At 41.0% G+C, this 144,179-nt stretch overlaps 4 protein-coding genes across 10 annotated transcripts; 2 read left to right on the top strand and 2 right to left on the bottom strand.

Annotated features, from left to right (window-relative positions):
- The first annotated feature begins 36,628 nt into the window (after positions 1 to 36,628).
- On the top strand, positions 36,629 to 39,027 carry LOC140117892 (ubiquinol-cytochrome-c reductase complex assembly factor 3-like). Its single transcript, XM_072135089.1, has 2 exons — positions 36,629 to 36,834; positions 38,362 to 39,027. The coding sequence occupies exons 1-2, from the start codon at positions 36,715 to 36,717 to the stop codon at positions 38,509 to 38,511; spliced, it is 270 nt and encodes an 89-aa protein (XP_071991190.1). The 5' UTR covers positions 36,629 to 36,714; the 3' UTR covers positions 38,512 to 39,027.
- Positions 39,028 to 55,903: 16,876 nt separating this feature from the next.
- ANKRD52 (ankyrin repeat domain 52) lies at positions 55,904 to 87,781 on the top strand. 4 transcript variants are annotated; one of them, XM_072135088.1, is made up of 29 exons: positions 55,904 to 56,102; positions 59,927 to 60,010; positions 60,895 to 60,973; positions 61,414 to 61,484; positions 61,680 to 61,880; positions 62,007 to 62,094; positions 62,789 to 62,931; positions 63,055 to 63,267; positions 63,490 to 63,568; positions 63,651 to 63,765; positions 64,073 to 64,155; positions 64,250 to 64,367; positions 65,160 to 65,228; positions 65,381 to 65,521; positions 65,633 to 65,680; positions 65,811 to 65,888; positions 66,146 to 66,257; positions 66,590 to 66,661; positions 66,829 to 67,030; positions 67,224 to 67,311; positions 68,364 to 68,481; positions 68,568 to 68,787; positions 68,909 to 68,996; positions 69,077 to 69,160; positions 70,258 to 70,403; positions 70,492 to 70,574; positions 73,327 to 73,409; positions 73,629 to 73,720; positions 74,365 to 87,781. In XM_072135088.1, exons 1-29 carry the CDS (start codon positions 56,076 to 56,078, stop codon positions 74,595 to 74,597), a joined length of 3,258 nt encoding a protein of 1,085 aa, XP_071991189.1. In that variant the 5' UTR covers positions 55,904 to 56,075; the 3' UTR covers positions 74,598 to 87,781. The 4 variants fall into 4 exon arrangements, with proteins under 4 accessions (XP_071991189.1, XP_071991187.1, XP_071991188.1 ...); XM_072135086.1 differs by having other exon boundaries at positions 74,362 to 87,781; XM_072135087.1 differs by having other exon boundaries at positions 73,629 to 73,723.
- A 2,402-nt stretch (positions 87,782 to 90,183) lies between these two features.
- On the bottom strand, positions 90,184 to 113,574 carry SLC39A5 (solute carrier family 39 member 5). 2 transcript variants are annotated; one of them, XM_072135082.1, is made up of 12 exons: positions 113,370 to 113,574; positions 107,527 to 107,823; positions 104,985 to 105,136; positions 104,659 to 104,854; positions 100,625 to 100,805; positions 99,382 to 99,551; positions 96,772 to 96,924; positions 96,620 to 96,695; positions 95,043 to 95,243; positions 93,587 to 93,667; positions 92,342 to 92,532; positions 90,184 to 91,464 (listed from the first exon to the last, which is right to left on the bottom strand). In XM_072135082.1, exons 2-12 carry the CDS (start codon positions 107,821 to 107,823, stop codon positions 91,321 to 91,323), a joined length of 1,842 nt encoding a protein of 613 aa, XP_071991183.1. In that variant the 5' UTR covers positions 113,370 to 113,574; the 3' UTR covers positions 90,184 to 91,320. The 2 variants fall into 2 exon arrangements, with proteins under 2 accessions (XP_071991183.1, XP_071991184.1); XM_072135083.1 differs by lacking the exon at positions 113,370 to 113,574 and adding an exon at positions 110,434 to 110,539.
- A 6,722-nt stretch (positions 113,575 to 120,296) lies between these two features.
- NABP2 (nucleic acid binding protein 2) lies at positions 120,297 to 142,536 on the bottom strand. 3 transcript variants are annotated; one of them, XM_072135081.1, is made up of 8 exons: positions 142,365 to 142,536; positions 140,025 to 140,064; positions 138,365 to 138,479; positions 136,644 to 136,782; positions 132,130 to 132,201; positions 128,794 to 128,875; positions 128,645 to 128,708; positions 120,297 to 125,762 (listed from the first exon to the last, which is right to left on the bottom strand). In XM_072135081.1, the coding sequence occupies exons 3-8, from the start codon at positions 138,441 to 138,443 to the stop codon at positions 125,587 to 125,589; spliced, it is 612 nt and encodes a 203-aa protein (XP_071991182.1). In that variant the 5' UTR covers positions 138,444 to 138,479; positions 140,025 to 140,064; positions 142,365 to 142,536; the 3' UTR covers positions 120,297 to 125,586. The 3 variants fall into 3 exon arrangements, with proteins under 3 accessions (XP_071991182.1, XP_071991181.1, XP_071991180.1); XM_072135080.1 differs by lacking the exon at positions 140,025 to 140,064 and having other exon boundaries at positions 142,268 to 142,535; XM_072135079.1 differs by lacking the exon at positions 140,025 to 140,064 and having other exon boundaries at positions 142,365 to 142,534.
- Positions 142,537 to 144,179: the final 1,643 nt, after the last annotated feature.

The following is a 144,179-nucleotide window of genomic DNA, read 5'->3' as shown; positions in this document are numbered from 1 at the left end:
GCTCTAGAATAACACAGTCCCATCCACTGTGTAGTAACAATTGCTGGGTTACTGCGGTTTAGTGTAATATAAGCTTATATACTTTTTATCAGCTTATTGGTGAATGGGTCTGGTTTCAGAACCCCCACAGAGATAATATTGATGACCTAGGCCTAAGGTAATCTTATACCTCCTCAGATGTAATCTCTGATCCTCACAAGACTGCCATCCTGACACATAATCTCTGATCCTTACAAGACCTCCATCTTCACCCTCCTCTGCTGTTCCTTACACAACCATCTCCGAGATTTCTCTAAAACGCACTACCCCAACACATGAGAATGTGCCCCACACTCAAAACCCAGAAAAGATCCTCCACTTATCTACTGCTCCCTCCTCTGATAGATGGCAAGACTTTTTCGGTAAATTTCTCTCTCGCTCTGTGCTTTTTTAGTCATTTAGTTAGTTGATGTTTATTGTTTTAAGTTATATATTTTTCTTATGTACAACACCATGGAATGAAATAGTCTCTGATAGTAATTACTGCCCTTAAATATGACTGTGTGCATTATGCCTGTAGTGTGTCCATTATCCTGGTGTAACATTACAGGATTGACAAAGCCATTGTGGGGGAGCTTCAGGCAGAATGAGATTCTCTGAGGTTTTCCCTACCCCCTTCCTGTGTCCCTTTAGCATCACCATTGTTGTACCTTGTATCTGCTTTATTTAGACAGGAGGGGGAGGGGGTCATGGGAGAAGCTATCAATAAGCACAAATAGGTTTCTTCTGGTACATGATTCTTATACTGGAACAGCAGTGTATACGTTTTTTCCCTTTGTAATGACTTTACTGTGTGTATTTTGCCTGTGAGGTAACATCACTATGTACATTATTCCTGTACTGCTGTATCCAGTATGTATTATCACAATACTGTGTCATCACTGTGCTTATTCTTGTACCAGGTCATCAGTGTATTGTGACATCTTTCCGTGTGACACATTCAGTGTAGTATGACATCCCTTAATACATTCTGTAATCACTGATGTTATTATAATTCAATCTCCACCTTTATACTTATTACCACTATATTGTTTCATATTCATGTAAAGCTTCATGTGACATCATTAGATGTATTTTCTGTGTACAGTGTCACCACTAACTCCATTGATTTTAACTGGTTAAAGGAAACCTATTAAGGTAGATCCGGTGGTAGGTGCACCTTTTTAGGGCTAATCCTTTACTCCCCTCTATCTTTTATAATCTTTAATCAGGGTCATATGCAAATTTTCTAAAGAGGCTATTGGGGCTCCGCGCTGAAGATGTCTGGGAAGTGGGATAAAAGAGGCTACTGGGGCGTGGAGTAATCGCGCCGTGTAGCCTCAGCTCCAGCTACTTCACGCCCCAGTTGCCTCTTTGGAAAATTTGCATATTATCCTGATTAAAGATTAGAAAAGATAGAGGGGAGTAAAAGATTAGCCCTAAAAAGTAGGTCCTTACATTCGTTAGATGCACCTACCACTGGATCTAATAGGTAGATCCTTAGTGGTAGGTTTCACATCCGAGGTATTTATTGGCCTCATAAATATTAAGCTCTTGTGAGCATGGCCTTTATTCCTATTGTTTCATCTGATCATGTTATTTCTCTGTAATGTCTTATTCTATTTGTATATGTCCCCCATTAACTTTAAATCGCTGCAGAATATGATGGCACTATAGAAATAATAATGTTAATAGTTCCATGGTGTTATACATTTGAAAAGGGGTTCACATACATAGCATACAAAATGTACAAAAGACACAAAACTATGATTGTACTGGTACAAGGGGAATGGCTAAGACCCTGCCCGTGAGGGCTCACAATCTCTGATAAGCTATGTCTAAGATATTTCACAAATCTCAAGGGGACCCCCATTTTTAAGATGAGGTGTGGATCCCAGAGATGGGAAACTGCATCGATTAGTGATTGTTTCTCTGCTGTTTCTACCTTCATGTCTTTCTTCTTGAAACTTAACCTTTAATCTTAAGCCTGAATTTCTTGTCTATCCACCATCTGCTAACATACCTAACCCTGACTTCTCCATCTCTGTCTGTAGGGCTGCTGTCTTGGGGTTGTGCTGGACTCCGACCTTTCTTTTGCACCAAATATTCAATCCCTTGCTCCCTCTAGCCACATGCATATCAGAATCATCTCAAGAATCTGCCTATTTCTTACAATTGAAACTGCTAATTGTTGCTCTGATTCACTCTAGTCTAGACTACTGTAACTCTCTATTAACCGGTCTTCCACTAACTAATCTCTCTCCTCTACAATCTATTCTTAATGCAGCAGCCAGGCTCGTCTTTCAGACCAAACGCTACACGGATGCCTCCAGTTTGTGCCAGTCACTGCACTGGCTCACTCTCTCGTTTTGGATACAGTTTAAAATCATAACCCACATCCACAAAGCTCTGCTTGATGCTGCACCTCCCTTCCTCTCCTCTCTCATCTTCTCTCTATTGCCCAACCCGTGCTCTCCGATCCACCAGTGATCTTAGACTAATATCTACCTTGATTCAAACCTCCCACTCTCTAGAGCTGCACCAGTTCTATGGAATGCTCTGCCCGGACTATCGGACTATCACCCAACCTCCAAAGTTTCAAACGTGCTCTTACAACTCATCTCTTTAGGCAAGCCTATAACACTGCATGAAGTTTTAACTCTCTTTACTAACCCATCCTGTGTCCTCTTCCTATCTGTTATCCAGCAACCAACAGACACCAAGCTTCAGGCTTCTCTGGAGTCCCATTCACCCTGGACTTTGTATATAAGATTCCCTACCAATTATGTCTAACCCAACATGTCTTTGTTTTGACATATATTTGATGTCTTGTGTACCTTCGTGTATTACATCTAACCACTGATATATGTGTTTACTGCCATTATCTGACAAGTATCACCCTAGTGGATTTTACTGCTCTTATTTTCATCTATTACTACTGTTTTTAGTTATACTTAGCCTTTTATATATATTTTGTTTTAGTCTCTTATCACTTGAGAAAGGAGTTCCTAATACTCCGAAACGCGTTGTGTTCCGAGACAAGTAATAAACATTCTTCTTTATCCCATCCGATGAGTCATTCCAAATCATTGTGTGCGCCACATTTGACAGTACTCTACCAATCTCTTTGTATATAAGATGACGGCCGATGACTGGATCAAGCAACAGCACCTCTATTATATTATATTTAGTTCTATTCCCTTATGAAGAATGGCGGGACCATTATATAAGCTTTTTACCTCTTGTGTCACCCCACTCTTCCTCATAGACTGTAAGCTCTTGCGAGTAGGGAACTCGATCCTTCTGTTCCACGTGAATGTTTCTGCTCTGTTATGTTTTATTTTATTTGTAAATGTCCCCTATGATTTATATAGCGATGGCGCTATATAAATAAAGATTATTATTATCAGTTATTTATGACATGTCCTATGGGTTTGTCACAAATAACTGAAATGGGAATACCCCTTCGAGGAACATCAAATATGTATACAGGCGGTCCCCTACTTAAAAACACCAGACAACCCCTAGTTACAAACGGACCTCTGGATGTTGGTAATTTACTGTACTTTAGTCCTAGGCTACAATAATCAGCTATAACAGTTATCACTGGTGTCTGTAATGAAGATTTATTGTTAATCCTGGTTAACAATAAATAAATAAATTTGGCTGGGGTTACAATTATGAAATTTACAGTTCTGCCTTACATACAAATTCATCTTAAGAACAAACCTAAAGAACCGATCTTGTATGTAACTGCCTGTATAAAGTTGCTGGTTTCAATTTCTAAAGCTGGTTCTATTGCCTATAAAAACTGATCAAAAGAAAGATTTTCATTGTTTTAAATGGAAAATATGGCTATGAAATCATGTTGCCAATCCGTCAAAAAAATAAAAAATGCTAGTAAAAGGTTTTGAAAACCATGAACCCAAACTGGTTGCATTTATTGTGCAGTATTCAATAAGGTAACATTCAATAAGATAACGTAATACATAATATAACTCATTCTTATTTTTATTTCAAATGCAACACTGACAGCATCCACATAAATAAATCACATTTGTACAGATCTTTTTGAAAAATATTATTTACAATATTAGAATTGTTTCTTTACATAGTGTGTTAGCTATAGAAAGCTTCTATATCATTCATTATGTTTTAAAGGGAACCTGTCATCAGCAATTGGCCTAACAAACCACTACCAGTATGTTGTCAAGCAGTGTAACACCTTCTACTTATGGCTTCTTTCATGGCCCAGCTTGGTGATGTAAGTTGGATGTATAAAGACAGGGAGGTGGAGAGTTAAACACTAAAGTCAAGCTCTCCCTGCTCTAAGCACCTTCTCCCATGTGATTGACTTCAGGAGATCCAATTAATGATGTTCCTGGCCGCAGGACCATCAGTTACAGTGAAGGGGGTGTTCTAAGGCAGGGAAAGCTTGACTTCCGTGTTAAATTCTCCGCCCCCTTGACTTCATAAAATCAATTTACATCTCACTTCAAACTTGATTTCCTGGATAATGCCACCACACCAAGCCGTGAAAGAAACATGTTCTAGAAACTGTTTAGCTGTTGACAACATACTGGCAGTAGTTTAATAAGCCAATTTCACATGACAGATTCTCTTTAAGTGAAATACTACAGATTATCACCTGAGATCTCAACACAGTAATGTTCTAATAGTTTAAGGAGTTTCCCAAAGTATAATTTGACCCTCACATGGTGGAAAAACTGCAAACTTTCTCATATCTTTGTGAACCTAAACTAAATCTAGAGATATACATATATACTGTAACTGCATATACAGCAACTCCATTGTATAAGCTGGTTAAGCAAATATATTTTTATATTGTTTTGCTACAAATATATGTAATCTGTTTATTGAGGTTGTTGCATTCCTTTGCTATATGCTAAACCTACATTTAATATATCGTTTTACACTGGTAATTGGATGTCATCAATGTCGTTGTGACATATACTTATCAATGACAATGATGACATGCATTTCCTCCCTTACTGTCCTCATTGCTCACAGATATCAGATATCTGCTCACAGATATCAAGTTCTCAATTATTGACTGGTAACCTTCATAATTTACATTATAGTGTAAATAAGAAATCCGACCACCTCATGTATGCAGACTGAATACACGAATTTCAATGTTATTCTTTAGATTATATATTTTTTTCTTCATAAACTCCCCTAGCGCTAATAACTTTTTCATACTTCTCATTTTTTATGAGATGGGATGACGTTTTCAATGCTACCATTTGAAGGACTGCACAGGCTTTTGATCATTATTTATATAAAAATTGTATACTGCATAATTGTGAAAAGATGGCATTTTCGACTTTGAGCACTATTTTCCGTTAGGCGGTTACATTCCAGGAATAAACGTTATTATATTTTGATAGATTGGGCATTTTGGGACGTGGCGATACCTAACATGTTTATGAATTTCACTTTTTATTTATATCAGTTTTAGGGAAAGAGGGGTGATTTGAAATATTTAGTTTTTTCTTATTTATTTTTTTGACTTTTTTTTCAGTTTTTTAGGTGCCCTAGGGTACCTTAAGTCTAGGGTGTCTGATTGATCCTACCATATACTGCCATACAACAGTATGTCAGTATATCGTGATTTTACTGATCATGTATTACCTGATCACCTGATATATTACCTCGGGTCTTACAAAGAGCGACAGCCATTAAAGCGCTTTTACAGCGCAAAACAGATGTCGCTCGTCCCGGCTAGCCCCTGATACCACCCTGCATGCCTACCGATGTTGTAAACAAATGGAATAAAAGCTAATTAATATTTATTAGTGAGTGCAACATTCTCCCTTCTACAAATGGAGTTTGTAATAAAAAAGAATGCAAAGTGCCCCTTACAGTGAAACTTCTACATTGCTATGGCAAATCTGTGTACCAGATTGAAGATGGATCTCTCCTACATATCCTGTTTGTTACACAGCTGTGAGAGTTAACCCTTTCTCCTCTTTCCCTGGCAGCTGTATGCTATGAGCATTATTTTCAGAAATCAAGCTGAAAGTGAAGGGATTAGTCCTCCCTTCTCAGAGCTGTTTAACAAAACACAGGAATATTAGACGTGAGCTTATACAGCCTTCATAGACACAAGCTAAAACATAATCTAAAAAATTATCTTAAATAATGGTTTACATAACATAAGGATGTATAGAAATATTTTGTGTTTTACATACACTGTATATATTCTAAAATTAACATTTAGTAAATTACATTCAAAATATTTTCTTGGATCCCCAATCTGCTAAAAAGAGCGCCAGCGTAGTTTGGGAGTCTTAATTTTATAAATGTACATTTCACTATTTATAACATATAGAATACAATCGTATAATATAATGCAAATAGAATATACATTCACATACTATATTATTTACTATGTTCTTTATGGAATACATTATAAACAAGGGAACATGAAATCTAGCTTTTCTTGAATTCACAATTTGCAGGTAAATAGTTCCCTTGTGTGTAATGTAGAGTAAGCCTCAGCTCTACAGTCTCCAGAATGAATCAAGCCTTGTACAGTGTGGCAGATATTATTCCTGCTCAGGTTCTGGTTCTTCTGTTTCCTCCTTTGTTTCACCTGAAATAAATGTACAAACATCAGGCTGCAGAATTAATGTTTTAGTTGGTCATAAATTATTGCCATTCATCTGAAAACACACTGAGAAGCATTTATCATATGCCGGCATTAGGCTCTGGCCCTGCAAGGCAGAGAATAGTCCTATTACCAGCAACAATTAGACTTGAACCGTTGCCGGCTATAGAGAGTGGGAAGGCGCAGACAGGAACGCCCAGTATTGGCCCACTTCACCAATGGCGCAGCCCCTTCATACCCACTTTGCATGGCGTAAAAAGGAAAATAATCGCAATGCTTGGTGGTTTTCTAGGTATGGAGATTATTTCAGAGCTTGTGCACCAAGGATAAATGTTCCCAATTGGATTTAACCCAAACTCAGCTGTGACATCTACCTGAATGCCGCAGGACAACAATATTACAACCTGAAACTATCTGGTGCTACAGCTGAGCAGTGAGGTTTTGTTTTAATACACTGGTGCATTAAAGGGAATCTGTCACCTAATTTTCACTGAAGACAGGTTGCAAAAGCCCATTAAAGCTGCATTGAAAATCTGCCTTTCTGCTTTCTCTAAGCATTTGCATGACAATATAATTATGTGTTATAACTTACCTTGTACCCTGACAGAATCCTCTGTTTAGTCCCAGGGGTTGGGCTTTGGTTTGGACGCATTTCATTAAACAACATGTAACTTGTCTGTGCTGCAGACTGCTCAGCTTTCAGCCCCCACCTTTGTGCTTCTCTACAGCTCCTCCTCCCACTGATATCGGCTCACCAGTCTTTGACCTCTGTGAAGGAGCAGTGGGGAGGCGTTGCACGGGAGCACAAAGGTGGGGGCTGACAGCTGAGCAGTCTGCAGCACAGACAAGTAGAACAGTAGTGACCGCACACTTAGTAGAGGGGTGGTGCTCAATGTAGGATTCTCAATCCACGTTGAATTCATATAGAGAACATGGCACACACCAAAAAGGAATTTTTATATGATTTTTATTACAGTGAATATATTACATAGAAAACCTTTCACCGTGGTGTAAGAATACAAGAACTTTTTTTTCACAGATCATAAATATTTTATGTCTGTTTATCTGTCATCTCGACCTTTGTCAAATAGGATCTGGCTTAAGCAGTATGTCATATTCCATATGTCATATCCCATATTCCATGGTGAAGACTTTGCTATGTGATATATTCACTGGAATAAAAATCATATAAAAATTCCTTTTTGGTGTGTGCCATGTTCTCTATATGCAGCACAGACAAGTCACGTGTTGTTTAGTGAAATCCATCCAAACCAAAGCCCAACCCCTGGGACTACACAGATGATTCTGTCAGGGTGCAAGGTAAGTTATAACACATGCTTAGAGAAGGCAGAAAGGCAGATTTGCAATGCAGCTGTAATGGGCTTCTGTAACCTGTCTTTAGTGAAAATGAGGTCCCTGGTGACAGGTTCCCCTTAAGCAGAGTTTTATAACTATGAGAAGAGTTGCAAGCAGGCCAGTTGGATTGATCAAGTATTTATGGGATATTCAAAGGCATACCCTTTTTCGTTTTGCGTTTTCATTTTTCACTCCCCACCTTCAAAAATCTATAACTTTTTTATTTTTTCATGTACAGAGCTGTGTGATGGCTTGTTTTCTGCATAACAAATTACACAATGGTGATATTTAATATTCCATGCTGTGTACTGGGAAGCGGGAAAAAAATTCCAAATGCAGTGAAATTGGTAAAAAAAACGCATTTGTGCCGTATTCTTGTGGGCTTGGATTTTACGGATTTCACTGTATGCCCCAAATGACATGTCTACTTTATTCTTTGGGTCGGTATGATTACCGGGCAACCAAATTTATATAGGTTTTATAATGTTTTCATACATTTAAAAAAATTAAAACCTCCTGTACAAAATTTTTTTGGGGGATTTTGCCATCTTCTGGCGCTAATAACTTGTGGGTGGTTTAGTTTTTTGTGGATTTTGATGACGTTTACAATGTGATCATTTTTAGGACTGTACGACCTTTTGATCACTTTTTATAGATTTTTTTTTTTTAAATGGCAAAAAAGTGCAATTTTCGCCTTTGGGGCGCGATTTTCCGTTACGGGGCTAAACACAGTGAAAAACCGTTATCATATTTTGATAGATCGGGAATTTTCGGCGATACCTAATGTGTTTATGATTTTTACTGTTTATTTATATTTATATATATTTGTATATATTTATTTGTATATTTAAACTTTTTTTATTTCAATTTTTACTATTTTTCAGACTCCCTAGGGTACTTTAACCCTAGGTTGTCTGTACGATCCTATCATATACTGCCATACTACAGTATGGCAGTATATGGGGATTTTACTCCTCATACATTACAATGTGCTGATAGCACATTGTAATGCATGGGTTAAGCCGAAGTAGCCTTGGGTTTTCGGAAGACCCAAGGCTACCATGGCGACGGATCGGCGCTCCCCAATGACGTCACAGGGAGCGACGATCCTCGGAAAGATGGCGGCGCCATCTTCTTGAAGCCACTGGCAGCTTTGCCGGCAGCGATCAGCGGGAAAACACCCGCGATCGGTGCTGGGACCGATCGCGGGTGCTACCGGTTCACCTTTGCTGCAAAATGCAGCAAAGACTTACTGGCTATGGAGAGGGCTCAGCCCGTGAGCCCTCTCCATGCACCCGCACCCGGCATGTGACGTAATTCTACGTCACATGTCGGTAAGGGCTTAAATATTTGCTATTTGTGATTTGGCAACTAACTGACCAAAAAGAAAAAAAAAGTTACTTACTTGTCATTCTGTGAGCATTAGCCCACCATGGCGGTATCACTGGAGGTTGACTATTTGCCTCTGTAGCAACAAAAATCGAAATTTGTTAAAACACATTTACCAGCACCTTTTACCAGTGTATTCCAGATTTCTTCACTGGACAAATATTGGAGGAATTTATCATTGTAGTTTTCAGGGGCGTAACTGCAGCGGTTGGAGCCATAGCAGCTGCTATGAGGCCCACAGTGTCAGGGGGCCCTAGCATCTAAACACACTAAAGAATGGAGGATGTGCAACATTATAAACACTGTACAGCATAACATGTATGTAATAGCGCACATCTTCCACAATGCACAGCTGAGCTGGCAACTCAGATAAGAAATGTTGGAAAGGGGACAGCAAAATGACAGGACTAGGGATCATTCATCTCCTGCCGTCTACTTCCCTCATGTGGTCTGCTGCTAAGTATATAAATGTGTGAGTACATAAATATGTATAATTTTCTGAGGGGGTAGAGGGGCCCCATTCAGAAGTCTGCTATGGGACCCTGCTTCTCTTAGTTACACCCCTGGTAGTTATGTAAGGTTTCTGGCATACTAATGTCTGAAAGGTGACGTTTTTGCAACAATTGGCGACCGACTCCACTTTTGACTTTATCTTTCTTACGCCAGATTTACCAAGTGAAAACAAGAGTGGTTGATAGATTTCTGAATTACAACATTTTTTAAAAATTAGGTGCAAATTCACTTCATTCTCCTCGTAAGAAATATTTAGGAATTAGCTGGGCAAAAATTATCAACTTTATCAATTATCAAATTTTCTCTGATTTTTCACTTCAGTCATGGACACCTTATATGCCACATTTATCACGTTTTCTATGCCACTATGATAAATTTGACATCCAAAAAACCCCTAAGACAGTCTAAAAAAGTGGCACAAATAGCCTGCTTAAAAGAAATCTACCATTTAATTTCATGCATTATGAACACTCAACTCTAAATAAGATATGTTTCATCAGCGTAGCTGCAGCATTCTCAAGGTATGTTTGCTTCATTTATGCATAAAATCAAATGGTAGAATTTCTTTAATGATAATTCCCCCATTGTTGTTATTGCATAGAATATATGTTACCTTTTACAAAAGGTTAAGGGAGTGCATTATGGTATTCACAACCGGGGAATACAAAATAGTTAAAAATGTAGAGAGGTACAATAGGGAGGCCTATTGTACTAAAGCCACAGAAATAGAATGCAGACTGTATTATTGGCCTGTAGAAGGCTGTAGCAGACTGAGCCCCCATATACCATGATATCATCACTGAGCCCCCGTATACCATGATGGGTGGCACCACACTGCAAAAACCACTGGAGAGAGGGGCGTATACCTTGTCTGTTATTTTTATACCCCATTGGTCCTAAAGTAAAGGAAAACGTAATCATTGACAACCTTTTAACTCTAAATGTTAGGCCAGGTAGCAGTAACAGTATTTGTGTTTGCTCCTTTCTGTTCATTCTTTGTGTCACATGACCAGAAATTACACTCTCCCCCTAAAACTTGGTGGCTATGAGTGAACTGAATGTTACTTCCCCTTTAGTAGAGGAGACTAGCTTCATTTGGGTAAGTTCAAGACAAATGGGCTAGAAATGGGGCCGGATCATATTCCCACCACTCTGCCCTTAAAGGGGCCCCACCAAATGTGGGAGAATCATCCACAATGTGTTTGGGTTCGGGCTCCCCGGGCTGTACCCAGCACACACCTGTCATGTATAGTGATTGCTGGGGGCTGTATATAGTGAATACTGGGAGCTGTATATAGTTATTACGGGGGAGGCTGTATATTGTTATTGCTGAAGGGCAGTATATAGCAAATGTTAGTCCATGTCTGGACTACATTCAATGGGGGCCCCCACCAACCTTAATTCGGCCCTGGCTAGAAAGACAGTTGTTGCTTTCAGACTGCTTTTACAACAACCAAAGAGCATCAAGAATGAATGAAACAAAGTAATACCTCTTACCTAACTCTAATTTTTTTTTTCTTCAAAAATAGCAGAGACAAAATCACAAACTGGTCTATTGTTGGGGTCCAAAAGGATGGCGCACACAGAGGTGAGTATACTAAAAAATTTTATTCAAGGTCTTTAAAACACAACGCATTTCGGGGTGTTCTACCCCTTTCTCAAGTGAACAAAAGACAGATGCCGAGGAAAGTGTGGCTTCCTCCTTGAATGCCCAATAGACCACTTTCACCACATCCTATAGCAGTGATGGCGAACCTATGGCACGGGTGCCCGAGGTGGCACTCGGGGCCCTCTCTGTGGGCACCCAGACCACAACCCAGGTCACCATTTTGAACTCAATACCTTCTCCTGCAGTCACAGGCAGCCCAGTACATGCCTCATTCAGCGCTATTTTAAAGTGACTAGAAGTGCAGGAGGAGCAAGGAGGTGCTGACACAGCTGTGTTATCATTGTAGTCCCTTCTCCGGACCTGTGATTGATCCTGTTATGGACCTTACAATAAACTACAATAATAATCAGAATTTCCTCTTTACACTGTATTAATGTCCTCAGGACGCCAATACTTTTGAAACCTGTGAGTTACTTTAGTTACTTTAAATTGGCATTTGGCACTTTGCAAAAAATATGTGGCGTTTGCTTGCAGTTTCGGCACTCAGTCCCCAAAAGGTTCGCCATCACTGTCCTATAGAGTTTGGCAACTCCATCTAGGAGATTATCCTCTGGAGGCAGCACCAGACAAAAATTATCACCACAAAGCCTACAATAGTGTTGTGCCTATCTGCAGCACAACCTAAAACGGTGAGCACAATCTACAGCTTTATGTCCATTTATTACCCCCTAAGATGTCACACGATTAGCGCTTTCTCCCTGTCCTTTCTTGCCACTTTCTATACCCCAAAAATCACAAACTGTCACATCAAGTAACTCAAAGAAATCTCCTGTTTTAATGCTAAATTAATATAATAGTTCTTGTTCATGATTGCAACATTTAAAAAAAAAATAACATATTAAACTTGGCTATAGACATCTCTTGTCCAACCTATTCCTATGGCAAGAGGCAAACAAATAGTCCACAGAAGAGCACTTGCCAAGTACTATAGACATCACTGTCCAACTATAATTCCACCTGACTTCCCTTCCTACCTATGGTCATGTGTTTTTTTTATAGCAACATCCATAATTCATTACAATACAAGAATATATATATATATATATATATATATATATATATATATATATATACAGGCAGTCCCCTACTTAAGGACACCTGACTTACAGACAACCCATAGTTACAGACAGACCCCTCTGACCTCTGGTGAAGCTCTCTGAATGCTTTACTATAGTCCCAGATTGCAATGATCAGCTGTAAGGTGTCTGTAATGAAGCTTTATTGAGAATCCTTGGTCCCATTACAGCAAAAAATGTTAAAACACCAATTGTCACTGGGGCAAAATTTTTTTTGTCTGGATCTACAATTCTAAAATATACAGTTTCAGCTTACATACAAATTCAACTTAAGAACAAACCTCCGGACCCTATCTTGTACGTAACCCGGGGACTGCCTGTATATATATGATTTTTGTGTTGTATTTGTCAGGCTTAGAGGTTGTGGATCCTCTGAACCACTGCGGACGATGGCACAAGCCACTACCTGGGACCGGAGTCTAAGTGGCACCCGGTTTTCACCAGAGCCCGCCGCAAAGCGGGTTGGACTTGCTGCGGCGTGGTACCACCAGGTCGTTCCACAGGCGTGACTTGTCCGCAGTGGCAGCCAAGGTCGAGGTACAGAATCGGCAGGCAATCTCGTAGTCGGGGTCAGGCAGGAGGTCAGGACGGGCAGCACAGGTTCGTAGTCAGAGTCGTAGCAACAGGTCAGGACAGGCGGCAAAGGAGCGTAGTCAGAAACGGAACCGGGGTCACAACAGGAAATCTCAAGAACAGCACAAGGCATCAGAATACAGCTTTCTCTAGGGCGCAAGGCACAAAGATCCGGCAAGGGTAACAGGAAGAGGCAGGGTTAAATAATTAAAGGGAAAAGGCCAGCGCCAATTAGTGGTGCGCTGGCCCTTTAAATTTACAGAACTTGCCGCGCGCGCGCCCTAGCTGTCGGGGACGCGCGCGCACAGCCGAAGGGGACGAGGAAGCTGCGGACGGAGCCGACACCGGAGGGGCAGGAGCCGGGACCCGTGAGTAGCGCTTGCGGTGCGCTGGCGGGGAACCGACGGCACGGGTGAGCCCGCGATCCGTGACGGGGATCGCGGGACCACCCGTGACAGTACCCCCCCCCTTCGGCCTCCCCCTCTTTCTGGGCTGGAGGAATCTCTGCAGGAGATCCTGGTCCAGGATATTGTCCTCGGGCTCCCAAGATCTCTCCTCAGGCCCGAACCCCTTCCAGTCAACCAAGAAGAACCGCTTACCTCTTACAGTCTTAGCATCAAGGATCTCCTTTACCTCATAGATGTCAGAGGAGTCGGCCACAGGAGCAGGAGGAGACAGCTGTCGGGAGAAGCGGTTCAAGATGACAGGCTTGAGCAGGGATACATGGAAGGAGTTCGGGATGCGCATGGTAGGAGGAAGGCGCAGCTTATATGAGACTGGATTGATGCGATGCATCACCTCGAAGGGACCCAGGAAACGAGGACCGAGCTTGTAGCCAGGAATTTTAAGCCGGACGTATTTGGAGGACAGCCAAACCTTGTCACCAGGAGAGAAGACGGGGGAAGGTCTGCGTCTTTTATCGGCTTGAATCTTAGTTTGCGTTGAAGCCTGTAATAAGGAAAGGCGGGTCTGCTCCCAGATGGTTTTTAAGTCCTGTACCAACTCCTCAACTGCCGGAACATCAGAAGCCACGGGTAGAGGTAGAGGCGGGCGAGGATGGAGTCCATAGTTGACAAAAAATGGAGCAGAACCCGCTGATGCAGAGTCCAAGGAGTTATAGGAGAACTCCGCCCAAGGCAACAATTGGGACCAATCGTCCTGACGGGCAGAAACAAAGTGGCGTAGATAGCAGCCCAAAGTCTGGTTAACTCTCTCCACCTGCCCGTTCGACTGGGGATGATAGGCAGAAGAGAAGTCCAACTTCACCTGTAGTTGGTTACAGAGAGAACGCCAAAATTTCGAGACAAACTGTACTCCACGGTCAGAGACTATGTGTCGTGGAAGTCCATGGAGTCGGAAGATGTGGTGAAAGAACTGTTCGGCAAGACATGGAGCAGCTGGCAAACCTGGTAGAGGGATAAAATGGGCCATCTTAGAGAACCGGTCAGTCACCACCCAGATGACAGTATTGCCTGAAGAAGATGGTAGATCCGTGATGAAATCCATAGCAATATGAGTCCATGGACAGCTGGGTATTGGCAACGGCAGAAGAAGACCAGCAGGCTTAAGACGTGAAGGCTTATTCCGGGCACAGGAAGTACAGGCACCCACAAACTCCCGGACATCTCTGGCCAGGTCTGGCCACCAGTAGAATCGGGTAATGAGGGCGATAGAACGCTGCACCCCAGGATGCCCAGCCACACGGGAGCAATGACCCCAAGACAGAATTCTCCTCCGTAGCGCAGGTCGTACGTATGTCTTGCCAGGAGGTAATAGACGAAGATCCACTGGCGCGGCCAGTACAAGTCGGTCAGGAGAGATAACATGACGAGGAACCGGTTCTTCCCCAACGACATCCGAAGCACGAGAAAGGGCGTCTGCCTTGATGTTCTTCTCGGCCGGACGAAAATGAATGAGAAAATCGAACCGGGCGAAGAAGAGTGACCAACGAGCTTGGCGTGGGTTGAGTCGCTGAGCAGTCTGGAGATAGAGGAGGTTTTTGTGGTCTGTGTAGATGTTGACCGGAAACCGAGCTCCCTCCAGGAGATAACGCCACTCTTCTAGGGCAAGCTTGATCGCCAATAATTCTCGATCTCCTATCCCGTAATTCCTCTCCGCGGAGGAAAAAGACTTAGAGAAGAATCCACAGGTGACTGTGCGGCCTTTGGGACCCTTCTGCGTGAGCACTGCTCCGGCCCCTACAGAGGAGGCATCCACTTCCAGATGAAAAGGCTTTTCAACGTCGGGACGCACCAGGACTGGAGCCGAGGCAAACAAAGATTTTAAGTTCTTAAAGGCCTCCTCAGCTGCCGAAGGCCAGAGTCGGGGATTGGCACCCTTCTTGGTAAGTGCCACAATAGGAGACACCAGAGAGGAAAAACGTGGAATGAACTGGCGGTAATAATTCGCAAAGCCCAGAAATCGCTGTATAGCGCGCAGTCCCACTGGGCGAGGCCACTGAAGAACCGCCGACAGCTTGGCAGGATCCATACGAAGGCCTTTGTCCGAGATGACATAGCCGAGAAATGGAATACTCTGCTGATGGAACAGACACTTTTCCAGCTTGGCATAGAGACGATTGGTCCTTAATCGACTGAGTACTTGCCGTACTTGGACTTGGTGGGTCTCAAGGTCCGGAGAAAACACGAGGATATCGTCCAGATAGACCACCACACAGACATAAAGCAAGTCTCTAAAGATGTCATTCACGAACTCCTGAAAGACGGCTGGTGCATTACAGAGTCCGAACGGCATCACCAGATATTCGAAGTGTCCATCTCGGGTATTAAAAGCGGTCTTCCATTCATCCCCTTGGCGGATACGAATGAGGTTGTAAGCCCCACGAAGATCCAACTTGGAGAAGATCTTGGCTCCACGAAGGCGGTCAAACAACTCAGTGACCAATGGCAACGGATAACGGTTCTTAACCGTGATTTTGTTAAGACCGCGATAGTCTATGCATGGTCGGAGTGACCCGTCCTTTTTGGTCACAAAGAAAAAACCTGCACCAGCCGGGGAGGAAGACTTGCGTATAAATCCCCTCTGCAGATTTTCTCGGATATAATCCGACATGGCTGAGGTTTCTGGTACAGAAAGCGGATACACACGACCCCGTGGGGGAGAAGTGCCCGGCAAGAGATCCACAGGACAATCGTAGGGACGGTGAGGTGGCAACGTCTCAGCTTGCTTCTTTGAGAAGACATCACGAAAGTCCTTATAACATGCCGGAAGACCCTCCAGGGCCTTAAGGGACACAGAAGAGACCTGAACTGGCACTGGACGAGGCAAATCCACACAACGAGATTGGCAGTCGGATCCCCACCGAAGGATCTCCCCCGTCTTCCAGTCAAGAACGGGTGCGTGGAACTGCAACCATGGAAGACCCAAAAGGATGGAGGATGTGGAACGTGGAAGCACATAAAAGGACAAGTTCTCCTTGTGCAGCACACCGACTTGCATAGACAGTGGCTTGGTGCGGTAGTGGACCGGGTCAGAAAGGATTTGTCCACTGACGGAGGAGATGACCAACGGCCTTTCAAGACGGACCACAGGAAGGTGATGCCGGGAGACCAAGGCGGCATCCACGAAGTTCCCCGCGGAGCCTGAGTCCAAGAAGGCAGAGACCTGGATCTGGGTGCCGGTGCCCACGCTGAGAAGCACCGGTATCATCAAACGTGGAGAAGCTTTGCTCACACCTAGGGACGCTTCTCCCAAGAACCCTAGGTGCTGGCGTTTCCCGAAGGTTGGGGACGGATTGGGCAAGACCCCAGGAAGTGTCCAGGACTGGCACAGTAGAAGCAGAGGTTTCCCTGACGCCTTCTGATACGCTCCTGGGGAGAGAGTCTGAGCCTGTCCACCTCCATAGGCTCCTCCACGGGTGGTACATCAGGGGGCTGGAGCGGTCTTTGAAAAGCTGGAGCCAGGCGAGGAAATCGTCGTGGGCGAACTTGCGGTTGCTCTAGGCGTAATTCCTCAGCACGTTCTCTAAATCGCACATCAATCCGGGTGGCTAAGGTGATAAGACCACCCAGGGTAGACGGCAGATCCCGAGCGGCCAGAGCGTCTTTAATATGAGGGGCAAGTCCCTTCTTAAAGGTTGCGGACAGGGCCGCATCGTTCCAGGAAAGTTCCGTGGCCAAGGTACGGAACTGGACCGCATATTCTCCCACGGATGAGCCCCCCTGGCGGAGATTCAACAGCGCAGTCTCGGCAGAAGAGGCCCGTGCAGGTTCCTCAAAAACGGACCGGAACTCCGCCAGAAATGCAGTGAGATTGTCTGTGACCGGGTCGTCTCTGTCCCAGAGAGGAGTAGCCCAGGCCAGGGCCTTACCAGAGAGAAGGCTGACGATGAAGGCCACCTTGGATCGTTCCGTGGAGAATTGAGACGGCATCAATTCAAAATGCAGGGAGCACTGGGTTATGAAGCCCCTGCAAGACTTGGGATCACCATCATACTTCCCGGGCATAGACAGCCGTAGCCTCGGTTCAGCAGCGGGAAGAGAAGCCGGGATAGCGGGAGCCACTGGAGCGGCCTCAGGAACCTGTTGTTGCTGCTGGGTGGCCAGCAGCTGCTGCAGCATGGCGGTAACCTGTTCCAGCTGTTGGCGTTGAGCGACAATCTCTCGGGATTGTTGACCCACGATGGCAGCCAGAGTCGGCCGAGTAGGAAGCGGCACCTCAGCGGGATCCATGGCCGGATCTTACTGTCAGGCTTAGAGGTTGTGGATCCTCTGAACCACTGCGGACGATGGCACAAGCCACTACCTGGGACCGGAGTCTAAGTGGCACCCGGTTTTCACCAGAGCCCGCCGCAAAGCGGGTTGGACTTGCTGCGGCGTGGTACCACCAGGTCGTTCCACAGGCGTGACTTGTCCGCAGTGGCAGCCAAGGTCGAGGTACAGAATCGGCAGGCAATCTCGTAGTCGGGGTCAGGCAGGAGGTCAGGACGGGCAGCACAGGTTCGTAGTCAGAGTCGTAGCAACAGGTCAGGACAGGCGGCAAAGGAGCGTAGTCAGAAACGGAACCGGGGTCACAACAGGAAATCTCAAGAACAGCACAAGGCATCAGAATACAGCTTTCTCTAGGGCGCAAGGCACAAAGATCCGGCAAGGGTAACAGGAAGAGGCAGGGTTAAATAATTAAAGGGAAAAGGCCAGCGCCAATTAGTGGTGCGCTGGCCCTTTAAATTTACAGAACTTGCCGCGCGCGCGCCCTAGCTGTCGGGGACGCGCGCGCACAGCCGAAGGGGACGAGGAAGCTGCGGACGGAGCCGACACCGGAGGGGCAGGAGCCGGGACCCGTGAGTAGCGCTTGCGGTGCGCTGGCGGGGAACCGACGGCACGGGTGAGCCCGCGATCCGTGACGGGGATCGCGGGACCACCCGTGACAGTATTTAAGATATGTTATAGCAACTCATTGTCCAAATAATATATTTTATAATCTGTGCAAATTCTGCCATGCTCTAAATACACTAATCTTTACCTTGAAGGTCCAAACTGAAACTTGTTCTAATTCACTCACAAATACTTAAAGTTGATGAAAACTGTGGAATATTTGTACATTAAGATCAGTGAATTACAAACATTTGATGCAATGGAATGTTTGTAATACATTTTACTAGATTTCTTTTCTACTGAAACTTGATACAAACTTGTCAAAGAGCTAGTCAGGAGTCTGACAGATACCACATCCCTCTAAAGTTAAGCCAAATTCTCTTCATCTTGGTATTAGGTTTCCCTTAGTCTGCAGGAACATGGTTGACACAACACAGTAATCTGCAGAAGTATCTTAAGCAGTCATCTGCTCCTGGCCTGAAGTCAGAGTCATCTTAGCCATTTAAAATAGAGACAAGATTTTTCCAAAAAGTCAAACAACATAAAGTGCAATATTAATTTCCATCATATCTAGTTATCTTCTATATTATAGAATCTTTTTTTATTAAGAACAGTATCCACTTTTCTACTTTAAACTATTTGGAGAAAATTATATTTACCTGTTTTACATTATCTAAAAGTGACCAAGCAGATTATACTCGTGTCCAGCAAAAACGATGGATGACCATCTAATGTATATGAAATGCTAAGTAGAGGTTCATCTGGCATAAGTTGGGTTAAGAAAGGATCCTCTGTGCTAAATTTCAACAAGCCTAATCCTTTATGCTCAAGGAAGATAAGCTGCCACCAGAGGTGTCTAGCAGTGCCCTAATCTCCATCACCCAATGAAAACACGTGCTCACATGTCCAAACATAGTATGTATGTGAATGGAGAATCTGTCAACCAAAGAAGCATTCTTGCAACAGCTTATAAGGTATATGGCCAGCTAAGTCAATAAAGATACATTACTGCTATAGATAAATATGAATACAATTACTGTATTACTATGTTAAGCAATAGTTTGAAGTTTGTACATATAATATTTAATGGTGTGGTGCATTTATGAGCTCACTGTAAGAATGAGGTACATTATGGGACAATAAATATTTAATTACACATTTAATTTTATAAAATATATATTTCTATTTAACTTTCTTTATATATAATAGGATGTCAATAGTTTTAGTTTTCAAGGACTTCGACTTTGATAAACAATCCCTAGTATAAAAAATTATTATCATAGTGATGGGGGCTAGCACTGAGCAAAAGGGCCACCATCGGGGCAGAACAGGTGTTACATCTCCGGGACCTGTTCCCAAGGGGTGGTAATTATGCAGGCCCTCACCATCTACCTCTCATGCTGGGAGAGGAAGGTGACGTCACACCTCTCGCATGACGTCACCTCGTTCTCTAATGCTCCCAGCATGGGAGAGGGCGGTGGTGAGGACGTGCATAATTAGCACCGGACATCTTTTCCTCACGCTCCGGCCTGCTAATTATAAGTTTCCTTTTTTAGTGATCCCTGCGTGTCAAGACAAATAATAGTCTGTCTCTATCAGTCCTTTAGTTGCCCCTGGATATGACTGTAAATCCTCCGACTATTGTCGTATTCCTCTCATGAATAGCTTCTATTGTCTGCACACTGCAGTGCTCTCTGCCTCCTGCCTCACCCCTGCATTACAAGACCAGCTCAGACACAGGCACTTCCTGCTTCCAAGCAGTAGTGTGCAAAGACTTGCCCTACAAACTACAGATAAGAAAAGAAAGCTAACTGTGTGTTTTATTTATTAAGTGAGGGAGCAGAGCTCAGTGTGTCATTGTGTTTTATATCCATCTCATGGATCTCATCATTTATCATCTGTCTCATCTCTCTTTTTTATATGTCAGATACTTGTGGAATGTTCAGAATGTTCAGAAGCTAAATGAAGCTAAATATGTAAACCTCTACTTTGATAATCTAACCACATTGTTAGCTCACACAGCACTAGAGGGATCATGAAGTGACTGTTCAGAGAGTCCCTGCCCACCCTTTGGAATTTTATACTGACCATCACTGAGTCAGGGTCAATTGTATCATTAAAAGTGTGGGCAGGCGGTGCCAAGGTAAATGAAGTGTTTTTTATCAATAGGCATGATCCTTGCGACAGTTCTATTTCTGTTTTTGGAGGCCTGCAGCTCATGAAATTCATTAAAGGGAACCTGTCACCAGGGACCTCATTTTCACTAAAGACAGGTTACAGAAGCCCACTCCAGCAGCATTGGAAATATGCCTTTCAGCTTTCTCTAAGCATTTGCATTACAATATAATTGTGTGTTATAAGTTACCTTGCACTGTGACAGAATCCCCTGTGTAGACCCAGGGGTTGGGCTTTGGTTTGAATGCATTTCAAAAAACAACATGTGACTTATATGTGCTGCAGACTCAGCTCTCAGACCCCACCTTTGTGCTCCTGCAGCACAGACAAGTCACACGTTGTTTTTTGAAATGCATCCAAACCAAAGCCCAACCCCTGGGACTACACAGAGGATTCTGTCAGGGTGCAAGGTAAATTATAACACACACTTATATTGTAATGTAAATGCTTTGAAAAGGCAGAAAGACATATTTGCAATGCAGGTGTGATGGGCTTCTTTACCTGTCTTTAGTGAAAATGAAGTCCATGGTGACAGGTTCCCTTTAAAGTGGCTTTGGCCCTTTAATTAATGTTCTTTTGCTCTTATTTTCTTTTTTTCAAAAAGTCCCACAAAAGTCTCAAAATGTATACAAAAGTTCCAAGTCATGAATCTGGCGTTGCACTGTGTTGCACTAGAAGTAGTAGATTAATGAGATTGTAGAAATAGCTCTGTGAGACTTTTTAGCAGTAAAAAACCTCAATGAGACTTTTTTTACACCAAAAACGCCCAGCAAAACCAATTATAAATAACCCCCAATAGGTTTAAAGTTCATAGATTTAATCACCTTCTTCTGTTTTTTCTTCCTCTGCATCTTCTTCACCTTGCTCTTTCTCTTTTCTTACAGACTCGGGTGGCCATCGCAACTCACCACTTTCTACGTTAATTATATCTGTTGGCTCAACCACAATGGAGGGCAATCTTCCTCTCATTTTCACTGGGACTTCTTCTTCTTCACAAGGATCTGGGAAGATCTAACAAAAGTTCACAGAAGGCAAACCATTAGGAGCTATTAACAAATACAGGAACACCAGACGCCATAATCACAGTATATTCTGTGGGTTTTATCTGGTACTACATTGTTTAGAATTCCTGTCCACAAAATGGAATGAAACTAGAAACTAGAATTTCACTTCTGTAAGGATTTATTTTAAACTTTTGACTGGTATTTTATACAGGCATTTCCAAAACTTAGCTGGAGACAAAAAAGACATATAATACTAGTGCCTCATGGTTTATAATGGTGTCCTCATGACTTTCATTGGTACCTCACTTGTTTTACATTAAAGGGGTGTTCCCTTTAATTATTATAGTTAATTCAATCCCTAACCCCAAAAAATAAATTCAATTTGTTGTTTTTTTTTTTTTTAAACTACGTATATGGCCATATACTCTAAAGAAACGGCTGTGTGTTGACACTAATTATGGCCTCCACTGATGGTCAGCAGCACTGGCCGCACTGGCACAACGAGAGAGGTTTCCCGGCCACTGAACCTGCCAGGAATATGTATATGCATGCGCTCAGCTAGCGTATGCGCAGTTCACATATTCCCGGCCACCTCGCTCACTAGATCAGGACGGCTGCCAGGCATGCTCAGAAGCTTCACAGCTGTCCTGATCGTTTGAGCCTTACTGCAGTAAGTGATGTTAAAAAAAACTTCCACGACTGTGCATGCCAGGCAGCTGTCCTGATCTAGCAAGCAAGGTGGCTAAACAGCGCATCTGCAAACTATTCACAAAATATATGCAGGTTCAGAGGGCATGCTCCTGTGCGGCCACTGCTGCTGACGAGCGGCGGTGGCCGTATCTAGTATCAATACAGGCCATTGCTAAGAGGCAGATAAGCCTCATTAACAGTATATTATGAGCATATACTGTATATACTGGCGTATAAGACTACTTTTTAACCCCTTAAAATAATGGCTACAGTGGGGGGTCGTCTTATACGCCGGATATACGGGGGCCGCACTGCATGCGCGGCAGTCCGCCTCTCACAGTCATTAGAAGAGGCTTAGTACGCGCTGACGGGGCGGCGCGCTGTATGCTAATGCAGCCGCCCTGTCACAGCGGTCGGCGTCACAGAGCTGGGGGTCACAGGCGGCACTTACAGAAACATGTCGGATCTTCATTAATATCGCAGCTTACAGTTATGATCACCAGGCACTTGCTCTCTTGTTTGTTTTGCAAAGTTTTAAGCAGACTTTTTTTCATTTGGGAGAGGGGTAGTCTTATACAGTGAGTATATACCAAATTCTATATTTTTAGGGCAGAAGTTGGGGGTCGTCTTATACGCCCAGTCGTCTTATACGCCGGCATATACGGTAGGTACTTTTTTAAAAATAAAAAAATAGACACAGGTACTTAAAAAAAAAAATAATAACAATGAATTGAATAAATGTTTTATTTTGTGTTAGGTCTTGAATTAACTATAATAAGTGAGGTGGGAATACCCATATAATCTACCCCCATCATGTAGCTCACCATAAGTGCACCTGTTATGGTGCTAAAAATAGAAATAATAGGGCAGCAATCCACAACAGTTCCTCCTTGGGGTCGGTGCTTGCAGCTGAAAGTTCTGGCGTTCAAAACTTCAAATAAGGCATAGTGGAAGGAGAGAGCCATAGCACCAAAGAATAAAATTTGAAGAAGTCTTTATTGGTACATCATCCATGCATAAAAAAGCAACGTTTCGATTCCAATTTGAATCTTTCTCAAGCATTATGTTATGGTGCTGACATAAAAAGGACATCCAGGTCATAATAAGTAAAATGTCTAGAACTCGCCATTACTTAAAAGTCTAATCCACTGTAACTTTCACCATGAGAACAAAAATGCCAAATCGCTTTGGTAATTTCAAAGCACAGTGCCAGTCCTACCCAGCCACTGTTATATTAATAACAGGTCATCAGTCCAGTTTTCAGATTGTGAAGGTGAGTATCTGTCATGAAAACAAATCATCAGGGATTGCACCAAAATGTATGCGCTCGGCCAATATTCCACTAAATATTTTATTTTATGACCATGTTCGAAATACAGGGGCAGATTTATCATGCTGTCTGAAAGTCAGAATATTTCTAGTTGCCCATGGCAACCAATCACAGCTCAGTTTTCATTTTACCAGTGCTCATGAATATTTTAAAGGGGAGCTGTGATTGGTTGCCATGGGCAACTAGAAATATTCTGACTTTCAGACTGCTTGATAAATCTGCCCCACAATGTTGTACAAGATGACACAATTGAATGCGGTGACTTGATATAATAGCTAAAATAGATGACAGAGGGAAATTTTCACTACTGTGTGCATCTGCTGTAAGACTGTGATGTACACTACCCGGCCAATTTATTAGGCACACCTGTCCAACTGCTTGTTAACACTTAATTTCTAATCAGCCAATCACATGGCGGCAACTCAGTGCATTTAGGCATGTAGACATGGTCAAGACAATCTCCTGCAGTTCAAACCGAGCATCAGTATGGGGAAGAAAGGTGATTTGAGGCCTTTGAACGTGGCATGGTTGCTGGTGCCAGAAGGGCTGGTCTGAGTATTTCAGAAACTGCTGATCTACTGGGATTTTTCTCGCACAACCATCTCTAGGGTTTACAGAGAATGGTCCGAAAAAGAAAAAACATCCAGTGAGCGGCAGTTCTGTGGGCGGAAATGCCTTGTTGATGCCAGAGGTCAGAGGAGAATGGGCAGACTGGTTCGAGCTGATAGAAAGGCAACAGTGACTCAAATCGCCACCCGTTACAACCAAGGTAGACAGAAGAGCATCTCTGAACGCACAGTGCGTCGAACTTTGAGGCAGATGGGCTACAGCAGCAGAAGATCACACCGGGTGCCACTCCTTTCAGCTAACAACAGGAAACTGAGGCTACAATTTGCACAAGCTCATCGAAATTGGACAGTAGAAGATTGGAAAAACGTTGCCTGGTCTGAGTCTTGATTTCTGCTGCGACATTCGGATGGTAGGGTCAGAATTTGGCGTCAACAACATGAAAGCATGGATCCATCCTGCCTTGTATCAACGGTTCAGGCTGGTGGTGGTGGTGTCATGGTGTGGGGAATATTTTCTTGGCACTCTTTGGGCCCCTTGGTACCAATTGAGCATCGTTGTAACGCCACAGCCTACCTGAGTATTGTTGCTGACCATGTCCATCCCTTTATGACCACAATGTACCCAACATCTGATGGCTACTTTCAGCAGGATAATGCGCCATGTCATAAAGCTGGAATCATCTCAGACTGGTTTCTTGAACATGACAATGAGTTCACTGTACTCAAATGGCCTCCACAGTCACCAGATCTCAATCCAATAGAACATCTTTGGGATGTGGTGGAACAGGAGATTCGCATCATGGATGTGCAGCCGACAAATCTGCGGCAACTGTGTGATGCCATCATGTCAATATGAACCAAAATCTCTGAGGAATGCTTCCAGCACCTTGTTGAATCTATGCCACGAAGAATTGAGGCAGTTCTGAAGGCAAAAGGGGGTCCAACCCGTTACTAGCATGGTGTACCTAATAAAGTGGCCGGTGAGTGTATGTTTTGTCTGATCAATCACCCGCATAAACCTTGGATTACTATTGTAATCTATAGAATGTAGTGGTGTGTTAAATGCTGCTATGGTTATATTCTTTTTTATTCTGTTTTGTGATCTATTGGATATTTATTTTGCAATCACAAAAATCATGAAGCACATTCTCACATATGATTTGAAGTATCAAAACATTTCATTTCATGTACCTGAAAAGGCAGGCGGCTGTCACTGTGTTTAAGTGCTGTCCCATCTAATCCATGAATCACTTCATTTACATCCTCCTTCACCGGCAGACGGAGGACCGATACCTCATTCATGATGTCTCCTAGAAGTATTGAGAACACATTTTTATAAATGTTTTAAATGTGTCAGAGACAATATCCATTATTTCTTTCAACTAGAGATTAAAGAGGTATTCACATCACAGGATGTGTTATAAATACTGTACATATGCAGGATAAATTTGGGACCCGCTTACCCTTTTTCCACAGCCAGGAGGAACATAAAGTTTGTGGTGCAAGCACACCCAATCTCCATTCAGGTCTAGCACAGTGTCACAGTTCTGCTGTGCCGTGCGGCTCACCTGGCCCGGACCTATGTCACGGGTGCCCCTGCAATCCATGTTGTAGATCCCGGGTACACCCGTGCTCTGCTATGTGGCGTGTCTACCCCGTCCACGGACGCAGACCGGGGACACGTGCGCTGTCTCTTCTGGACTTAAAGGGCCAGCCTCCTAATTGGTGTTGGCAATTCCGGCTCTGCTATATAATCCGGCAGCTCCCAGCATCCCCTGCCGGATCTTCAAGCCATTATCCCTGAAGTGAAAGCCCTCCTGAGTTTCCTAGTGTTCCTCCGTGTTCCAGCGTTTCCAGGATTCCTCTGTGTGTCTGTACTCCAGTGTTCCTTCATGTTCCTGAGTTTTCGGTATCCCTGTGGCGTTCCTGTGGGGGTCCTGTATCCCTGTGGCGTTCCTGTATCCCTGTGGCGTTCCTGTATCCCAGTGGTCATCCTGAGGTCTGTTTCTTTGTTCAGCTCCAGTGGTCCGTCCGTGTGGTTCCTACTCCGGTGATCTGTCCCTCTGGTTCCTGTGCCATCCTGTAATTCCTGTTTCCTGCTTCCCTAACTTGGCTGCCAACGCGGGCCTAGTCGCACCTGTGGAACGACCTGGTAGCACCCTGCCGCAGCAAGACCATCCCGCTTTGCGGCGGGTTATGGAGAAGACCAGGGGCCACTCAGACTTCGGTCCCGGGTTGCGGCTAGTACCATTATCCCCCGCGGTGGTCCAGAGGGTCCACAGACTCTTCCCATAGAGACTTTTCCCTGCACTTGTCCCCACAAGTGTGACACAAAGCACCATTTTCTTAGCTCCTACAGACCTGAATGGAGAGTGAATGTGCATGGAAACTCCCTGTTGTCTAGGGGTCAGTGCACCACCGGTTCTGAACATAGGTGCAAATCCAGAGATGGGACCTGCATCTATCATATATTTTTTTACATATCCTGTGGATATGTCATATTAAACATGAGGATAGCCATATAACAACCACTTAGGGTACATAAAAACTGACATTTTATTTTTGCTAATGTGAAAACTGGAAGTGCAGTCACATGATGTGAGCAGTACTAAAGATGCCCACAAATACAAAGGCACATAATAACTATTTTATAGTACTTCAATAATTATTTTAGAATAGAATGATGTAATTTGACAATGTTATTGCTCTGTTATGTCTCATTTTGTTGTATAACCCCACAATCTGTAAAGTGCTGCAAAATAATTTGATGCTATATAAACAATTTATTATTATTGACCAGAATATACTACACAGTCTTCACAGTCGTATTCTGCACCAGATAAATCATGCTGGACAATGAAGTCTACTATAGACCAGTTATTAGTTTGTCTAGTTTACGACTATGCAACCTTTAAACCATGTGAATTATAGGCCCTGAAACAGGTATACAAGGTATATACAGGAAAGTAGTGAAGGAGCAGCGGCGTAACTAGGGGACCCAGGGCCCCATACCATATATACCCATGCATTATATATGCACAAACACGAAGATCATTTACACATCACAAATACAAACATACAGCTAATACACACCAGACACGCACACATACAGCATATGCATGCAAAATACATTCCAAATACGCCTGATTCTGGGGCTCCCTGGCACTGTGAGCCCCATAGCAGCTGCTATGGCAGCTACCAATGTAGTTATGACCCTGTGAAGGAGATGTTTTATGGAAAGTACATAAACCATCAACTTGAAATCATCCTCATATGGTTCTTGCACAATGGTCCTCTGTTATTGGTATCTGTGTTGGATATTGTTATATCTTACCTATCCTACTGTCAGATGAGTTCTTGTGACATCACAAGTGTATCTGTTTTAGGTCATTTTCTCTGGCACTCCTAGTGGGTGTCTGTCAAGTTATCTAATGTGACATCACAGATGGGTTTTATTGTAAAACCACAACTGTATTTCTTTAGGTAAACTTATGGGATAAGATCTCATAAGAGAGCTTTAGGCAAGTAAATCTGTATGTAAAATGCATTTTTAATAGCGAGATGTGCAGTTGCCTAATGCAAAGTTGGTCCACTGCCAAGGTGCTTGTTTACGGTTTTCTTGTACGACTGCTGTCATAGTCTACATTGGGCATCACTAGGACAGAACTATGACTGATCGTCTATTATACAGTGCACAGGTCAGATGTTTCTCACAGTCTGCTGACCCGATCCAATCACAGCATGAACTACTCTCATCACATGTAAAACTCGCTCACTGAAGTCAATGGGTGAGTGAAAAGAAAATGGACGGCACTAGGATGAAACAAATGCAGATGGTTGGATAGCAACAAGACTGAAATGTAACCAAGCTCACATTAAATTACATTATATTCCTCTACTGCGCTTTCATTATTATAGTTGCAAACTGTAATATTCATATCCAGTCAGGCTGAATGCACCCAAAAAAGCAACCACCTTCTAGTTTTTGAAATAGCTTAAAATTACACTACAACAGTAAAGTCAGTAAATATAATGTGAAGCTTAAAATATGGAATTTTTCAATGCAATCACAACTGAGACTCTTACATATACAAACATCTTTAGGAAAATTTCCAAGCAAACTTGTTCTTACAATCTCACATTACAATGATCCTATGACCACTATCTGTACTAATACTATGCTATAAACACTTCTCAAATGCCTGGTGTCAATAAAATGTTACATAAATATAATTCATTTGGTGAATCGGGAGAGATTGTAAAATTAAAGGTTCTTAGAAGTGCACGGCTTGATGACATAGTTTGTACTGTCAAGGGACATGTGATGTACATTAAATTTTTTTTCAACACGATTAAAATATTTGTAAAATTTCCTACCTCTCAGCGGTTGTATAGTTTCATGCTGGAACGACGTAGATCTCTCCCCAGCTGCTCATAGTCTTAAGACGACTCTGTCCTTGGAGCTAGCTAATCCTTATTTCTCCATGATCCCTGCGACGTCGCATTCTGTGGTACCAACCAGGCGCTCACAGCAGCCATTATTAAGACTTTGAGATGAGATGTGATGGTTTTTAATTATCAACATAGACACAAGTATAGTAGTCATTTAGGACAATTATAGACACATCATATTGTTTCCAGTAGCTACAGTCTGAATGTCCCCAATAAATCTAGCCACATTTAGGTTATTCAGACATCTCAGTACTTTGCACGTTCTTTCATGTTCAAACTGTTTGCGCAGTTATTTTAAAAGTGTTTGCGCCACATTTGTGTTGTACGTGGACCTTTGTTTCGCAGCTGCACTATACCCGATACAACACAAATATCTGCACTAGAAGGGGCGGACCGTGTGACACATTTATCATGCAAAATCCAACAGAAATGTGTGTCGCATGGCCCATGTTAAAGGTGCCCCCCCAAAAAAGTGCTGCACTCTGTCGGAACAGTGCAGGGAGCGCCAGATTCATGAAGCACGTGCGCCACAAATCTAGAATCTGGAGCGCCCTGCACACTACACAGGTAAACTTGCACTGTTTTTTTACTAAATGTGCCCCATCATGTATAAATTCCCTTTCCTACTAAACTGCAGTAGTACATATCATATTTTCAAAAAGACTCCAAAAAGTACAGGCCAACTTTCTTCTCTTTTGATCCTGTAAAGTTTGTAAGTTTCTTAGTATATTTTGTGCATGCTGCTGCAGAATAAAATGAAAATGATCCAGTTGCCACATTGTTTTGCATATATGGATAACCAATGGGGAACAATTATTAATCTTCCACATAGGAACAATTCCAATAATATTTACAATGTGTTATATAAGGCTGTTTCACATTAGCCCTAATGAACCTGTGATCAGTGTACAGTCTGCCCACACTGCAGGGGACAGGATTCCTTGTATAATATTGATATTTGAAGCAAGGGGTCCCTCCTCTGCTAAACAGCAGCGTCAACATTGTAATTGATTACACTAATGCGATGCATTTTACTGGGAAAATGGGGAGCCTTATATTATATGTTGATACGATGCAAGGAATCCCATTCCTAGCTGTATTGTTGACCGTTTAAGCTCTGTGCAGCGCTGCAGAGTCTTCAGGGCTGAATTCAGGGAATATTGCCTAGGGACTCACATTCTATATGGAGAATAATAGCCCCTAAGACAAACTAAAATTGCATATGCAAGCTAATGTGGATTATGGCAGTATTATTTTGGAATTTAATTTAGTATCAGTGGTAGTTTGCTTGTATTATGTGAATGCTGCAGAAAAGTTGTTTTTTGGGGTTTTTTTTTGTTTAAAGTGAAATACATTTAGTTACCATGTTCCTGTTGTTATATAGAAAACCACATAAATATACAGGCAGATTGAGGCGCCCGGAAATAAATGCTTGGCCTGTATTTGATATGGAAATTGTATTGAAGGCTAATAATTGATACACCCAGCACTCTACCTATAGGTGCTACACTCTTGATCAGAATACACATCCAGTTGTTGCTGTGGAGCAGGGGGTTGGGAGACATTGAGATTTGCTGATTCTCAAAGAGCAGTAAAGCAGCTTGTGGCAGGATTATCCATTATCTTCTCAACCAAAGGCTCCAGAGAGGGGGAGGGTCAGTCTGGGACAGGCATCTGACATCTTTACACAACTGGAAAACAGTATTTTTTTTTACACTTCATTAGTTGGGGGAATGAGGTGACAAGTAAATCAGGCCGCATAATATATAATACTAATTAAATACATTATATTAACTTATTATGTCTTATTATATTACATGTCCAATCATATTAATCACCTACTTAAAGAGAACCCGTCATGCAAAATAACCCCCCTAAACTAAATATATTTTCATAAACTGCCATTAGAGAGCATTGCCTCTATCCCTTCATTGTCCCTCTACATGCCTGTAAACCTAAGCAATGTGGTCCTAAAGCTGTATGCAAATGACCTGTGAAATGTCCAATGAAGCATTAGCATATTCAAGCTGTCCACTCTATTCATGAGTGGGAGGCACAGCCACACCCCCAGTGCTTGACTGACAGCCTGTATAATGGTGTGAGGCTGTATAATGATGTGCTTGCTGGTGGCCACGCCCCCTGCAGCCTGTATGTGTGTGTGTACAGGAGAGATACAGCAGCTCCAGGCTGCAGTCATGTTACAGCAGAACATGTCAGATTCATGTGTAGCTGATGTCTGTGTCTCTCACCTGTATATTAGGAGGATGCAGCATGTCAGCAGATGCAGCACACACACTAGCCATGCTTTACTATACATTACACACAGACATGAGCAGGGGGAGGAGAGGGGAGGGGGAACAGGGGTGACATCACTGCCTCTGACCATGTGACCAGCCTCATTTACATGATAAAAAATATGTGATTTTACAATGAATAATGTATGAAATAACTAGATAAAGGCTGGGATGGATCCTTGTGAGCTGCTCCAACAGGTAGTAGTGACAGGACTAGTGACAAAGACCTGATGACAGGTGTCCTTTAAAACATGTGCAAGTGAGTCGTGTAATGTACTGGCGGAACTGTTTAATGGTAGTTTAAGATAAGAATTGGCACCAGTGGCCTGGAAAACCTTGTACATTAGACCACTGATTAAGACTGAAAAAAACAACTAGCCACAATGACTACAGACCTACTGCACTGCCCTAAGAGGGGCAATTAGGGGGCATCTGGACCCAATGCAGTCCACCTTCAACAAAAGAATGAGAATGGACGACGCAATGCTGTTCCTGCTGCATTAGTCTTATTCTCATCTGTAGCTCACGGGAACCTCAGTAACAATTACATAGTTTGATTTTTCTAGTAGAAATAACCTGTATGAGGCAAAAGGAGGGCTCTAAAAATGGATACCTCTCTAGTCAACTGGACCTTTGACTACTTAAGTCCTTAATGCTGTATGATGACAATGTGCTTGCCCCAATCATGGGTCTTACCCATCTACCCACTGCTGGCAGTGGCGCGTGAGAACCATCATCTTGGATCAGGTCGTCAATCCCCATTACCTCGTTGAAAAGCAATGATCCATTCCCATGACATTCTCATTTGGCAGGTTCAAAATATAAAAGCTACTTATAAAATATAATGCCACTTTATCACCATTTTGCAACACATAAAAAATCTAATAAAAAGTGACCAACGCGTCACACAGTCCCCAAAATAATAGCAATGAAAATATAATCATGTCCCTCAAAAAATTACACCTTACCCAGCTCTGTACGCCAAAGTGTGAAAAAGTTATTGCTGTCAGAATAGGGCAAAATTAAGAAATTTGTTCTTGTACAAAAGGTTTTCATTATTTGAAATGTATTAAAACATTGTGAAAGCTAAATAAATGTGGTATGCCCGTGATCATACTGGCCCAAGGAATAAAATAGAGGTGTCATTTGGAGCACACACTGTGTAAGTCGTAAACACTGTGTCCACAATATATTGCTGCAAATGCCGGTTTATGTAATATGCAGCAAATACTTACCAGCCCTTGGCGTATATTTTGTGTGTGCCGTTTGTCTAATGTGCCCTTAAGGCAATTAAATATAAAATTTAACCTGTGTTGCTCTTTTATCTCGATCCACGAGCCCCAACGTCCATGAATCGGTTATATACATGCTACCAGGTTGGTTCCTCAGCCTATATAATGCCATTATGGACCGGGCTTATATTAAAGGAAAGCATACCCCACCCCCTCGCTGATGCTGACACTGCTAACCTGGCTGCCTGATGAATGAGAGACATGTGACTCTCTGAAGACAATAGCAGAAAACAGCTTGAGATTGATCTTTCTTCACATAGACAGGTCGCTCTGCTCCCCACATTTCTGAGGGATTGGTTAATAATGTAGCAGTGCCCAGTGACAGCCACTGTCTGTCTGTCTCTCTCTCAACGTCCTACTGCCCCTGAAGGTGAAAGTAAAGAAAGCTGTATTTGTCTGTGGTTGAATACAGGCGATCCCCTACTTAAGGACACCCAACATACAAGCGACCCCTAGTTAAAGACAGACCCCTCTACCCACTGTGACCTCTGGTGAAGCTCTCTGAATGCTTTACTTTAGTCGCAGACTGCAATGATCAGTTGTAAGGTGTATGTTATGAAGCTTTATTGATAATCTGTGCTCCAATTACAGCTAAAAATTTTGAAACTCCAATTGTCACAGGGGAAAAAATTTTTTGTCTGGATCTACTATAATAAAATATACAGTTTCAACAGTTACATACAAATTCAACTTAACTACAAACCTATGGAACCTATCTTGTATGTGTTAGGCTTAGAGGTAGTTGATCCTCTGAACCACCACTGATGGTGACACAAGCCGACACCTGGAACCCGGTGGTACCCGGTTTTCACCAGAGCCTGCCGCAAAGCGGGTCGGACTTGCTGCAGCATGGTAACACCAGATCGTTGTCCGCGGTGGCAGCCAAAGTCGAAGTACAGGAACAGCAGGCAATCTCGTAGTTGGGGACAGGCAGGAGGTCAAGACGGGCAGCACAGAGTCGGGGACGTTGCAACAGGTTAGGTCCAGCGGCAGAGGAGCGTAGTTAGGAAGGGTACTGGGGTCACAACGTGAAATCTCAATAACAGCCCAAGGCATCAGACACCAGCTTTCTCTAAGGCAAGAGGCACGAAGATCCGGCAGGGTGTGCAGGAAGAGGCAGCTTACATGCATTTTCAGAAAATGGCCAATTAACGGCGTGCTGGCCCTTTGAATTTAGAGAAGCTAGTGTTCACGCGCCCTAGGAGTTAGGAATGCGCGCACACAGTGGAGGAAGAAGATACAGGAGCCGGGACTGGGAAGGTGCGGGGGAGGGGGGGTGTCACGCGCTAGCATGGGGAGAGAAGCAAGGGTGAGCCCGCGACCACCCGTGACAGTATGTAACCCGGGGACTGCCTGCATTGACCATATGTGTTCCAGACCTGCAGCATGTTTGTAGCAGTGAAACCTGTCAATGAGAAACAAAGAGCCAGGGTAGTGGAGTGATATATCTACATGTGCAGGAAAAGTTTGTAGATTTTTTTTTTTTACATAGCAGCCATGGAAAGGAATCGTTTGGGGCGGGGGGTTAATTTGCGTAGCAGATTCTCTAAGTTTTGAGGCCATACAATGCTGCTTTCCTGGAAATGTAAAATGATAAAGTAACCCCTTTGATTTAATTGTTCCCTCAATGATTGTCAGTTCCCATACCATGTTGCCCACTACCCTGTTCTCTAAAGTAGTAATGTGGTAACTTTTAACCTGTTTACGACCGCCCGCTGTGTATTCACGGAGGTTGTCGGGTCCCGGTGCATGGAGAGGGCTCACGGGCTGGGCCCTCTCCATAGCCAGTAAGTCTTTGCTGCATATTGTAGCAAAGACTTACTGGTAACATCAGCGATCGCCGCCGCTTCAAAAACATGGCGGGGCATGGGCGGAACCATCTTGCCGAGGAATGTCGCTTCCCGTGACATCATCAGGGAGCGGCGATCCGACGCCATGACAGCCTCGGGTCTTCCAAAAATGCCCGATCTATCAAAATATAATAACGGTCTTTCACTGCATTTAACCCTGTAACAGAAAATAGTGCCCAAAGTCGAAAATGGCACTTTTTTGCTATTTTAAAAAATATTTTAAAAATGTATGAAAGCATTATAGAGCCTATACAAATTTGGTATCCGCGTAATCGTATCGACCCAAAGAATAAAGTAGACATGTCATTTGAGGCACACAGTGAAAGCTGTAAAATTCAAGCCCACATGAAAACGGTGCAAATGCATTTTTTCACCATTTTCACTGCATTTGGAATTTTTTTCCCACTTCCCAGTACATGGCATGGAATATTCAATACCATCACTATGAAAACAAGCCATCACACAGCTCTTTACGTGTACAAATAAAAAAGTTATAGATTTTTGAAGGTGGGGAGTGAAAAATGGAAATGAAAAAACAAGAAAGGGCCAGGTCCTTGACTGGTTAAAGCCACAGTCACACGTGATGTTGTAATTGAGTTTGAAATGCAATGCAAAGGCTCCGTACACTATCAGACATTCAGTTCTAACATTCACAACATTCACATACCAAGACGTACTATTACATCCTTGTGGGGGGGGGGGGGGTTTGGAAAGGGCGCACAAGCTAAGCTCTCTCCATACACAGCGGGTGTCTGCTGTACAACACAGCGGTCACCCGTCTGTTACTGTCGCTGCAGTTTTTTTAAAACGCATCCGTTTTTGACAGGTTTTACCAATTGTCTTAATTAAAACTGGTCAAAAATGGATGTGTTTTTGGATGAACTGCTTTAAAACGGACCAAAAACGGGTTCAAAACGGCATGTGTGGCATCACCCTTACAGGGGCACGCAAGCTGTGCTGTGGTCAGCTTCTGGGTGGCCAAGGTGGTCGGCTATGCCCACCTGTCCCTATTCCCAGCGCTGTATCAGGCGCTCAGATAAACCATTGGACATCCCCTTTAGGCCGGTGACACACTTAGCGTTTTTGTTGCATTTTTTTTCATTGCGTTTTTGCATCCTTGAAAAAAGCATCATATTTGCATATTGTCTTTTTCAGTGGGTTTTAGATTAATGTGTCTTAACTTGGCGTTTTCTCCTTTGCGTGTTTTGTGTCTGCGTTTTTGAGGTGCGTTTTTGAAAACGCATACGTTTGTGGTCTGGGTTTTGAAATGCCTGTGATTACATGCACAAGCAGCAGGGAGAAGATTACTGCCTTTTTACAAATTTCAAGAGACACAGCTGCCTCCAATTTTAAAAATGTAAACGCAAGCAAATCGCAGCAGAAACGCAACAAAAATGCCACGTTAGGCCGCAGTAATCGATCACATGCGTTTCACGGGAAACGCATATGCAATTGGGCCGAGGCCCGCCCCCTATGCGCTAGCGTTGCGTTATGAACACGAGGCTAGCAGAACGTGTAACCGCAGCCTCAAATTCCTAGAGACACAGCTGCACACAATTACTGAACTTCAAGCATTGCGTTTTAAAAACACAAATATTTGAAAAACGCATGTGCAAAAAAGCTACCGTTTTCAAGGCATTTGAAATCGCAACAAAAATGCAGCGTGTCACCGACCTTAACTGAAAGTCTGGTCAGGGCTGGAGCCTTTGCGTTGCATTCGAACACAATGATAATGCGATAATTATCATCGTGGCCTGAAGCAATGCGCTTTTTCATTATAACTTACATGTTTTGCAAATAATTCTTGAGGTGACTGGGTAATTGTTACCTGCAGTCACCCTCCTCTTTAATTTTAGGATTATCAAATTTGCATCTGCTATACATATAAAAGGCTCTTATCTGCAAACAAAACCTGTTATTCTACAGCAGCACAAATCTACCAAAACCTAACAACCCCCAACTTACCCCAAGAACAATAGAGAAATAGCCCAAATCTAATGCATGGAAGAGTTAATTGCACAAGCCCTGGGGGGTAAACGAGCTGCTTTCTTGTATGTAGCCCCTAATAAAAAGGGAAGAGTCATTACAAGGTAAGATTTCTAGTCCCCGCATTTTAAGTCCACTCTTCAAAGAAATAAATTATCTGCAATAAAACGAGTTTTGGTTTCCTTATGTTTTTTTTAATTATTATTCCTGCAAGATGACTAGGATGCTGATGCAAAACGCAACACTAACGCAGCGAGTACGTGCGGTTCTACGGGAATTCTGGACGACATAAATATACTATCCTTTAGCTTGTAAAACCTCCATCATTATAAGTCGTCATTATTGTAGTCATAACACATTAGGTAAGTGACGAGTTGGGCTGAGGTTCCGCTGCCGCCCCGTCCGGTCAGGTGACCCGTGTCTGACTCCTCCCCTCCGCTGTCAGTCCCGGTCACATGGTGCTCGGGCCTGGTTACATAACAATCGTTCTGTAGGTTGTGTCCTGCCGGTCATGTCGGCCGCGTACCGGATAGCGATAGGCTCCCTGGCCATTGCGGGCTGGACGGGGCTCGGCTGCTTGTTGTGGGCGTTCATGGCACCGACGCAGGACCGATTATTAGAGATGCGGGCGGTAAGGACATCACATTGTCACAAGAAGTCTGAGATTATGTGGTAACCAGCGGGGAGTGTGCCCGAGCTGTGCCCCTGAGGACTGCCCTGTACACTCCAGCACAGCTACAACTAGGTGCCCTGTAGAGGTGCCCTGCTAATACAGTGACCTATGCCCTTCACCAGGGGTCAGTGCGCCACATTCAATAAATCTTCAGTAATTCCCCCCCTCCCCAAGGCTGGATTCAGACGGCCGTTGCCCACAGTACCGTAGCGCGGCGAGAGGAGGTGAGCTCACCCCCGCCTCTCTCCATACGGATATATGGCGCATGGCGGCATATGCTGTGATATGCTGTAGGGAGCCGTGTGCCTGTTGCCCTCTATGGGGGACGTATATACGTTCCCCATACGGCGGTCTGAATGTAGTCTAAGGCTGGATTCATACACCTGTTTCCCGCTGTACCGTGGCACGGCGGGGAGAGGAGGAGGTGGAGAGCGCTGCTCACCCCGCCCCTCTCCATAGGGATATTTGGCTCACGGCACCTTATGCCATGAAAAGATAGGACATGTCCTATCTTTTCACGGGGAATGGAGCGGTACAGTGCCGTACCGCGCCTGTAGGGCGCCGTGCGCCCATTGCCATCTATGGGGGACATATATAGGCTGTATATACGGCCATCTGAATGTAGCCTAAATGTGTAAATACCCTGTTTCTTACAGACCTCCCTATCACCCATCATCCTCAGGGGTCCCCCAGGTTTTCACACTGCCTGATAATCCAATCCTTATCCAGGAAAACCAACAGAACAAGGGGCACACACCCTAGCGGCCAAAGTTGAAAATGGCACTTTTTTGCCATTTTGAAAAATATACAAAAATCAATAAACAGTGATCAAAAGGTCGAACAGTCCTAAATATGGTAGCATTGAAAACTTCATCAGAAGTTGCAAAAAAAATTACACCACTTACAGCTCTGTTCACTGAAGTGAAAAAGTTATTAGCGCCAGAAGATGGCAAAATAAAAAAAAAAAAAGTTTTCTACATGAGTTTTAAATTTTAGTAAATGTATGAAAACATTATAAAACCTATACAAATTTGTCATCCCCCGTGATCGCACCGACCCAAAGAATAAAGTAGACGTGTCATTTGGGGAGCACAGTGAAAGCCGTAAAATCCAAGCCCACAAGAATACGGCACAAATGCGTTTTTTCAGCATTTTCACTGCATTTTTAATTTTTTCCTTCTTCCCAGTACACGGCATGGAATAATAAATACCATCTCTATGAAGCGCAATTTGTTACGCAGAAAACAAGCAATCACACAGCCCTGTACGTGTAAAAATACAAAAAGTTGTACATTTTGGATTGTGGGGGGTGGCTGTGCTGTTGATGTAGGGTCACCACTGACAGGAGGAGAAAATTTTTTTCCTCTCCACCTGAGGCAAAAAAATAAAATTCCTGATGCTAGGCAACCCCTCCAAGCTATTGCACTATAGCAAGTAAATCTTTGACTGTGAGTTGTTTTCACTTTCCTGGTCTCCATGTTACAGAAGGAGTTGAAGGAGAACCCAGCTAGGATGGCGGAACTGCGCAGTCAAAACGAGAGGGTTCTTAAAGTCCTTAAAGATGCTGCCCAGACCAAAGTTAACATCACCCACAATCCTCAGTGGAATTCAAGAACATCGTCCTCCAGCAGTTAAATCCAAAAAGCTATCAGTACGGAAGTGGAGCATGGAGACCATCTTAGCCACTTGAAATATCTACATGAGTATGAACTCTTTCAGCAACTATTGGAGACATGTCCTTTATTACTTCTAAAACGTGAACCAGTATATTCTTTTCCGATTACTGTACAGCTGGGACACTAAAAATGCTAAACTTAGTATACAAAATTCTCCCACCAGAACACAACGGTATACAATTCCTTTAAATCTGGTTTAGAAGTTGTATAGTGTGAATCTTTAACACGTTATGAAATCTGATCAGGAATAAGCTTTCTACCTCTTCGGTATGTGTTGTACTGGCTTTGTGTTTTCGGATAATACCTGATTGGTGGCACCTGCTATGTTCTGATATTGAACTATAAGGACAGATCCCCAATATTTTACTGATCAGAAATGATTGGTGCCTTTCATTCACAATAGAGGCACCTTAGTGTACTGGTGATATGTGTACTATAGTCTAACGTATTCCATTAAAAGAAAATGTATGTATTATTGGCAGCTTGTCTTCACTTTGTCATAATCTTTACCATACAGATTACCGTTTCGATAGTAGGAACACTTTTCACAAGCTTTGTCATACCCTTCTTATGAATAACTTTCTGGGCCCTCCGCTGTGTCCTTCACTTCTGCTGTACTTGTTGGACCAAACCAGAAACTCTGTTGGGTATATTTACCTATTTTCCTATTATATGCATTTTCATTATTATGAAGGCTTTGGATAAATTGGTAAAAAGGTAAGCTGGTAACCCATACAGTACATTGTAAGTATTTTCTTGGTTTATTGAGTGGTCACAATTCTCGTTAAGCAATAGTAACCAAAATATGTTATATGGATGCCCCCTTTGAAGAATATTCAAACATGGAGATTCCCACCGTCTCTATATCCAATCTACTGGAAAAATAGATGCAAAAAACGCTTTTCCCGCCCCGTGCGGATGTGCAGTAATCTTCTTTTAGTATGTATAAGTGGTGCAGAGTTTCCAAGAACTAAGGGCTTTAAAAATATGTCGAGCACCTCTTGGCTCCTCCGAATAGTAATCATGCATAGCTCCCAACCCAGCTGGCTCCACCTACATAGCAGTCGGGGAGCAGGTGTGACATCATCTGCAGTTCTCGTGCTGTGCGCGATCATATCGTTACATCTATATAAACCTGAAGTGGCTGAACGATTGGGTAAGATATTCCAGGTTCAAAATGGAGTCTGTAAAAACAACTACTCCTTTGATTCAACAATGCTGTAATGTGTACCATCGATTTAAATATGCTTATTATCATATTCCTATTCATCATGATTCACAGCCTATTCTTCGGTTCGCGGTGATCTCTACGGATGGTGAGGAAGTTCACCTCCAATTCAGGTGCCTCCCCTTTTGGATATCATCAGCACCCAGAATTTCTTAGAAGGTTGTGTTGGAAGTGTTGAAATCGCTCAGGAAGAGGGGCATCCTCATCTTACTTGTAAAACAGGAAATGAATCCAGCGCTTGACCCAGGTAAGTAGTAAAACTTCTTCTTTTATTGAAATAATGCTTGTGGCAATACAGCTTAAAATGCAAGAGCCATGAATAAGAGTGTCTGCGGACACTAGAAACGCGTAGGCGAAGCCAGGTTACCACCATCTGTCATAGCTCGCTGATGACTCAAGATACAGGCGGTTTGTGCATTTTAAGCTGTATTGCCACAAGCATTTTTTCAATAAAAGAAGAAGTTTTACTACTTACCTGGGTCAAGCGCTGGATTCATTTCCTGTTTTACAAGTGAGATTACCCAAGCACCTGGTCCGTGCGGAATCCGAGGACGCCGAGACTTCCAGGACAACGTGGGGTGAGCTACAACTAAGAAACTTGATGTTTTTGTTTGATTCATCCTCATCTTTCCTTATCTGGATGACTTTCTGATAGTTGCAAACTCAGTAAGCAAAGTATATTCCCACAAATGGCAAGTGATAGAACTCTTATTAGACCTGTAATGGATAGTGAATACCCAGAAGTCAGACTTATCCACCTCAAATTCAAAAGTATTTTCAGGGGAACTGTTAGATTCAGTGACTCAAACCTCTTCTCCTCCACAGAAGAAAATACTGAAATTGCTGAACTCGATCGGGACATTCATAAGAAAGATCCTGCTCCATAGGAGAAGCCATAAGCATGCTGGGACAATTGACAGCCTGCATAAAGAGCATTGCCTGGAGTCAATACCACTTGAGAACATTACAGTCCTGGATCCCAAGAACATGGAACAGGACGGCTATATCTCTGGATAAAAAGGTGAAGATTCCAACAAAGGTGAAAACTTCCCTAATTTTGTGGTTTAAAAAAAAAAAAAATTCCCTGGCCTATACACACCATCCAAACAGATGCCAACCAAACTGGATGGGTGGCCATGCTGTAGGGCAGATACATTCTAGGATCTTGGTCGACAAAAGATTCATCTCTTCCTTCAAACACAAGGGAACCGTAAGCGGTCTGTGAGACATTGACCTACAGTTTCAATCAATAGGTGGCCCCCTACTTAAGGACACCCGACTTACAGACAACTAAGTTACAAATGGACCTCTGCCCCCTGTGACCTCTGAAGCGCTCTGGATGCTATTACTTTAGTCCCAGGTTGCAATGATCAGCTGTAAGGTGTCTATAATGAAGTTTTATTGATAATCCTTGGTCCAATTACAGCTAAAAATCAAATTGTCACTGGGACAAAAAAAAATTTTTGTCTGGAGCTACAAGTTGCGGCTGACATACAAATTCAACTTAAGTACGAACCCACGGAACCTATCTTGTACGTAATTCGGGGACTGCCTGTACTTCAGGATTTCCATGTAATAATCCTATTGGCGAATGTGGCGATGGTAGCATACATCTGAAGACTCAGGGGTACCAGATCTAAAATACTACAAAGTTTTTCTCCAAAAATATTATTGTGGGCAGAAGGAAATGTAAGATCTCTGACTGTTACACATCTAAGGCACGAAGACAATACATTGGCAGTGTCAGGCACCAGGGCTGGTGGACCCACTGGACCTCCGCGGACGATGACCTAAGCCAACACCTGGGAGCAGAGTCTAAGTGGTACCCAGTTTTTACCAGAGACCGCGGCAAAGCGGGTTGGACTTGCGGGTTGGTGCCACCAGGTCGCTCCACTGGTGGCCAAGGCGAAGTACAAAGGCAGCACAGGATCTAAGTCAATAACAGACTGTGGTCACAACGGGAATTCACAACATTAGCATGAGGCATCGGGAACAAGCTTTCTCTAAGGCTATGTGGCACAAAGATCCGGTGGGGCATAAGAGCCCTTTAAATTTCAGTGGGAGACGCCGCTGGAACACTGAGAGGTAAATGAGACTGCAGGCTGCACTGAGGGGCACACGAGTGCGCCAGCGACCCGAGACATGGGTTGCAGGTGCACCCGTGACATTACCCCACACACACACACACACCCTACCTTCGGCCTCATCCTCTTCTTGGCCTGAAGGAAACCTGTGAAGAACACCACGGTCCAAGATGTTGTCGTCTGGCTCCCAAGACCTGGCCCAAACCCCTTCCAGTTGAAAGAACCGCTTCCCTCTGACCGACTTCATCCCCGGGACCTCCTTTATCTCATAGACATCATTGGAATCCTCCTCAGGAGAAGGAGGTCATACTTGCCAGGAGAAGTGGTTCAGGATGACAGGCTTCAGAAGAGAGATATGGAAGGAGTTCGGGATGTGCATACTGAGAGGAAGACGAAACTTATAGGCCATGGGGTTGATGGGCTTCAGCACCGCAAATGGACCCAGATAGTGAGAACCAAGCTTGTAGCTAGGAATCTTCAGCCGCACGTATCTAGAAGACAGCCTCACTTTATCACCAGAAGAGAAGACTGGAGGAGACCTGCGTCTCTTGTTGGCCTGGGTTTTGGTGTGGACGGACACCTGAAGTAGAGACTGCCGTGTTTGCTCCCAGATGGACTTGAGGTCTTAAACCAATTCTTCCACGGCAGGAACATCAGAAGGCACTGACAGAGGATGAGTTGGGCGTGGATGTCATCCATAAACAAAAAAGGGAGCGGCATATGCAGATTCTGAATCCAGAAAATTATATGAGAATTCTGCCCAAGGTAAGAGGGAAAGCCAACTGCAAGTCCAGCTTAACTTGCAGTTGGCTGTACAAGGAACGCGAGAACCTGGAAACAAACTGGACCCCTCGGTCCGAGACAATGTGTTGAGGAAGCCCATGCAACCGAAAGATGTGAAGGAAGAACAAGCTAGCAAGACGTGGAGCCGACGGCAGACCTGGCAGAGGCACAAAGTGGGACATCTTGGAGAATTGGTGTGTTATCACCCAGATGACAGCATTCCCAGAGGAAGGTGGAAGATCCGTGATAAGTCCATGGCCACATGAGTCCACGGGCAGCTGGGTATCTGCACGGCAGAAGAAAACCAGCAGACTTGAGATGAGATGGCTTGTTTCGGGCACAAGAAGTGCAGGACCCCACAAAATCCTGTACATCCCTAAAAGGGAGGATCGAAAGAGGCTACTTGGGCTTGGAGTAGCAGCCCCGTGTAGCTTCAGCTCCGACTATTCCTCACCCCAGTAGCCTCTTTCACTAATTTTGCATATTAGGGCAATAAAAGATTTCAAAACTTATCGGCCAGTAAAAGATGGCTCAAATGGCATTTATTAGAGAAACCTGCCTTCGGGTGTACCTTAATAGGTAGATCCACGATGGTAGGTTTCCTTTAAAGGCTACTTGAAAATGAACATGCTAAATCTTGTCGTCTTCCGTTTTTCATCAGTCTGCCATCCTCATAAACTATAGTTTCTGAGTGATATGTGAAAAGCAGTTCTGTCTAAAACATACTCTACTTGTTAACAAATTGTTCACATGGTCTGATAAAATGACAGCCGTGGGCAATGATCCATCATAAAGTACTGCACTGGCACGTGGCTCATTTTCACTGTTGTATGTATCGGCCCTATGTCCTTGTTGTTTTTGCAAGAAATAAAACGTCCAGAAAACAATTTTAAGACCTTTATTTCAATTGAATAATTGAATTGATCCGAGTCAGCAAAATTTACTTGCATGCCTTATTAAAAATAGCAGGAGCTCTCATGGAAAGATTTCCTACAATTAGCTTCGCCAGAACAGTCGTCGTGTAATTCTCCTTCAGCAAATGTCAGGATGAGTATCGCAAGGAACTGGAACCAGCAAACTCATTTCCCGTTATAAACAGCATACAGTGAAGAGACAACCTCTGTCAAGGGCATTGGAAATAATAGTCTTGGCAAGCTTTGTAGGATAATGGTCCTACAGAAATTTCACTCCTAATTTAAGTTAAATATGAAATATAATGCCTTTATGTAACCTCAATTTATTACCACCCCATTAAATATCCAGCACCCCCAGGTAGGGTATAAAACATATTCTCTAGCATTGCCTCTTTTATGTGAAATCTCATTTGAATACCTACATAAAAAACTACAGGAATATCCCTTGAAGGCCAGTCTGTGCCAGTTGCTTGAAAACATTTTTTAACTAATGTGTTTCAAAACACAATGAAACAGCTGAAGATAGATTTGCCTAATTAAATTGTTTACATTTGTATTTATAAAACACAATTGTTAACTAGATGTTAACACATGCATTTATTAACCTCTTGGCGCTCAGCGTCCGATATATCTTCTTAAAGGCACAGTCATCTTAAGTCATCTTAAAGGCACAGTGTCAGCCTAAGCATGTGCATAGGCTGACACTGCTAATACCCTGCAATACATCAGTATTGCAGAGTATTATCATGAACAAGCAATCAGATGATTCAAAAATAAATGAGCTTGGTCACTAAGGGTTTAATGCATGCATTTAAAAACAGCTGAAGAAGAGATTTGCCTAATTACACTCATGCCAACATTGCGTTTACATAATGTTTTCAAAACCAGCAAGTGTTATTTTATTCGGTTAAAACTTTAGAAGGCTTTAACTTTGTTTTTGTGTGACATTTTGTACTTCAAGTTAAACATTTTGAAAAAATTAGCTATTTTCAAATTTCAAAATGTTTTGGTTTTCAAACTGATGGTAACTAATTTGGGTAGAAATACTAACTAACATTTACCATATCTCAGCTTTGTGTTAGCGTCATTTTAGAAGTGTCCTTTTGTGTTATTACGACGCTAGAAAAATCACAAATCGAACAGCATTCTCTCAAATTTTAAAGAAACTTTTAGGCCGCGGTCACACATACCGCTAGACGTCCGTTCATAACGCAACGCTAGCACACAGGGGGCTGTCCTCGGCCTGAACCCACATGCGTTTTCATGCTTCGGGTCGATGACCGCCCCCCTGTGCGCTAGCGTCACGTTATGAATGGACGCCTAGCGGTATGTGTGACCATGGCCTTAGGCCGGCGGCACACATGGCATTTTGAACCCGTTTTTGGGATGTTTTTAAGCAGTCTGTTTTTTAAAAAAAACGCAGGCATTTTTTGAAAACGCATCCGTTTTTGACCTGTTTTAATTAAGATAATTGGTGAAACAGGTCAAAAATGGATGCTTTTTCAATAAACGCATGCATTTTTCAAAAACCCATGCGTTTTTTAACAGACTGCTTAAAAACAGCCCAAAAATGTGTTCAAAACGTCACGTGTGCCGCTGGCCTAAGAATAAATTATTTTAGGGACCAATTCATTTCTATAGGGGTATTGGTACTGTTAATAGAAAGTCCCCACATATCACCCCGTTCTATTCACTTCACGCCTCAAACTATTCAAAACAGCAGGTAGGTAAACTAGGTAACGTAGGTTAACCCTTTAAGTATTTTACAGAAATTCAAACAAAATGAAGGTTCGATTTGTAATTCACTTATACTTATCATTAATACATTCATTTAGCTGCAAAATTTACCCGAATAAACGTAGAACATGTATCTAGGTATATATTGTCCGAGTAAGAGGACACCTCATATGTGGATGTAACCCGCTGTCAGGGCACATGGCAAAGTGCGGAAGGGAAGGAGCCATTGAGCTTTTGTAGGGCAGGATGGTTTTCAGTTGCCATGACATGTTTGTAGAGCCCCTGAGGCCACGTTCACATGTGGCATTTAGGTTGCATTTTGAAACACAATCCAAAGGCTCCACCTGCGATCGCACGTTGAGGTAAGATTGCTTAAAGTGTAGCCTTTGGCTTGCGTTTCCAAACATAGCCAAAATGCCACGTGTGAACGTTGCCTCAGGTACCACAAACCTTTACCACAGAGAATTTGAAAACTTTTTATCATGTGGTATAGGGGGCATATTAACCCCTTGCCACTGATGGGCTTTTTCCATTATACTTTGTTTATCAGGATCTGAGGTAGTGGATCCTCTTTACTACTGAGCGATGGCATAAGCGACACCTGGAAGTGGAATATAAGTGGCACCTGGTTTTCACCATAGCACGCAGCAAAGCGGGTGGACTTCCTGTGGCAGGGTACCACCAGGCCACTCCACAGACACAACCTTGCCCATGGTGGTGGCCAAGGCGTGGAACAGAATCGTGGTTGGGGACAGGCAGGAGGTCAAGACAGACAGCACAGGATCAACGACGGGGACAAAGCAGGAGGTCAGGACAGGCAGCACGGAGTCAAAGTCAGGAACGGAACTGGGGTTAATGGGAAATCAGCAGACACTAGGCAACGAAACAAGCTTTTTCTGAGGCATATAGCACAAAGATCCGGTGGGGAATTCTGGGAGAGGCCGGCTTTTACTCAGTACCTGGAAATGGGCTGCAAGAAGCAGAGCAGGAACGAGGAGAGGTAAGATAGCAGCGCGGGGAGCTAGGGGCCGAAGACAGCCACAGGTACGCCCAGGACATGGGTCGCAAGTGCACCCATGACAGTACCCACCAATTTTGGCCTCCCCCGATTCTTGGTTTGGAGGAACCTTTGCAGGAGGTCATGGTCCAAGATATTGTCCTTGGGCTCCCAAGAACTCTCTTCAGGCCCAAACCCCTTCCAGTCAATAAGGAAGAACCGCTTACCTCTCACTGTCTTCGTGTCCATAACCTCCTTTACCTCAAAGACATCAGTGGAGTCATCCTCAGGAGGAGGAGGTTGCTGAGAGAAGCGGCTCAAGATGACAGGCATCGGGAGAGCGACATGGGAGGAGTTTGAGATGCACATAATGGGAGGAAGGCGGAGTTTATAAGTCACAGGATTTAGTCACCTCAAATGGCCCCAGAAAACGTGGACCAAGCTTGTAGCTGGGAATCTTTAGCCGGACGTATCTGGATGATAACCACACCTTGACATCTGGAGGAGACATGGCCTTCTTATCAGCTTGGGTCTTGGTGTGGACAGACACCTAAAGCAGAGACTTTAACAGGACGGAGGGAGCAGACAGAGGAAGAGGTGGGCGTGGAACCTCAAAGACAATAAGGAAAGGGGCAGTGCCCACAGACTCAGAATCCAAGAAGTTGTACAAAATGACGAAGGTAACACCCCAGAGTTTGGTTGACTCTTTCCACTTGCCCGTTAGTCTGAGGATGGTATACAGAGGAGAAGTCCAGCTTGACCTGCAGTTGACTGCAGAGGGAACGGCAGAATCTGGAAACAAATTGGACCCCACGGTCCTTGACAATGTGCAGAGGGAGTGTTAAGGTAAACCTAGATGATAGATCAAATCCTGTCATTTCTACTTGTCCTATTTTCCTAAAATCATTGTAACAGAGACTTCATTATAAGATGGCGCCAACATCGTGATCATAATGAAAACAATTAAGGCTAAAGAATGTCAACAAGACTTCAATCCTGACGTCAATAAGCAACAGCAAGGAAGTTCTCCAATCAAGAGACTACACGAGCTGGGAATTCTTAGCCCCCTTCTGCTTCTTCCATAATTTCTATTTAGTTTTGTGAAACCTAATAAAGTTCTAGCAGTGCAGATTTGCCATGGCCATAATCGCATGAGTGAGATTTAAATCAGCAAATGTGTCTGAATTAATTTCTTATGATGTGCAAGCATGCTTATTGATTAGAAACATGCAGCCAACGCACACTAAAAGAGGATGTCTTGAATCCTACCTTAACAGGAGTCCATGTAGCCGGAAGATATGGAGGAGAACAGACTGGCAAGACGAGGAGCTGATGGCAGACCTGGCAGCGCAATCAAATAGGACATTTTGGAGAACTGGTGCAGGAGGTGCAGGAACCCACCAAATCCCTCACATTTTTGACCAGGTCCAGCCAACAATAGTAACGTATAGTAATCTTTTTCCGTAGAGCAGGTTGAACATAAGTCTTGCCAGGAGGGAGCTGTCGCAGATCCACTGGAGTAGCAAGAATCAGTCTTTCAGGAGGGATAACATACCGCATCAGCCTCAACATTCTTTTCAGCAGGGTGGAAGTGGATCAGGAAATTGAAGCGTGAAAAGAAAAAGGACCAGCCAGCTTGTCGTGGGTTGAGGCGCTGAGCAGTTTGGAGGTACAGGAGATTCTTGTGGTCCATATATACACAGACCGGATGAAGAGCTTCTCCAAAAGGTAGCGCCATTCTTCCAAGGCAAGTTGAATAGCCATAAGTTCACGGTCTCCAATGGAGTAATTCCTCTCGGCAGCTGAGAAGTTTTTAGAGAAAAACCCACAAGTAAGCATTTGCCCTTTGAGTCTCCTGGGTGAGAACACGTCCAGCACCTACAGAGGAAGCATCCACTTCAAGTTTGAATGGTGTCAGGTCGTGTAAGGATAGGGGTCGAAGCAAAGGCAAACTAAAGCTTGCAGAAAGCTTCTTCAGCCGCCGGAGGTCAGGGTTTAGGATCAGCATTCTTTTTTGTTAACCCCACAATTGGAGACACGAGAGAGGAAAAATGTGGTACAAACTGCCAGTAGTAATTGTGGAAACCCTGGAATCTCTGTATGGCACAAAGTCCAATGGGGCGAGGCCACTGAAGTACAGCAGATAACTTGTTTGGATCCATCTGTAGTACCTTATCGAAGATGATGTATCTGAGAAATGGAAGACTCTTCTGATGGAACTGGTACTTCTCCAGTTTGGCATAGAGACGATTGGCCCTTAGGCGCCTAAGAACTTGTCGTACGTGGACTTCATGAGACTCCAGGTCGAAAGAGAACACCAAGATATCATCCAGGTAGACTACGACACAGGTGTAGAGCAAGTATCTGAAGATGTCGTTGACAAATTCCTGAAACACTGCAGGTGCAATGCACAGTCCAAAGGGCATGACCAGGCATTTGATGTGTCGGTCAAGAGTATAGAAGGCGGTCTTCCACTAATCGCCTTCATGGATGCAGAGGAGATTATATGCCCCTCGCAGATCCAGGTTGGTAAAAACCTTGGCAGCACGTAAACTGTCAAAAAGTTCTGTGATCAGGGGTAGTGGGTAGTGGTTTTTCACTGTGTCTTTATTGAGGCCGTGGTAGTCGCAGTCTCCGGTACGGAGAGCAGGTATACCCGACCTTTTTGGAGGAGATGTTCAGCTCTATAGGACAGTCGTAGGGTCGGTGCGGAGGCAGAGTCTCTGCTTGTTTCTCTGAGAAGACGTCAGCAAGGTCCATATAAACAGCAGGAAGACCTACCAATGGCTTGGAAGATTCAGAAGAAGACCTCGCGGACACTGGTCAAAGAGCCACAAGGCAGCGAGACTGGCACTCAGGACCCCAGCGAAGAACCTCCCCAGTCTGCCAATTAAGGACAGGAGCCTGTAGCTGTAACCACGGAAGTCCCAATAGAACGGAGGATGTGGACATAGAAAGACAGTCTCTCTTTATGCAAGGCACCTACTTGCAAGGCACCAGTGCGATACTGGACTGGGTCACAGAGGATCTGCCCACTGACGGACAAAATGACCAGGGGCTTCTCTAGACGAACCACAGGAAAACGATGGCAGGAGACCAGAGCAGCATCCAGGAAATTCCATGCAGAACTGGAGTCCAGGAAGGCCAAGACTTGAACAGGATCACTGGTTCCAAAACTGAGCAGAGCTGGAAGATGCAGGCATGGAGAAGTTTTACTCTCACCTAGAGACGCTCCTTCTAGGAACCCTAGGTGTGAATGACTTCCTGAACACTGAGGACGCACTGAGCATGACTGGAGGAAGTGTTCCGGGCTGGCACAGTAGATGCATAGATTTCCCTGTCTACGTCTGGAGCGCTCTTGGAACGTTAGCTGGGTTTTACCCACCTGCATGGGCTTTTCGGTAGTAGATGTAGGAGATGGCAGAGGTGATCTTTGGAAAATTGGAGCCAGGCGGGGAAAAAAAAATCAGACTCTGGGTTGTGCTAGTTCAACCTGCCGCTTCTCCTTGCGTTCAGAGAAGTGGATGTCTGAGTGGCCAAGGAGATTAGACCACTCTGGGTAGACGGCAGGTCCCGTGCAGACAAGGGCGTCTATGATCTGACTTGAAAGTTCAGAAGTCAGCGCATGGAATTGCACTGCATAATCACCCACAGAGGAGTCCCCTTGGCACAAGTTCAGAAGTCCAGTGTCAGCAGAAGACACCCGGACTGGTTCCTCGAAGACCATCCGTAGTTCAGCGAGGAATGTGGTGATGTCAGCTGTAAATGGATCTCTTCTGTTCCAGAGAGGAGTGGCCCGGGCATTCCCGGAGAGAAGTATGATAACAAAAGCCACTCTTAACCATTCAATTACAAACTTTGTAGGCATCAGTTCAATATGCAAGGAGCACTGGGTAATAAAGCCTCTGAACAACTTCGCATCCCCATCATATTTGGAAGGCATAGACAGCCTCTACCTAGGTTCCGTGGAAGGTAGCAGGTGGAACCGCAGGAACTTGACGTGGCTGCTGGGAGGTCAATAGCTCTTATAGAATGGCGGTGGCTTGTCTCTGCTGCTGACCTTGTAAGGCCATCTGCTGTATATCCACACGGGCGCGCCCGCAACCCGGGACACTGTTTATTGCTCCCTACTTTTTTATTTTTCTGTGTACCGACCTGTGTGAGACCTTGTTTTCTGCGTAGCAAATAGTACTTCAAAATGCGGTAAAATTGACAAGAAACTCAATTTGCGCCATTTTCTTGTGGTCTTTCACTGTACACTTTAAATAGCATCTGTAATATATTCTTCAATCGATAGTACGATCACAGGGATACCAAATTTATGTAGGTTTTATTAGGTGTTGATAGTTTTTACCAAAAATTGTAACTTTTTGTACCCCAAAAAAATTATTACTTTTACCATATTCTGAATCGAATAACTTTTTCATACTTAGGAGTACGGAGTTGGCTAAGGGGTCATATTTTCCAGGATATACTGACATTTTTATTGCTACCATTTTGGGAACTGTGTGACCTTTAGATCACTTTTTATTATGTTTTTATGTGTCGCACAAAAGGGATCACCGCCGGGAATAACAGTTTCTACATTTTTATAGATTGGGAATTTTGGGACACGGTGACACCTATTATTGTTTTATGTGTTAGGGGATTTTGGGACATTTTAATGAATTTTATTTTTATGTTTTCATTTTTTTTTTTGTGTGTTTTTGTTGTACTTTTTTGTTTTTTCAATACTATCATATGAACTAGTGACCATCCGCTCACACCAAATTAAAGATTGCTCAAGACGCAAATACGGGCAGAAATAGGCATGCTGCTTGCACACAGGGTCATAGAAACCACGGTTGTGTGCATGAGGCCCTGAATTTGTCTGTGTGCTTTCTGATAAACATATAACTTACAGTAAAAGACAATGTCCATGTCAGGGGAGTAACTATAGTGGTAGCAGCCATAGCGGCTATGGTGCCCGCAGTGCCAGGTGACCAGGCCACCTGCCCTGAAACACTGAAGAATGGAGGACGTGCACCATTATATATACATTATGCTGCATTATGCACATCATGTATTACTGTACACATTCCACAACACAAAATTGAGCCGGCAGCTCACATAAGAAATGTTTGGAGAGGGGAGGGGACAGCAGAACTAGGAGTCTTTCATCTCTACTTCCTGTATTCTACTTCATGAGTAAGGGTGCTGTCACATGATTCGATCTTGGTCTGTTCTTAAACGGATGTTTGTATGTTTGTCATGCGTTTGGCTGGATTTAATCTGTTTCACAGCGGCTTACACTTCCATAAATGAAGACAAACCGGTTCAAACCAGCCAAACACATGGTAAACATACAAAAACACATGTGGTTTCAGTCAGTTTATCCCCTTAATGACGCGCGACTGCCAACCCCTTTAACTCCTTTCCGATTTGCAGCGTAATAGTACGACGCGTCAGCTGCAGGTGCATGGAGAGGGCTCACGGGCTGAGCCCTCTCCTTAGCCAGTAAGTCTATGCAGCAAAGACTTACCGGTAATGCCCGCGATTGGCAAAGCTGCTGGCGGTTTCAAAAAGATGACGGCAAATGGGCGTGATGTCATCGGGTGGTGGGGGAGTTAAATCGCCATGACAGCCTCAGGTTTTCCGAAGACCTGAGGCTGTCTCGTCTTAACCCATTCATTACAATGTATGATTTGCACATTGTAATAAATGAGGAAAATTCCCATATACTGCCATACTATAGTACAGTGATGGCTAACCTATGGCACTGGTGCCGGAGGTGGCACTCAAAGCCCTTTCTGTGGGCACTCAGGCCATCACGAGAGATGACTCCAGGCATCTTCCTGCAGTCCCAGACAGCCCAGGACTTGCTGTGCACAGAGCTATTTTAAAGTACAGCACTACCTGGGACTATTTTCTGCTTTATTGGTGTCTTCAGGGTGCTGGTATCAATGAAAACTGTGACAGAGAAGGGAGTATAAATCATAAATTAAATTTCTATGTTGGCACTTTGCGATAAATAAGCGGGCCATTGTTGTAGTTTGGGCACTCGGCCTCTAAAATGTTTGCCATCACTGCTATAGTATGTATAGTATAGGTAGGATCCATCAGACAACCTAGGGTTAAAGTACCCTAGGGGATCTGAAAAATAGTATAAGTAAAAATAAAAAAAATATATAATAAAAAAACCTAAATATTCAAATCACCCTTTCCCTAGAACTCATATAAATAAACAGTAAAAATCATAAACACATTAGGTATCGCCACATCTGAAAATGACCGATGTATCAAAATATAATAATGTTTTTTCCCTGCCTCAATAGCGCCCAAAGTTGAAAATGGCACTTTTTTGCCATTTTGAAAAATATTAAAAATTCTATAAAAAGTGATCAAAAGGTTGTACAGTCTGAAAAGTGGTAGCATTGAAAACGTCATCAAAGGTCGGAAAAAATGACACCACCGACAGCTCGTACACCAAAGTATAAAAAAAAGTTATTAGTGCCAGAAGATGGCAAAATCACCCCAATTTTTTTAAGTACAGGTTGATTACATTTTTGTAATTGTATTAAAACATTATAATCCCCGTGATCGCACCGACCCAAAGAATAAAGTAGACGTGTCATTTGGGGCACATAGTAAAAGCCGTAAAAATCCAAGCCCACAATAAAAGGGCGCAAATATGTTTTTTCACCATTTTTCACTGCATTTGAAATTTTTTTCCCGCTCCTTGTACACGGCATGGAATAAAAAATACCGTCACTATGAAGTGCAATTTGTTATGCAGAAAACAAGCCCTCACTGAGCTCTTTACATGGAAAAGTCTATAACCTTAAAATACATTTTTGAAGGTGGGGAGTGGAAATTGGAAAGGAAAAAAAAAACAAAAAAGGGCCAGGGGTTAAAAACGGTCCAAGAACACACTGTGTGACAGTGAGTATATACATATGTGAACCACTTATCGGTAATTAAAATTATACATTTTTTTCTTTGTATTCCAAATATTTAAAAAAATAAATAAATAAATAAAGCTACCTTTATTCATGACATTGAGGAATACCAAAGTGGAGGAATTTTGCCACTTCAGCCAAACACTGTCGGAAAAACGATGCACAAAATTTGAGCAGCCAGGAGATTTTGCATCAGGTCAACGAAATTGCACTTGCATTTGGGTGACCATTTGCTCTTTCCTGAAGTCAATGAGTTAGCTTCCTTTATCCATGATTACCTAATATCCTGTGAAATTGACGCTTCCTGTTGTATAGCACAGAAGGGAATACATCAAAAGGTAACCCTGCTATTATAACACTCAAGGCAAATAACACCAAACTTCCAAATGTTTAGGTGCAAATGAAGCTCTGACACCTGGCATCCACCAATACCCCACCCCCACCAGTCAGCTGTTTGCCGGAATTCTGTAGCCTCTTCCATCTTGACTCTTTGTATAGCATATTTGCTTGATATTGCAGCTTGATCCAATTCTGCCTGAGCTGCAAAATTTACATGTGACCAATGATTGTGATCAAATTTTTATGAGAAGAGGAAGAAAGCAACTTAACCCAATGGTGAAATTGAAAAAAGTTAACCAATAAATTGAATGTAAACTAAAATGGCAATAAACACTATAATTAATCTCACAGACCAGGTCACATCACAAGTGCAGCGGAGTCATCAGTTGACTTGAATGTGTCTAATTAGTTGTCCATGTCTTGAAGCAAAATTTGTAGGATCCTGCGTTGTCCATGGAAAATATGGGCAGCACACATCCGTAAAAAAAAAAAAAAAAAAAAGGCCTCACAGTAATTAGCAGCAGCAATGACGTGCTCCTGTATTGGAGCAGCAGGAAGTATGTAAGGAGAGTATGAGATATATATATATATAATTTTTTTTTTTTTTTACATTTTTACTGTAATTTAATTAAAAAACAAGTAGAAGAGGAATGCTCATGAATTAAAAAAGATTTAAAAGGTCCAGAATTTAATGGTGACTGCATAGCTCCTTGCCGCACATTTTTATACTATGCAGTAAAAAAAATACCATAGTACCATAGTATAGTAGTCATAGTAGTCTGGCCTTCTTAGGCCATGTTCACACATAGCATTTGGGTTATGTGTGAAACTCAATTTCCATTTTTAAGCAGTCCGTCAAAAAACGCATGCGTTTTTGAAAAACACTTTTTTGACCAGTTTTAATTAAGATAATTGGTCAAACCTGTCCAAAACGGATGTTTTCAAAAAACGCATGCCTTTTTCAATGGACTGCTTAAAAACGGGCCAAAAACGGGTTCAAAACACCTCGTGTGCCATAACCCTGCTGGGGTAAGGATAATTCTGAGGAACGTCAGGAGTCAGTCCAAAAGTACACAGAAGGACTTGGTCAATGAATTGGTAACACAATGTCAAAGATTACTGTTATACGCTGTCATGGATTCAAATCCTGCCGGGCATGGTTCTGTGCTCACACCAGTTTGTTCTCCAATGATCTGGATGATACAGAGGAGGTATTGGGGAAAGTCATGTGGTCAGATGAGAAGAAGAAGGATGTATACAACCTCAAGAACACTGTCCCAGCCGTGAAGCATGTTGTTGAAAACCTTTCACCCTTCACCACCTCACACATGGGAGATTAGCACACCATTCTGTAGGAGTGGTTACCCAGATTCAGGGACACTTTGAATTTTCTTTTTAACCCCCCATGATTGCGGAAATATCAGTTCCAATATCTGAACATTGTAATCTTTCTTCTGTCAGAGAGGAGGTGCTGGAGCAGAAGAAGGGGCGTGTGTTATGCTAATCTTCTCTCATACTGCCCAATGTCAGAGAAACTACTAAGAGCAGTAGTGAGCTGTGGCACGGCACTTGTGTAGCATTTCAGTGGTGCTCGTTTTTTGTGGAGTTTGCTTCACGTTTACGTTGACATGTTGTTTGCACCGCATGTATCTTTACGCGCTTCTTGTGTGGCTTATCATTTCATTTAACACACGTTGCATTTTGGTCACGTTTTCATTGCATTTGAAACGCATATACAACAGCTAATGAGAGGTGATTTGCCTAATTACATTACCGTTTACGTTTGTAAATGCAATGTTAACACATACGTTAACAAAATATATGCGCACGCACGTGCTAACATCGCGTTTATGATGCGTTTTGTAAACGGAAATGTTAACAGTTATGTAATTGGGCAAATCACCCCTCCTCAGCTGTTGTATATGCGTTTCAAACGCAATGAAAACGCAGGTCAAAACGCAACGTGTTAATGCACCCTTACACTTTTGTAGCATTTGCTTTTTGGGGAGTTTGCAGGGAATTTACGCTTTTGTGGTGTTTTTGTGGCATTTGCGCAACAATTGTTTTTTTTTAATGGCATTTGCGCAGCATCCACACTTTTGTGGCATTTACCTAATATACAACTGCACAAAATGAAATAGCTTTCCTACAAATATTTAGTGCTACGTCTATAGTTCTGCCATTGTTGGCCATTTGTTCTTCAGACACAAGGTGGCGCTATCCCGCCCTTGCTCTGCAGATGTTTATGCGTTTGCCGTGCATTTTCCTTAGGGCTCGCTAGGGGGCGCTATGTCTGAGCTGATATGTTTAGTATACGAGCAGTGTACTGCAGCGGTAGAGGGCGCAGTGAGTGCAGGCAGTAGGCGGGCCCTGGCTTCCTGCAGCAATAAGAAAAAGGACCGAGGAGAAGGCGCATATCGGGCGCCCGCTGCCGCTTTCTGTCGTCCGTCCTGCAGGAGACGCCGCCTCATGACGGGACCTCCATGCTGACTGAGCGCAGGACATGGGAGTCCTCGAAATCACTGACCAGGTGAGGCGCGCGCTGGCGGCCATTGTGCAGCGTCGTGTAGGCCTGGCTGTGGCTTGCGGCCTAGCTGCTCTGCAGGCCTCAGTGTGTGCGGTGAGGCCTACTCTACACAGCGCTGGGGAAAGGAGGCCGCCACGGCCTTGGAGCTTACAGCTCTGCCGCACAGCATCCATATGGCAGTGCGGTAACGGTGCGGATCCGCTCTAGTCGCCCAGTAGTAGGAGATGGCGGCACGGTAAACATCCCCGGCCGCGGGTTACATCATCCGGGGCATTAACCCCTGCCAGGCCGGGCTGGCCTGACTCATCAACCTCCACTACAGAAGCGCAAGTGTGTGTGAACAGGCGCTATGTGTTATCCCCGTATCTGCTGACCAATATCGCCCGACTCCGTCTGCGCACTGATCGGCTGCCAGCCAAATGGCTTTGATGACCGTGACTAGTCTGTATTGTTATTAGCCGGCCCTTCTTGTTAATCCGTGCCTAGAAGAAAAGCTGGGTGATCATCATCGGCCTTCATACTGTAATGTTCCTCCATAGCAGGAAAAGCTGGGTGATGATTTTAGTGATAATGACAGTGTGGAATAATGATCCCCTGTATGTTTCAGGGGGTTCAGACACTCTTTCTTTGCTTCCACAATAGCAGAGCAGGAAGCACAGCGCCGATCTCTGTTTTGTGGTCATTAGTGGGAACTGCAGCTATCTTCTGTCCAATAATTATTATTCTTTGGGTAGCGCCATCAAATTCGGTAGCGATTTACATAATATTTACAAATAATATAAGACATTACAGAGTAATGAGTCATGTGAAACTATAGGAATGAGGTGTTTAAAGTGGTGACACTTCCCACTGATTTGATACTGTAGAGGTCACCAAAGCATTATCCCGGAGAATCCTTTTTTACATTATCTGCACTGCACCTTTATAAGTGACATAAGTCGACCCATCAAAATTTTCTATCCTCCTGAAAAAGAAATTGTAGTATACGTTACACTATAAAATCTGGTTCACAACCCCTGTGATGGTGTAAATACTAGTGATCACCCAGCTTTTCCAGGCGCAGATAAACAAGAAAGGCCAGATGATGACCTGTTGTGCGATATTCATCAGATGGTCGAGGAGAAAACCGCGTGACTGATGTGTCATGATGCCGTTGCACAGGTTGATATAATAAACACCTTGGCGATGCATTGAACATAATGTATTGTTATAGAAAAAAAAATAACTTTTCAGTCAATATAAGACCTTCATCAGACATGTTTTGCTCAGGTAGGGCAGGAGAAGAAAGTTGTGCTCTTCTCTGGTTGTGCACACATCCTTATCTTCTTACTAACTCCTAGGGTAGCAGTCCATGTCTGATGGAGGAGTTATATGGACTGAAACATTAAACGCTTTTGGATTGCCATATATTATATTCAGCAAAGAACTTTTATTCTGTATAACCATGGAGGGTCTATGATATTATATTGGTTTTGTATCCTACGTGGGAACCTAGAGAATTCTTAGTGGAGTCACGTGTGTCTCCCTTACTGTTGCACAGGTTATTGACTGGGTCCATCTGACCAAGAAAGAGTTAATACCCTGGGTGATGTGACCCCCCCCCCCCCCTTTCATTGGCAGGACCAGTATGGGGGATGTTTCACTCTGAGCACAATGTCCACATGACCTTTGTATTCACAGGTTATAAAGGGACTGTAATCTGCTAGTAATGCTCTATACACACAATACTGCGCAGAAAGTTGGCTGTAGTTGCCTGCTGTCAACAGGGGGAGCTAAAGGAGCGCCCACCGTGTATTGTACTATCAGAGAAATGCATCATATATATGTGTATTCTGTCAATACCTATTGGGCCTATAGATGCTAAAACACTTCCAGTATCTGTCTGCTATTACTTCTACATTACCCCATACACATGCATGTTTAGGGAGAGTCTGTATGTGACCTCAAGCCTACAATCTAAATAGAATTTTTTTTCCCCCAGCAACTGTATAGGAATTGTATAAATTCAATTTTCTAGCATTGTTAATCTTAGCCAGCAATTCTGTTCTAACCAAAGTGGTTCTGCATTGTGTGTGTCCCTGGCCTAAGGCGGCAAACATGAATGACAGAGCTATACTGCAGCTCTGTTATACCCGAGACACCTGTTCATTACATGATTTAGTGTAATGTAGTGTGAACTGAAAAAAATACTCGGTAGTAGATTGCAAGAGACACTGAGCAACAGCGCTTCAGTCTCTGAACCTGTAATGTCCTTTTAAAGAACATCTTCCATCCAACAACCATTGTGATAAACCATGTGACATTGTGACACTTACTCATAGACCCAGGTACAGTAACTGTGGTAATCTTCTATTTGTTATCCACAGCCTCCTTTCTTCTAAAAATCAACTTTTAATATGATGCTAATGAGCCAGAAGGGCTTTGGAGCGGAGTTACCAGAGTTCCTCCATGCTGCAGCTACAGCAGCCGCTGTTCTTCCCCCTCTCCCCTTCTTGCTTTGTGTTGTAAAGTATCTGTGTACCTTTCATATCAGAAATATAGCTGCACGCTCTCCCTGGATATTCCTCTGAATGGGCAAATTAACCAGGTTATTTGGTTCATTTTTTCCCATCTGGACGGATTGTCAAGTGTTATTGGAAGCAGGAATTTAGGCTGGAGTGAAATCACTGCTGAATGTTTAGACTGCAAAGGTTAAATTCCGCTCCCTGAATCCGCAGCAATAATAAACGTGATGTAAATGCGGAAACCCACAATGCAATCAAGTTTCTACTGCTAAATGGCATCTTGTTAGGGTGGACTCACATTGGTGCTTTTTTTTTTTTTTCACATTGGTGGTTTTTCACTGAACCCATTTTGGCTTAAGGACACATTGGTTTTCCCTTCCTGGCTTTTTCACTGATTCCTTACTGAACCATTCCTTTCAACTGGCCTTTTCACACTTTTTGTGTTCACTGACAACATTGGATCAATGGGAAAAAAACTGAACAGGTTCGAAGTGTGAAAAAGCCCAATAAAAGGAATCTGAGAAGAAAAATATAAAGGAATCTGTGAAAAATCACTGAAGCCAGGAAGGGGAAACCAATCGGACTATTCTCTTGTAAATATGTTTTTAGTTATAACTGTAGCACAAAAACAAAAACAATTTTTATGCTAAGTATTTAGGCAAAAGTGTGACTTTAACATAAACTACAGTCTTTCATATTTACCATTATGGTATTGCATCTTTGAGTCTCTCATTAGTTCTTTCCCTGGCGGTTTCCATCTGTGTAGATCACATTTGGATGGTTGCTTAGCAGTAGTGTGATTCTGCCTCTGGTGACATGTTTTATATAGTTTAATCTCTGGAGATTCATGTGTTGCCCATGAGAGAGGCCTCAAAGCTTCTCTGCCAGATGGGGAGAGAAACTCCCAGTGCAGTAGTCATGATCTAGTAATTGTCCCACAGTCTCCCTGACTGTATACTTATGATATAGATGGCTAGGATGGTTTCAGTATACTCCCAGCTAATGATGGCTCTTCCTGCAAATACTCAAGTGATGAGGTATAAAATGATTGATAACAAAGAGGAAGAGAAGGCAGACGGATAAATAAACATCAGAATGGATTCATTTAAGCAGTGGAGAAAATGCTCTAAATTAGGAAATGGGAAAAACAATAAACCTTCCACCTAAGATGATTCCTGGCATTAGGTGTGACTAGTCTGACTGGTATGAGATACTTGCATATATTCAGAGATGATCCAAGGAATACTGTCAATACTGGGGTAAAAGCGAGGCTTGGTTGTAGTGGTCTGATTTACTAAAATGTTTTCATTTTTTCAATTGAAGCATCCACTGGTCCAAGCAATATTCAATCGCAACCTAGAAGAAATCCAGTTACTGTTGAGCCAAAAGGAAAATGTCAACGCTTTGGTAAGTAGCAGAGCAGTTTTTTTTTGTTTTTTTTTTAGTTATCTAGAAGTTATAGTGGGGAATTGGAGGTCACATTAAAGCTTATACACACATGTATAGGCAGTTTTACTCATTGAAAAAAAACTCCCGGGCATATAAATCCTGATAGTTTTCTCCTCTCTCCTCTAATTCGGAATGCAGAGCTGCAGCAGCTTTCTGCAGCTTGTGACCTCCTCTAGAGGGTCATGTGACCAGAGCAGCGTCCTTCTCTATTGGCAGTCAATCAGGGAACTGCAGCAGTTTGACGGTGTCGGTGGCCACAGTCTGGGGGTGGGGGGACGTCCGTCCACAGCCTGGTCTGGGGGAAATGGTGCACTTATTTTTAGTACAAGATACCAAATCTCAAAAGGGCAACTATTATACTATATTATACTACTATTATAATTATCATTTATATTTTCTGATGAGACCTGTTGCAAATATGTTACACAACTTTCACACCTTCTTAACTTCATGAACACTTTGTCTAGGTGAAACTATAGGTTTTGAGTTTACTAAATCAGGAACATTTTCTACAGGGAAACAAACATCAGCAGTCCAGTCAAGGCACTATTAATATAGCGCTTCTGCTCATCTTGGGTTCCAGGTTCATGCTTACACGGTGGACACTATAAGTAGAGGGAAATGTTAGACTCCAATACAGTCTTGCTTATTTCTGTTTTGGGGTTGGGTTTTTTCTTGGACACAAAATGCATACATTTTTTTTTTTTTGTCTGGGATTTTTAAATAAATCTGTGCAAGAGGCTTTTGACGGAACCTCCAGCACAAATGAACTTAGCTTAAAGTTGTTTTCTTCTTGTTTTTGTTCTCTAGTATAATCAGAACTGTTGCTTTTATTTTTACAGGACCAAGAGAGACGTACTCCCCTTCATGCTGCTGCCTACTTAGGTGACATCCCTGTTCTGGAACTATTAATACAGTCAGGTAAGCCATGCATTCAAATATCTTTGATCATTTTTTTAGAGGTGCTGCAGTGGAGAGCAGAAACATTCAAAGAGCTGCATGGGGGAATAAGCAAGGGTCTGTAAAGTGAGATGGGAGCTGAGAGAGCAATAGGGGAATAGCGATACTGATGGTACAGAGAGATAAGCAGGTACAACATACAAAAATTGGGGTCATAAGAATATTTCTATTACGCCATCATATTCCACAGGGCTTTACAGATAATATGGTCAGTTGAAACAATAGCAATGAGGGCCCTGTTCACAGGAGCAATCTAGAGATTAGTGTTCTGTGGCAGAGGAAATAGATGGGGCCAAAGAACAATAAGCTACATGGAATCACGGGTTAAGCCGGCTCAAAAAAAATTTCAACACCTCTTATTGCCACCGAAATTTGCTCATTACTTTCTTCTCTCACTTTAGGTGCTAATGTTAATGCAAAAGATTCAATCTGGCTTACTCCCTTGCACCGAGCTGCAGCGGCACGAAATGAGGTATGTTCTCTTGTAATTCCAATTGGGTATATGGCAATTTTCAACCATACTTTTGTGTTTGGAAACCTTTTGTACACCGTAATAGATTTTCGTACACTTGGTTCAGTAGAATAATATTTGCATCTTTCCTCACCGTGTGTTTTGTGTGTGCCTCTTCCTCCTTAACTTGACATGCAATGATTTCATTTGTTACAGAGGGCAGTCTCTCTTCTTGTAAAGCACTCTGCTGATGTCAGCGCTCGGGACAAAAACTGGCAAACTCCACTACACGCTGCAGCTGCTAACAGAGCAACAAAATGTGCAGAAACCTTAATAAATGCGGTGAAAAATGTCAATATAGCAGATCGGTCAGGGCGTACTGTACTTCACCATGCTGTGCTCAGTGGAAGTGTAGAGGTAGGGAATTTACTATGCTTCTCTATGAAAATGGCACAATGCTGATGAGGGTCTTAGTGATTGTAATATTGTGGTATAACAATTGGAGTTCTGTAATATTTTAATTTTATTTTTATTACCCCACAGATTGTTGTCATGCTTTTAAACAGAAGGGCACACCACAGCATTTGTGATAAAAAGGAGCGGCACCCTATTATGTATTCTTCTTACCTTGGTAAGTATCCCTGGCTTTGGGTTATAAAGAACTTTACATTTTAGTTGTTTTTTTTTTTCCCAAAATAATGTGCATAGACTTTATGCAGAGCAGCTGTATATTTTATAAAAAAATATAGTTGCCATCATATTTTATACCTTATTTTGACTGATCTTGATGGATAATTCTGGCTTCCAGTTTTAAGTTTGTTCCTGTATTTCTAGTTGTACATGGAGATGAGCAGTGCAATGAATTTTAAGAAAAGATGCTCCACAATTGTTTAATGGAGATTACAAGCAATTACTGCCTTCACAAGTTGTTTATAGCATACATTAAGAGTATACTATGACAATGGTGAAAATAGAATGGATTTGTTTTTTAGCTTTAAGTCTGTTTTTGTGGCATATATATTTTTTTTTATAAATGTATATCAATTTTTGTGTCCTCTTGATAATGTAATTTTTTTTTTAATGGAAATTTTTACAAAAGAGTATAAGGTTACAGTCCATAGGCTGCCATGTTTAAACAAAAAGAAATGCCTTGTATATGCTCTGCATACCTTTTTACAAAGAACAAAAAGAGAAAAAGGGAGAAATGAGTTTATCATTAGGCAGGTGACCTGCAACAGTTTATAGACCATCAGATTAAAGTGTTTTAGTAATCTGTCTGCAGTGTTCTGCAAAACTTTATTTATTGAATTTATTATTTATTTTAGGACACCTGGAGATTACAAAGCTGCTTATATCTCGGGGTGCTGATGCAATGTCAAAAGATAAGAATGGTTATACGCCTCTTCACGCTGCTGCTTCTAGTGGGAGGATAGACATTGTGAAGTATTTGCTAAAACTTGGTGTTGAGGTAAGAAGAAATTGTTTTTTTCTTTGTTCTTCCATCACACTTTTTGTTTTTTTTTTTTGATACATTACCAGAAATGTGTACTTTGATATGAGTGTTTTTCTAAAATGCAATTATTTTTGTCAGATTGATGAACCCAACTGCTTTGGAAACACTGCCCTGCACATAGCTTGTTACATGGGTCAGGACGCTGTGGCTAATGAACTTGTCAACTATGGCTCCAATGTCAACCAGCCCAATGATAAGGGCTTCACTCCTCTGCACTTTGCTGCTGTTTCCACAAATGGGGCATTGTGTCTGGAGCTGCTAGTCAACAATGGAGCGGATGTCAATTACCAGGTATGTTTTTGTGCGTTGTGTTTACAGGGTGGTATAGAGGAATGGGGGTCTGCTGTGTGCACTAATTCTGTAACTCATATAAAATCCTATACAAAGTAATTACATTTTGATGTATGCCATCTGTTCAGCCAGTCACTAGCCAGTATTGTGTGTTGGATAACGAGATAATGTATTTGGTATTGGATATATGGATGATTTGTTTTTCCCTTCTCATTTGTGCAGAGCAAAGAAGGGAAGAGCCCCTTACACATGGCTGCCATACACGGAAGGTTTACTCGTTCCCAGATTTTAATTCAGAATGGTATGTTTCTCTTCATTTACATAACCATCTGTTTTTGTGAAATTAAATTTACTAACCATATTTTCTTCCATGTTCTCTGCAGGCGGTGAAATTGACTGTGCTGATAAATATGGCAATACTCCTCTGCATGTTGCTGCTAGATATGGGCATGAGCTGCTAATAAGTACATTAATGACAAATGGTGCTGACACTGCAAGGTGAGACATACAAGAAGTGCCTTATTTTTAAGAGCAGAAATTTTTAGCATCTACCTTACTCTATAGTAGTGTAGGTGGTTGATTTATGACCGGACTTCCCTTATGTACATGTGCTCCCCACAATTCTGGAGGAACTTGTCATGCAGTCTGTTCCTCCTTGATATTTCATCTTTTTTCTAGGGTGCAATTGGTTAAAGCTTGTGTCCTACAGAGTCTGCCGCTTTTGGCACCGCTTAATTTTTCTTTATTTACGAATCGATCCTGGCTGAATACTTATTGTCCTATCGCTAATCTCCTTTTGTTGCAGGCGTGGTGTCCACGGCATGTTTCCCCTGCACTTAGCGGTTTTGTTTGGGTTCTCAGACTGTTGCAGAAAGCTACTTTCCTCAGGTAAGTGACTCATCTATTTATCAAAGTAACACATGAATAATTTTAGAGCATGAAGTTGTGTAATCATTTAACCACGTAATGCATACATTTTCAGGTCAGTTGTACAGCATAGTGGCCTCATTGAGCAATGAACATGTGCTATCTGCCGGCTTTGATATCAACACACCTGACAACCTCGGGAGGACCTGTCTCCACGCTGCTGCTTCAGGAGGGTAAGTTATTTAAAAACTTTACCATGAAGTCATGTGTGTGACTAGAGCCTCAGTGTTACCCCTTCATGAGGGTCATTGGTGCCTGAATGTCCAGGTCAATTATTGTAGTTCTGCTTTGCTTTTCTTTTGACTTGACATGTAAAACTTTAAATTGATTGATTGAATTGGCAGACAAAAATCTAAAAATGAGAAAATGTATCCTATTTTAAGTCGTTTTTTTCTCTTAATTTTAATGAGCAGTAACCTTTTATAAACCCTTAACAAACATGTTATAAATATGCACGGTATTCATCAATATTTTCCAGATGCATAGGGTGCATGTACTTTTGCAAAGTGTCTTCTGTAGCTCCTTATGCTTTCTGCCTTCAGTTGACAGGCTGGAGGGAGGCTCATTTTAAGGAAATTTTCTAAGGAACTGTGGCAGCCTCCGGTTCTGTTTCACTTAGAAACCAATCCTGATATTATATAATATATGCCTGGTATCTGCAGGGGCAAATGCAGATAAGACTTGTATGGAAGTTGTGAAAGGGTTGAAGTAATGTCAACTTATCCTTATTCTGTTTTTAAGAATAATTACAAAAAGTAGCTGCAAATATAAGCGGTACTGACAATAGTTGTCTGGATCCAGCAACAAGATCCTATGCTGTCTCAGTAGATGTTTTCACTCTTTGCTGAATATTTAGTAGATTTAGGTTAGCTGGGACCATGTACATGTGCTGCTAAACTTGCATTTGATTATTATATTTGTAAGTGTGACTGTATCTTGACATGTTTTTCTCAACTGTTTTACAGAAACGTTGAATGTCTTAATTTGCTTACAAGCAGTGGCGCTGATCTGATGAGACAGGATAAATTTGGAAGGTAAGCTTTCCATTTAAAACCTATTTAATCAACAAGGCCCCGGTTGGTAACCATATCCAAAATTATAATTTTGTTTTCTGTATTTGAGTTTCATGAATTTGAACCAAACTTTCTGTAGCCCTTAAATTTATATTTTTTTTTTGTGTGTGTAGGACACCGCTGCATTATGCTGCTGCCAATGGCAGCTACCAGTGCACAGTGACTCTAGTCACCGCTGGGGCCAGTGTTAATGTGGCAGATTTCAAAGGCTGCACTCCCTTACACTATGCTGCTGCTTCAGATACTTACAGAAGGTGAGTACACTTGGAATATTTCACTGTATTGCTCGCATATTCATGGCTTCTGTACAGAAAAAATAAAGGCTCTTGCAGCTTTAAAGCATTTCATATTTCTATGCTTCACAGGGTTCCTCACACTGGCTCAAAGTCTTCAAACCAGACAGAGCAGTCCAGGTAATGCACAACACTTGTCCATTTTTCTGTCACATCCTATTAATTAAAGGCATGAGTAAAGAAGTGTATTAGGATGGTGTGGTTGTTACTGCATGTATCGATTTCACTTTAATATATTTTGACTTCTTAGAGCGATTGACTCTAGTCCTGGGAAAGGCCAAGAGTCTGAGGAAGAGGAGAAAGCGTCGCTAGAAAAAGAGGCTTTCTTGTAAGTGTGTTGGAGAAAAAAAATGTATGCAAATTTACACCTTTCTCTCCTTCTATAGTCTTATCTAGATTTACTTTGTGTAATCCCATGTACTTTTCCAATGTATGTGTTATCGAATAGAAAAACTTTTTGGGTGTGTGTGCGTGGGGGTCCAAAACAACGGTCATGAGATTTTTGTTGCGCTCTTTAAACCTGTGAAAAGTTACTTTGTTTTTACTGCACATTTCATGCACTCCTTTCCTTGTTTTGACTTTCAGTGCCTTAGAATTTCTGCTGGACAACAATGCCGACCCTTCACTTCGAGATAAACAGGGTTATGCTGCTGTTCACTATGCAGCTGCTTTTGGCAACAGACAGAACTTGGAACTAGTAAGTGGAATAAGAACCAGTTGAAATGCTTTTATCCTTTGAGTCCATTATTTGCAGCCCATGTGTCATAGCCAACTGCAGCCCCCTCATGTAAAAACAAAACAAAAAAAAAACTCCAGAGCAGTGTGTACAAGTTTATTGAAATACATGGCCAAAAACCATGTTTGTGTGCATGTTACTGTCATGACTGACGGCAGTTCTTGTGTGTTTTTTTTTTTTTTTTTTCTTCTTCTTTGCAGGGACCTGTATTTAGTGTCACAGTAACTGTATATTTCCTAAATAAGTTAATATTCTATCCTTTTCCAGTTAACATTGCCGTTTGTTATTTCCAGCTCCTAGAGATGTCGTTTAACTGCCTGGAGGATGTGGAAAGCACTGTACCGGTTAGCCCTTTGCACTTAGCAGTAAGTATTTTCTATCATGATTGTATACATAAGATATTCTTGCTACAAATATGCAGCCATGCTAATAACTTTGCTGTAGAAATGGCAATATTAGCAACGATAAATCTATAGCCTAACATCTTTTTTTTTGTAAGGAAGTTAATATTAACAATAATTGTTGTTCACAGGCCTACAACGGTCACTGCGATGCCCTCAAAACTCTAGCGGAAACGCTGGTAAATCTGGATGTTCGTGACCACAAAGGCCGCACAGCGCTTTACCTCGCCACAGAAAGGGGTTTTACAGAGTGTGTGGAGGTTCTGATGAGCCATGGGGCCTCCCCTCTCATAAAGGACCGAAAGAAGAAATGGACACCATTGCATGTAGCAGGTAAGTAATTGTGTGCACTAAGTGGAGTTTTGTTTTTGTAAAATAGGAGAAAGCCCTAAGCAGTAAATGCTAATTCAGTGCTCTAAGCCGAAAAGACTATTTGGCTGTAGTTGAAGCTGCCTTAGAACTATATGTACAGGCAGCCAAAGGTGGTGGTGTGTTTAATATTTATTAACTTTTGCTTTATACACAGCTGCCTCTGGAAACACTGATGTTCTTCACTTGCTGATTGATAGCAGTGAGAGACCAGACATTACTGATGTAACAGATGCACATGGACAGTGAGTTAATAATTTTTCTTTTGTATTTGAGTGACTTTTGTATTGTCCCTTTTGAAGTTCATCTATGAAAGGTAGATTCATGAGGTTGCGGACCTGGATTAACTTTGCCTTATTTCTTTAGAGGACAGAGCTTGAATGTGGCAGTCTCCTTTCTCTTGGTTTACTGTACTTTGTGATGCTTTTTTTTTATGTGTATATATATATATATTATATTACCAACAGTTTCCTCTCATTTCTGGTTTGCTGCAGTTTCACTTCATATATGGTATGCTCCTTGATTTGTGAGAGAAGTTATAGTGCTGTTATACAGTGCAAAATACAGTGTTAGGCTAAATTCACACTGCCGTGAGCCCACCACACCATAGCACGGCGGGCACACGGCAGCGCGGGGAGAGGAGGAGGAGGAGAGCACAGCTCACCCCCGCCCCTCTCCATAGCGATGTATGGCTGTGGCGCCGTAATACGGGGAAAAATAGGACCTGTCCTATCTTTTCCCGGGCTACGGAGCGGTACGGTGCCGCACGTGTGCTGCACCGTACCGCTCCCGTAGGGTGCCGTGAGCCCATAGAAGTGTATGGGGGACGTATTTCGGCCGTATATACGCTCCCCATACTGTAATGTGAATGTAGCCTTAATACTGCTTTTCCACATGAAATACAGAAAATAAAATGGTAAAAAAATACATATAAAATGACTTTATGGAGGTTTATATGTAACTAAATCTTTTTGCGTATACAGACGATGTTGGAGGAAAAAAATGGAATGCATAAGTAAATTTAATTAAACCCTTAAATCCATTATTTGACACACAGTGGAGCAGTGCCACATTTGAAGCTTAAAGTATTGCAACCTATTAATGTTATGTTAATGTTTATTGTATATGTACCCCAAGAAATGGTAATAATTGAACAATGCCGCTAGAAAAAAAAACTGCTAGCTCATAAAGCAATGTTAACAGAAAACAAAAAGGGTTGAGTGTGTGAATCTTAAGAAATGTAAAATATGCATAAACACTAATGTATTCATAATGTTGTCTTTGGTTTGATTTCAAGAACCCCCCTTATGCTTGCTGTGATGAATAGACATGTTGACTGTGTTCACCTGCTGCTGGAGAAAGGAGCCACTGTAGATGCTGGAGATAAAAGAGGAAGAACCACACTACACAGAGCGGTGAGCTTGGCTTATCTCTTTATAGCTACATTTATAGTGAAATAAATTATCTTGATGTCAATAATAATTTTATGTATATTCTGCAGTCAGTGACTGGTTGTGAAGACTGTGTGGGAGCTCTGCTGGACCATGATGCCTTTGTGCTGTGTCGGGATTACAAGGGACGCACACCTATACACTTTGCTTCAGCTCGCGGCCATGCAACACTTGTGCATGTGTACTTGCAGGCTGCACTCTCTACAGACCCACTGGATGCAGTGGTGGATTACAACGGACACACTCCCATGCACTGGGCTGCTTACAATGGTGAGTCTTCTCCCTGGAGTTTTAGAAAGTTAATTGCTGCTCTTATGGTATTCGTGTTTTCTTTCTTTTTGTATAAATAGCTGAAGTTACAAGCAGAATACAAATGTATTTTTTTTTTTAGGGCGCGAAGATTGTTTGGAATTGTTACTTGAACACAACCCATTTGCTTACCTCGAAGGAAACCCTTTCACCCCTTTGCACTGTGCAGTGTAAGTCCTATTTATGTTTTGCATGCTTAGTTTGAATGAACAGTAATTTCTCTCCAGTGCTAATAGTCTCAATTTTGTAGAATTAACCGCCAAAACGGTACGGCTGAGATGCTTATAACGGCATTGGGTGCCAAGATTGTGAATAGCAGAGATGCCAAAGGAAGGTTAGTACAAATACAGTTTTCAATGCTTGTATCAATGTGCATGGTTTTGTTTTGTTTTTTTGGCATAGCCAAACATGCTATTTTTTTTTTTTTTTTTTTATCGCTGCATGTGTTTACAAATCTTCCTAGTTTTTGCTGTGCTTCTTTGAAAATAAGCTCTAGCTTAATTTTTTTTTTTTTTTTTTGGAGTAGGGCTGAAATATAACTTTTCAATAGAGATCGCTGTTTAAAAGACTACTACCACCACATGAAAGACTGTATGCAAATGAGCCTGAGGGGCTCCACACTCCATTAATACCTTTGAATACCTATGGAGCCTGCAGCCCTCCGCTTCGTTTGCATAGAGTACTTCATTCTGTTGTAGATGCCCTTTAAATGTCCTTCAGTTCCTGACAGATGCAATGCAGTATAAGCAACTACATGGACAGGATGGGCTTGTTCAATGAAAGTGACATTGCTAGATTTGAGAACTTGGGTACAATGGCCCACATTTACTAAGGGCTCTGTGCCAGTTTTCTTTCAGACTTTGCAAGTTCTTTTCAGTGCAAACTGCTTGCACAGGTATTTAAGAAGTGTCTGAGACACATTTCTGGCGCACGCTACATATTTGTTTTGCATGCAACACTTTGTGGCGCGGCTGCACTCGTCATCATGCGACATAAATTTCTGCACTGAAGGGGGCTTTCCAGTGCTCGGTCGAACCTTGCACCACATTTTAACATGCAAAGTCAGACGGAATTGTTTTGCAAGTTTTTGTAGGACCTGCTGTCCAATAGAGCTGACCCAGCACATTCACCAGCTCACCATTCAGGTTCCGTCTTCCAGTGACTCCTAGTGATCAGACATTTCTCGGTCTTGTATATATTTATATATAATATATGCCACAGTAAATACTTCATTTGGGATAGGAGTTTAAAGTGGGATTTCCCCTTTAATCCTCTAACCCACATTGATGGGCAGAATTCTGTACCATTGTCCTGTACACTCATTGATTCATTGCCTGGCAAAGAGCTCCAGAAATAAAAACTTACTGGAAGATGAGATGAAAAGATGAGAGAAGTAGAATAAAATATATCACTTCTGCTTCGTCTGTTTAGGACTCCTCTTCATGCTGCAGCCTTTGCTGACAACGTGAATGGTTTACAACTACTGCTGCACCACCAAGCGGAGGTTGATGCTGCAGACCAGGCTGGTCGGACACCACTGATGATAGCAGCAGAAAATGGGAGGACTGCAGCAGTCGGTAAAGTGTTTTTTCTTTATATCATTATTTGTATATACATGAGACCTCAGATTTTGTTTAATTCTGACATCTTTTCTCCTTCTTTCAGAGTTCCTGCTGTTTCACATGAAAGCAGATTTAACTGTGATGGACACAAACAAGAACACTGCTCTTCACCTAGCCTGCAGCAAGGTGCCTGTAATTTCCTAATTTTTTATCTTGCTAGATGGTGACATATCTATGTAAATAGATCCACCTTGAATCTGAAACACTTGTTACTGTAATAGTTTTTTCTTAGCCTAGTTTTTTAATGTGTTAAAGGATATTTTTTTTTCTTTGTCTTTTGGATGAAACTTTTCTCCATTTTTTTTTTTTTTTTCATTTCAAGAGTCATGAATTTATTTCAACATAGTCATATACTTGATATGTTATATTATTTAATATTTTGCTCTGCTTTTAATGTTTTTGTGATAGGTAATTTTTGTGAAATTAAAAATATGCAATTCAATCATTTACTATGTTTTATCTTTTAAATTCACCCTGCAATAAAAATTACCGACGTGCCGTCTTTTTAATACCCAAGTGTTGTAGGTTTTATGTTTACAAATAAAACGGTTTTATTTGACCAGGGGAACAATTTTTGTTCAGATGGGGCAATTAAGAGAAAGAACTCATGACGTCCATGGGGAATCTGCAGGTCTTCAGATTCTAGTATGAGGTCTCTAGACTTGGAAACTTGAAGTGATAACCCTGTGGTGATCACCAAAAGGACACCTATTAAATTCCTAGTTAAATAAACAGCAGAACTATAAAGTCCAACCTATAATACTACAGTATTGATCCAGTGGAAGGAAAAAAAACTAATGACTTAAGGATATCAAAGTGGGTGGGTCTCTGGCAACTTTGATTGCTAATTTTAAAAAGTGCGGGAATAGGATTTTTTTAAGCAGGTGATCCACACAGAGCTGAAATACAGTAGTAACCTTTTTGGGTGTTCAAATTTTATTATTAGTTATTATTAGTGATCCAATTTATTTTACCTACTGCACCAGGAGCAAAGTGCAGTCACAGGTATTTGCCTGCAAGGTGGCCATCTGAACTAATCTTCACAAAGTTTTACATTTTCTGCATCCGCTGGTATTTTTTATTGGTCGCAGGCTGAAGTAGATTAAATGGTCCCCAACAGCTATCTTTTATTTTCATTATTTCTTTATCTGTAAGCTAGTTTTGGAAATCCTTGGGTGTCTGTTGACCTTGAGTTGGGGACACTTTTGGACTAGTTGGCCAAATTCGATTTATCGTTGAGTTTCATTAGCTAAAAGTTTTTATATTGTGTCATTGAGATGACACCAGTCAGCCGGATATTGCACTGTAGAGTTAAGGCAAGGTTCTAATGCTATTTTATCAAAATATCCTATGATGTAATTGAGGGTCAAAATTCGTTTGGACCCTCTTAGAAGCTCCTATGCCTGTTAACTGGCATTTCCCATTACAGCCCGCTGGGGTAGTGTATTCACAATGTACTACAATGCAGTAGCATTGCAGTATATTGCATGAGCAATCAGACCCCTCTAGTGTTAAACCCCTTTATCCCCTTTTATTTTATTTTCTGGTGGCACCATTTAATGTTCTCTGCCACGTGCTGGGAAGGATGACATCTCTCCATTATTCCTTGGATCTCTCTGATTGTAGTTAACCAAACTATATACATTTGTATCCCACTACTTTTTTAAAACTATCAATAAACCTTACATTAAATAAAAATAGCCTTGCATTGCCATGCTCTGACACTTGTAACTTTTTCATACTTCGGAGCTTTGTAAGGTGTTGATTTTGAATATATTATTTGTTAAAGCTTCTTTATTTTTTTTCCCTTGTATTTAAGCCAACCCCCCCCCCCCCTACAATAATGTATAAAATATACTGCTAAACCACTAAATTCTAGATATACTGTTTCTATATTAAAGTCTGTCTCAGACTGTAATATAGAAAATCAATTCCGATGACGGCTATGGGAGCCTTTTACTAGGCTCCCAGCTATCACTGTGACAGTCTGTGCCCCTCTCTCTACCTGATGTAATCTCACAACAGAAAAGGAAGTTTCAGCACAGTGTAACGTCTTGTGTGTCTGCAGCATGGAGGGCTCTGTTAATATGCCCAGAGCCCTTAAAGATCATTAGCATAATTGTAAAAGTTGACTTGAGAAGGAAGTAACCAATGGATAACAAATATAGGCAGATCTCTACAGACACGGTGATAACACATTCCTTTTATGTATGAAGTTATCTGGCCAGCACGGTGAAAGCCGTAAAGGGCCTCGTCCTAGAAGGGATACATTATTCAGATGGATCTAACTATATTGATCCATTTCTCTCAGTATCCTTGCTTGTGTGCATACATTCTTTTTCTTTGTTGCACACGTTTGTTGGTGGCTATAGCCTAAAAGGAGGACTTTTATTGTTTTGGTGTCCTCCTTAGTTTTTACTGAAGTTGACCACCTCGTTTATCCCAACAAGAGAAGGATTTTATTTGGACCATATAAAAGTCCTTTGTGTCAATGGGGAATGGGAGAAAAGGTAAATTCCAAGAGATGATCTCACAACTGTATGTAGAATATGACATGTTTATAGTGTCAGAAAACAAATTTTTACACGTGTGGTTTAATCCTGTAAGTGCATATGCAACACACTGATGTCCATATAAGTATAAATCTGGTACAGCGTTTCATACCAAATATGCACACAGATTTCTACACAATGTGTTTTGAGTTGGTTATTTTATAACCATTCTAATATGAGTACCGTTGTTTAGTATACAGAGGTAAATAACCACTGACACCACAGCATAGTAAGGAGGAAAGCTTCCTTCTTACTATTCTATATGGGAGAATAAAATCCTAATGCATTCTGCACACTAGTGAATCTCACCTGGTTGTTCCTTGCAGGGTCATGAGAAGTGTGCCTTGCTGCTTCTAGGGGAGACCCAGGACACTGGCCTTATCAATGCAACAAACAGCATGCTGCAAATGTAAGTGTTTGTATAATTGATGTTGTGGCAAGTCTTCCATTAAACTTCTGTCTATAATTTTGTGATCATTGGCAAGAATAAGTAATAAATGCATATGAAACAAGGTATCCGGTAATCGGGTCTAACCTGTGAAATCTGTGTTTAGTGAACATCTAGGCACATAGTCTGTTCTGTAAAGTAATGTGTACATGGTGGTCTTATGTGTTGTTTTTCTGTTAGGCCGCTCCACATTGCTGCCCGAAATGGGCTTGCATCTGTTGTCCAAGCTTTGCTTACAAGAGGAGCTACTGTTTTGGCTGTGGATGAGGAAGGTGGTGAGACTATTTCTTTATCCTGTATATTTCTCTTGTATTAAATGGTGTGCAGACAATATACAAAGGTTTACCTTTTTACCAGTATGTGTAATGGCACACAAGGTACAATGTTTATACTAATCCGGGGCTCTTGTAACTCTTACTTGTACATTCCATGTAAACTGGATAGCCATCTGATTTTTTGTTTTACATGTTTTAAAAGAAATCTACCATCAGAATCACGTATGCTAAACCAGGGATACTTACTAATAGATCCAGGCACTGATTGTGTTAGTGTTATATTTGTTATCCATGGCCGCCGCCTTCCTAAAATCATGTGGGGTGTTACCAGAGCCTGTGTGTGCTACAGCTTCATAGGCACTTAGCACCTCACCCTGCTCCCTCAGAACTTCCCTACCTCTTCCCGCTGTAATCCTACTGCAGCAGAGTAAATCTCAGCACACAGTGGGAGGGGCTAAAGTTCACCTTCACTGTGTAACGGACTGTGAATCTGCAGCACAAAGGGGCTCTGGTTTAAAAAGGAAGGAGGATGTGGATATAAGCAAGTTTATCATCCTTGATTTTTATGGTGGCTAACAGTTTCACCTAACTGGACATATGACAGTGTTTCCTTTTTTTTCTTTAATTTTTTTTGACAGCAGGTCACACCCCAGCCTTGGCCTGTGCTCCCAACAAAGACGTAGCAGACTGCTTGGCACTTATCCTATCCACCATGAAGCCTTTCCCACCAAAAGACGCCATCCTACCCTTCAGCTTCAACCTCCTGAACAACTGCGGTATTGCTGCCAAGACTGCCCTCCCTAACGGTGGTAGCTGTCCCTACACAAAGGATCGGCATGGTTCCATTGCCATGGATGGCTGCTACTCCGAGTAGCTCCACCCGCGTTGCGGGCTACCCAAAACCTTACTATAATTTATTTAGGCTAATATGTATAGGGCACTTTAAAGGAGAACAAGACACATCAGTTACATAGGTATCAACTGTGCCTGGGCTTTCGTCCTATGTTCACTTGCTCTCTTTGAGCTGTCCTGGCTTGCACTGAAGCTTATGTAGTATTGTACCTTCTTTGTATTTGGGACAGAGCCCAGGTCAGGCGGAATGGAGTTTGCTGATGGGGTATAGTTTTAATATGGGGTTCTTTTAATCGTCTACCATTGCTTCCACCATCTCTGGTATGAAGCTGAAAGGAAGCCCTCTGTATCTGTATTTTTTAAAGGTTCATCCTGTGCAATTCATGTCTTTGCTGCTGTAAGATCCTGGAAGCCATGATACAGTTGAAGGGTCACCAGGCCTTAATATGTGTTTCAAGGGCATCTTAAGATTTTTTTCTTTGGGGGGGTGGTTACAGGATATAAAGTGGCTAGTAGCACCTTACTTTTGAGTTTGTCACTAGGTCAGTAGCATTTGTCCTTCTATTACTATGTATAACACTTTTTTTTTTTAAAGCTGTTAGATGGTCCTTCCACCTAATGTATTGCAAAATTGCTTGCTTTTCTCTTTATGCAAATGAGGTGCTACAGTCAGCTGATCTACCCCCAAGTGACATTCCCACTATGCACTGCTGCAAAATCCCCCCTCCCCCAGCTAGGCACTTTAGTGATCCTCTGTTCTAGTGCTTTATTCCTTTTCTGGTCTTCCCATCATCAGACTTCACTAATGTTGTTTTATCTGCCGTGTCATCAGTATTTGACTTATTTATACTAATCTAATAGGGGACTGTATTATTTATCCGCAGTCTTCATACCGAACTGCTTGTTTTAGGCTGCAGGTCTTTTGTTCCATCTGTTGATTCTGGGATGCCTTTTCTTGCGGTTTGTTTTCAGATAATTTTGCACTTGAATTACTCTTAACCAGAAGTGATGTTCTCTTAGGTTTGTCAGTATATGTATGACGTTGTATAATGGTAGAGGTTTACTTGAGCTTTGCTAATGAGTTTTGCGTTTGTTTCATTATTGGAATGTAAGAACGGTGCTTTTTTTTTTTTTTATGTATTTTAATCATGCAGTTTACTTTAGTATATATCGATATAAAAAATAGACCTCATCCAATCCATTGTCCTGTTTAATGCAATAAGGCAAGGCAGATAAACAACTTATGTGTCTATATGTTTCCATGACTGTTACCAAGTTTTTTGGAAACCTGGCATTAGCTAAACATTTTGTGGGTTTCATTTTTATTTCGGATTGTCCCTTATTACAGATCATTTTTACCTATTTGGTACATCTTTTATCATTTTACCTTTTTGTATATTTTAACTACCAAAAATATCTGTCAACTAGTTGCTGAAAATGGCAAAAGGGATCAATTGTTGAGAAATATATAGGTGCTATTAATTTTAAGGGTGGGGGCTGTTTCTATTTTTTTCTTTTTTGAAGGCTTTTTTTTTTTTTCGCCATGTCCTACTGCATTTCACCAGCAAAAACAGTTCCTTGGAAAAATGTCAGGAAGAACTGTAATTGGTCAATTCACAGCCCAAGGGAAGGGAAGTGTGGGATAGATATCCCAGAATGGTATTGCGTATTCGGCCAATGAATCCCTAATACAAAGCCCCATTGCAAGATGTCTGTTACATTTCTACAGTGATCAATTTAAATAGTTTTACCAAAATTAGAGGTATACTTTGTTTTTGTTTTTTTTTTAAATACATTTTCCATTTTATAGTTTGTCATATAGTATGACAATCTACTTCACATATCATCTCATTGCCCCATTGTGTAATGTAAAGAACTTCTCGCTACACAAGTAGGCTAATTATTCATAATAGTTTGAGTTTTGACCGTTGAACTTTTTGGTGCATTTATAACGGTTTTAGACTTCAGGTTTCAGATTTCATGCTTGACTAGGTGCTACTGGATTGTACTTGGGGCTTATTGCATAATTTTATAGCTGTGTATAATACTGTCAAGTGTGTCCTATTATAAAGTTATAGTCCTTTTCATAGGAAGCTGCAGCCCATTGTGGCAGAAAATGTTTTTAAAAGGGCTGAGACTGCTACTGTCTTTCCATCCTGTCTTTTTCAAAGCATGTGTCATGTACTGCGTGGACAAAGGCAACAACTATGCCTTCATCTGCCAGTATATGTTAATGAGTATACTCAGCCTATACTTCATGAGCTTTCCCGACTTATTCACTGAGTGTATACTAAAAACAAAATGTGAAGCCAGCCGTGAAGGTCGTAGCCATTGAAGTAATTGAGTCTCGGCCACAGTGCTACACAATCTGTTCAATGGCTATTGTACATAATTTTTCAAAACTCAGACAAACTTTTTTAAATGTATAGACTGGCTAGAAAAATATGTAATACTGCAGCTAGACTTCAGGGTTACTTAATTAATCTTGGTAAACTAAGCCGTATTATAAATACATTAAAGGGTTGTCCACTTTTAGCAAATAATTCATATGCTATGTCTAATGAAAAGTTCTACAATTTACTACGTGTCAATTCCTGATGGTTATCTAGATCTCCTCCTATTGCTTTCCTTTTATAGAAAGCTTCTATGTTTACTTCCAGTGGATAGAAATCTGTGATGGACACAACTCTGATTAGTCCCAGTGATAACTGTTTGTGCATCTGCATGTCCATCACAGGACCATGGACACATGTCCATCCACTGGAAGTAAACCTAGAAGCTTCCTATAGAATGACCTCAAGCAGACATCTAGAAAACTGAGGGATTGATACAGAAAATATATTGGAAAGTTTTATATAACTTCTCCTTACACAAACCATATTAATTTCCTGAAAGTGGACAACACCTTTAAATCTGGAAGTATTACAGCTAGTTCACATCTGTAATTGGATGCCTATAACAGACTTCAGAGAGTATAATGGAAAGATGTGTTCCTGCTCTGTCTATTCAACCAATTTAGGTTTTCACTCACAATAACTGGTTATAGAAAAAACCTGATAAATAAAATTAGGCACTGTCCATACAGTTGTGTGAAACCAGATGAAAGCTGTCCTTGCATATACTCCACTTGATGTTTATAGTCCATCCTTTATCTTGCCAAACCAAAGAAAATAGTTTTTACATTCTACTTATCAATACTCTAATTTCATGTGATCATTTGGTAATAGTGTGTGTTCTTCCAGACTTTATGCCACAACAACAAATCTAACTATACTTCCCTTCACCTGTTCACCTTTTCCAACCCTCACTTTAAAAGGGTTGTCCCAAGTTTAGAAATTATCCTCTAGCCACAGAATAGAAGACAAGGTGAATAATCCTGCAATTTGGGGAATTAATTTGGGAAACTCGTTTAACTCCCTGCCATGATATTTTACATATGGTACAATTCACTGCTGAAGCTAATAGTTGCCCTTAATGGTCACATGCACAGTGATTTGTGTACCTGAATGTCTTCCCACATGTAAACCTATTCCAATGGGTAGGTCTATAGTGGTGGAGCTGGGAGCACCAGAAAGTTCATGAAGCTTGATTTTTCTTATTATAGGAGAAACCCTAATATGACTGCAGATGGAACAGAATCTTTGTAGAAATGTTTGCAAAACAAACTGGCCTTAAAGGGGTTTTTTTTATAGCCCATCTGCAGGAATCCAGGCTCTAACAGTAACCTTAAGGACCCTATTGTTTTAATTAAAATTAAAAACCACAGGAATTTGCAGAAAAGAATCTTAAAGATTTTAATCTTTTATATATGGACCATTCACAACATTCCTAAACTAAAACCTTTTAACAAGTGTACTGTGTGCCATCTTTATACATAGTTTGGCTTAGTTTTATTTTCAAAGATTTGTGGCTTTTTAACGGAACGCTGCACAGAATCTCCTGTAATAATCATGGTCATATTTTGCTGCACTGTTCTTCCACAAAGGTTACGATTGCCTCCATGAGAGAGCGCTAAAATCCCCTCAAGGCTTAAGTAGTATTACGGAGTTGATGTACTAATGAAAAATTAAAAACAAATTCTGTAATTTTAATACAGAACATCTGTGTTAAATTCTCGCACAGTGTAACATAAACTTCTCAAATAGTATCCCATTTTTATCATGGGAAATTGGAGTCCTTAATAGAAGTTTAAGGGGGACTCGTCTGTACCTAAATAGTGGAAATATTCTTCAATAGGAGCACTAAAGATGCACTCAATAGCTAGAAAGAGGTACTGTACTATGGTTTTGTACAACTCCTTACACCTGTAAGCATGAAATCTACATCTAAGTTGGGGGGGCGAACAATTTGTATTCAGTTGAGTTCACACTAGTCTGTGGCTTCTGTTACAATGGAAGCAAAAAATGGTCTATCATTTGTAACAATATCACTGTATTATATCAAATCTGTTTAAGGCACCAATGGTGGTGTGAACAGAGCCTTAGCTTAATAAAATTTAGGTTGTTCTCTAGGTCCCTATAAATTAATATGATTATTAAGCAAAAAAATTATGCTTTGCGGGTGGTGGGGGTAATATATAATTTTTGAATTTTTTTGATTGTGCAATTAACTTTTAGTAATGTTTCTTTAGAAAACAAATTTAGAGTAGATTTTTAATAGAGCATTGAAGCATGTCGCAGAATAATAGTTATGGGGTTGTCCTGTGATGTCATAATATATGGTCCACTCACGGAAACACTCTGCTGTTTCCTCTTTCCCTGGGTTTTGCTTTAACTTTTTTGGCAATAGGTTTTCATTCTGTCATATGAACAATTAACAGATTAATTGTAAGCCACGTACAATAGTGGCATTTCTACCCCTCCATAATGTGTTAGGAAGATATTTTGCACTAAATGTAACAAACTATTGTTGTGTAAACTTTTTTTTTTTTTTAACAAATACTTGTACGTGACTACAAGATTAAAAAATAAATAACTTAAAATTAATTAAAAAGCATATTATGTAATTTGTATTGTTGCGGACTTGAGGCTTGCAGGTGACCACATGTATCTTTTATTTCCTATAGGATGAGTTTACCATAAAGAAAGCACATACTGTAGTAAATCTCCTCTTTTTCATTTTCCTCTCTAATTTATTCATTGACAAAGTGTTACCTTCTTCAGTCAGCACATATTACCTCAGTGTACTGTTGGTGTTAAAACTTGAATGGCTTTCCCCCCTCGGTGTGTACTGAGTGGTACAGTCAAGCAGGCCAGTTTTCATTATACTTGCATTTAGTTTTCTGCACTTTTTTTTCTTTTCTTGCATATAATTTCTATTGTGTGCCTTCTTAAAATGTAGCATATTCTGTAGATTTCATTTTGAGCAGAAAGGACTAGAGGGGTACATGTGTGGAAGGGAGACAGTATTTTAGCGCTGACTATAGCAATATTGTGGGACACTCTACATTTTGAGGTTTTTTCTCTGTCACGTGGGTTCACAGATGTTGAGTGATGGTGTTAAGGGCTAAGATGTGTAGGTTTTCTCTTGAGTTTACTATATTTCTGGCTTCTCCTGTGTTTTAGGCATTATTTTATTGTGCGCCTGTTTTTGAGTTTTTATGTTTTTGGTTATGTGTATTCTGGTTTGCACAAGATGATGGGAGATGAATCCTCTATTACGTGGACTCTTGTCGCTTGCACTTGCACTCTTATTGCTGCCTTTGTAGGATCTCCTAATTCATTTCATGAGGGGAACACTCAATAGTAATGGATCATTTTGCTGTTATTGTTTTTTTGCTTTTCCTCGCTTTTTGCATTTCCATCTTGTATTGCAGTGTGTATGGAGAGAGCAAGTGTGTGTGTTGTTGTTTTTTTTTGTTTGTTTTTTTCTCACCATCTTGGACCCTATTTTCCGCATGAGAAATTTAGACAATCAAAGTTCTGTGAAAAGGGCTTTTAGTGGATTTTCTTCTTTTGGCCTGACTGTGCTTAACCCCCTTTCCGCTCCCTTCTCTCACTGCTGGGGGCATGTTTGCAGCAGTTTGGCCCCCTCCATTCTTCCTTAAACGTTCAGCAGTTCTACCTGGTCTTGTTCTCCTTTAATGATGATATAATGTGCGTTGGCAGCACAGCTTCACAATTCTTAGTAATAATTCTGAGTGTTTATTTTTTTGTGGGGGAGGGGTGGGGGCATGGGATAAGCAAAAGGAAGATGCATTATTTTGCTATCAAAGTTATTGTGTCTGGTTACCTGAGTGCGTTGTTTACAGGGCTGTCCTGAAACTTCCATTCCAGTCCTTCTCCACCCCCTTTCCCCCCAAATCCCACCCTACCTCCAGACTGTGCAGCCATTTTCCTTGGGTACTCTTGTCTTGTGGAATGGTTACCAAATTTCTCTAAACCCTTGGACTTTTGCTTTTCACACAGCAATGTATTATGCCAAAGTACCCCCTTTTTTATTTCTGCCCCAGTGTATTCGGATTTCTCACAATCTGTATGATGAACACTGGAGGCTGGTAAAATTTCTTCTGGACCTTGCATTGGGGTCTTCCCTTTTTGTGCCACTCTTGTAATGGAAGTTTCTTTCAGCTCCTAATGCAAAGCACTTGCTTCATTAATAAGCACTTTGTCATGACTCTGCCACTGTTGCTGGTACCTATAACTCATTGCTGTTGCGATGGAACGGGGGTCCGTAATACAGTGCAGGGTTAAGGTGTATAAGGGTTTGTTTTCCCTTAAGAACACAAGTGAAGGGAGGGAGTGAAGGAGTTGATCTGTCCTTCACTGCTGTACTCACTCTTGAGTGGGGGAAGAATATACATATGAGATGTTAATGTGTTAAAAATGAATGGGGAAAGAATGAGAAAAAAAGACAAAAAAAAAATCTAAACAGCACAAATGCATTTCACAAACAGGTTTACTTGCACTGCCACTGTATAAAAGAAGGAGCTTCATCCGTTTGGATAGCTGTTGTGAGCCATATTGCTGAATGTATCCTCTGACATTAATATACCAAGATATTAAAATGAAATTAAAATGCGATTGCCACTTCTTGGTTCAGTAATGGTTGGTTACCATTGGTTTCATACCAGCTGCAAGAAAATTGTTCATTTTTTATTTTTTTATGTTCCAAGTTTCTCTCTAACAATGTAGTTAAATATGCAGACACAATTGTATGGTACCTATAATTCTGGATAAATGCAGTGTTCTGCTGTGCTTGTCTTCTGTCTTAGAGGCATGTTGAGCTTTATAATGTACTGTACACCTCTTTGGAGAGCCAAAATGTGATGCTTCATTTTAGAAAGGCACTGAGGCAGACATGTTGATTCAAAATGAAATCTTGTTCCCAATCCGGACCAAAGCAGGAAAACGACTAAGGTTTTCGTACACAAATTTGAGGACTTGAAAATGATGAAAATTCTGATGGCATTTTTAATTTGGACAAGGTTCAGAAGCACACAAGGTGTTGAAGCTATTGTCATTGTATTCTGTTCTATATGCATATGAAGTGGGCGACCAGAAATGTTTGCATGGTTACTTATATAAGCCTACAAAGCCATTCATGTGACTTGTAGCCAAGTTTCTGGCATAAATCCAATATGTTCTAGCAATATATATATATTCATTTTTTTTTGTTTGCATCCAGTTGCAATACTATGTATCCGTATATGACTTTCTAGTTGAAAGAATCATGATGACTTCTTTCATTTTGTTTTCCTACAAAACTCAGCCTGGGAACCAAAAAATAGAGCCCATACTTTGGGACTGGCAGTCCCTATGAGCTATATCTTGGTGCTGAGAGCTCAATGATAGCTGGTGCGGGCTAGTCACTAGATTATTGCTGACAGAATGGTAGGGGTTTTATAGAGGTAAATCGGACAACTACCAAGTATGGAGAATGAATTGTTGGTTTGATGCTATAGAGGGACTGACGCAGTAGGTTTACCTTTATTACTCAAAGCACAAATGGACACTATATAAGTGTAAAGACTAAGGGCAAAGACTGGCGATACAGCTGGTATTATGCGCTAGGTGAGTTATATTGAGATGCTAATTAGAAGTTAAATTAATCCTATTGTAATTTGCTATGAATTTAGTCCAAGTAGAAGGCAGCAGGGTGCATTATAGCCATTTCCACCTCCTTGCACATTGTTTATCCTCAATACTATAAAAATATTTCACATTTTCTTGCATAGTCGTGTGTGGCCAACTATAAGATAAACAGGGATGCCTTCTCCTCAATACCAAAGTAAAACCACTTAGCTGTTCTAGCGTATAGACTGTCTCCTACGTATCCTCCTTGGTGACCTTTTTTAACTATTCATACAATACGTCTTGGATGTGGCGTTTTCTGCAGTGGTTTTATGGAGAAATTGGCAGAAATCCAGCTAGACGCCTCAAAAAATGGATTCTATTGGGTCATAGGAATGGAAGCACAAATAACTTTAGATTGTGTTTTATTTAGGAGTTGTCCAAATACCAGTCACCTTCAGTCTCCTGCAGTAAGAGGGTCTCTGCTCCTCACTACCTCCATCCCTTCCCCATTGCTAATTCTTATGTTTGCACATGCTCTCTGGGGGCGTGTCCAGAGTTTTGGACTTACATGTGGCAATAAAGTAATGATGAAGCTGTGTTGCACTCATGTAATCCTTTTTAATGGAGCTTCTCTAATGGGTGGGCCCATCCATCTTTTCTTTATACATGTAAATATCTCGTTTTCCCTGTTTGTAAATGCTGCACCCTTCCAAAAAGTTGTAACTCGGCCTCGAGCACCTTTAGCCTGAATCTCGGGTTATTAAAACTGACCTCGTTCTTTGATTTTGGGTGAATAACACTGAATTTCTGATACTGCTCCTGACCATACTTACACCTGGCAGCAGATGTGCACAATGAAAGCAACACTAACTGGAGTCAAGTGCTTCCAACCCTTCCATAGTGTGTAGTATTAGTGAGAACGGTGCCATTGTCCCACAGTTTAGCCTGGTGATATTTTTTTTTTTTTTTTTTTTTTTGCAAATGGCCTACTAGCTGAACTTGCTGCTTCTCTATTGTGAAAATTGTTATGCTTGCATTTTCTCATTAGCCTCTTCCAATACGCAAGGAATTAAAGCCTTATTTATACCAGTACTACTTCAGCTTGAGTGAACCAGCGCTAGACCGAAAAACAAAGGGCCACTTAATGCTGAGCTGCTGCTTTTGATATATATATATTTTTTTTCCTTCTGCGACCCTTTGCCTAGTCAAACCATATAATTTAATGTCCATGTAAGTTTGTATCCCACCTCTATTGAGAACTTCAAAGAGCAAGTCCAGACAGAAATATTGAGAATATGTGATGCTTACATGCTTGAGTGCTTCCACTTGGACAGGTTTTATGTTAACTGTGGGGAACAACCGATTCTACACTATTGTTTAGCATTGTGTGCTTTACCCCCCCCCCCTTCCCCACCACTATAAATTGTGCCATAGAAGAACAACTCAGGGATGTTTAATGGCAAATTATCTCTATAGAATCCTATGTGGCTTAAATTTATGAGGGGATTATCAGCTATTGCAAGGATGGAGAAGCCTCATGACGTGGGGACAACCCACTATTTTTATTTTTGGTTTGTTTTTGGGTTTTTTTTTTTAAATGCTGCTTGTGTTGACTTCATTATTATCCAGTCAAGTTATTTTTTTCCTTCCCACATTTATTAATAAACTACCAGGCACAGCAGAATTCCGATATGTATATGATGTTATGCCTGTTAGGTTAGTAAGCTTGTCTGATCTAGTATCGATGTATTGGCACTATAGTGGCCAATCTCTCATTATTAGCAATTTTTTATTTTTTTTTTCCCCTTTTTTTTTTTTTTTTTTTTTTTTTTAAATCTTATTTTGGTGTATAGAGACCAGCAGGATTATTCAGTTACATAGCTATACAAGCGGTCCCCTTCTTAAGAACACCTGACTTACAGACGACCTCTAGTTACAAACGGACCTCTGGATGTTGGTAATCTACTATACTTTAGCCCTAGGCTACAATAAAAAGCTGTAAGAGTTATCAAAGGTAACCCGGGACTGCCTGTATACAGTATTTTTTTTCTATATTTACCTTTGCTCATAAGTCTTCAGACCCTCCTTATGATGTAGGATGGTGCACTATATGAATATGTTTGTTACTTGACAAATGGAGACTTTCTGTTCTAACGCAATCATGTGCACTGCAAATAAACCTGTGCAAGAAATTACTTCCTAGATCCGATAAGTAGGACTATTGGGATTAGGCAAGGGACCTTCACTTTTTTTTAAATACTTTTCTTCAATGCAGCAGGTGTAAAACCTCTATGGTAATAGAAACATATCAATTATTAGATAACAATTCTAGAATTGGCTAAAGGATAAGGGGGCAGATCCGATGCTCATTTTATTTTGATGTTCTATCAAACACAAGATTGACAGATTTTTCATGTGTTGATGGATCTATTATTGTAGCTTGAACGTGATTTTTTTATTCTAAATATTAACACCAGGCTGTAGCTCTAGAATGTATTAAAATATAAAGTATAATTTGACTTTTTGATTTGTATGTAAAATTGACAGTATCTCTCCAAACTTTCTTAAACCAGCTGATGCGGGGCACCAAAAAAGTAAGAGGCGTGCTAAAGCAGACCAGCATGTATGTAGCAACTTCTTATTATATAGAGGTTTTACCCACCCTGTTATTTTAGTCATCTGGATACATGCAATCTCAGTCTGTGATGTGGCACAGCAATTTTGCATGTGACCATAGGTTTTGCTTATTGGATGGTTGAATAACGCACTACTTTATTGTATTTCCTATTGCATCTACCAAATTATATTTTTTACCGTTACTTGCAAGTCTCTGTTTGAGACAGTGATTTTCCAGAGTGATGGAGGATCTGCAGGCTTTTGTTTACACCCTATAATCGGTACATTTAGCTGTAGTTTTGATAAAGTGCTTAAACCGTACAAAGAATAAGGGTCCAGTTTATTGTATTGGCTGCCTTACCCAGGGCTTGTGGCAGTGCAGCATGACACTTATTCTTCATCTTTAGTTCATAATTGCTGCTGCGTTGGCCTTTCTATTAAGTATAATAACATGACATGTATGACCCGAGCCTTCTCCAATTTCCATATATGTGTTCTTAAATCTCACATCGGCATACAACTGACGGTAGAATAATTTGACTTCATTTTGCATACAACGTTGACATACAGGCAGCTATTAAACTGATCTTAACACCAAATATGACACGGCTTGGTGTGTATGTGAGCTCATAGAAAGGGGGAACCATAATGCAGACACATTCTTGAAATTGGTGGTCAATTTCGTTTTCTATGTGTTGAGTTTGAAGTTGGGAAAAACAGATTGTACTGGACCATGTAGATATAGTAGACTGATTTCTTTGCACAACACCTAGACCTCTTGAGACCTTTACATTTTATGTGCGTGTGTGAAAGTTTTAGGGGCATTAATGGCTGTAAGTACTCGGTATGTCCATGTTGTCTGAGTGGTGATGACTAGGTGTGTAGTTGTCACTGAAGTTGCAGGATGAATTTTTATTGCACTTTTATAGAAGAAACCACGATTCTGCTGGATGTTTTAAGCTTTTCTTTTTAATGTCTTTCTGTAAACAGGAGTCCAGTTAGGTCAGTAAGATTCTGTTCTACTTGTGTGAGTTATCGTGTTGTAGACTTTTGCTGTAGTGCTTGGCATCTTCTAGTAGTCTGGCATTTCCATCCAGCTTGCATGAGTCAAGATATTGTGATTTAGTCTTCTCCGTTATGTGGAAAGGCATATTTCAGTTGTGTAGAATCACTGTTCTCTGTAACAGAATGTTGTGTAAGTGCCTAGGAGAGGAGTCTGTCCTGCAGTTGTCACACATCAATTGAGCCAGGTTTTAGCAAGACAGTAACGCAACCTAAAATGCTAACTACCATGTAATCTCTAGGTGAATCTCGAAATGGGTTCTGACGTGTTTTCCTGTCTTTAAGGAACTGTTTTCAGGAATACATTTTTGTTCCCTTATCAAGCAATTTTAAATGCCTATTCCTTAAGATTTTCTTGTCTCTTTTACGGAGACTTTAAAATTTTAGATTCAGAGTGCACTAGTTTTTGAAGTGAATTTGAATTTCGCTTCATTAGTCAATCAAAGCAATTTGTTGTAAATATTCATTGCAAAAAAAATAGTTTTTTTTTTTTCTGGAGTTGAGGTAAATAAAAAAAAATAAATAAAAATTTACAGACCTCTAACATTTCTTATCCTTACTAGATGCATCGCTTGAGCCTTACATTGGGATTAAAGTTATGGCGACGCAATCCCACGTAAGGCTGCAGGTGGTAACATCTATATGTACCTACATGTATGCATAGATTACATTTTCGGGCTTAGAGAATGAAAATCTATTTTGCCTCAAGCAGAACATTTTAATGTATGTTGTCTTTTATTGTCTTAGTTATACTGTACAGTATTAGTAGTAGTGAACGTAGTATTGAAGCCTTTTCTGACTTCAGAATAACCTACCCCAAAACTCACATCACAAGATATTGCCAGACACCTTTTTGCCTTGACTCCTACAAACAGGTTAAACCTGGACATGGGGAAGCTAAATATAAGTTTTTGTTTTTCTTCTGTTCTTTGAGGTGTTTCTTATAAGATGTACCTCTGTATTACCTGTAACCCCTTTATTTCTGGATTTAAAAAAATTGTAAAAAAAAAAAAAATAATCATTTGAGTGGGGGATTTTGTAATCCTTATTTAACGTTTATCGCATCCCATATATAAATATATTACAAATGGTTAGATTCTTCTGTACTTGTATTTGTCACTTGTGTTTTTGTTACAGCTGGGTAATATTGCTGTGATGGCTGCTCACTGCCTCATAGTTAGGGTATGTCATAGTAATGCAACTACTGAGTGCTGGTGTGGCCTCCCTTGCTGTGGCTGTGCCTTTCTACCCCCACTTGCAAATGTTCAGTCTTCTAACAATATTACTCTTTAATGTTTGTTAGGACAGGGGTGGGTGGGACAAGGGAGAATGTGTTCGCAAAATACATTATTTTTTGTCATCTAACTTGTGGGAGTTATAAATTGGGGATCTCTAAATATAAGAGTGCATTCAGAACTTGATCTTTTTTCTATAAAATTCCCTGCAACCAAGTCCTGCTGCTCATATTGTGGCTTTGAATCAATTCTGTTTATTAAAGAGCTTTAGCTTCTAATGTGTTATGTGCTTTCTTTTCATTTGATCTACAGTTATTGGTTTTATGGCGATTTGGGCAACAAATCTGAAAGGTTGAGCAAAATATGGAACTTTTTATATATTCCTTTGGAGATGGATACAGGTTCCAGCACGATCACGGAGGACGCTTGCAGTAGTTCAACAGTTTTATTTCATAGGTAAAAAGTCACAAAACATGCAGCATATGGACATAAAAAATGACCTACGCGTTTCGTCTGGTTAAGACTTAATCATGGTACGAGTCGAGTTAGCGGTACGAAAACTATTAACATATTGAGTATCAAACCATATGTTTGTATTTCTTTGGCTCATGTAAATTTATTTGTGATAAATTCTGATTGAATAGGATGCGTTTTTCTTGTTTGTAGTGCCAAAGATGTAATAGTGCGGAATGCTTATATTGTGGAATGGTTTGATACTCAATATGTTAATAGTTTTCGTACCGCTAACTCGTGACTAAATGTTAACATCTTATTATTATATGCAATAATTGTTCCCAAACGAAGATATGTATATAACATTGTTTTTAATAATTGGACTAGGAATGGATCACTTCCCCTTTTATTTTAGGCCATGAACAGGCCCAAGCAAAAACTAGCTGTCTCGGATTAGGAGGTATCACGTGATCCATTCCCCGCCCAACAGGTGTGTTACACAGGGTTTAAATGTTTGGTCTATGTTCTTTGGTGGTGGACCATGATTAAGTCTTAACCAGACGAAACGCGTAGGTCATTTTTTATGTCCATATGCTGCATGTTTTGTGACTTTTTACCTATGAAATAAAACTGTTGAACTACTGCAAGCGTCCTCCGTGATCGTGCTGGAACCTGTATTCTTTTGAGCTTTCTATACTCGTGTGGGCTTACACGTCTATCCGTGCACCTTGGAGGCATGCAAGAGAGGAACTACTGGTGAGCTGGCGTTTTTCCTCCTTTTTTCTTTTGGAGATGGATACAGCCGAGTAATGACAGCGATTGATATACTTGAAGACTGGCATTCAGTGCGTTAGTCTTTAGGGGTTTGACATTCTACCTCATGTATTTTGTAATGTGTGGGGGCAGAATATAAATTTACCATTATACATCTAATAAAAGTTTTCTTGATATGTAAAGTGAAACCTCCAGTATCTTGATCTTAGATCCTGCCATGATGATTGGTCATGAGAAAGCGGTGCAGCACCATTAATAGATGTATATTGCTAAATTGCCCAATATTCTGCTCCCTACACTTGGAAACAATACAAAAAACATGAGGTAAAGTAGCCAACCCATAACAGGGGCCATTTATTACGCACTGGCATATGATAAAATCCCTGTGTCATTGGGTGGTTGCAATGGTTTGCAATTCTATATCGGGTCCTCATGAAAGCTCGCAGGCTGTAGTGAGCGCATGAGGCAAGAACGCCTCGCTCCGCTAACTGTTCCACATAATCGATATGAATAAAATTATTAGGACATTTTTCTTATTGACTTAACCCCTTACCGACATGTGACACATTAGTACATCACACATCAGGAGTAAGGGAGAGGGCTCACAGGCTTGACTTTTTAAAGTTCAATTTTCTACATTGCTTCTCAAAGGGCTTGTTATCCGTTTGTGGAGAAGATCACCAGGTGTATAAATATACATCATGCAGGTAGGAAATATAATCTCTTGTCCAACTGCATTGTTTTATGTTCCATCTTCGAAGGATTGTCCTCACCGTTCCTTAAGTTACAGGTTCACATGACTGACAAATAAACCAAAACCTAACATTTCAATGAAGTATAACAGCTGTTTAAAGTCCATAGCCTGGTATTTCTTTAGCTTGCTTTATCCATTGGATTAAAATAAAAGCAATGCATTTGGGGTTTTCACCCTGAAGCAGACCAGCCAGAATGAAATTAAAAGGACACTCTTGTTTGGCTATTGTAACCATGTGACATAGTGATGGCAAATTTTTTTAGAGAATGAGTGCCCGGAGTCCAGGCGTGAAGCCTTTATGGTATGTATTGCTTCTAAATGATATTTCAATCTATAACATAACTACCTACCCAAAAATGTCAATATTGAAACTGAGGCATGCACTGGTATCAGGGGTTATATTCAAGTTCTATACAACTTGCCTTCATTGTTATACTGTTCATTTACTTCCTGTACGCTAAATATCTTGTGCTTCCTACACCAGTCTTGATCTGCTTTATGAAAGAAGTGCTTGAAATGGGAACAGATCCTGTCCCTAAAACTCCCATCCACAGTAGCTAGTGTCCATTTGAGTAGCTATAACACCCACCCATTGTTTTGCACAGATTCCACAAAAGTTACAAATTAAGCTCAAAAACTACCTGAACATGAAATATTTTGTCAGAAATCAGCCTGGTTCATTGAAGTGTATAGCACAGGTAAAGAAATATAAAGGTTTTATTTTTACATAGTGTGAATTCTAGTGTTTGAGACTGTACAACAAACTTCAATATAAAAGCCGTGCATTGTATAGACTGCAGTTTAAGGATGTGTTCACACTATGAAATTAAAGGGAATGGCCAGGAGTTTGCTGAATAGCCATTTTTCATCCCGGAAACACAAGAACATGATTGGGGAGATTTATTAGAAGAGAGCAGACCTGTTCTAGTTGCCCATAGCAACCTATCAGATCTTAGCTTTTTTTTTGCAACAACTGTTAATAAAATGAGAGCTGAGCTCTGATTGGTTGCTATGGGCAGCTAGAACAGTTCTGCTCCGATTTCTGATAAATCTCTCCCACGAAGTTGGAAGAAGTTTCCTCTGTGTCCCTGTATTGGACAGTAGCTGCGGATTCCATTCGCTTTCAATGGGAGCCGTGATTGCAGTGCACTAAGGACAGAACATACTCTATTAAAGGACATCTACCACAAGGACAGAGTATTGTAAACCAGGCACAGATATACTGGTGTGTGTCCCCTCTGGCAGGATCTGCTCTTCTTAAAGTTCCCTATGCCCTTGTTTTTAAGGGAAAAAAGGCTTTAAAAATTAGGCAAATGAGCCTGTGGGGCTCCAAGCTCCATTAACAGCTAATGAGCCCGGAGCCCCTCAGGCCCATTGGCATAATTTTAAAAGATTTTTTTGTCAAATCCAGTGCATAATAATCTAAAAAAAAGAGCAGATCCTGCCAGAGGAGAGACACACCTGTATGTCAGTGTGCTTGGTTTACCATCCTTCATCCTGGTGGTAGATCTCCTGTAATCCATTCTCTAGTGCAGTTTCCCAATTTTACCAGTGAGATACAAAGCGCAGTTCTTTGTCATGTAGTTGTAATGCACTGTGATAACATACAGTAGGGTGGTATCCGGAGTGCAGATCACACGGTCTGGTCCTTGGATAATTGTTGGTGTCTTGTCGGATTTCCCAGCCTACACAGAAGTAAAAATACATAGATCTGGGATTTCCGGGTGTATTGTCCCCTTTAAGAGTCCGTTTCAGTCTTTAGAGTCTGCCCGAGGTTCCTACAGCTATTTGGTAGCTTATGTGGTGATGAATAATTCCAGGCTTTTTCTTCGATTTCTATAAGTTTAGAAACCCCATCTGATCCTGGAACAGGGCAATGCACAGCATTATACCACACCCAAGCAGGAAGCCAATGCTGTGCAGAACGCAGTCCTTTCCTTGGCCGAGGTCTGTGGGCTCACGATGCAGCATTTGGGGAAGCTAAAGTGATATAATACAGATACTTCACTTGTTAACTCAGGGTTATCAGAAAAATAACACAAGAATATCTATGATTCATTCCCACTACAATATCACACATGAAAAGAGCGCGGTTTTTGATACTGAACAGCTATGTTTGGTATTGTCATCTTTTACAGACTTTTCATTTATCATTAAAATGTAATATAAATACAAATATGGAATTATATGTTTGCATCTTTTCCCAATTCCTATCTGTGTGCATATCATGTAATTACTGTGCACACTGCATATACAATGCAATATATAAGTACGGTAAGCGTTTTATGATTTCATTCATAAAGGGAGAGAGGATTAATCATGAAGCTAAAGTTGTAAAGTCACCATATGTTAAGAAAATAACATTTCAACTACTTTGAGAGGATGAAAATACCATATCGGTTTATGTTCATATGTGACAAATAGAGAAATATGCTGCAACCCATTTCAGATGGCTGAAGTTTTCATGTACAGACATTTTTCAAACTATGTGCCATATGTGAACCTCTGTTGTGTTTTACACATTTTACAACTACCAAAGCAAAAAGAAGCTGCCTCTCATGACCCTGGCAAAGCTTACAGTGTACATGAGTCATTGCATCATAGAGAAATATGATGCAAGGAGTCCTTGTCTGCCAGCTGAACAGCAGCACTGGTACTGTAACAGCTATTATGGTGTTGGGGCTGCTCTTCGGGACTCCTTTCAGCATAAATCACTATGATGCAAGGACTCCTGTCCAATGCATTGTTCTCTGGGGTCAGTTTCCATGTTCGTTTGCAGGGGACCTTCGCTAGAAGAGAACCGGGGCATATGGAAACCACAAGTATTATCGTTATCAGAAATGTAATGTTGACGTACCATATCTACAAGTGCCACATACAGAAAGATTCCAGCGGTAGCTGCAAATATCCAGGGAGTGACTTGATTGGAACTTTGGCTGACAACTGATCCAACCACCATTCCCAGATAGGAAAGAATAGCTGAAATCAGGCTGAAAAATAAGACTCTCCTCATCTGGACACCAGTTTGTAGCAAAACGGCAAAATCACCTGTAACAGATATATTCTGTTGTATTAATAGGGAAGCAAATTCAACATACTGAAAAATAATAATAAACCTGTTTTTTTTTTTTTCTATTTTTATAATTCAGAATTTATATATTTCAGGATAAATATATGTGAGTTGATCGTCTATGTGTTATCAGGATACTACAGCTGTCGAACTGCCTTCACTTACGATATGTATGTTACACAATCATACTCCTACTATTTAAAGGGGTTGGCCACTTTACCTCATATGTTTTTAATGTCTGTGTAACTGTGGGGGCTGGATATTGGGAAATTTATCAATATAGATCTATTAAAAGTTCTACACCTCTTTCTTTATACGTAAAATGGAGCCTCATGTCTTTTACCTCATCACACAGACATTCCTGACCATAAAATTGCTGCAGATGGAGGGTCATCTGTGGCCATTTTATGGACAGGAATGTCGTTCTGATGAGGTAAAAGACAGGAGCCTTCACTTTAGATATCAAGAAAGCATAGAAGAACTTTTAATAGATATATATTGGTAAATTACCTAATATCCTGCCCCCCTTACATGTTTTGTGTAACTTGTGTGTGTAAGTGGCCAACCCCTTTTAAAACAGCATTTTTTTTTTCTTTTAAGTCTATTACTTATATTTGTTGAAAAGAGAAGATCCTTTATACAATATCCAACTAAAGAATGATAAAAAAAAAAATATATATATATATATATATATATATATATATATATATATATGAGTATTTGCCCTGGGTACGTGTCCTTTGTATGAAAATAAAAGGTTGTTGTCCCCTTGGCTAGTTTGAGAGGCACAGTGCCAATAAATGAGGTAAGTCATTCATCATTCTATATTTGGTGGTATTCCCAACTTACATCCATGTGCATCTAGTGATCATAATTATTTTATGTAAGTTCATACCATGCACTCTACTTATCTCCAATTCATAGATTGTTGTCATTCTATCCAACATCAAGAAAAACTTGATGTCAACTATCATGTCTCAATTTGTTTTTAAAGTAATAAGTTTCCCACTTAAATACAATCTTATCACTCACCAAGTTCATGAGGAAGTTCATGGCAGAATACAGCAACTGTGGTACTGAGGCCACCAGAAAAACTGGCAGAAAAGGCAGCACCTATGGGATGTAACAAACCGTGTCTGTTATCCGGATATCTGCTCATCTGCATAAAGTAAAGGTCCATTTATACTGGCAGATACATTAGTTGTAAGAAGTAGTGACTGACATTTATTAACCTCATATGTTTCAGATTGTTCATGTGATGGTTCCTAAAATGCTGTTGGCAGAACATACCTTTTTTTTTTTTTTATAGGAGGGGGTTTGCTACTGACAACTGATAATCTCCATAGATGACCTGTAATTCGGGCTCTTTACTGTCAAGTGGCCATTTCTGAGGGATCCAACCATCTCATGTGTTTGGACAGAGTTATATGACATTTAATCTACACCAGTATTCTCCTTTCCATATTTTTCATCCAAAAACAGTCACTGTTCTATCTAGATCGCCTATACGTGAGCTTATTTTTGTACCAGAATTTAGCTGATTTGGTACATATTGCCACATGCCATTTCTTGAGAAGACCACGCAGAAAAAGTTTCAAATACAAATATACCATTCTTGTTTAATCCCTGATCCGCATGGTTTTGCTCACAAAACAATTATAAAATTCAGGGCCTTGGGAAAGCTGGGTGCATACTGGCTACATGGAGCTTACTGAAGTGTCCAGACAGGACTAATCCATATCTAGGGAAGTGATCACTACAGGTCCTCCCACGTGGGTAAATGCATTACCTGATTTAGATGTAATACGGCCCATCCAACAACACTTATTCGTGCATTAAATGTGTCAAGAAGGGCTCTGATATATTTCACCATCAATGTAGTTCTAGTCATATACAGGAGGTTTAGAAAGCAGTAAATGCATCATGTACACAGTTCATATACAATAACCTTTTGCTTAGATCCAATAGATGCATTATTTAATATTTTACCTGCCTATGTGAATATTTCCCAATTTATGGGAACTTTGCCAATGGCTACAAGCAAAAGCATCCTACAACACTGGCTTCTGCATCAGTCTCTCTTATAACACTCCAAGGAGTTAAATTTGTGTTCAAAATGGCGTGGCTGCCAAAGGGTTTGGGCTCTATTTATAGGCAAATTACCTCCGGCTCATAGCTCAGTTCCAGTTTTCGAACCTGTATTTGAAAGGGATGTTATTGGGACAATATCCTGTGGGAGTTGGTGAGACTTTTTGATGGGGCATACTGCTTTGTTGTTTTATTTTGCCTTACTTTTTCTGTCCTGACTTTTTACCCCTAGATTGAGATGCAGTTGGAAAGGAGGAAGCAGGGTAAGGGGTAATATGTTCATTACTTGTCTACATCATTGTATAAGTGTTGCTATGTATCAAACATTGCAGTGCTGTGATTTAGCTTTGAGAAATTTGTTTTTATAAAATTAATGATAAAAAAAAAGATGGTGCCTTACCTATAGCCAAGCCATCTGTGAAGTTATGTATTCCATCTCCCAGAAGGACCATCCATACATACTCTGCAATGCTTCCACCACTGTGTGAATGTCCATGATGTGAATGTGCGGTCTGACCACTGCTCTCTGGTACTTCAGCCTGCGCCTCAGGGCTCTGCTCACAGATATCACCTGTTCTTGTTGCATCACAAAACTCAGGACCTGGGGAAAAGATTACTAATAATTAACCTAAGAAATAACATTTGGATAAATTAACCACCTAGGCCCAATATACATATTTTTTTCCATTCAATAATAAATGAAACCTCACACTTAGAGCATTATTGCATAGCAATGCAGAGTAAGTCCCATGACTCTTTCTTCTTTTTTCGGACTATAAAGTGCACCGAAGTATAAGGCGCACCATAAATAAATGCCTGCTAAAACATCTAGGTTCATATATAAGGCGCACCTGAGTACAAGGATGAATGACCAGCAGGTGGCAGACCTGTGCACAGTTCAAGACAGCTGTTGTCTGTAAGTACGGTTCTTATTTAAGGTGCATTGGACTATAAGGCGCACCTTTGATTTCTGAGAAAATCAAAGGATTTTTTGTGCGCCGTATAGTCCGAAAAATACGGTAGTCACTTTTTATTTATGAGACATGATGAGGGGTTAATAGAAAAAGAGGAATAAAAAGTTGCTATCCAAATATAATGCCAACTACAACTCAAAAATGGCTTTTAGTTTTACTTAAGCTTAATGGAAACCTGTCACCACATTTTCACATATGCAGCTAGTGACAGGTTTCTATAGAGCCCTATTAACTAACTGATATCCTTCTTTTAGATAAAAAATTAAATTTCTTCCTTATCAGTCCGCGATCACAAACGTGATGTGCCTTGCCACAGTCTGTTCACTATGGTGGGGATTAACCATTATATTGATCTATGATGCACGAAGATCTTGGAGCAGAGCGTCAGGTCTGGTGCTTATTGGGAAAATAAGAACTCATGGAGTAATGTGTAACAGCCCTTAGGCTGGCGGCACATGTGGCTTTTTGAACCTGTTTTGGGACCGTTTTTAAGCAGTCTGTTAAAAATGCATGCGTTTTCGACCGATTTTTATCAATTAAAACGGGTCAAAAACAGTTGCGTTTTCAAAAAACGCATGCGTTTTTTAACGGACTGCTTAAAAACAGCCCAAAAAAGGGTTAAAAACGAGCCGCCGGCCTTCATGTGGTGGACTCACATCAAGTAAGTTGCATATAAGTTTAAAAACTGATTTTTTGACATTGCAGCAATGGAAAGGAACCATTTACGGATATACACAATGCTTTTTGATCATTTGTTTTTCAGTATTTATTTTGGGCAAGTTAATTAGCATGGCAATTTCTCTTTAAGAAGTTTTAGAGAGCTGTTGGACTTGAGAATTCAACACAATTTTTTTTAGGGAAAAAAAAAATCCTTGTAACATGAATAATGATCACCAGTTTGAAGGGAGCAGCAGTGAAGCCCAGCTATTTACATGGAAATCTCCATTATTTTCAGCGCTAAAATTACAAACTTTTCTAGTCAAATACTATGTATAAAACTCACCAACAGGATGTCCTAGATCCCAGAGGACAGTGGTGCAGCCTTCATCCTGGGTTGTTTTTTTATTCTGAAGACGTTTCTACAGGTGAATATTTTGTTAATATGCAATGTAATCCAATGTGTTAATATAATGTTAATGATAGAAGACAAATCACCTTTTTACGTTTTCTTCTGTGTCTCAGTAAACCCATCAGATTTTCGATAAGGAAGAGAAAATAGATACCACCAAGTACACACAAGCCTTTCAAAACAGGATCCAATGAGTGGGATCCATTGTGATGTGTATCTTCTGAGGGATCTTCTTGTGCCTGCAAGAGAAATATCAATTATCAGTTTTCTGTGTTTTTGAATAGCTAGTAATTAGGTGCATGTACATTTTATAAAGAATTTAAAATTTTTTTTTTTAAATAATTTAGGAAAGACTATTTCTGTTATTGGTTACAAAGAACATTACTTCTGGTTATTATATACATTTTATCCTACATTTTTAGCACTTTTCCCCTCTGCAGACTCTAACCTCTTATTCTCAGTTGTTCAGAGCTGGTGGGTGGAGACTAGCTGCTATGATGTCTCCCATAACTGCCCAATAGCTTACAATCTCACTGAGAAGCTTCAGCAAGATCATACATTATAGAAAAAAACCTGCCCAGCTGTGATATGAATAAAGCATTTGGGGGAGATAGAAAACATATTATCTCCAGCAGCCTTTCTCTGTACCTGTCTCTTCTCGGTTACTCAGATCCTGCCCACTCCTCAAACCTTTCTTCCCCATAGGCGTCTATATAATCTGATATTTCTGTTATTCTACTCTATATGATAACCGTAAAAGGATTATCAAGTTTAAAAAAACATTTTCAAACAATAGTTTTAGTAGTTGGAATAGTTGGAGCATAACAGCAGGATCCAGTGATTATCTTATTGTCGGGGGCCTCTTTTAACTAAAAGGATTTGTTTACAGTAAGCAACCAACCTTCAGGTGTAGGGGTCCCTATCATTCTCTTAACTGCTCCAGATAAACATTGCTTAACCAGACATTAAAGTTTTCCAGTTATGCACAATTATGATGAAAATAGGTCTAGCAATGAACAAGTAAGTAACACAATAAAACTTTACTTTCTGCTACCAGTTTCTAACTGTTATGGTGGTTTCCTGACACCGCAGGAGACAATAGGAAGCTCAACCACTTAGTGACCGTGGTGGGTCATTACTACAATCACTGATTGGCGAAGCAGCCTCTCATACGACACCCCCTGGAGGAAGCGATGGCGAAACGTACGTCGGGTTGCTGTGGCGGTGGTCCTTATCCATTGGTTTGACAATTTTGGTATCATGCAACACCCGGGTGGGTAATATGATTGTTTACAGACGAAATTGGATACATTGTGATTTTTGATACTTGGATAATGCTTGCTATGTATTGTAATATTGTTGACCATCGCCACATCTTTGTTCTTGTGTGTTTTTAAAATATTCTTTTGATGGCCAGTTAATAAAGTTTGTATAATGATTTAATTGAATTGAGCAGTACTGAGTATGGTTTATTTTGGGCTCTCTATACTTCTATTGGTATTTGAAGCCTCTCATACTGTTTCTTGTGATGTCAGAGGAAGTGGTGTGCAGCGGTAATCGGGAAAGAGGTCAGTAACATGTAACTGACCTCCAGCAGACCCCTTACTCAGCTTGGTGTATGGTGTTTGCTGGATCACAGTTGGTAGGAGGACACAAGATCCGTTAGTAAAGAGTTGACATTTCATGCAGTTAGAGAGTGTAATAGAACTGTCTAGAGAGATGGGTTTTTAGAGCATGTTTGAAAGTGATTGAATATGTGGTGCAAAGGAGAGGTCGTCCAGCAGAACCCCAAGAGAGCGGACCTGCTGCCTCGATGCTATAGTGATCCTACAGACTGAGATGGAGAGGTCAGGGTTGGGTTGGTTAGTAGATGGTGGAAAGACAAGAAGTTCAGCCTTAGAAAGATTAAGTTTCAAGAAGAGAGAGGACATGATGTTAGAGACAGCAGAGAGACATTCACTAGTGTTCTGAAGTAAGACAAAGGAAATCTACCATCAAAATAAAGCATGATAAATCACATAGTCATAGATCCTGGCACTGTGACTGTGGTAATGTTCTTTTATCTGATTTGTTTTCCATGGTCTCCTTCCTTCTAAAATCAATGTTTAAAATTATGATAATGAGTCTGAAGTGCTATGGGAGTTTTACAGAAGCCCTTTGTGCTCTGGCTTCGCAAGCTGTTATTACACTAGAGTAGAAGGTCTCAGTTTCAACCTCACCCGACCCAACCAACCACCCACCCGCACTTTCTGCAATCTAGGCAGCAGTGAACCGTGGGCACACAGTGCAAGAGGCGAATTACTTTCGCAGAATATAACAGTCTGTGAATATGCTGCTAGCCTTTTTGGCTCATTAGCATAACTTTAAAAGTTGATTTTGAAAGAAAGAAGCCATGGATATCAAATATAAGAAGATTACCAGTCCCGATGCCTGGATCTATGAGTAAGTGCCCTGGTTTATCATGGTTGATTTTTATGGTAGATTTTCTTTGATTTTGATTCTATTGAAAATTACTTTTCCTGTTCTGAGAATCTATTTTATTACATAAAAATAGTCATACAAAATAGAATATAATGTATAAAAGTTACAAGTTCCTCTATTATGTCTTCATTCAGTACAATACAAAAATAGTTATTGCATAATATTTACATCTTGAAAACAAAATATTCTTGAATTTAAATAACTTTGTAACATACGTGTGGTAGCAGATGCAGTAAAGCATCTCCGCAGAGAGTCCCCACAGCTAAGGCCACCAAAAACCTGAGAAGGTAGCGGAAGACAGGACGTCTGAGGAGTGGAACGAATGCCACAGCCAGGAGTGAAGGGGCGCTAATCACTGTGACAGCAAGTGCCCCCCAGCCAAGCACTAAAAAGAAACAGAATATAACACAGTTATTTCATTGTCTCCAGATTTCATAAATAGGGATAGTGTCCCCCAGACCAATCACAGCCATGGCTAGTAGCTAGGGGTGCCAATTTGCTGGATTGGCTGCACAGCAATATGTACGTTTTGCGCGGGATGCATCCAAACCCCAAACCCAAGCTTATCGTCTGGGTCCACTTATCTCTAGTCATAAATAAAATAATAATAATTAAATAACAGATTATGATTGGTTATTTAAAAAGTATTTGGAGGAGAATATTAAAACTGCCTTTGTTGCCAATAGAAAACAATCATTGCATAGATTTATTTTCAAAGGAGACTTTGAAATGTGCACTGATTGGTGCAGTGAGAACATTTTTAAAAAAAATTTTCTCTTATGACTGTATCTAAAATCTCCTAAGTAGGTGTAGCTATTTATTGACTAATATGCAAACCCTAATCTTTCTACTATGTGATTCTAAGGTACCTGCCAGAAAAGAGGATCCAGTCTTAGGTGTGTCTGTGCTAGGCTGCCAGTCCCTGTGTTAGCTATGCTGTCCTAGCTCCCCCTCACTCCTCCCCTCTCCCTCATGCGGATGTGAGCTGACCCTGTGCTGCAAGCAAATCCTCGATGGCTCACATCTGCATGGGGGATATCTAGGATCACAGTAATGACACACGGACATGCTACCTTGCACAGACACCCCCATGCCTTTATCCTCTTTTCTGGCCAGGAGACAAAACTACTTCTATATACTTTTAAAACTGAATACAACTTAGAAGGTTTATTATGAAATAAAATTGGTAATAGTATTAAACAGACTATGGGAACCTGTCATTAGGTCAAAATATGAAATCCCAATGACAGGTTCCCTTTAAGAGTACCCAGGAGTGTACATCTGAATAGGAGCTGAGCTGTACTAGTACAGACTGCCTACTAGACTGTAAACATTATGAAAGAATAAGCCTACAGTGTAAATTTTCAGTTTAAACATGTATTAAGTTTCTTAAAAAGGACTAAATGTGGTACATGGCCAGCAGTCATACTGTAAACCTTGAGCTGAATGCGTACAAACCTTTTAGCAATGGCTGCTGGGAGTTTGTGGACTGAGGGGACAGCTGATCACTGTGATGAATGCATACACGACTGTCTATCTGGTAGAGCAATGCTGGGCACAGTAAGGTGAACTGCTGAGGTGTGATCTCTGAAACCCAGCTAAGACCAAAGTTCAGGAGCAACTGTGTAACATTGAGGCACTGCAACATAGAAGCAAGATAAAGGATTAACACAGTGAGAAAAATCACCTCTCTTCCTTTTCCTTCCACTTTGTAGTATATAAAGGTTGGACCTTGATTCCACGTGTATGAGTACATTACGACTATGAGTACAAGATTAATATAGATTGATTGTAAGAACTAGAAAGAGAACACAATTATATTTGTATGGAATATAATGATGTTATTGTAAGAGACTGCAGCACTAAAAGGGAGCCCTTAACATGCAAATGTAAGTAACATGTTATGGAGCAGCAGAAACTGAATTGATTATCCATAGTCTCCTGTTGGCAGGCATAGAACAGGAGGAGCTGAGGAAAGTGTACATGGTGTCCTATCTGCAGGGAGCATGTTTTAGATCAACTATTTCAACAGTTTGTACATGATATTATTGTGCAGGATGGTTGTTATAGAGCAGGAGGGGCTTGGCAGATTGTACATAGTCTCTTATCTGCAGGATGCATGCTATAGAGCAGTGGTCCCCAACCTTCTTGTATCAGCTGCACCCAAATTTTTTTCCAGGGACCGAGTCGGGTAACCCTCTTACCATGGTCCCAGGTAAAAAAAAATGGAGCCCTGCAAATACCCCATATCAAACCCAACCCATAATGTGCCATTTCCTGCAGCCCCCAGTCTAAAATGCCCCCTTTCTTGCAGCTGGTCCCCTTTACTGTAACTCCCTTCTGATAGTGTTCCTTCTTCTGTTGTCTGTATTTAAAGGAAAGGGGCTGCAGAAAAGGGTACACCATAATACCCCTTTTTCTATAGCATCACACACACACACCTATAATGTCCCTTTGTCTTGGGCCTTTTCACTATGAGGAAAAAATATATACATACCGTACATACTTGAGTATAAGCCAAGGTACCTAATTTTACCACAAAAAAAAACATTTATTGACCCAAGTATAAGCCTAGAAATGTACCCGCGACTCTTTAGAAAAAAAAATTCCAAAAGCAGTCTCCCTCACTGATAAAATCTCCATCATAAAATGTCCAGAAGCCTTCCTTCACTAATAAAATCACCAACAGCAGCCTCCCCTCACTAATAAAATGTCCAGCAGCAACCCCCCCTGACTAATAAAATGTCTAGCAGCAGCATCCCCTCAGTAATAAAATGTCTAGCAGCAGCCTCCCCTCACTATTAAAATGTCCAGCAGCAGCCCTCTCTCATTAATGAAATGTCCACAGCAGAGCCCCGCTTTAATGAAATGTCCACAGCAGAGCCCCACCCTTGCTAATAATTATTTTATCAGCAGATCGCCCTCACTCACTAATAAAATATTCACAGCAGAAAGGTAGCTCCCTGAGTGTGTGTGTGCGGGGGGGGGGGGGGGGCAAAATAAGAGAGGGAGGTAATGGGGGGTCACAATAAGAGGGGGAGATTTTAACAGCTCCTACTGTTATATAACATGCTGTCTAAAGGACACTATGTACAATTTACGGAGCTCCTCCTGCATTGTAACATATTGGTTACAGATTACATACATCTTTCTTAATAACTTTCTTGAGAAAGGCTTGTGTAGCTGAAAAGTTACACATGAGGTACAATAAAAACATCCACTATTCCTCATCATTGGATTGCTGCCTTTCTTTTAATTTCTACCTTAATAACTATATAGTGGTATCACTTGCAACACAATTTACATATCATCCATTGTGTTAAAGTAACAACATACATTTAAGCTGATCACATATTTAAGGCTACAGCTTTTGGTTTCCGGAGGTAACACGTACAACATACCCATACAAACTTTATAAGAAACATGGACAAAGAACTATGTCCTTTGTATTTCCCTCATTTATGATTCACTTTTTTTTGGCTTTGCAAACGGCATAAAAACTAATGTGCGCTCTTAGCCATAATAACACAACAATTAGGGCTATAAAGTTATAAAGTAATTTATTGAAACTCAAAGTTTAATACTCTAACCCTAGCCCATAGTTTAATAGCTGACCTGTAAAAAAAATCTTAAACTTTTACAGCATCAATAAAAGTTTACTAATTTGTTTTAGAAATATTGGTGAGTCCTTTCTATAATCTAGCATGTAAACATAAATATTGTATGATTATCTCTATCAACAATAATAACAAGCATTCTTTATCATATAGGGGGTTTTGCATTCATTTGTTAAAACATTGTGAAATTGCCATCCATTCTCTGGTGCTTTGGAAGTGAGAGTTTCACATATCTGTTGCATGTGACGGCTAGGCTGTGTATCAATGTGGAGAATGGACAGATGCCCTAGAGACTGGTTACTTTTTTCCCCTTTTTAAATATATGGGGGTTATTTATCTTTGGGGTTTCCTGGGCTTTTCTGGTGAAAAAAAGTTTTTGGGACTTTTCAACTGCTAAAAAGTCTCACAGGGCTATTTCTACCTCTTCATTAATCTGGTGTAAACATAGAACTGCGGATAGTGCAGCACCATGCAAAGCCAGATTCATGATTTAGGACTTTCACAAAAAAATCACATAAAAAAATCTCATAGTTACTCTAGTCCCTTGCTGGTTTGTGTGCTGTGACTTATTTTGGGGGAAAAAAAAATCCCAGACAGAAAGCAGACCATAAGAACATTTCTTGAAGGGAACCTGTCACCAGGGACCTAGTTTTCACTAAAGACAGGTTCTAGAATCCCATCACACCTGCAGTGCAAATATGTCTTTCTGCCTTTTCTAAGCATTTGCATTACAATACAATTGTGTGTTATAAGTTACCTTGCAAACTGACATAATACTCTGTGTAGTCCCTGGGGCTGGGCTTTGGTTTGGATGTATTTCAAAAAACAACATGTGACCTGTCTGTACTGCAGACTGCTCAGCTCTCAGCCCCCACCTTTGTGCTCCTGTACAGCTTGTCCTCCCCTACCGATGTCAAGGCAGTGAGCTCTGTAAAGGAGTGGGGGGGAGTGTAAAGGAGCTGTACAGGAGCACAAAGGTGGGGACCATGAGCTGAGGAGTGAAATAACACAGACAAGTCACATGTTGTTTTTTGAAATGCAGCCAAACCAAAGCCCAACCCCTGGGACTACAGAGGATTTTGTCAGGGTGCAAGGTAAGTTATAAAACACAATTATATTGTAATGTGAACTCTTAGAAAAAGTAGAAAGGCATATTTGCAATGCAGGTGTGATGGCCTTCTGGAACTTGCCTTAGTAAAAATAATGACAGGTACCCTTTAAAGGCCCCAAACCACTTTTTGGTAGCAGAGCTTCAAAGTCGGCATAGAACTGTCCCAAGGGGCCGCCTAATAATAAATAACTAATTGCATTCACTCTTTTCTCTATTTACAATGTGGATCTCTCCATTAAAACTTAAATTTGTTGTCCATTTTCAGCCAAAAAATGATATTCTTTGTGTAATCAAAAGTTATACTTTCTGTATCAATTCCTCACGGTTTTCTAGATCTCTGTTTGCCGTTTTTCATCAGGAATCTTTATTGTTTACTTCCTGTGGATAAACCCTGCCCCATGGTCATGTGATGTCACACAATTGCACTGCTCGTTATAACACAAAGATCTTACTCTCTGTGATATAAGGAGTGTGCACCTGTGTGACATCATATGACAAAGGATCGCCTTTTATTCACTGGAAGTAAATAATTAACCCCTTGCCACAAACCGACACAGTAGCATATGTGCGACAGAGAGTGTTTGGAGAATGCCGGCAAATTTAATTTAGGTGAACTGAAGGCTTCCAAATGGCCTTCCCATGGACTTCGCCAAACATAATTTGCTCTTGAAAATGCCCCTTTTATTTAGTACCTATAAACCCAATAAGAGAAGCTGCAGTAATTTATAACCCTGAAAGGATTGATGAAAACAGATGCGACTTACGTCTTCATGCAGATGAGTGTTCTCAGAATGATGAAGATGTAGCAAGCGTTGCAGAATGTCTCTGGGTGGCCACTCCTGCAGATGGTTCACAGTTACTCTTTTCCCATCATGCACTGTGCTTTTCCCCGGTCCTGGATCTTTTGTTATGTGATGTTCCCCATTGCTCTTTTGTGATATACCTGAACTGTCATTTTGACTATCCTCGCAGAGAAGAGATCAAGAAAAAATTATATAAAATACAAGTTTTAAAAAGCATACAAATGACTGCAAAGTTCACCTACACAGCCAGAGGTTGCTGTCGAATTTCGTTGTGCTGTAAAATGTACCTGTTGATATTCTTGCTTTCTTCTGGGCCTGAGGGCGCAGGTAGATGCTCACTGGTGGAGTGTACATGTCTGTGTTTGTTTTCTTGAACATCAAGGATATCCAGATGAGAGACGTGATCATGCCCCAGGTCTCTGTGCTGTATCTGTATAACCTAGAGGTAAGGAATGAAGGCAGAAATGATAACTGTTCTTCTTACGCAGAGCTTCAGAACTATTTAAATTCAGTCGCTAAAATATGAAAATACAATTTCTGAATATACTGTATTTAAAAATAGCCTGAAGGACCTGAGAAACAACATGGTTTTCCTGCAGATAACTCAAAGGGGAATATGTATCTTTATTTCTGCTACTTAAATTGTCTCATTTTTATGTCTTTTGTCGTTTTTGTGACTTTTCACTGCGACTTTTGCTGTTGTTTTTTAAGTACGCCTTGGTCTCCACCTTGTGCTGTGTGCCTTATGTATCTTTAGTTTCCAGATGTTCGGTGCGACTTTTCACTTATGCATTACTTTTTTTGCTTATTTTTGTGACTTTTTAGGTGCAAATATGCACCTGGTCCAGGGCAGGTATATACCATATACCAGGTGTCCAGGGCAGGTGCTAAGGAAGGATTTTTTTTCATGGACCCCGTTTTAACATGTAAATGCGATTTATTTCAGATGCTTTAAATGTTTAAAATTTTGCACATTGACCTGCTGGGCATTGAAAGTTGGGCTGTTTTTTTAATTAATTAATTTTTGCATTAACATTTTTATTTATTTATTGGTTACTTCTATGGGTGAGGTCACAGGTGGCGGTAAGGCATGCGTTTTCCAACTCATCACAACAGTTGAGAAGAGGAGATTTGCCTAATAACATTGCTCTTAATATGACGTTTACAAAACGCAAGCGTTAACACAATGTTAACCAAATTGTTAACACTGTTAACAAATACATTTGTTTAAACTATGTTAGCGTGTATGTTAACATCACGTTAACATAAGTATTTTGTAAACACAATGTTGTATATATAACCCCCTCACATGGCTTGTGTCAATGTTGATTTGAGACATTTGCAACAAAAAGTCTTAAAAAGACGCCAAAAGTTGCACCTGCCAGGACAAGAAAAACTGAACATGTATCACAAGAAAGAAAAAAAAACCCTAAGATATGTGTCCCCCAAAGAGTTTGTATGTTCTCTCCGTCTTTGGGAGGAAACCGGAGGAAAACCATGCACACTCCAAAAACATACTGGTAGGTTGATTAGATTGTGAGCCCCATGGGGACAGGGACTGATTTGGCAAGTTCTGTGCACCGCTGCTTAATCTGTATGCGCTGTATAAATAGCTGTAGGCCCGACAAGCGCATACATTGAGGTCAGTGGTCGCAGTAGTAGAACTTCATAAGTATGAGCTCTTCAACATACATCTCATTTCATGTAATGCAACATTAGGAGGTAGGTGTGCTAATACCAGGGAGTAACATATCTTAATGCTAATAATATAAATGTACATGCATAATATCCAAACAGGTTACAGGTCACTAGGATACACGTGTGTATGAGATTACTTACTCCTTGTCCCTTCATACTACCTGTCCCTTACAGATACTTTCTTCAGGTGACGTTTACTAAAGCATACTCACATATAAGCAATATACATGGTGGAGGGAGGACAACAACATCCCGGGAGAAGCGCAGAGCCGGGAAACGGACATCGCTCCTACACACGTGAGGTGTTGTTTTATGCTTTAATAAACGTCACCTGAAGGAAGAAAATACAAAGGGGCGAGTGCCATTGTCTTTTTCTACTACTGCACATTGGATTCTACTATAATGAATACAGCACAACTTGTGTACTGGCCACTGAAATCGATTCTTTAAGCAATGCCGTCTATGTTTTTCTCTTCTATAAATGAATGACAATCTATTGATGATTTTTTTTGACATGTTCATCTACTTATTTATCATGCATTGGTTGAATGGGGAGCCATTCAATGGGAGGTATGTTATGAATTGTTGAAACGTCAGGTTTCAGTAGATTGATTTACCTGCAGATCTCTCCCATCGCAATGAATAAAATGAATGATGATTTCATGCAACATTTCCCCAATAGATAGGGCCTGTAGTAGATCAAATCAAAACTGAGCAACCAATACATGAGGTGTGAACCTGACTCTAAAGTCGACTGTGCTGCAGAAATTCTTTTGCAACCTTGTCCAGATCTGCACCTTGCCACAATTCTGTATCTGAGCTCCTTGAGCAGTTCCTCAGACCTCATGATTCTCATATGCTCTGACAAGCACTGGGAGGTATGTGCCTTTCCTAATCAAGTCCAATCAGTTTAATTATTGTCGGAATCCTCCTGACTTGTCATTACAACGTATGGCAAAAAAAGGTGATGTGAACCCTGCCTAACATGAATTTCTAGGTTTTGTGTATCTTCAAAATATATCAGCAAGTAAATCCCATACCCTTTGTGACCTGTGCCTAATATTAATTTATGTTGTATCAAAAAATTAAACAAAATTCCTTTATTTTTCTTAGTAGAATCAAACCATTTACCTGCACTTTACCAAGTCCCAGGTTTTTCAGCAGTAAAGTGAGTCCTTCATAAGTTAAAGAATCATTCTCTCCATATAGATTAAACAATTGCTGCAGATAATATCCTTGTTCTTTCTCAGCTTCTTCCAGATGGGATCCATTCTGCGTAAACTCAGTTCTTTGGACCCAGAGATCCTTGTCTGTTGGTTGGTTTCCACTTGAAGTGACATTCTTAAAAGTTTCACCATCCAGGCATGCAAACAAGGAACAGGAAATAAACAGGCTGAGCAGCAGGAGCCCGATCTTATGGAGCTGCATCTATTAACAAGAATCAACACTTCAATGGAGTACACTGAATACATAGAACATGCAAATCTCTAATGGAATTCTCCATAACAAGCTGACCAAATGGATAGTCACCAAACTATAGTATCTAGCATCTAATCAAGATACATACCAGTGCTAAGGGTACATTGGGGCAGATGTTTCCTTCTCAACCTGTACAGGAATGTGCTCCTTTGCAATATTTGTTTATATTCCCAACCCCCCTCCACCCTACAAACATTTTGGAATGTCATTCAAGGGGCAGGGTGTTAGTGCAGGCTAAATAGAGCATCAAAATCACAAATACAAAAACCTTTGTTTTTCAGAAGAAATTAATATTCTTAAAATGTTGTATTACTGTTGTTGTATTAATTGCTTTACAATTAATAAAATGAATAAAATAGACATGGGGGTTAATTATCTCTAACTTGGTTAAACATAAGCCGAAAACAAAAACAAAAAAAGGGCAGACATAAATTTCCAAGTCCAAGCTATTTGTGTTTCCATTTTCTCCTGTCCTAGCGCCTAATACAGAGCTGGGACATGGGGACGGTAGGGGGTGCCGGGCCGCCGGAAGTTGCCATGAAGGTGCTGTGCCCCTGTAAACATACAGGGGAACATTCCAACGGACCACGGTACGGGAGGCTGGGAGCACCAGAGGAGCGGAGTATAGTTTTGTTTTTTTTGTTTTTTTTTTTTAAAGCCCTTACCAGCCCTCCTGCAAAGTTTTTCAAATAATTGGACAACATCACAGTTTTCATCTTTGTACCGAGAGATCTCTGTGTTTAATATCCCTGTACTGTCACATCCCTGTCTTTATTGTGTGTACTGTGATATTACTGTGTGCATTATTCCTATACGGTGACATTACTGCCTTTATTATCTGTGTCATGTGGCATCACAGCTATTCCTGTACCGTGACATAATTGTAACGGTGACATTACTGTCTTTATTATCCTTGTCCTGTGACTTCACTGCTTATTATCTTTGTACTGCTTGTTATTCCTGTAATGTGACATCACTTTCTTTATTATTTTGTACTGACATCACAGTGTGCATTATCTTAGCCTTTTAGCAGATGCTATTGTTATGTTATAGTTATTGCTCCATTCCAACCTTTGCTATTGGGGGTCATTGTTACTAGTTTCATCCCTGAGTGCAATAATTTTAGCATTTTACAAATTTACATCCAGCACTGTGCAAGTTAGCTGTTCGCTATGGTGGGTTTTCTAAAAAGGAGAGTTCAGACAAAACAGATATATGGAATATTTGGTATAGATTCTACATTGATTTGTAAAGCTCTTCGGAATTTGATTACAGCACATGTGGACTGAGTTAAAAAATACCATCCACATGTGTCAGAAATGTTCAGCTTTAGAAATTAACACCTGCTATCTGTGGCCTAACCCTAAGGACTTATTCACATGACTGACTTTTTTATTGGCAAATTCTTTTTGGCCTCCATTCAACTTAGTATTTGTTGGGATACAACAGGTAACCTTGCTGACTGCTGTAAGAAAAGGCATCTGTGCAAAATACAGGCAGTAATAGACTATATAAGACATCACCAGCCATCACCAGCCCCTATTAAAGGAAACCTTATGTTCCCCAGTGATATTACTGTTCTTTGATAGGTCCTGAAAGTAAGGACTCACCTTAAGGGGACTTTGCCATTTAACGCCACCTAAGCAGGCGCATGGAGACTTACAGACCTTAATACAACCAGTCCCCGGGTTACCTACTAGATAGGTTCTGGAGGTTTGTTCTTAAGTTGAATTTGTATGCAAGTCAAAACTGTATATTTTACATTTGTAACCCCAAATTTTGTTTGGTCTCTGTGACAATTGGATTTTAAAAATGTTGGATAGTTATAAGAACCAGGATTAACAATGCAGCTTAATAGCAGACACCTGTGATAACTCTTAAAGATGTTAATTGTAGCCTAGGGCTAAAGTACAGTAAATTACTAACATCCAGAGGTCCGTTCATAACTAGGTGTCGTCTTTAAGTCGGGTGTTCTTAAGTAGGGGACCGCCTGTACTCCACTGGAGGTTTCTGGGAAATATTCAAATACGTTTTCCAGGATGGCATAAGTGAAACATTGCCTCTTAGCTACCTTGTAAGGCATGACTTTTTCAGAAAGCCTAATGTTCTTTGACAGGAAGACATGCTGAACACTGACAAATCACTGCCTGCTTCCGATGTTCACTCCTTCTCCTGTCATAGGGAAAGGGGCTGCACATGGTAAAATATCCCACTATATGCTTAGGATACTGTGTAACCCCCCCCAAGTAGCCATCCATATCACCTCACAACCAGGAGTCTCTGGCAAAACAATGCAATATTAAATATATACACATATAAATATAAATATATATATATATATATATATATATATAATTATTTTTTTTTTTTCATTTACTTTTGGTATTATTAAAAAGTAGTCTTGGACACACAGCACATATTTAAGTCTGCATTTAGCGAGTCCATCCGATACACAGTGAATTAGCATTCTCTTACAGTGCAGTACAACATTCCCATTATGGATTGTATATAAGAAGCAATCCATGAATAAAGTGAACCAGAATGTACAGTGTCACTTACCAGCTGTAGCCCTGCACTTGGTGTTGATGCTCTTCTTAGTTCTGCACAAAGACCTTAACATATCCCAATTTAGCCGAAAGTAAAGCTGTGTAGGCCTGTGCTGTTTGTTTTTCCACTCCTACACTTGGTCACTGGAATACACATTTAGCCTTGGATGGGGGGGAAGGGGCAAATACTCTCACCCTAATTTACATAGTAAAGTTAATATTTAAGCTTTTCATCAAAAAGTTTTCCAGTTTTAGCCAATTCCAATACTTGAAAGACTCCGGAGTGTACACAGTGCAGTGTATGGCAAAAACAAGTCCAAAATTGTACATAATTTACACTTTGCTGTTTGGAAGGATGTATCTGTTCTCCCTCACATTTACAGATGAGTAGATAGTAAGGTAGGAAAGGGATATTGTAAATTATCGGCACAATACATATTATATGCTTCCTTTCTCCAGGAGCATAGATAAAGCCCCAGTGACCCGAATGCAAAAGACTAAATAAAATTTATATGTACATTAGATACAGCATAACATGGCAGATTAGAAACCATGTATTGTAGACACTTCTGTCTGCTATGTTGTAAGTATTCCAGCTGTAAACAGTGAGAAGTGTTGACACACTAGTTACATCCAATTACATCTCTAATAGTAGTGATAATGAAGTTAAAGAAGAATACCCTTACAGCTGAGAATTTCTCGACAACCTTCTAATGACTTACAACACCCAAACTGCAAGACATCAAAGGTGATAAAAGTGTTGTGAGAGGGGATTGTGGCCCACCCTGGCCTAGTAGTGTGGATGTAACTGCAATTATTGCGACCCCTATAGCTATACTATTTTGTACATGTACTTATAAAACCTAAATGTGTGTCAGGCTTGTAATAAACTAAAACTTATGGCTACCAAGCTCTCTGTTTGGGTTCTAGGCCCTCAGTCCTTTATTGGTAAATTGTGTCTTACTAATATAGACCATAGATATGACAGGTCAGGCCTGTCTGCTTTATAACACGAGTTCATAATTGTTATCAGATGTTCCAACCAAGATACATAACTTGTCACTTTGACCTTATTGATAAAGCCTAGTGTTACACATATAAGCCATATATCACTGTGTATTTATTTGGTGAATAGATTAGTATGCCCTGTAAGTAGGTTGATCTGCAAGGGCCCATATTTAAACCCTTTTCTATTATTTCCTAGTATTCACATATAACAAAAGTAATTTTTGTAGATATTTGCTCTACAATTCTCTACCTTATTCCCTCCCACAGGTAAAATAGTTGAACTCCTTCAAGTGACCTAAACAGTCCTAGATATAAATACATCCTGGGAGAGATCTGTGCATTGTCCTTTGATACATTTACACAGTTTATAGGAAGCCCCTCTCCTGTATTTTTCTACCTGAAAATATGACCAACTTGCAGTCCATAATAGTTGACTTGGCAGCAGCTGCCTGGCACTGATTATACAGTTAAGTTTACTGCCTACTGGAATTCTGAAGTTCTTCTTCATGTCAGTTTTACCCAGTGTTTTTACCTTGGACTGTGTATATAAGATAGCGGCTGATGACTGGTTTAAGCAACAACATCTTTAATTCTTAAATTATTTTTATTGTGTGAATGGCTGGACCATTCTACAATCTCTTGTACATCTTGTGTTATCCAATCTAGACTGTAAGTTTTTGTGAGTAGAGTCCTCACTCCTATTGACACATGACCATGTTTTCACTCTGTCCCCTATGATTTATAAAGCGCTATGAAATATAATGGCGCTATATAAACATTATTATTATTATTTCCAAACAGTAAGTAACAAGGCAAATATTTTCCAGTGTGCATAAGCTTACACAATGAAGCATGTAAATGAGTATAGTGTTTTCAGTACACAGCTAATCCATTGTTCCAATTAGCAGAATCCCTGTATAGTAAAATCTTACCTATTTTTATTACACATATTTTATGAAACATGCAATGGCTCTCTGCACTCCAATCTATAAATTTACCACCTCATAGAAGCTATACATTTATTTTCATTGCATTTACAGGTGACCAGACCAATAAGATCAATGTGGAAAAACTAAAGCTGTCTAAAAGTTAGTGCACAGTTAGATAAACTATGCAAGATTATTAAATTGTCTTCTGTAGGATAAAACATATGGCTAAGTATAAAACTGTCTAGCCTAATATTCGCAGTCCTATTAATTGGCTTAATTTACAGTTTTGGTCACATGACATTGTAGACCATCCAAAATGTCCCCCTATGTACAAATATCTAAAAACGATCTTAATGCAGTATAAAACATGTTAGGATTCGGATCTTCCCTACTATTGCTACCATCTTTCTGCAAGGGGCATCATGATGTAAAAAAAGAAAACTTACTGTTGAGGCTTGTACTTTGTACTTAGGAATATATCATTGGTAGGAAGATACACACTTAGTACAGCTTAGTTGGTGACAGTGATTATGAAAACAGGTAATGGCATAGCAGTTATGGGCACCCCTAACGTATTACAAATAAAACCCACAAATAAACTCCTGGCAAGGCACAGATCCATAGAAGCATAAGGGTTTAAGCTGTAAAACCATATTGGGGGCAACTGATTAGTTGGCTATATGCAATTATTGTAATGCTCTAGAGTATGAGAGTAACCACCAAGTTGTGTACCTCTTCCAAAAACTGTTCACAATACTGATCTGGTTCCTTCTGTGGGCCCAGGTTCTGAATTGTTGGCGTGATGGACTAGCCAGCAAAAAGCTAAATCGGTATTGAAAACCAATAAAGATGGGTTAAATTAGAACCATTTGGATCCTACTGATGTTCATGGTACAGTTAGAAATGTCAAGATAGAGGGTGGGCAATATGTCTCATTTCCTCTGGTGATCTCAGTTACTCTTTGCTCATTAAGATCAAAGTCTAGTTAGGAACAAACTTTTTTAGTATTTACCTTTTATTATTGCAAAAATCTGCAATGAAATCCTCTTCAAGTGGGCTGCATTGGCTTCCTATACAGGTACATCCAATAGTTATGGAGAGACGTCCATTTGTTGTTACCTGGAGTCTTCTCATGTGCAGGTGTGAAGAAACCTCCACATTTCAGAGGGTCAGACTCAGCCAGGAAGTGACAGACAGAGGAGTAGGGTTACCAGTGAGCTGCTGCTGCCACATGCTGGAGAACCTGTTTCCTTATAGTCTTATTAAATCTCATGGACTTTATAGTGTGCGGGGTACAAAGGTCTTCACAGCAATAACCATAACAACTCAACACAAATATGAAGGTATACACACGGCCTACTGTGAGAGAAAAAAGAAATTGTGATTAAAATAGTGGAAGATACTTGTATGTAAGAAACCTCTGTTCTTCTTCTTTGCAGGTTTATCACATTCCTGTAAGTTTAAAATATTGTAATTGTCTTTACAGTTTCTTACGTAAGAACGTTCCTTATGTACAGGCAGTCCCCGGGTTACGTACAATATAGGTTCCATAGGTTTGTTCTTAAGTTGAAATTGTATTTAAGCCAAAACTGTATATTTTATTTAATTGTAGCTCCAGACAAAATTAGTTTTTTTTTACCCCAATTGGTATGGATTATCAATAAAGCTTTATTACAGACACCTTAAGGCTTATCTTTGCAGCCTGGGACTATAGTAAAGCATCCAGAGACTTCACCAGAGGTCACAGTTAGCAGAGAGGTCCGTCTGTAACTATGGGTCGTCTGCAAGTTGGGTGTCCTTAAGTAGGGGACCGCCTCTATTGGGCATTTTTTGATCAATATTAATTATTCACTGGTAAAAACCTCAAATTAATGTTTATTTTTTAAAACTACCGTACATGATTTTTGATGTTTGTAAGCAAGCAAAAACATATATGTGTAATATCACCCTTAGGCCAGTGGTACACAAGCCAGTTAGGCCCAACAAACTGGCTCCGTGAGTCTACTGGATTTACCGGTCTGAATCTAGAATAACTAAACAGACATGCTGATTTCAGCCTGCAGTTCTAGGTTCGGACCAGTAAATCAAGCAGATTACATAACAAGATTATTGGACCAAACTCAGCCGCACATACATATCAGTACATGAATATTGGAAGTCAAAACCAAGTGTGGATACTGTACCAAGATAATGTATAATGGAAAGGCCTAAACCTGTTCTCTGTTTTCAACATGGTTCAGGTTTCAAGAGACAATCACTAATGAAAACCCATGACAAAAACCTTTATGCGTGAATAAATAATAATGGCAATGCTAATTACACAGTCAGGGCATGCATTCATTTGCTAAGGTGGAGTCTTATTATTTTCTTTATGACCCAAAAACAGTTTGACCAAACAACTTTCATAGTTCCTTTTTTATGTATCATTTGTTAGGAATAGATTGATTGTTTAGGAGTATGGAATGGCAGACCCTCAGGAGGAAGAACCATGAGATTACTGACATCATTTAGTTTCTGCCCTGAGGCAATTTTCTATCCGGACCCATTATAGACCAATGTTACCTGCAATAAAGGGGCACATTTTCCCAATATGTGATTGGTGGAGGTGGGGGGTGAACAGCTCCTTAAAAGTGGGCAAGTCTTTTTCAAACCTCCAGTGGTGTAAAGAAGAAGCCTCTCTGTCTTTTCTATTGTTCATATTTTTTAATATTATGATTTTCCTAGATTTATTCTCCGCCACCTTACAAGTAAAAGCCACACAGCACACTATCAAAGTGACAGAATAGTTTCTTGGGATGTAATATCGGGCAAACATGGAACATAAAGATACACATAGCAGAGAGGGAGCTGCTGCTAGGTCTTCAACTACATACTGTTCAGTGATGGCTATGAATGGATCCAAAGTTAGGGCCTCAAAGTCATATTATAAGTAACCAACGATTTTGGGGCACATTTACTAAGGGTCCGCGGACCGCATTTTCATCTGGTTTCCCGACTTTTGCAGTTTTGCACCACATTTAACTGGGGTTTTGGGCGCACACGATCAGATTTTGGCACAATCGCGCCGACTTTCATGCGACACAAATCGGGGGCGTGACCGTCGGACAACCCAACTGATTTGGACTAAGCACGGGATTTAACATTCAAAATTGTGTCCCAAGCACAGAAGCACCGGGAAGAAGAAAGTGAACTCCAGCGAACCTGAGCGGGGAAGCGAAACATGCAGGAAATTGATCTTGGTGAATCGCGGCAGCTCCGAATCCTTGTCGGACAATGCACCTCTGGGATTGCGACGGGATGGGTAAGTAAATGTGCCCCATTGTTTAAATTTAGTAATCACTTAAATTTTACAACAGGGACATGGACTGCAAAAAGTGAGGAATAATTGAGAAAGGAGAATTCAATGTTACTACCATTTTCTTCAATCATTTAAAGGAGATGACAGAACAAGTTCTGTTTAGAAATAGTCATTGAATATTACTATTTCTGCTCTTCCTGGGCCTAAAGCTGTTCTGATCCTGATAATGTATTGAACTGGGATTTGGTGGTGTGAACAATTACATTACAGGACACTAATATACGCACTGGGGTTTCCCAGGAGTTATGTTTGCCATCAAGTCCCAGGAAGAGCACTGTACCCGCACTGTACACCCCCTCGAAGAAACCTAAATACACAGGGGGACATTTATCAGAATTGTCTAAAAGCAGAACTGTTCTAGTTGCTCAAGGCAACCAATCAGAGCACTCTGTTAATTTTATAAACAGCTGTAGGAAAATGAAAGCTGAGCTCTGATTGGTTTCTATGGGCAACTAGAACAGTTCTGCTCTCAGACATCTCTGATAAATCTCCCCCTGTGACAGAATATAATGACATAAACATATTCTATAATTAGGGAACTTCCAGTGCCAAAAGGTGTAAACCAATAGTTAAGATGCTCAGAGGCAGAGTTAGGACTGTGTTATGGGGTAAAACCTGGGACTTTATTAAAATTACCAACACAGAGGCGAGGTCCTTCATTTTGGTAGTGTCCGGAGGGGAACAGTACTAAGGAGCTTCAATCATAGTAAATTGTTTAGATTGTGAGCCCCATGGGGACAGGGACCAATTTGATATGCTTGTGCAGCGCTGTGTAATCTGTGTGCGCTATATAAATAAAGAATTATTATTATTATTAATTCATAAAGAGAGCAATGTAGTATAAAATAGCAGCCAAGTGTTCACAGGTCACCGGAAGGATCTTCAAGGGAAGCTCTTGAGTAATCAGAACCAAGACCCAAGAAGGAACAATTAACTGTTACAATCAGAAACTAACAATTGAAAAGTCTGTCAGTAGGAACATCCACCTCTCTCAGCTTGACTGGAGAGACATATACAGCATATTTATATCACTATAGGGGCCTCCCGGAAACCCAGGTAGAACAAGGTCTTTCATTCATTATTCCAGGAACGCCTCCTTCAGACTTTTTAGGTAGGCCAATAATATGTATATTATTTAACCTATGTTTTTCAAAGTCATCTATTCATTCAGCAGAAGTAGCCAGTAGCCTTTGAAGATCACTAATTAGTGCAGGAATCTCCTCATCTAGCATTCTTTGTTCCATTTCAGTACTAAAATTTATGGAGGATCTTTTAGTCAGCAGAGTTTGCTCTCTCCGTGTTTGCGTGGGTTTCCTCCAGCTACTCTGGTTTCCCCCCACACTCCAAAACATACTTGTAGGTTGATTAAATGAGCCCCCATTGGGGACAGGGACCGATTTGGCAAGTTCTTTGCAGCGCTGCGTAATCTGTGTGCGCTATATAAATAAAGGAATTATTATTATTATTATTTAGTAGGTCATGTCAGAGTGCTACAATGTGCTACAATGCTACAATGTCCTTCCCCACCTAATCCAACTAACATGAAGCCAAAGAGCCATGAAGAGAGCATAAGTGTGCTAGGATTTAACATTGAGGGAGAGAACAACAGAAAGCCCTTAGTAGACAACAAATGCCACCTTAAATACTTCAACAAGTTTTTGGTCACCTTGGTCGATACTTGCAACAAGACAGAAAAACAGGAGAAATTGTTATAGGCAAAAGCCTTCAAAGACTGGAAGGGGTTTCTATGACAAGAGATTCATCATTAGAGGTTGTAGAAGATAGATCCCATATGGTTATAGGGCCTCAATGGGTGTCTCAAAGTGCCTCAACAAGTTCCCTGCTGCCTCCGCAGTGTTTGGCTAGCCAGCAGTAGCCCAACAAAGTAATTTTCACTGGATTGTGGTTCAGGGTAGAGGGTACTCATCTGTTCAAGCCAATAGCCTCCCCAACAATTGTTCTTGCTACAAATACAAAATACAAAAATTGTAATTTTTTCTGTTGTTTGATAGAAAATAGTTACTTATTTGAGATGCCATTTTTTGAGAAAGCCTTAGCTTCTGTCTGTGTACCAGAGAGACTGGCAGGTTCTGTGTATAAGATTATATGAGATGTTAGAAAAGAGTGAAATCATCCATCCATTGCCTTTCCACAACATCAGTTAGAGACAGCAGTTTCTGCATTACATGCATGGCATAATTGTAGGTCTTGGTAGAAGTGAGCATGAAAGAAGCTAAATTCTAACAGAAATTAATTAAATAGCTACAGCAGTAATTGAGTCACATGTCTAATCCCTTTATGTAGCCTTGTGTGTAATCCTTCATGCTTATTAAGTTCTATGATATTCAGGGAAGGTTCGCTAGGAGCAGTTAAATGAGTTTTGTGCTTTTGCAGAAACCCCCTGAAGGGGCATCGTTAATCGATAATGTGACACACTACAACTAAATACAATCTTCTTTCAATGCAGTTTATTGCTATGTCATAGCGCCCCAATAAAGAGATTGTCCCACAAATGCTAAATTCTCACCAAATGTAGTGATGGTGACAGGAAGTGTTAAAAAACCAGGGAAACTTACTCATAGGTCCAGTCACTGATATGTCCATGACTGTGGTTATCTTCTTAAACTTGTTATCATTGGCCTCCTTCCTTGGTACCCTCCATGTCAGAGTCTTATAAGATAAGAGGTTCTTATTGATTACCTGCAGACATCTTGATAACCATAAATGACAAATACCATATAGAAAATAACTACCTTTTTATCTACTTTTCAACTTTTTTTTATTGCCCATCTAAACTGTACAACTGGCAATTCCAAAATTATCGTTCAGTTCCATAATTAAAATGATATGAGAAAATCGTTGGTAAATAATTTACTGATACTGTAAAAAAAGTAAAGCTCGGCTTATAAGTGTTTACTTGGCAACATTACACTTATGAGACAAGACAGGTGCAGTTATGAGAACAGTGCACTAGTCAGCAGCTGACAGCAAGGCCACAGCTTTATTAAAGGGGTTTTCCAGTTTGGAAAACTAATTGCCATACTTTATTAATGTAATTCTGAGGCAATATATATCACTGTTCGGGATTTACATGTCTTGGCCATGGCAGATTATCTCAGCAGAGATCAGCGATATGTGTATCTTTGCTGTATGTTGTATGGATACATACTACAGGGGGGCTGGCTAGTTATATACTACAGTGGGGTAAGGCTGCCTATATACTAAGGGGGGGGGGCAGGCTGGTTATATACTCTCCTGAGAAGCTCAACTGGGTTTAGGTCAGGGCTCTGGCTAGGCCAGTCAATAATGGTCACAGAGTTGATCTGAAGTCACTGCTTTGTTATTTTAGCTGTGGGGAAGGTGAACCTTCGGCCCAGTCTGAGGTCCAGAGCAATCTGGAAGGGGGATATCTCTGTATATCTCCATAGCATGATGCTGCCACCACTGTGTTTCACTGTTGGGATTGTATTTGGCAGGTGATGAGCAGTTCCTGGTTTTCTCATTTTTTACTCTTTCATGGTAGACAATTGATAAGATAAAAAAAAGCTAAGGGGTCTGAATACTTTCTGTACCCACTGCAGAGGTCGCACTAACATTTTTCCCAAAGGGTAAAAATACTCCTCTTACTATTTTTGAGGAGTATTTTTAGTCGAGGAGGAGTATGAAAATTTCGGTAATACATATAACTAAATAATATATAATAGCCGTATATAGACGCTATTTATAAAAAAAAACATCTGTCTGCTCACGGCCCACTCACTCACTCCCTGCAGTGCACAGCACAGCACACACTCGCAGTGCACAGCACAGCACACACTCGCAGTGCACAGCACAGCACACACTCGCAGTGCACAGCACAGCACACACTCACAGGGCAAACACAGAGTGCAGTGTACTCCCGGCCGCGGCTCACACTCACCCGGCACTTCTCTCAGGTCCCGCCGGGATCACATAACCGCTGGCCGCTGCTGCGGGCATTGAGAGCTGGAGCAGCAGCATCGCGGCCCACATGTCTCCCGTCTCCCCCGGGGTCGGCGCCCACAAATCCCACACATCTCCGCATCCTGCTGAGCAGCCCGGCGCGCGCTGCTATCGCGCTACTGACATTCCCCTCCTTTGCAGAGTGCGCTGGGCCGCTCAGCCTGCGCGCTACACGGAATAATGGCCAAGCGTATCTTTACGCATGGCAATTATTTTGGGGGGTAATGGCCTCTGACTCACTGTATTTACAGTAGCATTTGGTGCTATAGAGCATATATAACAATTGGAGGTACAGTACATGAGAAATTATAGTTCTGTCCGGATTTATCACATTTATTTTAGAATGCATAAGGCAACTGTTGGTCTTCAGAGATTGATCTTTAACTCCTCTGACTAGAAGAAAACACTTTGCATTACAGTTTAGGTTTATGGCTTTACAGAAGAATACATTGTATAAAATAATCCAAAACATATATCTTGAACACTGTATTCAAGTGAGAAAATCAAATCTTTTTCTATTTTAGTTAAAAGGTTTAACATTTGAACTATCCCTATTCTGAGGAAAGGATAATTGTATAAAGAAATCACAGCATTATCAGATCAGACAGAGCCAATGGGCATCTTTATTAATAGTTTTGTAGGAAAGACATTTTTGCAGTAGATTTATCATACATATATAAGCATCTAGGCGGCATTTCTTTCCACCGGTCAATGCATGTCACATTTGGCACATGATTTGTTGCCAGGATATCTTTTATTTTTCACTTTCTCTAGCTTGATACAGCGTATCTTAATCTTAATAGCAAGTGTTCAAGGCAATGTGCACACAATTCAGATTCCCACACAAAGTAAAGGACATGGTTAAAAAGATATATTAAAAACAAATTTAGAAATATACCGTACTTTAAAAAAAAAAAAACAACCAAAAACCTAACATCAGGAATCTAGCCGAGGTTCCTCCTTACATCCTAAGCCCTAGACTATTTTTTCTCTAATAATTTAATAGTTCCCAACCTGATATAAACTTTAACTAATATGCAGATTTTCGGCAGTGGCTACTGGGACATGAAGTAGCCTCTGCGGGCAATGGGAGCAAAGGCTACTCTATACCCCCTTTAGTGTCCTCGTGTACCAGTTGTACTCACACCACCACGCACATTCGCAGTAGCCCCTGCAGTGCCGGCACGTCACTGGCTTCTTCAAGCTCTGCGCATGCTCAGTATGTCCTACTCAGTGCCAACGTCAGAGTGCATGCAGATATCATGGCAGACGCCAGCAGTAGCCTCTGCCGAAAATTTGTATAATAGTTAGATAAAGTTTAAATCAGTTAAGGGAGTGTTATAAGATTAGGCAAAGATAGTTTAGGGGTTAGCAGCCAGCCCATGTGACTTTGCCTCCTATGACAGCGTCAAACTTTCCCTTTTCTCACCATGCTGCATATATACACAATTTCCTGTTTCTCACTCCTTCAGTCAACCCTAATGGTGTCACCCACTGCGCCTCTTTCACTTACAGTCAGTCTCACTGACAGACACAGGAAGAAGGGAGGGGGGAGAGCAGGAGTCATAACTCTGCTGCTGCAGCCCCTCCTATTCAGTGCACAAACATGAAAACAAAGATCCACAAGAGTTTGCAGACAGCACAAATGTAAGTAGCAGGAATGCTGAATTACTTAATGAACATTCAGGGATTATTAAGGCAATGAAGGCACATGGGCAACTTATTAAGAGTGGCTATCCCCTTTTAAAGGGAACCTAATGCAAGCAACCCCTTGCCTCACAAACCCCACAATGTACCTTTTAGATGTCTTTATACATCTTTTACCGATTCCCAGATTCATGGAATTAGAGCCACCATTCTTCTAAAAAAAGACATTTATTGATGCCATCAGTTAGGGTCATGGAGGCAAGAGCTGCACTATACAGTCAAGCAACCGCCCTCCTCACTGATGCGAACACTGCTAAGTGGAGTGGCGAGGAGCAAGGTTAATTTTTTTTTCCTCATATAGCCACAATCTCTCTGAACCCCCACCATCCTGAGGGAGTGGTTAATAATGTAGCAGAGCTGAGTAACACAAAGCCACTGTCTCAATCTCACTTACTCCTCACTCCATCCTCAGGAATTCTTTTCAGCCTCACGTCAGTGAGCAGGGGAAAGTAAAGAAAGCTGTATATATATGTAGTTGAACATTGGCATACAGTCCCAAAATACTAGTTTCATACCGGTAGTATGTGGGCAACAATGAGACCTGCCAATCAGGGACGCAGGTCAGGGAATATGGAGAACTCACTGTTATTGAACTCACCTCAGAAAGCATACTTTCATTTATTAAATTATTTTATTCTGTTCCCTGGAATATTATGCACATGCTTAGATCTCTTGTGTCACCGCTTCATCCTCATGTACTGTAAGCTCTTGCAAGCAGGGCCCTCATTCCTATTATTCCATATAACTGTTTGTTTGTACTCTTTATGACTTAATTTGTATAAATCCCCACGAATTGTAAAACAATATGGAATATGATGGCTCTATATAAAGATTATTATTATTAATAAGAAACTGATTTTTTTTTTTTACATTGCAGCCATGGAGAGCAACCATTTAGGGATAAGGGCAATGCTTTTTAATCATAGTTTTTTAACTAAATAATTAATTTGGGTAGATTAATTTAAATGTCAGCAGAAACACTGCTCACTGCAGGAGAAGAAAAGAACAAAATAAATTGAAAGGAGAAGCAATGTTTAACATCACTATTGACTTCACAAAGGTTTAGCTTAACTGGTTCTATCCACAGGATAGAGTCTAACTTGCCGATCGGTGGGGGTCTCAGTGAGAGAAAAGGGGTCTATTGTACCCCGTCATAGCTCGCAATGAAGAGAGCAGACGGCTCCCGACTGGCTGCTCAGGTCATCTCGGGCGTAACAGGGGTGCAATGGACTCCCATTCTTGTTATCCGTGTGGGTCCCAATGCTGTCCACCGATCACTAAGTTAGGTCCTATCCACAGGATAGGGGCCAACTTGCTGTAACTCGAGAACCCCTTTAAGTTATAAGATTGTCTAATTTACCCCTATTTGCTGGTTTAGTATGCCAGAAAAATGTGCCAAAATGATAATTCCCCCCATATCAAAAAAGTCTCTAAAATGGTTCACATCCTTAATAAGGCATTTGATGTATTTTTGGATCCTTTAATCTATGCACTCAGGGACTACTAGAAAAGAAAAGGGGTTTTTAGAAGATCATACAAAAGATGTTTTTATGTGGCATTTCTCATGGTATTCTTTAAAGTTGATTGCTTTATATTTTTACATTTACAGTGGGTACGGAAAGTATTTAGGCCGCTTTACATTTGCACTTTTGTGATCTTGCCAATTGGCTGCAATGAAACAAAGTTTTTTTTGTTGCTCATTAATGTACAATCTTCATCTTTAACAGAAAAAAACCTCAGGAATGTAGATATTTTTTGCCAATTTATTAAACAAGAAAAACTGAAATATCACATGGTCATGAGTATTCAGGCCCTTTGTTGCGACGCTCATATATAACTCCATTTCATTCTGATCCTGCTTGAGATGGTTCTACTCCTTCATTGGAGTCCAGCTGTCGTTAATGAAACTGATGGGACTTGATTAGGAAAGGCACATTACTGTCTGTATAAGACCTCACACTTCCTGTGAGAGCAAATGAGAATTGTGAACTCTAAGGAACTGCCCAAGGAGCTCAGAGTCAGAATTATGGCAAAGCACAGCCAAGCTTACAAAAGAATTTCTTCAGCACTCAAGGTTCCTAAGAGCACAGTGGTCTCTATAATCTCTAAATGGAAGAAGTTTGGCACGACCACAACTCTTCCTCAACCTGGCTGTCCAGCCAAACTAATGAATCATGGGAGAAGAGCTTTGGTGAGAGAGGTAAAGAAAACCCCCAAAATCACTGTGGTTGAACTTCAGAGATGCAGTAGGGAAACAGGATAAAGTTCCATGAAGTCAAACTGCAGCCCTACACCAGTTGGGGCTCTGTGGCAGAGTGTACCAAAAGAAAGAGGGCAAGACATATGAAAGCCTGAATACCGCTTCCAAAAAATGAAGGGCTCCCAGACTATGAGTAATAAGATTCTCTGGTCTGATGAGATGAAGACTGAACTTTTTGGTGTTAATTCATAGCGGTATGTGTGGAGAAAACCAGGCACTGCTCATCACCTACCAAATACAATCCAACAGGGACACGGTAGCATCATGCTATGGAGGTGTTTTTTAGCTGCAGGGACAGGATGACTGGTTGCAATTGAAGGAAAGATGAATGCGACTGAGTACAGAGACATTCTGGATGAAATCCAGAGGTTCTAAAATAACTAAATAACAGCTAAAATAAAGCAGTGGCTTCAGAACAACTCTGTGACCATTCCTGACTGGCCCAGCCAGAGCCCTGACCTAAACCCAATTGAGCATCTCTGGAGAGACATGAAAATGGCTTCCACCAACGTTCTCCATCCAACCTGAGGGAACAGGAAAGGATCTGCAAGGAAAAATGGCAGAAGATCCCCAAATCCAGGTGTGAAAAACTTGTTACATCATTCACAAGAAGACTCATGCCTGTACTAGCTCAAAAGCTGCTTCTACTCAATACTGAGCAAAGGGCCTGAATACTTATGCAGCAAAATATCAGATTGAACCAGCACCAAAAAGCTCCACTTAATGTTACTTGTACCCTGTACCTGTGCTGCATTGCTTTCTGGAACAATTGATATTTCTCTATAAAGTCTGAAGACAAACAACTGGAGCGTTTTGGTGCTGGATCCATCTGATATTTTGCTGTACTGCTTACTCCGGTCCAAGGAGGGATCTACAGCGCATACTGCACCAGTAACTGTCCCCAAAATACTGGTGAGCCGGATCTTTACTAACACTTCAGTTTTTCTTGTTTAATAAATTAGAAAAAAAAAAAATTTAATGTAGATATTTTTTCTGTCAAGATGGGGGCAGAGTACATTAATGAGGAGAAAAAGGACTTTTTATCCTACAAATTGGCTGCAATTAAACAATTTAAAAGGGTCTGAATACTTCCCATACCCACTGTATATAAAACATACTACAAACAAGATATCATTTTGTCCGTGGTGATGGATTTGTTTTTCTTTTAACCAAAATGCATGTTGGCTTCTTTTCCATATACTTTTGTATAGGACATTAAGAACACAGACAGAAGATTGCACCGAGTTAAAAACAATATATAAAAATTGCCATATGAAATCACCATAAATGCTGCGTACACCAATACATAATGATAAAGAACACATTCTTAACGTGTATTTAAAAATATCACAAATTCAGACTGTGTCATATAGCCCTTAGGAAACACAGCCTGATAAAAATGGGCTAAAATAATAATAAATTAAAAAAAAAAAAATCTAATTGTCAGAATACAGAAGGTTAATAAATCCTTATTAAAAACTCCTGATAAATACATCCAGTCGTGTCACGTAAAAGAATATGATTTTACTCTTCCTAGATGAGTTACTAATAAAAATCAATGACTTTGATGCACATAGATCTCCTGCCATTAACACTGCTGTGTTATATATATAGCAAAAATACTCAGACCAAGGGTAGATCCAAGTCTCCAGCCTAGGACTTTCCTTCTTATGCCGCTTGCACGGGTTATAATACTACAAAATATACTAAAAGATTCTGTGATCTTTCATATTGTAAGAACATTTCCTCACATACATGTGTTTATAATGCACTAATAGATGTCACCCAAACCGTGACCGATCCTGGTGAGATGAGTAAAATACAAATCGGCTTCTCTCCAGATTTACACTAGGTCTATAGTGTAAGATTTAAGGGAGATCAAAAAAATAACAGTTTTTTGGTCACCAATCTTAAAGGAATCTGCTATCTTTTTCCGGTGCGCCGTGTTTCTTTGCCATTGCTGATTGAATTTGGTGCTGCGGGGAGAGAGTGGTTGGGTTGGCTGCGTGTTATCCGCCCACTTGACTGTTGAGGCGCTGTCGGGGTGGGGTGGACTGTATTCACCGGGTTGTTTCCATTACCGTTGGGAAGTTCTGAAACTGGAAAGAAGATTAAAATACAGAATTGGTCACATTCATATATTTTGGGATCCTGTCTGCAAACTGCCTAAATACCATTTGAAGCTAAACTGTAACTGATTGCTAAGGGAAAAAAGCACTATTTTTGATTAACCCCTTACCACGAAATTCCCATTTCAGTTTTATGTTCCTGTCCTTTCAAAATTAAATGTTTTTTTATTTTTCCACAGAGCTGCATGAAGGCTTGTTTTCTGTGTAACAAATTGTACTTTCTAATGTCAGTTTTTACCCTTAGTGACGCGTCCTGAAAAGGCTCTAGTGACCTGAGCATTTTAGCGAATTTTCGTACCCGGTGGTTTAAGGGCCATAACATTATTTTTAACGCGTGGTACCTTAAAACTAAAAATGAAGAAAAAAAAATAAAATAAATCTTTAAACTTTTATTATATTTTAACCCCATAGGGCAATAAGACGTACCCTTACGTCTTGCTGCGCATGGGGGAGTATGAAGAGGGCTCACGGGCTGTGCCGGCTCTTCCAAATGAAGCAAACGCCCGTCGCTAACACCCGCGATCGGTGCTTGCACCGATCACGGGTGTTAACCCTTTGATCGCTGCCGGCAAAGCTGCCGGCGGCATTAAAGAGCCGGCTGTGCGTGGGCGCCGCCATCTTGGCTCCGATCGTCACTCCCCGTGACGTCACAGGGGAGCAGCGATCCGTTGTCATGACAGCCTCGGATCACACAAAGATCCGAGGCTATCATGATCTCGGCTATCTATTATAATGTGCGATTTGCACATTATAATAGATGGTGAGCAAAATCCTCATATACTGCCATACTGTAGTATGGCAGTGTATGGTAGGATCAATCAGACAACCTAGGGTTAAAAGTACCCTAGGGAGTCTGAAAAAAAAAAAAAAATTATATTAAAAAAACATAAAAATTCAAATCACCCCCCTTTCCCTAGAACAGATATAAATAAACAGTAAAAATCATAAACATATTAGGTATCACCGCATCCGAAAATGCCCAATCAAAATATAATAACCGTTTTTTCACTGCGTTTAACCCCGTAACGGAAAATAGCACCTGAAGTCGCAAATGACATTTTTTTGCCATTATGAAAAATAGAAAAAAATTCTATAAAAAAGTGATCAAAAGGTCGTAAAGTCCTAAAAATAAAAGCATTGAAAACGTCATCAGAAGTCGCAAAAAATTACACCACCCACAGCTCTGTACACCGAAGTATGAAAAAGTTATTAGCGCAAGAAGATGGCAAAATGAAGAATTTATTTTCTGTACAGGAGGTTTTAATTTTTGTAAATGTATGAAAACATTTTAAAACCTATACAAATTTGGTATCCCCGTAATCGTATTGACCCAATGAATGAAAAAGACCTGTCATTTGGGGCGCACAGTGAAAGCTGTAAAAACCAAGCCCATAAGAAATGGCGTTAATATGTTTTTTCATCATTTTCACTGCATTTAGAATTTTTTTCCCGGATCCCAGTAAATAGCATGGAATATTGAATACTACCACTACGAAGTGCTATTTGTTATGCAGAAAATAAGCCATCACACAGCTCTTTACATGGAAAAATAAAAAAAAGTTATAGATTTTTGAAGGTGGGGAGTGAAAAAAAAGCAAAAATGAAAAAGGGCCTGGTCCTTAAGGGGTTAATTAGCTCTATGTTTCCCGGAAAAAAAACTGCAAAAAAAAAAAAAAAAAATTATTTGGGGATAAAATTGGAAAAATTTAGTAATTTATAGTACATATATAATTTTTTTTTTTTACATTTCCGGCAACTCAAAATGAACCTTATTAATAAATTGCCTATTTTGTTTCAGTCGTTTTGAGATATAATATGTATACTACAGACCTGTGTAAGGTGTCATTTCTTTTGTGGGACAAGCTGAAGTTTTCATTGCTACAATTAGGGGGAATGTACAATTTTTGATAATGTTTTAAATTACTTTTTTATGCGCCGGAAAATGGCGAAAAAAATAACGATTTGGACATTTGGGCACCATTTTACAGAGTTCTCTGAGGGGGAACAACCTTTTTTATATTTTGGCAAATTGGGACTATGGTATTGAGACGTGTCAAGGTATCTTTAGGATTCTGTTTGTTTATTTTAATTTCCAATATAGGAAAAGGGGGGCAATTTGAACCTTCATTTTTTTTACCATTTTTCAGGGCCCCTATGGTACTTTAATCCTAGGGAGTTTGATAGCTTCCGCCATTTATATGGCAGATATGCAAATGATCTGTATCAGTCTGCCATAGACAGACGTTACAAATGACAATACCAAGTACCACAAGCCTACTACTGTAGCGGTTTGCTGCAAGGGGTTAAAGAGTTTCTACTCCAAAATCCTCATCGGAAACTTTAACAAGAGTTTTTCTCCCATTGACTTCACTGGCAAACCACTCTGTATGACTACCAATGGGAAAATGGAAAAAAAAAAAAAACTCATTAAAACTTTTTGTAAAACTCATGGTTTTTACAGAAGATTTAAAAATGGGGGGGAGGGGGAGAAGGCTCTGAAAACCATGCATGAACATTAGGCTGTATTCACAAGAGTGATTAGGAATTTGTGAAAAATCTGTAATTTAGTGAGGAACTTTTCATATATTAATCAGCTTTCCATCACACTATTTTAGGATGTCAGTTTAATATCAGATTTAGATCCAATTTTCACACGTGGCAAGAAAACAGATCTGTGGTTTATGCTGCCAAATGCAACTGAACATAAACATCAATTCTGCCAATGCTTTTTCACAGACTTGAATAGGCTAGATACACGCAGCAGTGAAAACGTTTTTCGAACTGATGGTTAAGCCCTACTAAATGCAATACTTTTTTATGGATCACTGGATCCTCGTGCAGAAGCCATTTACCTGGAGGAGCGGTGCTGTTGGACGAGTTGTGGTTAGCGGACCCAGACCCGCTCTCAACCTGTGCCTGGAACCATAAAAATAAGATATATGTAACATTGAAAATCCTAGAGGAGTTACCTGGGGGGGGCGGGGGAATAAAGCCCACTTACCTGTTTACTTTGGGATTGTTGTGTAACATATTCAGGGTTTGGTTCACTAAAGTTAGGCACTTCAGAATAAACCATGCAAAATCTGAGCAAATGTAAAACACATGAAAGGCATAGTCAGAACCAAATCCACCAATGTATATATATAAGAAAACACCTCAACATTACACTATTATAGAAATCAAGAAAAACTACAGAACTACCCGTAACATAATACAAAAGGTTAATAATTACAAATTCCAATGTATGTTCACTCAAAGCCAACATTCATGAGGATTTACAACAAAAATTCCACGTCACCTCACCTCTACCACTTTAGATTAAGGGGGGGGGGGGCAGGGGCTGGGTTAAAAAAAAATCAAAACAAAAAACATAAAAACCATATCTTTTGATTTTTCAATTTGCAAAACTATATGAAGGCTTGTTATCTGTGGGACAAATCCTACCTCCTGGTGGCACCATTTAAAATTCTGTATATGCTGTTATATGATGTTTTCATTGATACCATTTTGACCACCGTCCCTTCCAATGCGCCAAATGAACATAGGACAGTGCAAAGTCTCTTTGACATAGACCCTGCTTACAACAATTTTATTATTTCCATAAGCTAATTTCTACCGTCCAGCTCCTTGTGACAGTTCTATGTTGGTCTTTGGAGCTCAACAGCCGTCAGATACATTAAAGGACATTTACTACCAGGGTGTACATCAAGAATACAGATATACTGGTGCATGGCCTTTCTGGCAGGATCTGTTCTTTGCTTCTTATGCCCTAGATTTTATGAAAAAAAAAGGCTTTAAAATTTATGCATACGAGTCCAAGAGGCTCCAGGCTCCATTAACATCTTTGGAACCCAGAGCCCCTCAGACTCATTTGCATAATTGTAATTTTCTTTTTGTAAAAACCAAGACGCTAAAATAAGAACAGATCCTCCCAGAGGGGGCACACACGAAGCATGTAAGCGTGCTTGGTGTACAATCCACCCTGGTGGTAGATGTCCTTTATCGTATCTGACAGCAGCAGAGCTCCAAAGACAGACAAGGAGCCAGCCTAATGATAAATGTGTTGTAGGGAAAGGGGGCAAAGCTGTGTGTATAGCAGTGTATAGTAGTGCCCAGTGTGTTCCTGTGCGTGCGTGTATAGCAGTGTTGAGTGTATTCCTATTTCTGTTAGAGTGAGTGAGTGTGTATAGCAGAGCTGTGTGTAAATGAACAAATGGATGTAGTATAGCTGCATGTGTAAATGTATGGATGTAGCACAGTGATATATATATATATATATATATATATATATATATATTATCCCTCTGTCATATTCCTTTCCCCTGGGAAAGAACACACCTGCTGTCTTACTCAGGATGTACTGAGGGCAATTGGCAACTGGATGTCAACCCCCTTTATTATGGGAAAGTCATTCAAACTCCTCGGGGTCAGTTATTCGGAGACAATTTATATCTCTATATCTGGATGGGAATCCAGGTCCTTTTGTCTCTAAAGTTGTTTAACTACCCAGGGTCAGTTGTTCGGAGACTATGGGGCAGATTTATCAAGCAGTCTGAAAGTCAGAATATTTCCAATTGCCCATGGCAACCAATCACAGCTCCCCTTTAAAATATTCATGAGCACTGGTGAAATGAAAGCTGAGCTGTGATTGGTTGCCATGGGCAACTGGAAATATTCTGACTTTCAGACTGCTTGATAAATGTGCCCCTATATGTCTAGATGGGAATCTAGGGTCTTTTGTCATTTCCCACCTGAGGGGGGCTGAATGGGTGACCAAATGGATATACAAGATATGAAGGGTAAACATGTGTTGTCCACCATCTTGGGGGAAGGGACAGAGGACAGACTTATAAGGGGATGATAGTGGAGCATAGGAGAAGAAAATCTTCCCTACAGACCAACTAGGAAAGGAGAAAGAATCTGCCCTGAATACCAGCAAGGAAGGGAGAAGGAGCTAGGAGGATCACCCCACAGACTATATCACCTTCCCGGATTGGGCTGAGTACCTGTATCTCTGCTTCCAACTATTAACCTATCTCCCTGTCCCCCTTCGTTCTCTGTAATAATAGGGATAGTTAGGTGTAAAGATCATTATGTGTGTATGTGTGTTTATATGCATTGTGGTGGGTTGGATTCTCTGGGTTTTGTGGGTATTGTGATTAACATTGTATACTTCTAGTGTGTTAATAAATATTATTAGTATTAACCCTGAGTGTGGTAAATTATAGTGTACAATACAGAAACTAGAAACAGAAGATATAGAATATAGTAAACACTACAAGGAGGAAGGTAGTGATATTAATCGTTATATTGCATAACAATTTATAGTACTACCAGCGCCCTATTACACACAGCTATGTCTGTAAATGTATGGATGTAGCACAGCTATGTCTGTATATGTATGGATGTTGCAATGCTGCATATCTGTGTTTTGCTGTTATATTTTTCCTATTTTGGCAGGAAACCGGAAACACAGAACTTCTGTACCTTATAACTTATTAATAGCTTTATGCCTAGTAACACAAGAAAGAATAAAAAATAAAATAGAAAAGGGGATGAACCTAGAGTCTGTAACGTAATGACAAGAACTATGACAAGAGACAATTGTCTTAGGATACAGTATACTTCTACAGTTCCCTGACATAGCTGGTATCTCCTGTATGGTATATCAGCCTGTAGAGCTTTTGGTGCCAGAGGCTGCCTTGCACAGATAATGTACCAAGTCTTGGCGTCAGGACCTCACCTATATGATCCAGTACGTAAAAGAATAAGAAGCAGCAACCACAACAGAAACCCCCTTTTACATAGGTCTATTATTGGGTTAATATTGGAAATGACTATTCCTAGAACTGTTGTACCAAATAATTGGCTTATGCAATGCTACCAGTGAATAGCTGTCAAACAAGAAAACACTAGACGTCCTGTATGCAGCATAACAACCCTTTCTAGAAACATCTATCACTATGTGGACCACTGGCCCATGGACAGTTTTACAACCGGAGTGCTGAGTTATGCTTTAAAGAGGTTTCCATCATATAGAACATCAATATCAGATCTTCGTCTTCTGTCACTCGCATGACTGCAATGTGGCTGAGCTGCATGTTGTACTTCCAGCTCCATTCTCTGCTGACTCAGCGCCAGAGGCAGATGGAGTGGGGTGGATGGGTCATCAATCTCCCCTTTAGGCAATCCGGCATTGTATTTGTTTATTTTATGTAAAAGTAAATGAAGGTTATTACTATTACAAATCACATCTTCTTGACAGTGCGACATGAAATCTACATGTAATCAGTGAAAATTACTTCATGATACAAAAAACACTATTAGTATTCCTTACTCTCCAATCTTCTGCAGATCACCTCCCCGTCCTGTGTACAGTGTGAGACTGCCTTTAAAGACAGATGCATACCTGAAATAGTGAGAAAGTGAGAGATCATGTCAGACATGTAAATACATAACCCATCACTTATGCATGCAACAAGACATACTTTACTAACTTCCGAAGATGAAACTGAAAGCATCTTAAAGTAAACAATTATTTATTGTCTGGATAACGTGCACACGATTGTATGAAAACGTCTGTATATACGTTAAGCAAAGGCCACAATTGCTCAAATGGGCAACATTGCCATCCATTTTAATGGCCGTATAGTATATTATACTGTACAGTACCGCAAGAGAGACTCAGGTTAGAAAAATATAGAGCATGTACTATTTTCTCATGCATTTCTGTTCTGTATGCCCCATAGAAGTCTATGAGAATGTATAAAATACAGGTTGCATACGTGCTGCATAAAGTTGTGCACCGTATATGCTGCCGTATATTCTGCAGTATCCTGGGGGAACGGAACCAGTGGGAGGTGCATTCTGTCACCCAGCCAATAGTCATGCATCATCTGCCAGCCCACAGCATTTTATATGGATATGGTGCAATGCACGATCAAACCGGTAAAAATGTCCTGTATTTACGGCCAAGATACAGCTGTAAGGAGAATACAAATGGCGGATGTCTAAATTAGTTAAATAAATGACTTATTTGTGATATACAATGAAAAATTGGTAAAGACAAAAAGTAGTTAAGCAATATAGCCGAAGGTCAAAAGACCCGAGGGTCACACCGGCAGCTGTGCGTTGAGAAGAGGATGGGGGAGCGTCTGCCGTGTTTGAGGGGATGGTGGAATGATGCTCCGCGATCTGTGTAGTTGCTGATGAGTATGTAGATCCTGGACAGAGGGGCCAGGTGTGGTGTCTTCGTCCAGATGGTCACGAATGCTCAGAGGGGTGTACACAGTGTAGAGGTGTCCAGGGGGAAGGAGACGCACCCGTGGAGGTGAAGGGTGCGAGGGGTCCCTATTAGGCCCTGACTGGGGCTAGATGGGGGACCCTAGGTGTCCCTGGTTCGTCCTCAACTCGGGGCAGCAGCCCTAAATGGCTGTTGTCCCGACTGGAACCTACCCCTGTCCTCGGCCTACTGACCCTAGATGGGGTGTAGAGGGAGGAGGGGTATACTCTATATTTGAGCTGGTGCTGTGGTATTCACAGTCGTGTGTCCACAGTGAAAAGACAAGTGCATTTAAAAGATAGAAATAGAAAGGTGATGAGGCAAATTTAAGGTACGAATCCCTTCGTGGTGTATTCACATAGTCTTGGTATAAGTCATGTGACAGAAATACACTATGTGCTGGGTGGAGTAAGGTCAATCTTCCCTACATGCCATGAGCCGCCTATTGAATATAGGCTCATCAGGGGAAATAGGACCCTTACTGAATTGAATAAATATGCAGCATGCCTAGAAGAGTCGGTTTGGGTGCACCGGAGGAATCTCTAAGGTCAATATGTAGGCCAATGGGGTCCTCCAGAATGGGTGCACCAGGAGAAAAAACGCCAAGGCAGTATAGTGATGCTGCCAGGGTGAGCACTGAGACACTTTGTGTCGGTAAGGCGGCTCATGGCATGTAGGGAAGATTGACCTTACTCCACCCAGCACATAGTGTATTTCTGTCACATGACTTATACCAAGACTATGTGAATACACCACGAAGGGATTCGTACCTTAAATTTGCCTCATCACCTTTCTATTTCTATCTTTTAAATGCACTTGTCTTTTCACTGTGGACACACGACTGTGAATACCACAGCACCAGCTCAAATATAGAGTATACCCCTCCTCCCTCTACACCCCATCTAGGGTCAGTAGGCCGAGGACAGGGGTAGGTTCCAGTCGGGACAACAGCCATTTAGGGCTGCTGCCCCGAGTTGAGGACGAACCAGGGACACCTAGGGTCCCCCATCTAGCCCCAATCAGGGCCTAATAGGGACCCCTCGCACCCTTCATCTCCACGGGTGCGTCTCCTTCCCCCTGGACACCTCTACACTGTGTACACCCCTCTGAGCATTCGTGACCATCTGGACGAAGACACCACACCTGGCCCCTTCTGTCCAGGATCTACATACTCATCAGCGACTACACAGATCGATTGCGGAGCATCATTCCACCATCCCCTCAAACACGGCAGACGCTCCCCCATCCTCTTCTCAACGCACAGCTGCCGGTGTGCCCCTTGTGTCTTTTGACCTTCGGCTTTATTGCTTAACTACCTTTGTCTTTACCAATTTTTCATTGTAGATCACAAATAAAAGTCATTTATTTCACTAATTTAGACATCCGCCATTTGTATTCTCCTTTAAGCCCCACTAGGTGGATGAGGTCGGGAACTCACGTTACCCACTGAGTGTACTCCTCAAGATCCACGTTCTCCGACGAGGATTCGGATCTTCCGGCGATTCACTAAGGTCGTGAGCCCGATGTCCACCAGGTGTCGCTGCTGCACCGAGGTTCGCCGGAGTTCACCATCCTATTCCTGGTGCATGTAAGTGCGTGTCAAGCAACACATTTTTTTGGTTTTAAAATACCGCTTTTCTTTCCCGAATCCGTCGAGTTTTCCGATTTCAGTTGCATGCATGCCGGTGCCCATGCGACACAATCCGATCGCGTGCGCCAAAAAACCGGGGCAATTCATCGCAATGAACACCAGTAGGGGAGTGTAGTGTCCTTGCAAGTTTTTACATTTTTTTTTTTTTTTTTTTTTAAATCATAAATCTGGCTTTTTCACTGTGTTGCACTCGCAGTGCTTCTATGTTTAAGCCAGTAGTGATAAATAACCCCCAGTTTTCATATGCTGCATAACATACACAGAGCGCAAACCGTAACACTGCTTAAAACCAAAACACAAATCAACCTATTTTGCCTGGTTTCTGCCGTGGTGCAATGGCTATGGAAATGAATACTGCATAAATTGCACTCTGGAATTACTACTGCATATATACCACACCCATTCCAAGAGCACATGGAGTAAGGCTTTTATTCCAGGTTATTCCTTGAATAATGATATGTAAATTGTTGGTGCAATATACCGTATATACCTGAGTATAAGCCGACCCGAGTATAAGCCGAGACCCCTAATTTTACCATCAAAAACTGGGAAAACCTATTGAATCGAGTATAAGCCGAGGGTGGGAAATGCATTGGTCACAGACCCCCCCCAGTATGTAGCCAGCCCACCCCCAGTAGTATACAGCCGGCCCAGCATAAAAAAAAAAAAAAAACTTATATACTCACCCTCCGGTGGCCCCGACCTGCAGCGCTGCTCCCGCGATGTCCGTGCGGGTCCTCTTCTGGCTTCCGCGCCCGTCTTCTTTCTTCTCTAACTTCGTGCAGGGTATCCCCATTGTTCTCCCCCGGACGGCGCTTAGTATGACGCGCCGCTGCTGACGTCATACTAGGCGCCGCCTGGGGGAAAAACATGGCGGCGCCCAGCACGAAGATTAGAGAAGACAGAAGACGGCCGCGGGAGCCAGAAGAGGACCCGCGCGGACATCGGGGGAGCAGCGCTGCAGGTCGGGGCCACCGGAGGGTGAGTATATAAGTTTATTATTTTTTAAAATATTTTTTATGACTCATGTTGACTGTATGACTGGTGTATAAGCCGAGGGGACATTTTTCAGCACATTTTTTGTGCTGAAAAACTCGGCTTATACACAAGTATATACGGTAAATAAAGCTTTATTTATTTGTTTTGAAGAAAATCTACCATCATAATCAAACACAGATAAATCAGGGACAGTCATACATCCAGATAAGAAAAGATTAAAAATAAATAAATAACCCAACCAACAGAGGGCGGCGCCTCAGGTAATAACGTAAAGAAGAGCGGGTAAAATAAAACAATCCACAATGGGGTCCTCTACTACAGCCAATATACTAAAATGCGTTTCACCCTTTGAGGGTAAATTATGATCCGTAGTAGAAGGTCTTCATAGCCTTGGATCTCCGGGCACGGTCTGCTGCTCCTTTAGCCAAAAAAGAAGAAGCCAATTGCCTAACAATGGATCCGCATCATACACCACATAAAAAAACTTCGGCTAAAACCGAGCGCTTAGCAACAGGATCAGATAGGAGTGTCAACGTCAGAAATTACACTGACTCAGCTCCAAAAAGAGATATAGGTAATAAACAATCAAAGCTTCTTAATTGTTCTTTCCGTGTACAGTACGGTTCCTTGTGTAATACATGCATTCAAATGGATGGATGTGGGTATATGCTCCCTGTACCAAAACGGTACGGTACAGGTAGCATACAACCGCACAAAAAATCTAGTAGTATGAAAAGGGCCTAAAAAAAAATCTATATTGATTTTTAACCCTTCTTTATGTTATAACAATTACCAGGTCTGGCCCTAGCCCTGACATTGTACAGATAACCCACTGTAACCATCAAACACATCTGATGTTCACAAAATCACACACAAGGGAGGAGATCATCAACAAGTAGATGCAGGACCAAGTAGTTACCCTTTCGTAAGTCGGATGATATCCCCAGGCTGAATGAGATTCCCTACATCATCCCACACAGAGATGTTGATGCTGCCAGTCTTGTCTGCCACTTTACACGTTCTGACTTCGTGCCCATCCTTTGTTTTGGTCACTCTGCCTGCAAAGCAAAGAAAAAGGTGAAATGCAAATTGAACATCCTCTTGGAATCTGTATATATGGGAAATCTGGAAGCAGTTACTTGCTGTAGTGTTATGGACAGGGGACTGTGCAACACTTTGTAAGCTGAGAACTGTCAGAAGTGCTGATTCAGTTAAAGGAGTTTATCAAACTTTTTTATTGATGGCAAATTCTTAGATTGACTACTTTTCTGTCATTCTAACGATCAGTATCTGTCTGAACTACAATTCTATGGATATGATGGTGTGGTGAAATGTGAGGAAAAGGAGTCTCTAACCCATTGCTCTGCTTAATGGTAAGAGCCTTGTGGGTAAACCTCCAACAATAAGGATAGAATATTATCATGGCCCCATCGGGAATAGTGAATCCACCTTCAGGGAGATTTAAAGAGTTAAGTTTATCATAAGCTGTTATCTCATTAAATGGAACCTGTCACCACATTTTTCATTTACAGCTAGTGGCAGGTTCTCATAGAGCCCTATTTTACTAAATGCCACCCTTCCTTTAGCTAAAAATTGTTTCCCTCACCTCCCCATAAAATCAAATCTTACCTGGTACCAGAGGGGGCGTGTCCTGCTCAGCCAGCCCCTCCCATCTAATCCTCCCCACATCTCATGCCTCCTCAGAATTCAGCATGTCATGTGAAAAGGGTGATGTCATCTAACATTTGAAAAATCTACCCCATGTATGTATCTTATCACATGAAATCACAGCAGCCTCTGTGGACTTCTACTCCTCCCCATGAATCAATGGAGACTGCAATGTTGTCATATGATCAGATACATACCACATACATGGGGTAGATTTTGCAAATGTTAGTGGGTAAAGGATTTTAGATGACATCACCCTGGGACATAAAGTGCCCAGTGATGTAACCAAACTTTCTCTCAATGTTCGAACAAGGTATTATGTAAAGCATTTGACACAGTATACAGAGCTGTATACGTCTGTAGTTGAATATTGGCAGATGGTCCCCAAGTACTGGTAGCAGTGAGACCTGTCAATCAGGAACAAGGAGGCAAAGCTGCGGAGTGAACACTGCATATGTATTACTCCATTAATATTATTGGACTCACGTCAGGTAAGTCGCATTACAAATTGATTTTTTCACATTGCAGCTATGTTTTTAAAAATAATAAACATGTTTTTTATGAAGTATTTATTTTGGGTGGGTTAATTTAAATTGCAGGTTCCCTTTATAAGGTGACAAACTGCTTACTACAAGATAGTTAGATCTCAACCAATCTAATTCAGATGATCTATCCCTAGAACAAGTCTAAAGCAGTTTTCCCACCATATTGATAGGTGTTTGTCATTATTTCCTGTTTCCAGAAGCTCTTAATGTTGAGATCACATGTGGTTCACATACAGAACAGAATCCATAAATCAGCTGAATTGTACAGCATCAGTACAGTGGGTGATATATCTACACAATGCACTTAAAACCCTTTCCAACCACTGGAATGGTTAGAAGTATTTACTAAAATAGACATGTCAGGAGAAGCAACAGGTCCTCTGGATCTTCCCTGTATAAATGACCTGTTTACTAGACTGTGTTTTACCTGTTTCAAGAACAATGAAAATAACATTCAGGTTTTTCAGTCCAGGCTTCACATCCTTTACAAAGGTTTCGGTGGTCATAGTGTCCTTCGTCCTCAGCCAGAAGTGTTCAAATCCCTATAAAGTAAAAAGACCTTCGTCGTTCGTATATAAAGTTCTGTGTTGTACATGGCGTCAAATTGTAGAAAGGAATAATGATACCAACTAGGTCAAAAATTTGAACTACTTGGTCTTTATTGTATGGTAAAAGAAAAAGCTTCCAAAATATTTTAACATGGGAACCAATATACAGGTCAGAAATTTTCAGAGTATTTTCATCCAAAACAGTCTTTTCATTATTTTTTTTTATAAACTGCTGGTTTTGCCTTATGAATACTGATGCAAAATACAGTCCAGAATATTCCCTTTGAAAAATGGCCTTATAGAAAATCTTAAGCCACCAGTCCTCTGTTGTCATATATTTAAGCGAGCCCCTTAAAGCGTAACTGTAAAATTTTAATGATTTTACCACATTATTATATGTGATCTATCCTTTAAAAACAAACAGAACGATGCCTACTTTGTGTTGCTCTCCCTTTTCTTTCCAAAGTTATGGCATTTCCTGTTATGAAAGTGTTTAATATAAACTAAAGTCTGTTTGTCTATGCCCTCAAGCTGAGTCAAGTTAGCTTGCCCACGGATCCCATGATGCCTTGTGTTCTCTCTCAAAGTAATTTAGCATTAAATCTATTTAGTTTCCCACAAGTAAATCTACTGAACACTGCACATACAGCATGTATATGGTGACAGCCTGGCAGCTTCCATCACATGGAGGATCAGGTAATAAGTGGAAGAAATCAGAAGTAATCCAGTTACATGCAGTCTATAGCCTGTGCTGTGTAAGCACTAAGGGTTAATAGCTTATCCGCACAGAGCCGATACTGACTATGACAAGGTAGGGAAGGGATGCAGCATGAGGTGCAGAGAGAGATAGTTCTGTAGAATCATAGACTGGAATGGAGGGACTGATAGGGAACAGGTGAGATCTTGTATCCCTTTTCTGTGCAAGATATATATCTGTATACACAATCTTAAACACATCCAGCTCTGCTACATACACAGAGAGAAATCTGTCACATGACCTCCTCCTCTGTGACCAGCAGCCCCTTCCTTCCCATGAAACCTAGAGTTTGCCTATACTACTGATCCACAGCGCTTGTCAGCACAGGAAGAGGAAGCAGCTACTGCAGAACTGAGATAATCTGAGAGGTATAGCAAAGAAACTGCTGCATATAGGTAACAAAGATAATAGGCAAAGTTCTTTTACAGCCCAAGAGCTATTGATTTGTGGAAAAATGTCAGATCAGAAATCCGCTGCAGATATTTATCTACAATGTCTGTATAGGATGGTTATAAATTCCATAAACTACAAACATACTCTATTAGGCTTCATGCACACAAACATTCTCATATGTGTAAGCAGTTGTTTTTGTGACTAGCTCGCATCTCCATGTATTTCTAGGGCTCATTCACAGAGACCCGTGGCATTCCTCAGCCCTGCGTCTGTGCCCAGAGAATAAAATTAGAGCAAGTCCTATTCTTGGCTGTATTTGCGGCTCTGACGCACAGTTATCAACCTTGTGCTGTAAGTAACACTCCAAAAAGATGGGAAAAGCTACTTACATCATTTACCAGCTCCCATTTTCTTGCAGATCTGCAAAAACTAATAACCTGTGAGTGACACTGAGGCCTATATTACAGACATACAGCTCAGAAACTTTAAAATACGGAAGATATTTGAAGAAACGGATACATAGGGAAGCATTTATTATTTTTGGTGGGTGATTTTAGCAGCGTCTTGACCTGAGATTATATATTGTTAAGGGGTTTAGAAGTTAGTAGACCTGCTTTTTGGTGGTTTAATTTTGCTGCAAACTAAAAGTTAAGGAAAAGTTTAGGGATTGAGAATCGGTGCCGAAATGGAGCGACAAAATAGGATAAATAAAAAAAAAAAAAAAAAGTTGCGAGCGTCAGAAAAGAAGCTAAGTTGTAGCACCAAAACACAATATACACTCACTGGCCACTTTATTAAATACACCTGTCCAACTGCTTGTTAACACTTAATTTCTAATCAGCCAAACACATGGCGGCAACTCAGTGCATTTGGGCATGTAGACATGGTCAAGACAATCTCCTGCAGTTCAAACCGAGCATCAGTATGGGGAAGAAAGGTGATTTGAGTGCCTTTGAACGTGGCATGGTTGTTGGTGCCAGAAGGGCTGGTCTGAGTATTTCAGAAACTGCTGATCTACTGGGATTTTCACGCACAACCATCTCTAGGGTTTACAGAGAATGGTCCGAAAAAGAAAAAACATCCAGTGAGCGGCAGTTCTGTGGGCGGAAATGCCTTGCTGATGCCAGAGGTCAGAGGAGAATGGGCAGACTGGTTCGAGCTGATAGAAAGGCAACAGTGACTCAAATCGCCACCCGTTACAACCAAGGTAGGCAGAAGAGCATCTCTGAACGCACAGTACGTTGAACTCTGAGGCAGATGGGCTACAGCAGCAGAAGACCACACCGGTTGCCCCTCCTTTCAGCTAAGAACAGGAAACTGAGGCTACAATTTGCACAAGCTCATAGAAATTGGACAGTAGAAGATTGGAAAAACGTTGCCTGGTCTGATGAGTCTTGATTTCTGCTGCGACATTCGGATGGTAGGGTCAGAATTTGGCGTCAACAACATGAAAGCATGGATCCATCCTGCCTTGTATCAACGGTTCAGGGTGGTGGTGGTGGTGTCATGGTGTGGGGAATATTTTCTTGGCACTCTTTGGGCCCCTTGGTACCAATTGAGCATCGTTGCAACGCCACAGCCTACCTGAGTATTGTTGCTGACCATGTCCATCCCTTTATGACCACAATGTACCCAACATCTGATGGCTACTTTCAGCAGGATAATGCGCCATGTCATAAAGCTGGAATCATCTCAGACTGGTTTCTTGAACGTGACAATGAGTTCACTGTACTCAAATGGCCTCCACAGTCACCAGATCTCAATCCAATAGAGCATCTTTGGGATGTGGTAGAACGGGAGATTCGCATCATGGATGTGCAGCCGACAAATCTGCGGCAACTGTGTGATGCCATCATGTCAATATGGACCAAAATCTCTGAGGAGCTTCCAGCACCTTGTTGTATCTATGCCACGAAGAATTTAGGCAGTTCTGAAGGCAAAAGGGGGTCCAACCCGTTACTAGCATGGTGTACCTAATAAAGTGGCCGGTGAGTGTATATGGCACACCAACAAAATAAAAACAAAAAACACGGCCACCAAAAAACTGTCACAAAGCCAATAATAAATGCACCCCATAGAGATCCGTAGTTTGCGGGCAGAAAAAACCATTCATGTGCAGGTAGCCTTGTGCGGCCGATTTATCGCAAATAGATGCTGGGGGGCGAATCTGTACGGCAACGGGTGGCTGTGAGAATAACACCACATTAGCTCCGGTCTCAGGGTGGATTTACACTCTTTATATCAGTTAACAGGAAATTTGGGAAGCTTTACATCTAGTCCTATGATCTAACTGGGGTCGTTTTTGGCAGAAAGCCCATGGATTTCTATGAATCAGATATAGCAATCAAAATTTTATATTAAATTTGACAGGTTTGAATTTTACCGTAAATTATTACGTATTGAGAATTTAGCAGAAATTATTAGTCTAATACACATATAGGTATTTTTTGCATCCATTTAGAGTTTTAAAAAATCTTGGGGGGAAAAAAAAACACCTTCTGATTCTTCTAATAGCCAGTTGTTATTTGTCACTAGGGTGCTGTTCACATTAGCAAAGATTCTCCATCAGACATAGTGAAGGATCATTCATGTAAAATGTCATTGGAATCAGTGATCAGAGTCCTGTCCTCACCTGCCTTACTTCCAGAACTCCATCACTTTCCTAACACTGCGGCAGGATACAAGTGCTGGATGTTGTGTAGATGCACTAGGAGCCGTACACACTATACCTTAGGTTAATAGGTCCGCTGCCCCTGTCACGACAGCTTTCTCCAGTCCCGATATATCACATCCCTCTTCGCCCGACCCCGCTTTCTTTTTGCTGCACTTGCAGGAAGTCACTGATTTACCTCCGCCAATCAGATTGCGCAAACCAGGAGCAGGCACCAATCATTACTAAGCATCACAAAACGCGGCCAATAGGACTGTTCTTGCCGCGCAAGACTGAAGCTTTTCAATACGTCATTTTGTGGGCGGGGCGATTTTTGGAAGGCGGGGCTCCTGTCAGATTTCAGACGGGCGAGTGTAGTCGCGCGATGTGATCAAGAGGGAATCCGATTCTAATCGTATCTGGAGCAAGTTTGTCTTCGGAGAAGAGCGTTGTATGCAGTATCTTCTTATAAATACATTATTGGATCTGTTCTTTATATTACAACTATTTAATGAAAGCCTATTTGTACATAGTGTTAGAGGAAATAAAAGTCTGGACTATTGTAGCGTCAGATCAGCTACATACTTTAGTAGTGGGCGCTATGCATAGACCAGCTCTCCTAATAAAACCATTTATCAGGGCACAATGACCTATATTACTCACACACCACTCCCCAGTTCACATTTGCACCAGGTTTCTGTTTCCATTGTGTAGATTGTAAGAGAAACAAAAAGGTGAATGGAAGGTCTTCCTCTCGGATTCCGTTTCCCAAAGGTTCCATTTACAGAAGGATAGCTTTTTTAATGATTTCGTTGTTAATAGTGGAAAAAATGAAGAGGGCGTGAAGGTTGACGCCAGACAGAACTTAGTCTTATAGTTTAAAAACAAGAAAGAAGTTATAGTTACCTCCCTCCAGTGCTCAGATTCAGGGCTGTGACTCCTTTCACCACTGGTCTCTCTATGTATTCCAAGGGGGTACTCGCTCTAGGCCAGTGATGGGCAACCTTTTGAGCCTGGTGTGTCAAAATTCGCCAAAAAAACGAGCATAACTCGGGTGGTGTGTCACCTTGACAAAAAAAACATAATTTTGTGATATTTATAGTTTAAATAACAAATATGTATAATTATTTAACTTCTAGGGTACTTTAATCCTAGGTTGTGTGATTGATCCTACCATGTACTACAGTATGGCAGTATATGGGGATTTTCCACATCATCTATTTTTTACAATGTGCTGGACAATCTCTCAGCCTCCCGGCTAGTGCACCTGGCCGTGTAGGAGCCACGTGTCACTGAAAATGGCTATGCGTGTCAGCACTGACACGCGTGTCATAGGTTGGCCATCACTGCTCTAGGCCCTGACTGCGACATATAGGGCTCTAGGCCCTGACTGTAACACATAGGGCTGTTTCACATGAGCGTGTGCAGTCCGTGTAAACGTGCTGTATGGTGGCTCAATCCCATGGGATCCCAGTGGATATGATCATAATGAACATCATGCCCCATGCTATTTTTTGTGTAAAATACATAGCTCGGTTCTGGCTAAAATCAGTTTTAAAACAGTAGCTAATATGAGGATTTGACGACCCCCTCCATACTTCATAGGGACACCTTTCTGAGTCAAACTGCCCAGGACGATGCTTACAGGTATGATCTCTTGGGGGGATCCTCGCTGCTGCTGTATGCGGACATGACATGTCCTGAATCTGAGAACCCCTTTCCTAGCTGGAATATTCTCCACGAAGTTCTTTCATTCAACGTCTAGCTGCAGAATCGGCATTCAGCAATTCCTTCACGTCCTTCGAGGGTCTCTTCTGCTTATTGTCTTCCCCCCCAGCACACTGTATTTCACAAATCTACAATCTATTGATAAAGGAAACCAATTCTTGCCTTT

Source organism: Engystomops pustulosus, chromosome 2 (assembly GCF_040894005.1).
Source record: "Engystomops pustulosus chromosome 2, aEngPut4.maternal, whole genome shotgun sequence".
NCBI classification, from domain to species: domain Eukaryota; kingdom Metazoa; phylum Chordata; class Amphibia; order Anura; family Leptodactylidae; genus Engystomops; species Engystomops pustulosus.
Note: the sequence above shows the minus strand (reverse complement) of the source record. Positions and strands in the feature narration are given on the sequence as shown.

Excerpts from the sequence above, each read along its gene's own strand:
- NABP2 (XM_072135081.1), bottom strand. The coding sequence starts at position 138,443 with ATGACCACCGAAACCTTTGTAAAGGATGTGAAGCCTGGACTGAAAAAC. Across the intron at positions 132,202-136,643 it reads ATCATCCGACTTACGAAAGG|GTATGCATCTGTCTTTAAAG; the intron begins GTAACTACTTGG and ends TCACTATTTCAG. Across the intron at positions 128,876-132,129 it reads GATCTGCAGAAGATTGGAGA|ATTTTGCATGGTTTATTCTG; the intron begins GTAAGGAATACT and ends ACATTTGCTCAG.
- ANKRD52 (XM_072135085.1), top strand. The coding sequence starts at position 56,076 with ATGGGAGTCCTCGAAATCACTGACCAG. Across the intron at positions 60,011-60,894 it reads AGGAAAATGTCAACGCTTTG|GACCAAGAGAGACGTACTCC; the intron begins GTAAGTAGCAGA and ends TTATTTTTACAG. Across the intron at positions 63,268-63,489 it reads GAGCGGATGTCAATTACCAG|AGCAAAGAAGGGAAGAGCCC; the intron begins GTATGTTTTTGT and ends TCATTTGTGCAG.
- SLC39A5 (XM_072135082.1), bottom strand. The coding sequence starts at position 107,823 with ATGCAGCTCCATAAGATCGGGCTCCTGCTGCTCAGCCTGTTTATTTCC. Across the intron at positions 104,855-104,984 it reads GAAAGCAAGAATATCAACAG|TCAAAATGACAGTTCAGGTA; the intron begins GTACATTTTACA and ends CTGCGAGGATAG. Across the intron at positions 96,925-99,381 it reads TACTGCATCTGCTACCACAC|GCACAAGAAGATCCCTCAGA; the intron begins GTATGTTACAAA and ends TTTCTCTTGCAG.
- LOC140117892 (XM_072135089.1), top strand. The coding sequence starts at position 36,715 with ATGTCGGCCGCGTACCGGATAGCGATAGGCTCCCTGGCCATTGCGGGC. Across the intron at positions 36,835-38,361 it reads GATTATTAGAGATGCGGGCG|AAGGAGTTGAAGGAGAACCC; the intron begins GTAAGGACATCA and ends TCCATGTTACAG.